The sequence below is a fragment of the Manis javanica genome, chromosome 17 (genome assembly GCF_040802235.1).
Source record: "Manis javanica isolate MJ-LG chromosome 17, MJ_LKY, whole genome shotgun sequence".
Taxonomy (NCBI): Eukaryota; Metazoa; Chordata; class Mammalia; order Pholidota; family Manidae; genus Manis; species Manis javanica.
The window spans coordinates 4,638,644-4,772,260 of NC_133172.1; the positions used below are offsets into that span (position 1 = coordinate 4,638,644).

The 133,617-nt window shown below is 47.4% G+C and overlaps 4 protein-coding genes and 2 pseudogenes across 5 annotated transcripts; 2 read left to right on the forward strand and 4 right to left on the reverse strand.

The window, feature by feature from the left end:
* Nucleotides 1-13,415: 13,415 nt before the first annotated feature.
* Nucleotides 13,416-14,419, reverse strand: LOC108405700 (vomeronasal type-1 receptor 4-like). Its single transcript, XM_037025677.2, has one exon. It carries the CDS (start codon nt 14,417-14,419, stop codon nt 13,475-13,477), a length of 945 nt encoding a protein of 314 aa, XP_036881572.2. The 3' UTR covers nt 13,416-13,474.
* Nucleotides 14,420-32,426: 18,007 nt separating this feature from the next.
* On the forward strand, nt 32,427-33,368 carry LOC140847074 (vomeronasal type-1 receptor 4-like). The gene has a single exon (XM_073226039.1). The coding sequence runs from the start codon at nt 32,427-32,429 to the stop codon at nt 33,366-33,368; it is 942 nt and encodes a 313-aa protein (XP_073082140.1).
* Nucleotides 33,369-41,713: 8,345 nt separating this feature from the next.
* Nucleotides 41,714-53,942, reverse strand: LOC140847126 (vomeronasal type-1 receptor 4-like; annotated as a pseudogene).
* A 4,173-nt stretch (nt 53,943-58,115) lies between these two features.
* LOC108405701 (vomeronasal type-1 receptor 4-like) lies at nt 58,116-59,010 on the forward strand (annotated as a pseudogene).
* Nucleotides 59,011-76,127: 17,117 nt separating this feature from the next.
* PPP2R1A (protein phosphatase 2 scaffold subunit Aalpha) lies at nt 76,128-109,342 on the reverse strand. Of its 2 annotated transcripts, XM_037025816.2 has the most exons (16): nt 109,171-109,342; nt 95,816-95,906; nt 93,117-93,217; nt 89,104-89,336; nt 87,985-88,132; nt 87,709-87,864; nt 85,385-85,499; nt 85,200-85,270; nt 84,613-84,747; nt 82,041-82,214; nt 81,730-81,790; nt 80,971-81,125; nt 80,498-80,543; nt 79,876-80,018; nt 76,736-76,827; nt 76,128-76,577 (listed from the first exon to the last, which is right to left on the reverse strand). In XM_037025816.2, the coding sequence occupies exons 1-16, from the start codon at nt 109,246-109,248 to the stop codon at nt 76,454-76,456; spliced, it is 1,923 nt and encodes a 640-aa protein (XP_036881711.1). In that variant the 5' UTR covers nt 109,249-109,342; the 3' UTR covers nt 76,128-76,453. The 2 variants fall into 2 exon arrangements, with proteins under 2 accessions (XP_036881711.1, XP_017529478.1); XM_017673989.3 differs by lacking the exon at nt 80,498-80,543.
* Nucleotides 109,343-109,382: 40 nt separating this feature from the next.
* Nucleotides 109,383-115,738, reverse strand: LOC108389400 (vomeronasal type-1 receptor 4-like). Its single transcript, XM_073226356.1, has 4 exons — nt 115,710-115,738; nt 115,051-115,361; nt 114,663-114,941; nt 109,383-109,531 (listed from the first exon to the last, which is right to left on the reverse strand). Exons 1-4 carry the CDS (start codon nt 115,736-115,738, stop codon nt 109,383-109,385), a joined length of 768 nt encoding a protein of 255 aa, XP_073082457.1.
* Nucleotides 115,739-133,617: the final 17,879 nt, after the last annotated feature.

Here is a 133,617-nt window from a genome sequence, read left to right on the forward strand (position 1 = left end):
CATATTTGTTTGGGTTAATGTCTGGAGTCTCTAATCTGTTCCACTGGTCTGTGGCTCTGTTCTTGTGCCAGTACCAAATTGTCTTGATTACTATGGCTTTGTAGGAGAGCTTGAAGTTGGGGAGTGAGATCCCCCCTACTTTATTCTTCTTTTTCAGGATTGCTTTGGCTCTTCGGGGTCTTTGGTGTTTCCATATGAATTTTTGAATTATTTGTTCCAATTCATTGAAGAATGTTGCTGGTAATTTGAGAGGGATTGCATCAAATCTGTATATTGCTTTGGGCAGGATGGCCATTTTGACGATATTAATTCTTCCTAGCCATGAGCATGGGATGAGTTTCCATTTATTAGTGTCCCCTTTAATTTCTCTTAAGAGTGACTTGTAGTTTTCAGAGTATAAGTCTTTCACTTCTTTGGTTAGGTTTATTCCTAGGTACTTTATTCTTTTTGATGCAATGGTGAATGGAATTGTTTTCCTGATTTCTCTTTCTATTGATTCATTGTTAGTGTATAGGAAAGCTACAGATTTCTGTGTGTTAATTTTGTATCCTGCAACTTTGCTGTATTCCGATATCAGTTCTAGTAGTTTTGGAGTGGAGTCTTTAGGGTTTTTTATGTACAGTATCATATCATCTGCAAATAGTGACAGTTTAACTTCTTCTTTACCAATCTGGATTCCTTGTATTTCTTTGTTTTGTCTGATTGCCGTGGCAAGGACCTCCAGTACTATGTTAAATAACAGTGGGGAGAGTGGGCATCCCTGTCTGGTTCCCGATCTCAGAGGAAATGCTTTCAGCTTCTTGCTGTTCAGTATAATGCTGGCTGTGGGTTTATCATATATGGCCTTTATTATGTTGAGGTACTTGCCCTCTATTCACATTTTGCTGAGAGTTTTTATCATGAATGGATGTTGAATTTTGTCAAATGCTTTTTCAGCATCTATGGAGATGATCATGTGGTTTTTGTCTTTCTTTTTGTTGATGTGGTGGATGATGTTGATGGATTTTCGAATGTTGTACCATCCTTGCATCCCTGGGATGAACCCCACTTGGTCATGGTGTATGATCCTTTTGATACACTGTTGAATTCTGTTTGCTAATATTTTATTGAATATTTTTCATCTACATTCATCAGGGATATTGGTCTGTAATTTTCTTTTTTGGTGGGGTCTTTGCCTGGTTTTGGTATTAGGGTGATGTTGGCTTCATAGAATGAGTTTGGGAGTGTTCCCTCTTCTTCTATTTTGTGGAACACTTTAAGGAGAATGGGTATTATGTCTTCTCTGTGTGTCTGATAAAATTCCGAGGTAAATCCGTCCAGCCCCGGGGTTTTGTTCTTGGGTAGTTTTTTGATTACCGTTTCAATTTCTTTGTTCGTAATTGGTTTGTTTAACTTTTGTGTTTCTTCCTTGGTCAGTCTTGGGAGGTTGTATTTTTCTAGGAAGTTGTCCATTTCTTCTAGGTTTTCCAGCTTGTTGGCATATAGGTTTTCATAGTAGTCTTTAATAATTCTTTGTATTTCTGTGGAGTCTGTCATGATTTTTCCATTCTCATTTCTGATTATGTTGATTTGTGTTGATTCTCTTTTTCTCTTAATAAGTTGCGCTAGAGGCTTATCTATTTTGTTTATTCTCTCAAAGAACCAGCTCTTGGTTTCGTTGATTTTTGCTATTGTTTTATTCTTCTCAATTTTGTTTATTTCTTCTCTGATCTTTATTATGTCCCTTCTTCTGCTGACTTTAGGCCTCATTTGTTCTTCTTTTTCCAGTTTCGATAATTGTGATGTTAGACTATTCATTTGCGATTGTTCTTCCTTCTTCAAGTGTGCCTGGATTACTATATACTTTCCTCTTAAGACTGCTTTCGCTGCGTCCCACAGAAGTTGGGGCTTAGTGTTGTTGTTGTCATTTGTTTCTATATATTCCTTGATCTCTATTTTGATTTGTTCATTGATCCATTGATTATTTAGTAGCATGTTGTTAAGCCTCCATGTGTTTGTGAGCCTTTTTGTTTTCTTTGTAGAATTTATTTCTACTTTTATACCTTTGTGGTCTGAAAAATTGGTTGGTAGAATTTCAATATTTTGGAGTTTACTGAGGCTCTTTTTGTGAGCTAGTATGTGGTCTATTCTGGAGAATGTTCCATGTGCACTTGAGAAGAATGTATATCTTGTTGCTTTTGGATGTAGAGTTCTATAGATGTCTATTAGGTCCATCTGTTCTAGTGTGTTGTTCAGTGCCTGTGTGTCCTTACTTATTTTCTGCCCGGTGGATCTATCCTTTGGGGTGAGTGGTGTGTTGAAGTCTTCTAGAATGAATGCATTGCAGTTTATTTCCCTCTTTAGTTCTGTTAGTATTTGCTTCACATATGCTGGTGCTCCTGTATTGGGTGCATATATATTTAGAATGGTTATATCCTCTTGTTGGACTGAGCCCTTTATCATTATGTAGTATCCTTCTTTATCTCTTATTACTTTCTTTGTTTTGAAGTCTATTTTGTCTGATATTAGTACTGCAACCACTGCTTTCTTCTCACTGTTGTTTGCCTGAAATATGTTTTTCCATCCCTTGGCTTTTAGTCTGTGGTTGTCTTTGGGTTTAAGGTGAGTTTCTTGTAAGCAGTATATAGATGGGTCTTGCTTTTTTATCCATTCTATTACTCTGTGTCTTTTGATTGGTGCATTAAGTCCATTTAAATTTAGGGTGACTATTGAGAGATATGTACTTATTGCCATTGCAGGCTTTAGATTCGTGGTTACCAAAGGTTCAAGGTTAGCTTCTTTAGTATCTTACTGCCTAACTTAGCTCGCTTATTGAGCTGTTATATACACGTCTGGAGATTCTTTTCTTCTCTCCCTTCTTATTCCTCCTCCTCCATTCTTCATATGTTGTGTGTTTTGTTCTGTGCTCTTTTTAGGGGTGCTCCCATCTAGAGCAGTCCCTGTAGGATGCCCTGTAGAGGTGGTTTGTGGGAAGCAAAATCCCTCAGCTTTTGCTTGTCTGGGAATTGTTTAATCCCGCCTTCATATTTAAATGATAGTCGTGCTGGATACAGTATCCTTGGTTCATGGCCCTTCTGTTTCATTGCATTAAGTATATCATGCCATTCTCTTCTGGCCTGTAGGGTTTCTGTTGAGAAGTCTGATGTTAGCCTGATGGGTTTTCCTTTATAGGTGACCTTTTTCTCTCTAGCTGCCTTTAAAACTCTTTCCTTGTCCTTGATCCTTGCCATTTTAATTACTGTGTGTCTTGGTGTTGTCCTCCTTGGATCCTGTCTGTTGGGGGTTCTGTGTAATTCCATGGTCTGTTCGATTATTTCCTCCCCCAGTTTGGGGAAGTTTTCAGCAATTATTTCTTCAAAGAGACTTTCTATCCCTTTTCCTCTTTCTTCTTCTTCTGGTATCCCTATAATACAAATATTATTCCTTTTGGCTTGGTCACATAGTTCTCTTAGTGTTGTTTCATTCCTGGATATCCTTTTTTCTCTCTCTATGTCAGCCTCTATACGTTCCTGTTCTCTGGCTTCTATTCCTTCAATGTCCTCTTGCATCTTATCCATTCTGCTTATAAATCCTTCCAGGGATTGTTTCACTTCTGTGATCTCCTTCCTGACATCTGTGATCTCCCTCCGGACTTCATCCCACTGCTCTTGCATTTTTCTCTGCATCTCATCCCATTGCTCTTGCATTTTTCTCTGCATCTCTGTCAGCATGTTCATGATTTTTATTTTGAATTCTTTTTCAGGAGGACTGGTTAGGTCTGTCTCCTTCTCAGGTGTTGTCTCTGTGATCTTTGTCTGCCTGTAGTTTTGCCTTTTCATGGTGATAGAGATAGTTTGCAGACCTGGTACGAGTGACCACTGGAAGAGCTTCCCTTCTTGTTGGTTTGTGGCCTTCCTCTCCTGGGAGAATAGCAACCTCTAGTGGCTTATGCTTGTCAGCTGTGCGCAGACAGGGCTTCTGCTACCTGCCCGTTTGCTATGGAGTTTATCTCCGCTGTTACTGTGGGCGTGGCCTGGCTGGGGCTGCTCCTCCAAAGTGGTGGAGCCCCGTTCGAGGGGGAGTGGCCGGGAGGCTATTTTTCTCTGTAAGGGGCTTCTGTGCTCCCTGTTGCCCAGGGGGTTAGAGTGCCCAGAGATCCCCAGATTCCCTGCCTCTGGTCTATGTGTCCTGTCCTGCCCCTTTAAGACTTCCAAAAAGCACTCTCCAAACTAAAACAACAGCAGCAATGAGAGAGGGAACAGATAAAAAAAAAAAAAAAAAGGAAAAAACACGCAATTTTTTTTTTTTTTTCCTCAGGCGCTGGTCCCAGGCACCCGCTCACTGGTCCTGCTGCCCTGCCTCCCTAGCACCGGGGTCCCTGTCCCTTTAAGGCTTCCAAAAAGCACTCGCCAAAAAGAGAGGAAAAAAAGGGGGAAAACACACAATTTCCTCCGTCTTCAGGCACCGGTCTCAGGCACCTGCCCACCGGTCCCACAGGGAAAAACGCGTGATATTCTTTGTCCTCAGGTGCCGGTCCCAGGCACCCACTCACCGGTCCTGCTGCTCTGCCTCCCTAGCACCAGGGTCCCTGTCCCTTTAAGGCTTCTAAAAAGCACTCACCAAAAAGAGAAAAAAAAAGGGAAAAAGCGCGTGATTTCCTCCGTCCTCAGGCGCCGGTCTCAGGCACCCGCCTACCGGTCCCGTAGGGAAAGACACGCGGTAATCTTTGTCCTCAGGCGCTGGTCCCAGGCACCCCCTCACTGGTCCCGCTGCCCTGCCTCCCTAGCAATGGGGTCCCTGTCCCTTTAAGGCTTCCAAAAAGCACTTGCCAAAAAGAGAGAGAGAAAAAAGGGGGGAAAACGCGTGATTTCCTCCATCCTCAGGCGCCGGTCTCAGGCACCTGCCCACCGGTCCCGCAGGGAAAAACGCGTGATCTTTGTCCTCAGGCACCAGTCCCAGGCACCGCTCACCGGTCCCGCCACCCTGCCTCCCTAGCAACGGGGTCCCTGTCCCTTTAAGGCTTCCAAAAAGCACTCGCCAAAAAAAAAAAAATGAAATAAAATTAATTCCTCCTTCAAATTTAAATCATAATCTTGCCAGGTACAATATTCTTAGTTCAAGGCCCTTCTGTTTCATTGCATTAAAATATATCATGCCACTCTCTTCTGGCCTGTCAGGTTTCTATTGAGAAGTCTGATGATAGCCTGATGGGCTTTCCTTTATATGTGATCTGTTTCCTCTCTTAAGCTGCTTTTAAAAGTCTGTCCTTTCCCTTGATATTTGCCATTTTAATTATTATATGTCTTGTTGTTGTCTTCCTTGGGTGCCTTGTGTTGGGAGATCTGTGCACCTCCATGGCCTGAGAGACTATCTCCTTTCCCAGATTGGGGAAGTTTTCTGCAATTACCTCCTCAAAGACACTTTCTCTCCTTTTCTCTCTTCTTCTTCTGGGACCCCTATAGAAAATTGTTCCATTTGGAATGGGCACACAGTTCTCTCAATATTCTTTCATTCCAGAAGATCCTTTTTTTCTCTCTGTGCCTCAGCATCTTGGTATTCTCTTCTCTAATTTCTATTCCATTCACTGTCTCTTCTACTACATCTAATCTGCTTTTAATTCCCACCATTGCATGTTTCATTTCAGATATGGAATTTCTTAATGAATGAATCTCCATCCTAAATTTGTCCCTGAGTTCTTGAATATTTTCTGTACCTCCATGAGCATGTTTATGATTTTTATTTTGAACTCTCTTTCAGGATGATTGGTGAGTTCAGTTTCATTTGGCCCTTTTTCTGGTGTTTGTGAGATTTTGGTTTAACCAAGTTCCTTTGACATTGTGTATTCGTATGTGGCACCCTCTAGTGCCCAGAAGCTCTACTCTCATGAGCTGCTTAGCCCCTGGAGTGATATTGGGGATCACAGGTTAGAGGCGCTGGTGCCATTTTGTGAGGTCTTTGTTCTACAGGTATATGCAGTCGGCCAGCCTTCTTTCCCGTTGCCCTTTTAGGATTAGTTGTATTAACTATATTTTTGTATTTTTCGTGGTTTTAGGATGAGTTTTGTGTTGCACCTCTCACGCCGCCATCCTTGATAATACTATATTACATGGCAAAACGGACTTTGCAAGATATAACTACCATTTCTCATCTTCAGACTATACAATAGGGAGATATTCAGGCCTCGACTATTGTGTCCCACCAAAATTCAAACGCTGAAATCCTAACTCTAAATGGGATCATTTTAGAGTGGGGCCTTCAGAGGCAGTTATGTCACGTGGTGAAGCCTTCATGAATGGGAGCAGTGCTCTTAGGAGAAGCTTCCGTCCCTCTCTCTCTTTCATCTCCTTTTAGTAGCATATAACCAGCAAGCCAGAAAAGTTCCCTCACTCAACACCAAATCTGCCAGCTTGACCTTGTGCTTCCACAGCTTGTAAGACAGTGAGAAATATATTTCCTGTATCAGTCAGCCGGTGTGCAGCACTCGTGTTACAACAGCCCTATGACTAAGATAGGAGATTGTCCTGGATAACCGAGGTGGAGCCAATAACATCACATGAGCCTTAGTGATAGAAGGTGCCGATGAGATGCCTAAGGGAAAGTGGTTGAAAACAGGAAGGGATTCACTGTGCTGAGTGTGGCTTTCAAGATGGAGGGAGCCACATGGGATACATACATGGAAAGTAATTCTGCCAATAGGAATCAGCCTAGAAGAAACTCTCCTACTGGTTACAGTTAAGAGAATTGGACAGCCAACACACTGATTTCAGCTTTCTGACCTACTGATGCAAAAGAAAACAAATAAGTATTGTTTTGCAGCTGCTAAATCCTTGGGAACCTTTTACAGCAAGAGTGGAAATCTATAACACACAGAAATATGTGTAGTGAGAACTACACATGCTGTAAACTACCCCCACAATTAATACCATTCTGATCTGCAGATGTAACAATTTTTTTCAGCTTTAGTTTATTCTCCTTTTTATGGAGTTTCAGAGTATGTATGATGTTGTACTGTAACTTCATAAAAGGGAAATTAACATCTACAAAAATGCTCTATTTACATATTGTTCTCCATTTAAAAGTTTACATGAATATTATCAAATATTGTCATAGGACTTTCATTCTAATCGAACTGCTTTCCTCAACCAGACTTCTATGTAGGAGATTACTTTCTTAGAAATATCTTTGTTGCATTCATCAAAATAGCACAAACTATTCCATGGAGATCATTAATGGAACATCTTGATTGCAATGCTCCCAGTTTATGCACTCAAGAGGTGAATGCCCTCTAGCACAGACAGCATGAGACGCAGATCAGTGATTACACTGATCCGTGCATTACCGATCTGTGGGTGATCTTCATGGTTCTGAGACAGGATTGTGGCACCATCATGATCTCATGCTCACTCTGGGTGGATAACTACTGTGATATAATAAGACTGGGTATTTTCCCCCAAAATACTTATGTTGATGCTCACCCCCAATATGGTGGAACTGAATGTGGGGCCTTTGGGACTTGAGGAGTTTGGATGAGGTTATGAGAGTGGATCCTTCTTTTTGGGATTACTGTTATTAAAAGAAAGAACAAAATTTTGTCTCAGCTAGGTGAGGAATGGCTGCCTGCAACCAGGAAGAGGACCAGCAAGAGCACATTCTGCCAGCAACCTGATCTTTGATGCTCTGATGTGAAGACGGTCTTCCTCACACAATAACACTATCACACATCATGATTAACACTAGGCAGTTCATTAAGTAGACAGTCCACATAAAGATTTCCCACGGTGATTACCATGATGTCTTCATAAGTCTAGGACCCAGGCAAGGTACAGGGATTGCATTTGGTTGTCTGGACTCTTTAGTTTCTTAGTTTTTTTCTTTTTAATTAAAGTATCAGTAATATACAATCTTATGTTGGTTTCAAATGTACATCACAGTGGTCCTACAGTCCCCAAGATCAACTTACATTGTGATTTCAGATTATTGTGCCCCTTTATCTCCCTCCCCATGTCCCTCTATACCCACCCCAGTCATCCCCCTTGGGAGCCACTAGTCGCTTTTCAGTGTTTATGCACTTAATGTGTTTTGTTCCTTCTGTTTTTTTTTCCCCCCACAAATAAGTGAAATCATATTCTTATCTGTCTTTCTCCGACTGGCTTATTTCACTGAGCATAATACCCTCTAGCTCCATCCATGTTTGCAAATGGCAGGATTTCTTTTCTTTTTATGGCTGAATAACATTTCATTGTGCACATCTTCTTTATTTGCTCATCTATTGATGGAAACTTAGGTTGCTTCCATATCTTGGCTATTGCAAATAGTGTGGCCATAAGTATACGGATGCATATATCTTTTTGAAACTGGGATTAAGGTAAATTCCTATGAGTGGAATATTGGGGTCAAATTGTACTTCTATTTTTAGATTTTTAAGAACCTCCACACTGCTTTCCACAGTGGTTGCACCAATTTGCATTCTCACCAACAGTGAAGGAGGTTTCTTATTTCTAAGAATCTTCATCACCATCTGTTCCTTCTTGCGTGTTGGATAGTGGCCGAACTAACTGGTGTGAGGTGGTATCTCACTGTGGTTTTAATTTGCATTTCCCTGATGATTAACCAGGTGGAACATATTTTCATGTGCCTGTTGGCCATTTGTATTTCCTGTATGGAAAAGTGTCTGTTTGGGTCCTCCACCCATTTTTTAATAAGGTTGTTTTTTGGGTGTTCAGCTATATGAGTTCTGTATATATGTTGGATCTTATCCCTTATCACATGAGTCACTTTTGACTACATCCTCTCATACGGTAGGATGCTTTTCGTTCTGCTGATGGTGTTCTCTGCTGTACAGAAGCATTTTAGTTTGATAGAGACACTCTTGTTCATCTTTCCTTTTGTTTCCCTTGCCCAAGGTGATTGTCCAGGAAAAAATTGTTCATGCTTATATTCAAGAGATTTTTGGCTTGTTTTCTTCTAAGAGTTTTGTGGTTTCGTGACTTACATTCAGGCCTTTGATCTATTTGAAGTTTACCTTTGTGTACGGAATTAGACAGTAATACAGTTTCATTCTCTTACATGTAGCTGTCTAGTTTTACCAACACAGTTGTTGAAGAAACTGCCTTTCCTCCATTATATGTTCATGACTCCTTTATCATACATTAATTGACCATATATGGATGAATTTATGTCTGAGCTCTCTATTCTGTTCCATTGATCTATGGGTCTGTTCTTGTCCCAGTACCAAAATTGTTTTCATTACTGTGCTCTGTCATATAGGTTGAAGTCAGGGAGCATAATCCCCCTAGCTTTGTTCTTTCTCAGGATTGTTTTGGCTATTTAGGGTCTATTGTCCCATATAAATTTTAGAACTACTTATTCTACTTCATCATAGAATGCTTTCGGTGTTTTGATAGGGGTTGAATTGAATCTGAATTGCTTCGGGACGGAGTTCATTTTGACAAAATTAAATCTTCCAACCATGAGATGGGATAGATTTCCATTTATTGCTGTCTTAGTCAATTTCTGTCATCAGTATCTTACAATTTTCAGCATATACGTATTTCACTTCCTTGGTTAAGTCTACTCCTAGGTATGTTATTCTTTTTGATGCAGTTGTAAATGGAGTTTTTTCTCTGATTTCTGTTGCCTACTTCATTGTTAGTAAATAGGAATATAGCAGATTTCTCTGTATTACTTTTGTATCCTGCAACTTTGCTGAATTCAGTTATTCTAGTAGTTTTTTGGTAGATTCTTTAGGGATGTCTATGTATAATATCATGTCATCTGCAAATAGTGACAGTTGGATGCTTTAGTTTCTTTAACCTAGGTCAGCTATCACTCTTTTGTGTTTACTGATAATGACAATGCTGAAGGATGCACACCCATTGTTTGCAGAATGTCTATCAGTGTGCATTTTGGATTGTGTCCCTCATCTTGGACTCTGGTACAACATTTGAGTCATAGTTCTACACACAGATGATGGAGGGACCATCTCTGTAAATGACATCAGAGTCAAAGGTTATGAGTATTTTCTATTATTGGTGGAGGCTAACCCATGCACCAGGCCATGATGGCCAGAGGCAATGAATACACCATTTAGTATTTGCACAATGACATATCTCTTCCAATCAGTGGATGGACCTAAGGTTTCGGAGTTTCTATGTCTAAGTTGATTCCTCAGTGGCACATGGTTATGCACCTGGGCACATGCCTGCCTCAGACAAAACTGGTGGATGTGCCCTGACTCTGGCCCAGCTACACCACTGGAACCAAACTATGCAACACAGAATACCCCTAACAGTACTTTTACTATTAGAGGAGCCCTCTGTCCAAACCTAAACAAGTGTCAAACATGTGGAAAATATCACACCCTTCCACTCAGAATCGACACATACAACCTGGTCCCTGGTATCTGGGTGCAAAAAAACAGCCACCAAGAATCCTGCATCTACACAACCCTAATTTCTGCTCCTCACAAAACAGAATCAACTGCACAAATCCCATGGGGGACAGTGATGAAAGAGGTGTTTAAATAAAAATGAGGCCAAAACTTTGAGCCTGAATCCAGTACTTCTGGTCTCCCTATAACAAGATCACTTCTGGACACCAAGAAAAACACCAGACCTGTGTGAACACAGAGGAAAAGACAGTAAGAACACAGTGGGAAGACAGCATCTGTAAGCCAAAGAGACACCTTAGAGGAAACCAGACATGTCCTTACCTAATCTTGGACCTGTAGCCACCAGAAGTACGAGAGGATTTATTTCTGTTGTTTAAGCCATGCAGACTATGGGATGCTGTTCGGGGAGCCCTCAAGACCTAATGCAAAGGGAAGGATCTGCCTTTTCCACCACAGAACCCCTAAGGGTTACTTCTAATCTCTCAACATGGGATCCCAGGTCCCCAGTCTCTGACGATGTCACTGCTGGAGCCTGACACTCATGGACAGCAGAGCCCTCAGAGGGCGGGCCCAGGAGGGAACCAGCCCTGGGTGCCCACCCAGGCCCAGGCAGGCCCATCTGTGGGAATCAGAGGGGAGAGGGCCAACACAGGGGCTCCTCCACTAGTGGTGGTGGGCTGAACTGGCAGGACTAGAGGCTGCTTTGGGAGAACTTCCGGTCCAGACGTTGGGCAAATGGCACCACCCAATTCTCTGGGTCCTCCTGGGATGTCCCACGGCCTGCATTCCTCACGGCGTCTCGGGAGGCCCAGCGATGCTGCCTCAGAACACTGGCCCTGCACCCCAACTCCTCATGCTCTCTGAATCCAAAAGTACCAGACTCTACCCCGAAGGGCATTTGACTCACCCTCCCTGAAAACCCCTTGGCTTCTACTTTACCACATCTAAACCAGGCTCCTATTTCCTCTCCCAGAAAGTCTTGCGTAGCTGTGTCTCACTGTATGCAGGTGAGGGATGAGGATGGCACAGTGAAGATAACGCCCTGAAAGATTTTATCACAAACATTTCTTGTGGGGGTGGTCACAGCACACCAGGCAGGGACTCAGCCAGAGCATCACTTCCTTCTCGGGAGGCAGAAGCATGAGGGGCGGAGAGTCCGGCCTGAGCCCTTCCTGGGAATTCCTGGGGACCGTTCGGCAGGACGCGATAAACAGGACTGACTACTTGGAACGGTTCTGGTGGGCTGGAGGCCTAGGTGCTGTCCCTCAGTTCATTATACCCGGTCCTGGGTCGGGTTACAGCAGCAAAATACTGGCTTAGAATGTTGGAGAGGGTTGGGGCTGAAGACGCCTGGGGCTCTGGGTCTGCAAGGGCTAGGCTGCATCTCAAAGGGTACCCTTGTCAAGTCTCTTTCCATTACTAAGAACTGCCCTGTAATGGGGAGGCTGTCTCTCAGCAACTCACTCATGGCAGGGCAGCAAAAACAGAGAAAATAAGAAACTTGGTAAATATCACTGTCCCAGTGATGAATGGTTACCAATAGGGAAACAGAGTCTAATGAAACACAATTAGAATGGAGACCTTGGGAGAAAGAAGCCTGAGGTGCTCCAGGACCTTCTTTCTCTTTTTCAGAATGTCACCTCTTCCCTCCTCATTCCTACGGCTCTTCTCCCGGCCTGGCCAATGTCATTCCAGGTCCGGGTGGACCCTCGGGTCATATGAGAGGCACACGGAAAACCTTTTGGGAAGGGCAATCTCTCGGTCTCAGAAGTGGCTTTATGGATGTTGGATGAGACACTCACCACTGCCCTTTGCTCACGGTCAGTGGGAGTCTTCTAGGCACTGGCATGCCCACCCACGGTGTCTCCATGGGCCTGGAGCCACAGCCTGGGCAGACCTTCCTGTGACATGTGCACCTCACACGTGAACTCCACTCTTGCCACAGACTGGGCCCACAAACAGCGTACACTCCTCAGGGTCGGTCTCTACTGTTTCTGAAGCGAGCTCCCGTTGAAGCGGATTTGGACTGTGTCAGAGGCGACCGTCACATGCCTTTTGGCAAGGAATTGCCAGTGCTTTTTCCTGGGGTGAAGTCACTGATACATACATATGCCCGGTTCTTTCTCGGAGCTGGATTTTTGGAAGAGCTTACATGCAGCAGGAATGGACTGTCCCGACTCCACGTTTTCTATGCATATTTGAACAAGGCAGACGATTATTCCCTTGCAATGGGAGACCCTAGTTATGCCTTCTGTCGTTAATATGATCCTGATTTCAATCTTCTGTGACCATCTCTCCTTTCAACTAGGGACAAACTATCATCCTGGATCTTTGGAGCCTGCAGCTTAGTGGTACAGGGATCCCAGCACATCTGGCCGTGTCCTCTGCCGTCCCTTTGGGCATAGCTGCACCAGGCAATCTACTGGGTCTGCCAAGCACAGTGTGCGGACAGGGCAGTGCAACTTCAGCAGCCAGCTTTCTGGGGTAGGGCAGATTCAAAGGAATGCCTTCTCCGCACATGGGGAACCAGCACCCATGGAGCACAGGGGCATGGGGTGGTGCCTGGGGCCCTTAGTGGACCCTGGTCCGATTTCACTCTTGAAGGTTTCCTCTGTCTTAGGACTTGTCTAAAGGGGGGTGAAACCAGAGGACATCCCAGGCTTCTTTCCTAAATCTCCAAACATCTAGCAACTATCGTCCAGAATAAATGCTGGCCTGCCACAGCCTGTAAGGTATGCTTGTACCTAGGAAACTCATGAATTGTCTGCCAGCACCATCCACCACTCACTACCTGACTATTCCCTTCTACCTAGTATTCCCGTAAGCACAACAGAGGGTCAAACCAACTATTTCATCTGACAGAAGCTACGACCATATCCAGTCCCTCTGTCTCAAGCACCACTTTATTAAGACCCTGTCACCAACTTAGTAGGCATAACAATCAGGCCGGGCTGTCTCCCTCCCCCACTGTGCCCATGCATGTTCCATATTGACCCAGCTATCAGGTCTACCTCACAAAGACATGTGGCTTCTCCTAAGGGATTTTGTATTGACTTTTCAAGTGTGATGAGTGAATAAAATGAACACTGTGCAAAAACATACAATTTACTTCCTTCTGGAAAGAGGAGGGGATTTCATGTTCCTTACCCACACAAAGCAGAGCCTGGGTACAGTGGAGCCCCAGCTCATGAGCAGATAGGGGCTGACAGTCGGAAAACACACAGAAATTAGGCTGCAGGTGTTCACCAGCCACCAAGTAGGATTATAAATGAGATAAGCATGAAATACGGATGAGAGGAAGTAAAAACACACGAAGGTGCTCCCCAGGACAAGGACCCTCTGGGTGGCTCTGGACTCGGCAGAGGACCTGGGGGAGACATTAGTGCTGTGAATGTGCCGGACCCGCCGCTTGTGCCTGTGCAGGATGAGCACCATGGAGCCGCTGGCCCAGAGCATGAGCCCAGACAGGGAGACTTCAGGGAAGGCTATCAAGGCTGCGTATACTGAGCCACTGATTTGCTCATCATCTACGTAGGAACAGTACCCCAAATCTCTTTTCCGTGTCATGTTCTTGCTGCTCCATTGACCAGAAACACAGAACACATATGCAGGAAAAATTAAATTTACAAATGTGTACAAGATCCAGCAGATGGAAACAGAGCTGCCAATATACTTTGGGAATTTGACCTTCCAGCAAGAGTTCACGGGGCTGATCCTGACGGCCTGGAACACACTCAAGAGGCAGGTGGTGCCAATGGACACGCCCCTGCCCACTCGCTGAGCATATAGAAGAAGTCTGCATGCTAAATCACCGAGGAAATGTTTTAAACCCAAAGCCGCCATGGTCTGGGGCACTCCTTTAGAGAGAACGACCAAGGAGTTGGATATTGTCAGATGCTTCAAAATCAAATCCGTGGCCCTCACCCTGCACTCTCTGTAGTACAGGAACTGACAAAGAAGAGAGAAATTGCCCAGAATTGCAATTATAGTCTGCGACAGGAAGATTATTCCTACTGTCAACTCGCTGGATGCTATTCTGCCCATCAACATGTTGTCCATTAAATTACAGCAACGCATTCATCACATGGCAAGACTCATTGAAGTTTTAAACATAAACAGTAACTTTCATGTGTGCTCCTGTTTGACTTCCAGGACTCCATAACATGGGAAAACATGGAGAGATACCAGTATTTTTAATGGAAAAGTCAGCAATAGGATAAGTAGTTTTAACCTGGAGGAGACAATGACAAGTGAGGGCAAATGGAAAGAAAGCATTAACATTTTCAAAATAAGCTGAAATTTCTTAGCCATATTGAATTAAACAAAATCCTCAGTCTTTTACCACCTCATAAAACAACAAATCTCACAATGGATTGGTGTCTTAAATTTAAAGAAAGTAATGTCCATTTCAGAACAACAAAAACAAATTTATGTGGCTTTTGAAAAAGAAAATATTTCCTAAACAGCACAGAATATACTAACAACACAGTTGAAACGATTTAAGGCCATATTAAAATTAAGACATAGTTTTCATCTAAACATGCATGTGAGCACGCATGCACACACACACAGCCAAAGAGGTACAACTTGTAGCCAGCACAAAGAACCATGAGAGGCTACACAACAAAACAAAACATTGGACAACTTGTTCCGACAGAAACTTCACAAAGAGGTTATCGAGTGGATAAAGCATGTGTAAAAATATTTAGTGACCTCAAATATCGGAAAAATTAACATGTAACTACTGCCTATACATCACCAACCACCACCAAGAAGTATGACAGAAATACCAACTTTTGGCAAAGATGCGGGTCAGCCAGGAATCTCAAACACTGCTGGTGTGTTAAACTTGGTACAAACATTTTGGAAAACTGTGGTATATACTTTACCACATGCAATCCTACGTCCCATCCATTCCGATTCTATGCACACACTCACCAGAAATGCTGACATTTCACGCCGGAAGTATTCATTACCCATACAAGCCCCAAACTGAAAAGTACTCTCTTGCCCATGAACAAATCAATCAATTAAGCAGTATTTTTACAGCGGCAGGCTGTTCAGCGGTGCTGAGGAATGCCAGCATTCATCATCACAAACCCACACCTTCACAGACAAGTTCACTACATCACAGGGATGGGAAAGGCGGCCTCTGGGAGGGAGGTCAAGCTCGAAGATTCCATTCATGCAAAGCAGACACCAGGAAGAGATAATCTCTTAAATGTTGGAGCAGATAAAAACCTATGTATGTCCCAATAGTTCCTCTCCTACAAAACATGCAACAGACTGATGCTCTTGGAGGCAGTGACTTCGGGAGCACTACAGGGTTTTGGGACAGCAGACACCACGCTGTCTCTCCATGGAAGTGTCAGACATGTGGTCATTCATCAGTGCCACAAGGCTGCGTCTTTACATTTCAGAAAGTACCTGTCAACAGAACAAACCTTTCAGTAGCTGGAGAAAGGGCCCTGTGAGTGTGGGTGACCTGCTGATTGGGTCTAAATGGAAAGAAACTTATGCACCGACAGGCCCAGATCGGGAGCCCAATAATGAAACGTGAGGGAATGCGAACAGAGCTGCCCACTGTGCATCTGTGATTTTGTCACAACACTGAGCAGAGGAGCGTCCTACGCCTTTGTTCTTTCTGATGTTTTGATCACTGCCCTTGGCAATCGTATACATAAGAAACATTATATTTACCAGCATACACATGGTCCACCAAAGTGGAAAACACAATATTCTCGGGAGCTTTTACCTGAATTTCCACCCACCCGGAGTTGCAGGGGCTGGTGTGATGGTGGAGACTTGTAAGGGGACACAGCCTGCCAGCTCTGTGAGGACAGAGAGCATCTGCGTTCAGAACTCACTGAAGAAACGCTTTCACGAAAAGCTTCCATTGTCTAAACAACCCCTTAATGGGAATGACCAAGGAGCAGCTGTAACCAGGTGCTGGAGGATCAAATCTGTGGACCTTACCCTGTATCACTGCAGAAAAGAAGGCGATAATGGTAAAGAAAAGAGAAAATGCCCAGGATCCAAGTGTAGTCTGAGAAAGGCAGACCATCCTTATTGTCAGCCATCTGGAGGCCATTCTGCCAGGTCCTCATGACTGACACTTCTCTTCAGGGCAGAGGATCCTGCACGGGGACATGTGTTGTGGGCTGTATTTCTCCTGTCAACTCAAATCTAATGCACTCTCTGAGAAATACTCACTTCACGTTTGGTGAAGAGGCTTCCCACAGTGGGATGCACAGTCTTCACATGGCACTTACAACGGATGAATCACTGCCACACCACCACACACACACTTTCTTTGATTTTCCCACTGCATGATTTACGACTGGCAGTGTTTCTATTGCAAATTACGGGACCTTAGGTACAGGGAGGTGAAGCGATCTGTTCATATCCACATGCCTGTGAGAGGCCAAGTGGGCACTTCAACCTGATCTGGATGGTCGCCAAGACAGTGTCCTACCCGCTGAGCAGTTCTAACACAACATGCCAGTGGTTTCCAAATGACCCACCTGTTATCAGTTTTGTTTTTATGCCTTTCCATTTTAATTCATGTCATTTTATTTTATACTTTCGATTATACAAAGTTTCAACTCTTCTTAAGGCTTTACATATTCCCTTGAATAATAGCAAATATAAATGAAGTTGTAGCGCTCATAATGACGTGTAGATGCCATAACCATCTGGAAACATTCCTGTGGCTAAACGGACTCAATGAATGCAAGATTTGTTCCCTATTAGTCTGGGAGCAGAAAGACTTACCTGCTCTTGTCCCAGGAAAAGCACAATGGCATCTATCAAGCAAAGTATTACACAGTGTGACCTTGCTCTCTAACCTGTGCTGCAAGAAATACTATTATGGGATGAAAGCGTATAGGACAAGCACAAAGTTAATACTTTTGCTTCAAATGCTTAAGAATTTACTAATTATGACATTAAATAAAACTGTTAGTAAGAAGGAAAGATTGTAAAAGATACTAAAATACAAGAGGCATGCAAAATGGATTATGGAGAATATGCACTGTTGTACATCATGTTAAGTTGAAATTACAAGGAAATTAGTTGTGAGATTCATGTTGATGCTAGATTATTAAACCAAGGAAAATAACAAGATATAACTGGTTTTGACACCGATAATTAAAAGGTCATGTTTCCCTCTATGAGCTTTCTGTCTGCAATCTCCTTCCCCATAGTCACAACTCTGATTTTTCCACTAGAGTCACAGTTACTGGCTCCAGGAAGGGCATATATCCCAAGTTAAATATTTTTAAAAATTTTCTGTTTCAGAAAGAAATTCATATACATGGTTTCTGTGGGATTAGAAAAGTCTTACAATTTGCTTCTGTATTACAAGCATTAAGGGAGTATAAGCTCCCCTCTAATAATACTAAACATTTAGTCCATGATTCCTGTAAATAATGTGAACAGCACAAGATTTCAGGACTAAACCCCTTAATCACCTTACAAATGATCCTTCATTATTCCTGGGATTATTCATCCTTAATTGTCTGTCCACAGTGAGGGTTTCATTAGATCACACAGGGAGCCATCAGGTGTTGGTGCAGGGGCTGGGCTCCTCGTCTCTCCTTACAAGCTCAGCCCTTTACCTAAGAGACACCCCGCTCCCTGTCCAGCAGTCCACCGGGTCTGCTTCTCCTTCGAATCCCTTTTCCACACATGAACACTTACTAAGACTTCCTTACCTACTCCACCTGTCAGAACGAAAGACAAAATACTCACTGCAGTCCTTCCTTTTGCCAGGACGATGGGCTCAGTGTGAAGGTCATGATACCAAGCGTACGCGTGGGAGGGAAGAAGCCAGAGCCTCCTATATGGGTCTCTGATCTGTAAACTCTCCTCCCCGGAGAACTGCGATTTTCATTGCACCGTCATGGCAGTGACAGCACAGGCTTGGGGAGCTGATTACATTTCAGAGAAACGTTTTCCCACTTGCTCAATACCATCACCAATTACAAGTTTTGTGAGTAACTTCGGAGACTGGTGACATACTTGAGAGAGGGTCTTACTGTTCATGATCCCTGAAGGCAGACAGTCTCACAGGAAAGGAGCAATAAATACTGATACTGGACACAAGAGGAATTGGCAGAAAGCTGTGTGTGGCCCTCAGGAGACCCTGATCCCCTCAGGGACTTTCCCAATGAAAATCTTCAAGCTCCTAAGCTACATCATCATTCAAGTATTCATCAGATAAATGGAATAAGGCAGAAGAATTTCTAAAAGATATAAGTGAGGGGAATTGTTGGGTATCATGATTGGTGCACATCGTGTGGGGGTCATGGGGAAGACAGTGTAGCTCAGAGAAGACAAATAGGAACTCTGTGGCATCTTACTACACTGACGGACAGTGACTGCCGTGGGGTATGGGGGGGACTCGATAATATCAATGCCTTAATAATAAATAAATAAACAAATAAATATTAAAAAGATGCGAGAGAAGAACAAGATATTAATAATTTTCATAATAAATCAATGACCTAAGGGGTATAAATATGAACTGATGTGGAAATTTTCTAGGAAAACAGTTTACCAATACTGACTCTACCAATGATAGGTGTTCCAACAACTATCCCTACATGAAGCCAATTTTCTAAGCGCCCCCTCGGATTACTGGAGCTCAATCACATACCATCTGCCTGGATGACGTTTATTCCCCAGGCCTGAAAGTCTATCTTTTGTGTCCAGCTCCTCCCTAGGCTGACCAGATACCACAGGACCCAAAGTCCAATCGTGAATCCACTTGAGACTGGCTGGTGGCCACACCCCAAGCAACCAAGACACTCCTATCAGTCTTCATTACAGGGACAGGTGATCACATCCTAGGAGTGCCTAAGGGCAAAGGGCAGACCTCACTCCATGTAAGGTTAAGTCTTTACTATCTCCACTTCCTCCCAAGGTGCCCAGAGTTACAGCCATACCACTGACAATCCATTCTCCAAGCACACAGGCATACACATATATACAAACACACTAAGGCACATACACAAACACAGAGTACACCACTCACATGCTCTAACAAACTAAAACATGTTTACACAGTCTTTCCCATACTGGCACACTCAGTCACATACTCACCACGTACAGACTCACACTTTCATTCAGACAGTCACAACGTGCACCCCTACACAAATGACACACTCCCACTCACTTCCACACAATCACTCAACGGTCAACAGGTGCGTACATCTCAAAAACACGTTCCTATAGGGAAGAGTTGTGTGTTATGTCCCTGCCCATCTAGGCGGGCCATTTTCCTTCCAACTCCACCTCAACCCATGACATTTTAAATGTGCAGCATCTCCAAAGTTCTGTGACCTCTGCCACAGGACGTGAGAACTGTGCTAAAAAATCTGGTGTGGGGGGACAATGCATGGGTGCGTAACACAGATGGGTAGGGAGGTCAGATAGAAAGAGGGTAAACCCATGAAATAGGGGTGGTGCAGACAACATGGGGACCTGTGGGCTGTATTTGTTCGTTGGGGCTGTTCTAACAAAACATCAAACCTGAGGGGCTCAAACAGCAAAATATTTTCTCACACTTCCCAAGGCTCCAAGTCCCAGATCAGGCTGCTGGTACGGCTGGTTTCCCCCGAGGCCCCTGCATGGCCTGTGGACGGCCGCCTTCTCCGTGCTCATGTGGTCTCTTCGCTGCTCTTGAACATCTGCATCCCTGTGTGTCTCTGGTGTCCTCATGTCCTCTTCTGGCAAGGACGCCAGTCAGAGTGCATTCACTCAAACAGCCTTTTTAAGCCTCATTCTCTCTCTAAGGCACTATCTCCAAATACAGTTACATTTTGAGGCCTGGGGTTTAGGCAATCAACATATGAACTGTTCCACTGTTCCTAACAAGGGGAGAGAGTACAGTGGGTGAAAATGCACAAGGGGGTTAAAGGTTGCAGTGTGTTTAATGAACACTGAAGGACTTATGGGAACAGGACAGGGTGTGCAAGGATGTTAAGGGTGCAGCATATATTAGCTTGGGGTGGGTAAGGGGTATAGCAGTCATGGGAACAAAGGGGAAAAAGGGGAGGAGGGTATTTTGATAATGTGATAAAAGGCAGGGGTGGGTACAAGGCACAGGAGAGATCATCTCCATAAGGAGTTAAGGACACAAGAGAGGACGGTGTATGTTTTGAAGATTTTGGCTCTTTGAAGTTAGGACACAACACAATACTACTCAGAAATGAAAGGCAGAACTCTTTACTACTTCCCGCTCCAGAGGACAGAAGGACATGCAGGGGCACACAGGGGGTGGCCCAGCCACAGGGGACAGCAAGCTGCTGCTGCACGAGCAGTGGGTGGAACTGGAGTGGGGTTGGGATTCGGAGGTTCCCAGTTCACTGGCTGATTTGGAAGTTCTGGAGCACACAGACTGTCCCTAGTTGGCTGGCACCGGACCCTAGACCATCAGAGCTGCTGCAAAGGGGCCCAGAGTATGAAAGCCCCACTCAGGAAATGGCTGAGGTGGGACCTGATCAGCTGCTCAAAGAGGGAAAGTGACTACCCGAGTGACCAGGACCTCAAAACTGAGTCAAGACACCGGTAACAACACCATATGACACTGTATCATTGGAGTGTGGACGTCCTGGACGTAGTGGTCCAAGACACAGATAGAGGTTGCAATGGGTGCAGGGTATGGGTAGGGGGTTGATGGGCTCAGGGAGATGAAAGGGGTGTGGGTGATTGAGGGAGCTCAGACAGTGGACTTGGGGAGATTAAAGGACCCAGTGGAACATGGGAGATGTATGGTGTGGATCACGGACACCAGGACCTGAGAGTGTTCAATGTTTGTCAGTTGGGGAGTGGCCGTGGAAGACAGGGAATGGAGCTGCAGTTGCTGAGATGGGGGCACATACAGGTCCAGGGCGGAGGCGGACGTGAAGATGATGGAAGGAGAGGCCTTTTGGGGTGAGGTCCCTGGAGTACAGGGGACAGATTTGACATGGAAATGGAACTCAAAATGAGTCCACGATATGAGGTGAGCAAGTGTGTAAGCATCAGGTGGAGCTCGGAGGGGGCAGCTACAGGTTCAGGAGATGGAGGTCATTTGGAAGGTTACAGGGATAGACAGGGAGACCTATGAGGGGTGGGATGGAGGTCAAGGGGGCTAGAGAGGTGGAGAGATAGGCAGTATGAAGCTTAAGGGCTTGGAGGTCATAGGATGTAGACGGGAGGTCACTGATTCATTCCTGCATTCATTCATTCTCTCATTTACAAGAGTCGTAAAATACAGTCACAGAAGATTCTATAGTTAGCCTACGATAAAAAAACAAAACTCATACTTGCACAAAATAGCCCTGTAAAACTTTACTTCCTTGCGGTTTTGTAAGTATATTTGACAGTCGGCAGCTAGTGCACATCCATGCTAAGTGCGCGGAATCTGAGAGGACAGGTGCCGTCAGCAGTGCTGCGGGCCCCACTGCGGCTCTTCACCCTCACCACCTGTTCCGCAGAACATGCCACAGCTTTGCTGGGACACATCTCACTCCTCTACCCAGACAGCTCTGCTGAGCCTGGTGTCCATGTGCACGCCTGGAGTTCCCATCTCCCCACAGCCAGTCTCCAGGCCCTTCCTGAAGCCCACTCCATCCATGTGCTTGTGGATGCTGACAGTGTGCTCTCTGGGCACTACCTCGCTGATGTCAGAATGGCCCTTCTTCTTGCCACCCCTCCGCTCCCAAGGCATCGTGCCAGGCCCAGGTTGGAAAAGCCCTTTCCAACTTTAGAGCTAGAGGGTAGCAGGACTACAGGCAAAACATCCCATGAACAACACTCCACCACTATTTCAACTCCAACCAGAATTCCAGCTCTTAGAGGTAGCGGCCACAGCGAGTCTGTCAGGAGTGCCCACTTACTGCTGCCAGGCACTGTGCTGGAAAGGGGTGCCCCATGCTTGATCCCTTCCCAGCACCTATGTCTTCCAGAACATTTACAAACTGTAGTATTTTTAAAATAGAATACATGCTTTAGACAAGAAATAAGCCTAATCAAATAGATTAGAGAATTTTAAGCACTGTATTTCCCTTGCATGAAACCATCCCAAGATGTAACCACTGGTGAAAATTTTGTGGATATGACAACGTAAAAAAATGCCTTTTCGTTGTATAAAATGCACTGGTGCCATAATGAGGTAGGCAGGTCTCCGCCCCTGCTGTCAGCCCCGAGGGCACGCTGCATTCCGTGCTAAAAGAGACTTTGTGGATGGAAGTGCGACTAATCATCTGACTTCAGGATAGTGAGAGGGTATCCTGGATTAGGGGGGTGGGCCCAGTAAGATCGCAGGAGCTTCAAAGAACAGAAGTAGTCGATGAGATGTCAGTAAGAAAGAGATTTAAAACAGGAGGGGGATTCAGTGCTGATGCTGGCTTTCAAACTGGAGGGAACCGCATGGAAATCATAAGAGGAAATGAATTCAGCCCACATGGAACAGCCTGGAAGCAACTTCCCCCCAGTGGCTGCACTTAAAAGCCTATGAGAGCCAATGCCATGATTTAGGCCTTCTGACCTATCCACCTGTAAGAAAATTAATGCTTTAAGCTGTTCAATGCAGTCACAATAGATATCTGAAACACATATTTAAACAATAAAATAGACATCCATTAATAACCCCACAACTGATGCCATTTTGATCTCCAGATGTAACCATTTTCTTCCATTCTGGGTGTGTCCTCCTGCTTATGTAGTTTCCAAGTATGTCTCACAGTGTGTGAAAAATGGGATAAAAATTAAAATATACACAAAGGCCATTAATATTCGGCTTTTCATTTAATGTTAACAAATATATTGTCACACTTGTGTTTTCCAATCAAACTGCTTCTTCAACCAGTGATCTACAAAGGAGGTATTTTTATGCCAGTTGAAACAGATTCATCATATTCCCTGAAACACCACAATTCATTCCATGGAGATTAGTAATCTTCTTTCCTGAAATTTGTGTTTACATGCGTATTTAAAGAGTTGAATGTCTGCTATCAAGCCCATCATGGAATGTGCATAGTAGGTCCCAATGATTTCTCCACATGTGGATTATCTCAGTGTCTGGGATGAGAGCCTGCTATACCGCCATGACTGGACCTCCTCACTGTGGGTGCCCAGCTGATAAACTGCTCTTGCAAATGCCTGTAAAATGTATACCCCATCAACTGGGCATCCACATATCCCAGCCTTTCATTGAATGGTTACTTGTCTTTCTGAAAAATTTAAATCTACAGAAAGTTTGCATACTCTGAATCAAATTCAGTGGACATTACCACTTACCCCACGTTCTTCCTCACCTGTTGGTGAGTTCTTGCTGGATCACGTAAGAATAACTTGCAGACTCCTCGACACTTTGCCTCTAAGACCTGAGCATCTGACCTTTTGACACTGCCAAGGTCGCACTAACCCAACAGCACCATCACACTTAACAAATTAGCACTGGCATTATACTATCATGGAATACAGTCAGTATATAGTTCTCCCCAGCCGATGCAATGATGTCTTTTCTACGTTTTCATAAATCTGGGGTCCAGGCACAGTACCAATATGTTTCTTGTCCTGACTTTCACAGAACAACCTTCTGTGTGGATTTCTCTGATTGTGTCCCTCATTCCTAGGATCAGGCACATTTGAGAAGTTCACACACAGATGACGGAGGGGGCAGGCCAACGTATCATTCCAGAGGCAAAGGTTAGGAGTGTTTTCTATTACCGTTGATAAGTTTGATTATTTGGTTGTGATTGCATCTACGAGTCAGTCCATTTTAGACATATCCTGTTTATTTGATAACTGCTGGCTGATACTCTGAGGTTGTTTACACTTAACATTTCATCAGGTATTTTAGCATGTACTGATAGTTTGAATGAATCATCAGACAATGGCTGCAAAACAGCTGCTTCCACATTCTCCTGTCTTCACATGTGTGAACTGGCATCCTCGGCAAAGTATTCCTGTTACTCATTCCCATGTTTATCACAATGGATTTAAGCATTCCTTTCCATTTGCAGTAATATATTAGTATAATATTCATTTTGATGCCCAGATTCTTCCAAATTTGTTACTGGGCTTGGCAACATCCCATCAGTTTTTGTTATCATTCGCTTAACATAAAGTACACATAAAGTAAATAAATGAAAGAAGTACCACTATGTTAGAGTGCACAATTCAGCAGCATTTAATACATTCCCAGTGTTGTGTGACCATCGCCCATGTCTAGCTCCTGTCTTACAAGGAAACCTAGTGCCCACTAACCATTAATTCCCATTTACTCTTTCCCCCAGACTCAAATGACTACTGCATTATTACCTTACTTTCTGAATCAACAAACACACTGAAGATTCACATTTTACTCTCCCTTCACTTGCCTCTATTACCCATTTCTTCAAGGAGCCTGAATTTCCTAATCTTGAAGCCTGAACAACCACCCTGCCTTAATCTTGTTACTGAGCTCATGCCACTCGCCACATGACAGGCCAATAAGTAGAGAGCCAAGATGCGGGGCCAAGGAAAGTGATTTACTGGGACAGCCGGCTGACGGAGAAGATGGGAGACTCATGTCCTGGAGCTTCTTTTATATTAGGGAAAGGGGAACAGAAGGGGGTTGAGGTCAGGAGGTGATTGATGCCTGAATTGACTCAGACATCTGGACGTCAGCAAGGGTCTAAGGACGATGGTGAAACTCCTTGGTTAGCTGACTCCAGTCCTTGTGTGGACAAGGGTCTGGCCATGATATTCCTGTAAGTCCTTGACGATCCAGGTTTCATTTCTGTACCAACTTCTTTATCTCCTTGGGGAAGGCAAGCATTGGAGAAGGGTCTGGTTTTATCCATCTTAAGTCATGAGAAAAAGTCCCTTTGACGGTGGACAAGCCCCCGTGCAGGGCCACAGGGCTGAACAGAAGCTGCTTGACGCAATGATGAAGGCAGCAGAGGAGGCAGAGACCATGTGAAGGCAGAGATGCCAAGCCTTTAGGCTCTGTTCAACTCTTAACGCTAAAATCTTACCATTACAATACTGTGTAGGGAATGAGACACAATACTTGATGTAATATTTCAAAGAGATTAATTGTTCTCAGAAACATCTGAAAGATGGAAATGAGTGTATTTCTAAGCTTTACAGAACCTAGGGCCTGTAGGACCTGTAACTCAATGGAAAAAACAGCCCGTGGGAACACAATTCGTGGAACACCGTGCTCAGCCGTGTGATGTGTATGCGCAATACCCTTCCCACGTTATTTTCTCCGTCCAACACAGCTAGCGTACGTCTATTGCATTAGGAAGATGGCAATGATGTGATTGCCTCTAAACACTGTGGTATAACAAACACGCTTTTGTTACTTCACATGGGTCAAGACAGCCTTAGCACATCACCAACTACGCAGTAAGAGTAGCGATTTCAAAGGCTTTCGTTCGTTCAAATCGCGATTGATTCAGACATGCATCATTGCCCATTTGAAATACTGTCACTTGTTTGTTCGCAAAGCTGTTACATCACCCTCGCGCGCGTGCTGGATTACTCCCTGATGACGATCCTCAGGGAAATGTGCACGCAGTGTCACCTAGGGCTCGGAGACCTCTGACACTGAGGCCGGGCTTCTCCCGCGAGGCAAGCCAGGCCAGGCGAAGGCTCGCACGCGCGCGGGGGTCGCGGCGCAGGGGCGGGGGCAGGAGGTCTGGCACCTGCGCACAGGCATCCCGGCTCCTCCAGCGGGCGGGCTCGCTGCGTGACGACGGGTCCCGAGAACGCCGAACCTCGTCTCCAGGCGACCCAGCGACCGCGGCGTCCCACACGGGGCGAGACCGCAGCCCCCCTGACTCCCCACCGCGTTGCTCCCACGGGGGCGCCCCCTCCCCTACCTCGCAGCGGCGCCCCAAGACCCCGGGCCTTTGGAGGCCCACGATCCGCCGCCGAACCCGGGAGCCCCTCCTCCAACCTGGGCCGCTCGACCACCGCCGCCCTGTTTCCCCCGAGCCCCCTGACCAGGCTCGGGCTTCGCCTGCACCCGGCACCGGAATCTGCGGCACAAAGCGCTTCCCACGGGAACGGCCCGCCCCCTACCCGGGCGCCCGGCCTCCTCCCCCGCCTCCGCGGGCCAGCCCGACCTCCGCGCTGGCGCTTACGACGGGTGCTGGGCGTCCCCTCGGGGTTCAAAAGCCGGGCCCGTGGAGGCCTAGAAGCCGTCTGAGGGTCCTGGGACTGCTCCCCGACTCTGTCCCAAAGGGATCCTGTCGGACACCCCCGAGATCCCGGCCCACGCGCAGGCGCCCATCCCCCACCCAGAGGGCAGGGACCCTGCGACTCTCCGCCTGCTGGGTCTGAGGACCCTACCAGACAGTCCTCGGCCCACACTCCCCCAAATCTAACCTTTCAGAGAAGAAGCGGCGGCTCCCAGGAGGTCTCACCGCTCACAGGAGTCCGGCCACACCTACTGAGGAGAACGAGGCCAGTGGCGGACGCGAGCTCGTGTGGGCGCACGTGGAGCCACGCCCCCAGCGCAGGCGCAGACGCGCCGGCCACGCCCCCTGGAGGCTGACTCCTAAAAGGACCGCCGCAGGCCCTGCCTCTGTGACTCAAAGCCTGCGTTCTGTGCTGCCGTCCTCAGAGCTTTGCTCTAGCAGCCCCGTCACTCCCCATCCAGGTTCCCCATCATGTGCCAAATGCAACGACACAACAGTATTTGTGTTGAGATACGACAGTGGTGGCATAAGCAAACAAGGGTGAAGGGCAAGTAAGTCAAGACAGGATCCCGACTTCTGCAAAAGTAAGCAACTTCTACTGCAAGGAGGCAGGAGGCTAGCTCGAATCTGTCTCCCTGAACTCAGAATACAGAATTTACAAGGAGGTCTGTGCATATTGCGCAGGCGCTGGTGTCATCAAAAGGCTGAGGACGGATTATCTCATACTCCTGCATAGCACCTTAACGTTACTAAACATTCAATGTTCAACAATTGGTAGGTAAAACCCACCCAGAGGTTATTTAAGGATGGCCGGGAGGGAAACGGAAGTTGAGGTCATCTGGGATTATTTCGGTGCCTGTCTTTAATCCTAACTACTGCGGCCTCCAAGTACAGGTGTAACTTCGTGCAATTTCCCACAGCTCCATAATTCCGATCGGCTCTGAAAACAAAAGCCGCATTTTGAACCAGTATTCCTTTCGGTGGGCAAAGCCTGAGTACAACTGTCCGGTGTACCATGCTTGCTACTGTAAGAGGGGTTGGAGGGATGCTATGGAAACACGGTACTGAAGCGAAGCCCCAGCATCAGCAGAGACCATGTTAGAGCGCAAATTCACGGATCCCACCGCAGCTGTATCTTAATCTCTTAGCGTGAGGCTGTTCTGAAGAATCTGCTTCAACAAGATCCCTAAAACATTTGCATGTACATTATATTTTAAGAGGCAGTGTTTAGCTAAGTGTCCTTCATGCTGGCTTTCCTTTAAGATCGCCTGTGCTGTTTTCAGAATTACGTAGTTTCTTAATCATGTCCCAGAGTGTGGGAATAGACTAATTAGAGATCAGAGAAAATGGGGGTTTGCAAGCCCAAATAAAGCAAACTAAAAAGAAAAAGGACTTAATTCCCCTCAGGCTATAGATAAATTCTTGATTCAGGTATTCCTTAGATGTTTGACAGAATCTTAGACACACCCACCAGATAGGTCCCACTTCCTTCCAAGTATGTAGTCCCTACACTGGGTGGAGCCAGAAGACTAATAATTAAGACGCTGAAAAAGGCCCACACGTCACCACTGACCAATCAGGAGAATGGGTGTGAGCTGATCACACCGCCGGCAACCGTTTCCTGTAATTTTGTCGTTCAAAACCCTTGCTTGTAAGCCGATGGGGACTTTGTGACTTTGGACATTAGCCACCTGCTCTGCGGGTCTTGGTGCCTGCAATAAACGCCGTTTTTTTCGCTACATCCTGATGTCAGTGTTTGGCTTTGCTCTGCATCAGGCCAGTGGACCAAGGTTTGTTTGCTTCAATTGACACTGTGCCCTACCAGTTCACCCTAGCTCCCTTCTCTCTCACGGTCTGGAGTCTCAGTCTCCAAGATGTTTTAATAAAATGCCCCCACTGAATTCTATTCAGGGTTGATTACCAAGCCTTCAAGATGCATTTCTGAGGGATGAGCCCAGAATGTGGCCCATTAGATGGTAATGGGGGTCTGCTCTGTTTCCCCCGAAAGTCCCAGGCCAGCTCACATCTCAGTGCTGTAGCAGGATCGCTGGCTGCTTCATGGTGGGGAAACTCGTGAAGACTGGGGGGAGAAACTGAAGGTGTGATTTTCGAATCAGAGCTGTTTGTCACTGTACGTCTCCTGTGTCAAAGAACACAGAAGGGCTCCCTTTTCTGCACTGCAAAGCCCTTCCACCTGTGAGTATGGAGTTGGCAAGGGAAGGTGAAAACTACCACAGACCCAGTGACTTGAAAAAGTGAAATGCATCGTGTCACAGTTCTGCAAGCTAGAGGTCCAAGTTTAAGGCATCAGCAGTGTAAGGTAAAATTTAGCGCGTCATCAATGTCCGACGTACTCACCCCTCCCTCCGGTGCCTCCAGCCTTACAAGCAGGACACAGAAAGGCCCTCAGGAAGAGCCTGCTCCAGGGTTCCCTCCCAGCTTCTGGAAGTTCCCGTGCTTGAGGCAGCATGATTCCTGTCTTCACGTGGTGTCAATCCTGCATGCATGTCTCTCTCCATATTTCCCCTTTTTATGAGGACACCAGTCATTCCGATTAGGGCCCACCTTTTCCAATGTGATCACATGCAAACTAATTGCACCTGCAACGATGTCCCATTCTGAGGTACTGGAGTTTACAATTTCAAAGCATGAATTTCCAGGGAGGCGGGTACATGATTCAACCCATAACAGGAGATGTTGATGCCATTATAAAAGCATATTTGTAACATGCAGCAGGTCATGAGAAAGAGGCTTAGAGAAGGGGAGGGATAATGTTTCTTACTCAGTAGAGTGTTGAGTTCCAGGGCGATGCTGTGTCTTCTCTTCCTCCTGAAATGCCACGTTTTCATACTTAAAAAGTTGACTTCTCTTTCAAACAATATGGCTTCTCTCTCACTTACCAACTTTACATCTCCCTCTATGGCCCCGGAAGATGACTGGTTAGCCAGAGACGGGTAAGATTCCTCAAGGGAGGAACAACCTAATACAGGCACAGTCGCAGGGGGGCCATCAGGTGAGAAATTGGGGATCAACAGTGGTGAGGCTTAGAACCTCACCCCCCCTGTTTTGAGAGAAATCTTCTGCATCCATGATGTTTTAATGCCCTTGTCTAGCTTGGATTAACACATAGTCTACAGGCACACACCTAATCATCTACATTTGCTCTCTTACAACACTAAACTATGTTTTCTACCTTTATCTTGCATCTACCTACCACTTCAGCATTTTATTAAAAATAAAAATAATAATAATAATAAAGGTAGAAATGTGGGATCCACATGTAAATCAAGTATAAAAAAACGAATATTCATATTTGACCTGATTGTTTATAGTTCATAATGCGTGATCAAAACTGAAAGTTTCTGTGATGACTGCCCTTGTACTGTTCACCATGTAACTTATTCACTATGTAAGATTTGTTCACCATGTAAGAACTTGTTCGTTATGCTTCAGAAGATTGGAGACTGACGAGAACTAGGCTTGGGGTGGATTAATGATTGTGCATTGAACATTGAGTCCCCTATACAGAATTTTATTGTTGTTAACCATTTGATCAATAAATATAAGAGATGCCCTCTCAAAAAAACAAAAAAACAAAAAAAAAAAAGAAAAGAAATCCTACCATTTGCAACCAAAAAAAAAAAAAAGTTGACTTCTCAATGTCTGAGACATTAAGCCAGGAACACAGTATGTTCCGTGTATGCGTGCATGCATGTGCAGTGCAATTTCAGACACAATTCAGATATATTCTGAAACTTTCTAAGAAGTACTACGTAAGAATACACCGTAATGATCTGAATCATCAAATCTAGGGATGCAAATACTGTTGGTTGGGATCTCTATAGTGAGCTGCTTTTATCACGTTCTTCCTTGCACGTGTTCCTCCTGGAATACCCTCCCCAGGTACTCTGTCTCCTTCCACTTCTCTGTTGGTGGTTCAGGTCGGTGGTCTGAAGATTAGGAAAGTCCCAGTTTGGGGGCAGAAAGACTTCTCGGGAAAGTAAACAGTCCAGTGAGGCTCGCGTACTTGCCCGCCAGCCCTCACACGTCAGACCTCAGCATCTCCTGCTCTGCTCCGTGAGAGACCCCGACCGCCTCCAGGGAGCCGGGAGAGGAAAACGCCTCTCTCAAACACCCAAACGGCCTCCTAAGGGGTGCTGACTAATAACCTGCCATTGGGGGAAAGTTTTCAGCAACATTCTCAGCTCCCAAGACGACACTCCCATCACCGCTGCAGATGAAATGATAATTGCAGCTCTGAAGGGAGGCGCTGCCCCCGAATCACAAAACCGATATATATCGGGGTCCAGCTGCCTCCCTCCCACACACACGCCGGCTACGGGGAACGTCGGACAGCCCCCTGACCTGGCGGCAGGAAGGAGGCAGGTGAGTGCGCCCTGGTCTGGTGTGAGGGGCGGAGTCAGGAGGAGAAAGGCGCATCCAGAGTCCGGGGAAGAGGTCAGCATTCAAAGGCGATGTCCTGGGTCTTCTCCTGACTGCGGCGAGGACGCACAGGGAGGTGGGGGATTCTGACCTTGCTCTGAGTCGCGGGTCCCAGGCCCTTCACCGGTCTGATCGCCTCTGATGCAATGCGGTATAACGGGGTCCTCACTGACCGTGGTTGTGGCTCACAGCAAGGCGTAAGACAGCCTGCTTTTTAAGGTGCTTAAGGATGCAGTTGTAAGACCAAGCTGCTTGTTCGGCCTCCCCTACGGGAATCACAGACTACAGTCTCAGTACTAGTGGGGTGCACTTATAATACCCCCGTATTATAATAAAGACTACGATGAATGTGCAGGAATTATCTGACCCTGTGGGGAAAATGTATCCAAATGGTAATGGCTTGAATAGAAAGCTTTTCCTCTAACCCTGGATGTATGATGCAATTAATGAAGACAGTGAAACTGACACCTCTGTAGTCTGTTGATGATGGTGAGACTAGTTTCCCTCTTCAAGTTAGGAATGGAACAGTTAAGAAACAGTTTATGTAATAATTATAGTTTCAGACAGCAGCTGTCAGGTTTGCATCATTTTTCCATCCATTGAAAAGATATTCTCATATCATTGCAGAAACTGAGTATTTCAATATATAAAATAGGCAAAAGTCCTTACCCTGCACATACTGTGTTGCATCTTGTATGTTAATATTATTCACGAATCTTAATTTATTGCTCAGTTGACTTAACTCAAGTATCCATAACAGATAAGTATATCATCTGAAATTAATCACCATCTAGTTTCTGCCTTCCACTGCCATTGGTACATCCATGTTTATTAAGATGTCTAAAGCTATACTCAGAACTGCCATTGGCCTATAGAATCAATCTTTTGAAACAGGTGGAAACTCGTTTTAATGAGAACTAGAAGATGCCACCAGTCTGAAATCAAATGACCAGGTGAACACCTAGCATAGATCTGGTTTATCTGATGAATGCAGCGAACTGGCTGGAGAGCAGAGCAAGGTGGTCCACGGCACTCCCACTGTGCCCAGTCCACCGGTTCCAAATGCCCACCCACTTTCAAATGCCCACTCTGCCCTAAGCAGCAGATTGGACAAATACTCAAGGTGTGTACGATCTGTTCATCTTTTAATGAAAGGCACAGATCTGCCTGCCTCACAGACTGGGAAGAATGAAGTTCCCACCTGCAGTGCCATCCTAGGGGTGATTTACGTTATTACTGCTCTCCGAACATGTACACTCAATGCTCAGAAACCTTGCAGTAAAAGAAAAATATTAAGCATACATGCCTAAGTGTTTCGAAGGTGAGTGGAGAACACTGGCTGCAGCTGACGTCATGTGGCCCGTGCCTCTTATTCCCACGCAGGAAGTTCTAGCTCAGAGGACAAGCATCGGTGGCTGAGAACTGGGAGGATGGCCAGCGGGGCACTGACATTAGGAATAATCTTCGTAACGCAGATTATCGTTGGAATCTTGGGGAATTTGTCTCTCTTTTGCCATTACATCAACAGTTACTTCACGGGGTGCAGGCTAAGGACCACGGATCTGATTCTCAAGCACATGATTGTAGGCAACTCCTTCTCCCTCCTCTGTAAGGGAGTCCCCGAGGCAATGGCAGCATTTGGGTGGGAGCACTTCCTCAGTGATTTGGGGTGCAAACTTCTTTCCTTTCTTCACAGAGTGGGCAGGGGAGTGTCCATTGGCAGCATTTGCCTCCTGAGTATCCTCCAGGCCACCACCATCAGCCCCTGGACCTCCAGGTGGGCACAGCTCAAAGTAAAAGCCCCCAAGTACATCACCCCCTCTCTTGTCCTGTGTTGGATTCTGCAAATGCTGGTAAATGTCATCTTCCCCATCTGTATAACTAGAAAATTGAGTGACAAAAACGTCACAGACTATAAAGATTTTGGATACTGTTCTTCTATTCGTCACAACAAAGCCACAGACTCAGTCTTTGCAGCACTGCTGTCATTCCCCGACGTTGTGTGCTTGGGGCTCATGCTCGGGGCCTCCAGCTGCATGGTGCTCATCCTGCACAGGCACAAGCAGCGGGTCCGGCACATCCGTACGGCCAATGTTGCCCTCAGATCCTCCCCTGAGTCCAGGGCGACCAAAAGCATCCTCCTCCTGGTGAGCACCTTTGTCTATTTTTACACCCTTTCCTCCATCTTTCAAGCTGTTCTGGCTCTTTCAAATAACCCTGGCACATTCCTTGTAAACATCACTGGAATCATGGCCATGTTATTCCCAGCTATCAGCCCCTTTCTGCTCATGAGCCACGACTCCAGTATATCCAGCCTCTGCTTTGCCTGGATTAGGAATGTAAAATCCCCTCATCTTTGGAGAAACATGTAAATTTTATGTACAGTTGCCAATTCATTCATGCCACCCAGAGTTTTAATAAAATTATGAGTCACAAGAGAATCATAAACAGGACACCCTGAGCATCTACTTCATAATAAACAACACTTCATAATAGTATTGTAATGAAACATTACTACTTGCAAATACTTATATAATTCTCTTTCTGATACTTGCAGTAAAGGAGTTCAGGATTTATGCAATAATACATACCAGGTCTCAAAACTACCCAGATATTATAGACAAGTGGTCACAGTGTGTAACTTTCAGTTTAACAGTATATTTTCAGAAATGAACTAGGGATGAAGTTTCAGGGGAAGGTACATAAAACTGGATCAGCACGTGGCATGGTCATGACGGAAACTAAAGAAAGTTACGTCTCCACAGAACAAAGAAAAGCCTGGCTGCAGCTGGAGGGTAAATTCAGCCTCCAGTAGAGCCTTTGGGAGCCAGTTGTTAATTTTGGCTACAGCAGCTTTGGAGAGAAGGTAGTTGTTTATCTGAACTATGATGTTATGCAGGGAAATTAGCATATTAAAATGTTTTCATGCAGAAATGGTCAGATTAAAGAGGGGAGCAAAGGAAAATACAAAAACAGAACCGTGCTTTGACTGATCTTTAAAGATTAACAAGATAATGTACAATAACAAAGACATGGATGTACTGGCATCTGTAGAAGGCAGGTGTCTCGAAACTGTGTTAAGATGATTGTGGCATGTTAGCAAGAATGTCACTGGGGGGTGCACACTCTTGTCCCTGAATGAATTAAATCAGTTTGTGGCGGAGAGTTCCGGTAAACTCAGAGCACTGCGGGCATAGCCACGTGAAAGAGAAAGATGGGAGTTCATTCTGTTATGCAGAGTTTGTGGCTTTGGATTTTCAAAGAGCAAAAAGTGTGTAATTCCTCAATTTTAAGAAAGTTTCTAATATAGCTCACTCTGCATTTACTTTAAGAGGCTGATGCAAAGTATTAAGAAATCAGCCATTTGGAAAAGAAAATCATTTTGACTTACATAAAATTTTGTATCACAGAGGAACCCCTATTTCAGCTCACATCAGAAACTTAAATATGTATGACATGTGATAACAAAAAAAGTATACATGCTTACTTATATATTTGTGTGTGTGCCTGTGTATATATGTAGATATGTATGTATACATATAAACTTAGTCATGTTGTTCTTCCTCAATCAATTTGCTGGGAAATTGTTCATTAAGAAAATTTTAAAATACTAATTGTAATGGCAAACATAAAATTATCTGTCTGATTTTGCCAAACCGTGTTGTTTCATTGTTTAAAATTCTGTATTTTTCACTTTTCTCTTTTAGTTCACTTTTCTCTCATATTTTGGCCGTATCTCCTGGAAAATCATTCAATGAATATAGTCAAATATGTTTCACATTGAAAAAAGCAATTAGTCTATCTTACAGTAATAACTGATATATTTGGGTTTGTATTGATCAAGTTTCTGTGATCTCTCCAATAGACCTGGTTTATTTTCTCATTCCATTCTTTTCTATGACTTTTAAAAATAAGTATACATTGCATGGATGTTTTAATGCCCTTGTCTAGCTTGGATTAACACATAGTCTACAGGCACACACCTGATTTGCTCTCTTACAACACTAAACTATGTTTTCTACCTTTATCTTGCATCTACCTACCACTTCAGCATTTTATTAAAAATAAAAAAATAATAATAAAGGGAGAAATGTGGGATCCACTTATAAATCAAGTATAAAAATCAAACGAATATTCATATTTGACCTGATTGTTTATAGTTCATAATGCGTGATCAAACCGAAAGTTTCTGTGATGACTACCCTTGTACTGTTCACCATGTAAGAACTTATTCACTATGTAAGAATTTGTTCACCATGTAAGAACTTGTTCGTTATGCTTCAGAAGATTGGAGACTGATGAGAATTAGGCTTGGGGTGGATTAATGATTGTGCATTGAGCATTGACTCCCCTGTACAGAATTTTATTGTTGTTAACAACCATTTGATCAATAAATATGAGAGATGCCCTCTCAAAAAAAAAAAAAAGTATACGTTGGACTTTGTTTTGGGAATTGTATACTTAGTATTTGTTAGTTTTTCACACTTACTTACTTCGATGGCACATGTATCAGTAAAGCGAGTATCGTCAGACGGCGCGACAGCCCCTTGTGCTCCCACCCAGCCACCACTCTCCAGGGTAACTACAGCTCTGTCATCTAACAGCACAGGTCGCTCTTGCCTGTTATATATTTTATAGAGAGGGAATGATAGGGCATTCTTTCCTCTGTGTCTGATGTTTTCCAGCCTTACATGGCTTGGCGACTTAAGGTCACATACTGCTGTGGGTCATTCACTGGCACTGCTCTGTGGGTTCCAGTATGGCTATCAAAGAACTGATGTAATCATGCCCTGGTACCAACAGTGGTCTCAATGAATAAAAATGTAAAGAAGAATTCTCTGAATTGGTTTTTGGGTTTCTGGAATCGGTTTTCTAATCTGGTACATTTAAAGATGCTACTGAGTTTCCTCCGGGTGCTCAGTAGTGAAGCGAGCACTGAGCTCCTGTGCTGTGACCTGCAAGAGACACATAAAACGTGCTCCCTGGAGGCTGCCAATCAACTGTTGTAAGACGCATCCGGGTGAACATGCATTTTATACTCCCAGTTTTGGAAAACGAATTAGTATAACATTGGCTGGGTGCTCTTAATATTGCCAGACAGAGAGGTGAAAGAAAAGGATGAGCTTAGAGATTCAAATCCGCAGCTCCAGCACCACACAGGTGACTTAGATGCTTTCGTGTGTGCCCTGAAGGAGGCCCTCACGTCCTACAGCTACAGGCTGATGTGAAAATCCGAGGCAAACATCTCACCCTGGGACAGGTTGAAGTACAACGAAGCTACACACCCAGCCTTGCAGGGCATCCATGGCTAAAGAGAGGACACTGACTGGGAAATCCAGGGGTCCTTTAAGTTGGGATGGGGCTGTGTGGGAAGCCCTCAGTGAAGCTGGGAACACTGAGCCCCTAAATTCTGATGAGTCTTCTTTGTCCGTGGAACAGGTCCTTCCACCCCCAGAGGGACTTAACTACCGACAATGGTATTGGTCCTGCAACCTTGTCTGAAGGGCTTGACCTTGTGTTGCCTGAAGAAGCTCAAATGGCCTCCCGTGGAGCGCTTGGCATGCAAGGCACTGTCCCAACCCTAGGACTTCCACACCCACCCCTCTTTGCCCTACACCCATCACTAGACTCAAGTCCCTGCAGGCCCCTAAAGGTGAGGTACAAAGATGACCCACGAGGAGGTGCACTACTCTGCAAAAGATCTTCTGGAGTCTCTAACTTACACAAGCAGAAACCCGGGAAAAAGGGTGGGAATGCATATGAAGGGCATAATGTTGGAGGTGCATCAAGTTGGATTAGGGTGAATTTACCGATACGGGCTCACTAAGTAGAGATTCTGCATGAACGCTGCAGCTCATGGAGGCGGGAGGGGCTCTGACCGCTTGGCCAGTTCAAACAGAGATCAAAGATGGTTCTCTGTGAGCAAATTGGAAAAGCCTGGCTTCCTTAGTGGGTTTAAGGGCTTGGAGAGACTGGGATGTCAGAGTGGACTTGACCTGTAAGACCTGCTGCCCCAGCCGGGGAGGCTCCACGAGATGTACCTTTCACTACTAGTCGAGAAGTCAATTTGGGAGGGAACCCTCAACATCCTCTTCCGTCCAGGGAAGCCCTAAGGCAGCGAGAGTGGGAGGGCCAAGATGGTGGGGCTCATCCCACTGCTAGTGGATGTGTGGCTGTTCTGCAGTTTGTGGCTATTCCAAATAGCGCTGCTGTGGGAATTCTAGAACAGGTTTCAAAGTCACGCTTGCACTTTCCGTTGGCGATGCAGAGTAGAGGAACTGTTGGGTAGCACGTTACACCTCTGAGGACAGGGGATGGTGTCAAATAGGCTGGGGAGATGTCTGCTGTACCCGCTTCCCCACCTACGAGCAGCGTCTGAGATTCTCGGCTTCTCCACAACCTAGTAACACTGGGCTTTGGTCTCATCTTCATTTCGGCCTGCTGGTTGGCGCGTCCTGCACCGAGTAGTGATCTGAGCTCCGTCTGTCTGATAACTACGGGCCTGAGCGTATTTCCACACATTTACTAAGCACTGGGGAACTGCTTTGTGAGGCAGGTGTTAGTGCAGTTGGTCCGTTTGCCTATCGTGCTGTCTGCCTTCTCTGTCTTTTTGATGTGTGGGTTGATATCCCTGGAGACATTTTCTCTCCCTTCCCTCTTTCTGGCTGTTCCTCCCTCATTCTGTGTAAGTGTGTAGCCTTTGATGGAAAGTTCTTCATTTTAATTTAATTGACTGGGCATTTCCCTGCTGTGCATGATGATGATTACTCTGTTTAAGACATATTTGCCTATTCAAAGACCACAGAGTTTTCCTTCATTTTTTCATTTATTAGCTTAAAGATTTAGACAGTGAATCATCCACAATTTATTTCTTCTCTAAGTAGACAGTGAATTAACTATTCTCCCAATAAACTACCAAATTTCATTTTATTCAGAAAAGGGGATATTCCTCCTTTCCCTTTGCTCCCCCGGCTCACTGCTCACCCAGGTGCATCTCCTCTTTCCCAAGGACCGTCTTTCCCTTGGGGGCTCCTCTAAATCTGTGTCTCTTCCAGCCTCCCGTCTTCACCAATCTCACAGCACCACACAACCTAGTTGCCACACCATGAATTATAAGAAATATGTATTTGCTGATTCAGGTGACCTACTACATATTCCCAGATATATTTGGTCTTCACACAGAGTTGCTGTAAACACTGCGTCTTAAAGGTGAAATGGGTGAATCGTCATGTCACTGAGAGACATTTGGATCACGGGCAGGGGCTGGAGACTCAATCAGCCAATGGCCAGGGATTTAGTCAGTCATGACCATGCAATGAAACCCTCACGAACAGCCCTGAGAAGAGCTTATCGCTCCCTGGAACCTGCTTCTCTGTCAGAGAGCTTCTATGCTCGGGGAACCAGAACACCTCCACGTGCCACCAACCCAGACACCAAGCTCCAGGGGGAAAGAAGCTCCTCTATTTAGGACCTTGCCCTATGTATCTCTTCATCTGGCTGTTAATGTGTGTCCTTTATGGAATCCTGTATTAAACTGATAAATATTAAGTATTCTCCTGAGTTCTGTGAGCCACTCTAGCAAACTAATGCAACCTCAGGTTGATGTCGTGGGAACCTACAATCCATAGCTGGTGGGTCAGAAGCACAATCAACAGCCTGAGGCATGCAACTGGCATCTACAGCGACAGGTGGAGAGCGGTCTCGTAGGAGGTGGCCCTTCACCTGGGGAATCTGGTGCTCTCTCCTGGCAGATGGCGTCAGAACTGAGTTGTGTTCACAGACACCATGCTGGTCCTGTGTGTGTTGGAAGGCCCTCACCCACTTCCCCCCTACACACACACTGGAATAGGGTCCAGAAACCCAAAAAGAGTTATGTTGTTATAATAGAAGAAAACAACACCAACACACTAGGTCACTGTTGATGTCTGTCTTGAAAATGGGTTTCAGTCCGGAGCAAGTTCACTATGGAGTCAGTGTGACCAAAGAAATAACAGTAGAATGTTCTTGGGCTGAAAGGGTTATATCCAACTTTATTTCCACAGTGGCAGGTCAGTCACTACAATCTCATTCACTCAGAGCAAGTCTGCATGCAGCAAGCTGGTCTCTGCCTCTGGGACTCTCTGCCCACACAGTGGTCCCGGTCTCTGTCCTCAGCACTGCCACCACTCCAGCCTCTGCTCTGCTCTCCTGCAACCTTGCAGCCGTGCCACCGTGTCACCCAGAGCACTGGGTGGAGCTCTTTATATAAAGTCAGTAACGACATGTTGCCCACAGGTGTGCAGTGAGCTAGCCAACCAGGGCTAGGTGAGAATCCTGCCCACAGGAACTTTCATTTTATCCACAGTGCCAAAAATATTCAATGGGCTTTTTCTCAGAGGATCAATGTTTCCCATCCTTCAAATGGAAAGATGGACCTTGTTAGGAGATCATCCTCCATAGCAAGTATTTTAACATCTTGTAGCAGCTTCTGTCCTGGACTCTCAAGGATTTCTCTGTGACAGACTTTGAAGATGGCACTGGTGTATCTCTTGGGGGCAAGAGACCAACATAATAAAGAGAAAGCCTTCCTTGCAAGCAAAGGTTGGGCAGGCAAACTGTTAACCCACTTTGTAACCATGCCTTTGTCTCAGTCCTAGGAGTCTCACATCTCCCAAGAGCATCCCAGAAGCTGGCAGGTTAACTTATTGACGAGCAAATAAGGTAAAATCTAACGCCCTTCCCAGTTCTTGAGTCCCAGTGACAGGATAGGGCAGTAGCGAGCCACACTCCTGACAGCCGCTGTGCGTGTCACAGTAGTGCCGGCAGGTAACCCAGATGGGCTTGGGGTCCTTTGGAGGAATTCAACATCCTGTTGCTGTGTCTTCATCAGGATATGACAGGAACTGCTGTATTGTATGTTTGCACTTCCCCATCCCGAGACCCCCATGAGCGCTCATCCCCAGTCCCATGGACTATCCAGTGTGAGGTGCAGGTAGAGGGACGGTATGGAACATGCGACCCTTTCCTCTCCAAGGTAAGGTGTCAGGTCAAGGGCCACTAACGTATGACGTTTTCAGTGTATAAATTAGGTTCTGGTTGGTGGTCACTTAGGCGCCTCAGTCTCAGTAGCTCTAGAGTGTCATCACCTCTCTGCCAGTAGGGGTGACTGATAAAACCTGAACAAATTCCAAGTCCGGTTTAACACTTACAGTTCCCTGGAACCAATGGGCAGATCTTCAAGGATCAAGCCCTCCAGCAGTGAAGAAAAAACTCATCTCTGGTTTCCCATCATCTAGGAGGCCCAGCCTGCCTGGACTCCTGGGGAATGGGAGACGACACGGTGTCTGTGACTCATGATCTCATCATTCAGAGCCGGTGGCAAAGGGAGGCAGCCTCCACCTACAAGTGCCCCTTGGTGTAGGACCTCAGGGCCACCATGACACAACCGAAACAGATACTGTCTGAAAGCGATAATTAGCTTCCTAGCAAGCGCCCCTCAAAACTGACGCCTGTCCCTCAGATGGTGACTAGCCATCTTGATGTTCCAGCATTGGAATGAGTCAGACTCCACTACTAACAAGGCAGGAAGGGCCAACAATGTCCTACATCTCATGACAAGCATGCACTCAGGGACGGAGACACCCTGGCCCCGGCGACCTCTCAGCTTTACCGGGGTAAGAGGGCCCAGCTCCTTTGGAGGAGACTAAGCTCCACACGGGAGCCAAAGCCACAGGCACCAGAGGCTCTCAGTCCCCTCGGAGGCCCCCAATCACGGCCCTGGTTCACTGATGGTTTAGGCTGAAGCGAATGGTGTCCTTTGGGCCACCTGGCTGTGTACCCTCAGGGCCAGCTCTGCACAACCAGAATCAGATGCTGTCGTCTCCTCCAGGGGCCACGGCGCAGATACCCGGACTATTGCCACAGCCTAGCTGTTCAGTGTGCCACATGGAAAGCTGTGGACGGGTAGAGGAAGGACACCCTCTTGTGTGCCGTGAGCTGGGGAAACAACCGCAGTGCTGAAATGACTGTCTGGGGCACTCCTGTCTGGGCCTGTGATACGGCCAGTTCTGTGACGAGCATGACCTGCACCAAACTGCTGATTGCGCCTGTTTCTGATGCACAGGCTACCCCTGCATGGCATACTTGGGACTCCTGCTAAAAGCTGGCCCTCCTGTCGTGTGACGGGGGAGGTCCTGACCTGTCTGGGGGTGCAATGACTACCCCTAGAGCTAATACTCCTGCCTTACCACAGTTGACACTTTTGATACACCCGTCTGCTGACACCAGTCAAATCAATGTGGCTCTTGAAAACAATCTGTCATATTCTAAGGTTTGTGGACCACGTGCACGGTGAGTGTGACGTGCTTCTATTATAAAGTCCCCCAAAAATGAGCAGCAGTGACACTACCTCCAAAGCGTCCAAAGATGTTGATTGGAAACTTTGGTGATTAAATCTATCTTTCCCCAGAAAAGTAGGTCTCTTCTCAGTTTCTTCTAGGATGAGGACCAGCTGGCGGATGGGGAGGTTATATGATCACACTTTCATGATCCAAGCTTTGCACAGGCCGTTTCTCAGGAAGATGTGTCCTCTTCCCAACAGGAAGCGCAGGGCATACCGGTTGGTTTCTGTTCTGGGGAGCGCCCCGGAACCAAGAAGCCTGTGGGACTCGCTCAATTACGTATTGACGATTTTTACTCTGGTAAGTGTTTTTAAGATAAACTTTATTCTATAGCAGTTTTAGGCTTAAAGTTTGCTAAGAACACACAGAGTTCTCATATAGCCCACACTTGATTTCACTGATTACTAGTATCATATATTAGTACATACATTTGTTATAATTCATAAATGAACAGATGTATTTGTATTAACCAGTCAATACTTCATTCAGATTTACTTATTTTTTACGTGCAAAGTACCCATCCAAATGCCAAATTTCATTTAGTTGTCAAGCCTCCTTCAGCTCCTCTTTGCTGTGACAATTTGTCAGAATTTCCTCATTTTTGATGACCTTAACAGACCTGGGGAGTACTAGCCTGGCATTTTGAAGAATGTTCTCAACTGGGACGAATGTGATATTTTTCTCTTGATTATATGGGGGCTCTGTGTTGGAGGGAGGAAGTGCCATTTTTCTCACATCCTGCGAAGCGGGCATGACCCACCATGACGTATGGTGGCGGAGGTTACCCGGGTCACTGCCCAAGCTGGGGTATGTCAGGTCGCTGCATTGTGAGCTTTCTTGTCCCCTTTCCACACTGTATTCTTTGAAAGAAAGTCATGGTGCACAGCCCACATTTAAGAGTGGGGTGTTATATTCTACATCCTTGGGATAAAGTTTCTACATAACTCACGTGGAATTCTTCTGAGAAGAGATGTGCCTCTTAGTCATTCAGTCATTTATTTCTATCAGTTTAGACCGCTGCACATTGATTTTATACTTTGACATATAACCCCCGTATTGCGTTTTACCTTTCTTCATCAAATTGTTCCAACGTGACCATCGGGAGCTCTTGGTGGTGCCACCTGTCCCTTCGACATAGCCCATCATTTTTCTTTTTGGTCTTGCTAGCATCTTGTCGCCTTAGACCACTACCCGGTTCTAAGCCTCTTCCACGCACGTCCTGTCCTAGTCCCAGGCTCAGCCATTTCTCCAATGAACCCTGGCTGCTCTCCTGCGGATGGTGTTACTAGACCTGGGGGGAGGTGGTTTCAATACTGTGGTGTCACTGTCTCTCTCCCTCTCAGCTGAAAGAGCAGGAAAATCTATCTGCATATTATAAACCACACACACACACAAACCTGTAAACGTCCATCTGTAATCATCTGAGCCTGTGTTAAACCAACAGAACTTCATGCTGATCCCTCCGACTCAGCCCCGCCGCACGTGGGTCACTCTACCATCCTGCCCTTGTTCATCGGCAACCTGCTTCTCCAACAGTGAGAAACCTGGATGTCGCCATCTGCCCCTGTATTTTGGCTTCGCTTTGTATAAATACACTGGTTTTGTATAAACCCATGTCTTGCACCTGAATTTTCCAGACAAAACATCTGAAGGAAATGAGGTAAGGACTGCAAAAAAGATGAAATTACAGGTACTGAAACCGAACTGAGATGGAGGCAGAGGAACAGCTGGAAACCAGGGCAGGGCGCCTCAGACAGCAGGAGACAGAGGGGACAGTGTTCATGATCCTGTGCCTTTCAGAACCCCCTGGTCAACACCACTCCAAGGAGTCCGGATGGCAGGGCCACCACCCGGGGGGGCCCAGAGCACAATTCTCGAACTTTGAAACCAAACGGAATTTGCCCTCCTAGACTTTTTACTTCCTTTGCAAAGGTCACTTTTTTCTTTTTACCAATTTGTCCTTTTGCAATGGGAATGTGTGTCAGGGGCCTATCCCACCAGTGTATTTTGGAAGTGGGTGACGTGTCTGCTCTCACAGGTTCACAGCCAGACAGGGATTTGTCTCAGGCTGACTCTTCTCTCAAGTCTCAACCATCCCAGCCTTAGAAGATGTGCAGATAAGATTACAGATCTAGAGCTGATTAGCGTGTGTCTTGGGCTCTTGGGATGGGGGGAATTGGCATTCTGCCCGTGATGAGGACATGGATTTGGGGGACCCAGAGAGCTGTCTGCTGTGGGCTGAACCCTGTTACCCCAAATTGATAGGCTGAATGTCTTAATCCCAGTATCTCAGAAGGCAACTATATTTTGGAAAGGGCCTTTAAGGGGGGGACTAAGTTGAAATGAGGCCAGTATGGTGGGTCCTGATCTACTGTGACTGGTGTCATTATAAGAGGAAATTTGGAGACACAGAGAAGCACAGACCTATGCACACACAGAAAACACACGATGTGTCAAGAGGACACAGTGAGAGGGTGGCTGCCCACAAGCTGAGGAGGCGATTCACAGGAAGCCAAACCTGCTGAACCTCCATGTCAGACTTCTAGCCTCCAGAACTGTGAAAAAAATAAAGTCTGTTGGTTCAGCCGCTCAGAGTACTGGGTGCTGCTCGGGCAGCCCTCAAGGCCTGATGCACAGGAGAGGGTCTGCCTTTTCCATGCCGGGACGCCTGAGTGTTACCTCTGACCGCTCCTTTCCATGGGGTCCCAGGTCCCCAGTCTGGGAGGATGTTGCTGCTGGAACCTGCCCATGCAGACAGCAGACAGAGGGCCCAGGAGGGAACCAGCCCCGGGGGCCCAGCCCGGGCTCAGGTGGGCCCATCCCCGGGAATGAGAGAGGAGCCATCTGAATGAAGCAAGGTCACTGCGGGAAAACATTGAAGCAGCCTCTGCCTCCAGTTTTAGCTTAACCTCACCAGTACGACAGTTTTTAAGCAATGACTTTCCTAATTCACTGGCAACCAGCATTTCTGGAGGGTAGGACATGGCATGGTGGCTGGAGCTCTTGGATAACCCAGAAACCCTGTGAACCTTAGAGGATTTTCCAATTCACTAGGTCTCAGGACTCTACTGTATGTTGGCTGAGGACCAGTGGACTACTTTTCAGGCTAAACTGCCCAGATCGCTGAAATCCTTTTCCCTTATTTTCTTGTACAGCAAATTCAACTGTCTACTGTCCTGAACGATGACATTCTCTTTCAAGGCACTTCTTTGTTATACAAACAGTGAAAAACGGCCTATGAAAAACAGTCCCGAGCAAAAGTTTTCCATGAACCTGCCAATAAGACAGGTACATAAAGAGAAACCCAAGGGGAATTATCCCATGACAATACTGAGCACTCCTTCTTCACTTCTGGCAAATTCTTCTGAGTACACCACTGGGTCAAAACCACTCTGACTGATGCATGAGGAACTAGGACCAACTCCATCCACTCTGCCTCAAGTAACCCCTTGATGAGGACAACTGTCCCCAGGGTACCAGGCGGCAGACCCAGGCCAGGCTGTGTCCTTCCCCCAGCTATGCCCATGCATGCCCCATACGACCCAGCTGGGGAAATGCTGCCACCCGTCAGGGTCTATGTCACAAAGACGTGTGGCTGTTCCCAGATCTGTATCAACACTCGAGCATGACAACTCAATAAACAACTGAGTATTGTACAAAGACATAGAGTCTACATGTTTCTGGAAAGATGAGGGGATTTCATGTTCCTTATCCACATTAAGCAGAGCCTGGAACTAGAAGAGTCTTGTCTCATGAGCAGATAGGGGCTGAGAGTTGGAAAACACACAGAAATTAGGGCAGTCATGTTCACTAACCACCAACTGGGATTGTGAAAAAGAGCAACACAAACATGAAAGGTGGACGAGAGGAAGTGAAAACACACAAAGGTGCTCCCCAGGACTAGGATGCCCTGGGTGGCTCTGGACTCGGCAGAGGACCTGGGGGAGACATTAGTGCTGTGAATGTGCCGGACCCGCTGCTTGTGCCTGTGCAGGATGAGCACCATGGAGCCGCTGGCCCAGAGCATGAGCCCAGTAAACGAAATTTCTGGGAAGGTTATCAAGGCTGCATACAGTGAAGCTACGATTTCTACATCATCTATATAGGAACAGTGTCTCAATTCTTTTTTCAATCTGGTATTTTTGCTCCCCCATCTGCCAGACAGAGACAACACATACATTGGAAAAGTTAAATTTACAAATATGTACAAGATCCAGCAGAGGGAAATGGAGAAGCCAATGTACTTTGGGGCTTTAACTTTAAGATCCTTCCAGCAAGAGTTCACGGGGCTGATCGTGACGGCCTGGAACACACTCAAGAGGCAAGTGGTGCTGATGGACACGCCCCTGCCCACTCTCTGAACATACAAAAGAAATCTGCATCCGGAATCACTGAAGAAATGTTTCAACCCAAAGGCTGCCATGGTCTGGGGCACTCCTTTAGAGAGAACGATCAAGGCATTGGCTAAAACCAGGTGCTTGAGAATCAAATCTGTAGGTCTCAGCCTACCTTCAGTGTAGTACAGAAAAAGATAATGGTAAAGAAGAGAGAAATTGCCCAGGATTCCAACTATAGTCTGAGATATGAAGATTATTCCAATTGCCAAATCCCTGGAGGCTATTCTGTCATTCCACATGTTTTCCTCTAAATTATGGTAACAAATGTTTTTCTGAGCAAAAAGGCTCATTGAAGATTTTTGACACCACAAGTTAACTTCTGAGATCCCATGCGATTGCCAGACTTCAACAGGAGAAAGAGATGGAACGAATTTCCAGTAAATTTCATGGGCAAGTCAGCATTAAGAATGAGGTGATCTTATCTGGGTGAAGTCATGGCAAGAAAGAAAACAGGATACAAAAATTCAGCATAAACTGAAGTTTGCCATAATAGAACACAGAAAAACCTCAATAACCACCCACATCAGACATCAAATCGATTTTGAATGTATAGCTCACCTAAATTTTAAAGATAAATAACAATGTTTTTAGAAAAACAAGAAAAGAATACTTCTGCAGCCTTGTAATGAGAAAATATTTCTTAACAGCACAAAACATATATTAACCATATATGTGAAATAACAGTTATATTAAAATTAAGAGCTGGTTCTTTTCAAAAGATAGACACACACACAAAAAGAGCAAAGGAATGAGAAAGAGAGACAAGTTGTACATAAAACAGAGAACTGAGAGACCACAGAACAGAAAACAATGGGCAAAACATACCAAAAGAAACTTCACAGAAGAGATTATTCAATGGATAGTAACGTGTGAAAAATGTTCAATGCCCTCAGGATATCAGGAAAATCCAAATTAAACCACTACTTGGTACCACATCATATGCCACTCAGAAAGTTAAAATGAAGTGACAGGAAATACCCCTTTTGGGCAAGGATGTGGATAAACTAAGAATCTCAAACACTGCTGGTGGGTGTTAAAGTTGGTACAAACATTTTTGAACTTGATGTGGTATTTACCTTAGCAGGCCAGATGTAACGAACAATTCTGCTCCTGTGAATATACTGAACAGAAATGTGTACAGGGATCACCAAGAGACAGGTTACAGAATGATGGGCCAACACTACCCATGACTGTCAACACACCCAAATTCAAAACCCGTTCACAGCACAATGAATCAGTTAATGCCTTGATATTCACGCAGTGGCATCCCATACAGAGATGTTAAGGAATGCAGCCCTAGCGTGCAGTAGTGCAGATAAACTCACAAAGTCATAGGGATGGGAAGGCCAGTGTGAAAGGGTTCATGCTGGAAAATTCCATTTATGCAAGTACAGGTCAGGCAAGAGGTAATCCCTTTAAGGTTAGAACAGACGCAAATCTGTCCCAACATTCTTCTCCTACAAAATATGCAACAGCACCTATGCCCTGGGGCGCAGTGACGTAGAGGGGGCATGAGAGGGTTTCAGTGAGAAGACAACATTCTGTTTCTTGTCTAGATGTTGTATATGGAGTCATGTTCTGTTTGTGAAATCCCACTGGGCCATGTACTTCGAACCTCTTGTGTGTCTGTACAGGGCACACCTGAGGGAGCCACAGGCCTAGATCATGAGCCTACAAGAAACATCAGGGGCTAGTAACAATGCTGCACACAGCGAGTCTGCGATTTTGTCCTCAGACTTGGCAGAGCAGGATCCTACACCTTTTGTTCTTGGCTGTTTTTGCCGCTGCTTTTGGCAGTCATATGCCCAAGAAAAATTTTACTTACCAGCATATACAGGATCCAGCAGAAGACAATGGAAAACTCAATGTACTTGGAAGCTTTTGTTCCATGTTCTGCCCACCTGCAGCCCCGGGGCGACAGTGATGGTGGAGACACTCAAGAGGCAGAAGGTGCCAATGACACACCCCGCCAGCTGTATGACCACAGAAAACACATTTGCGCTCAAGCTGGTTGAGGAAATGCTTCAACCTAAAGTGGCCATTAATTGGGGGACACCTTTAGATAGAATAACCAAGTGGTGCCTGTAATCAGATGTATGAGAACCAATCTCTGGCCCTCAATATGCTCTCCCTGTCGTAAAGGGAGATGGAGGGGAAGAGAAGGCACAGCCCATCCAGGATTCTAACCACAGTCTGTTAGAAGGCAGCTCCTACTGCCAGCGCTGTCGGAGGCCAGTCTGCAAGTTCCCATCGCTGGTGTTTGCCTTCAGAGGCAGAAGAAACTGCAAGGCGACAGGAGGTGGGGGCTACACCGATCCTATCAACTGAAACTCCTCGCTGTCATGTACTCACCTCAGGTCTTACTTGGTTAGGCGCCTTCCCCCAGGGGAACAGGCCACTTGCCAGGTCTGTCACACAGTGCTTGCCAGGGACGAATTACCGCCCTGTATTGCTGTACTCATGGTTTCCTCTTCGCTTTTTCATGCAGATTCTGCCATTATTTTCATTCTCGGGGGGATCTGTGTACAGAAGTGAAGTGATCTGTCTAATCCACTTGCTGGTCAGGGGCTCGGCTGCCTGGTACATGCGGCCCTAACCACTGTACACACTAGCAAGCCCTGTCGGCTCGGCCTTTACACAATCCCCACCATTATGGAGTTTTTTATTTTACTACATTGTCAATGTATTTTACATTAGTTACATTTTATTTTATAACATCTGTCAAGCCAGATTTTCATGTCGATGTAATGATTTATTTTAGTCCAAAAGTCAGTATCAAACGCGAATAAAGCTGTAGAGATCCTAACAGAAGGCAGGTGCCTTCATCTCCATCTAATTGCACAGGAAACTGCCCAAGTCCAAGTCAGATTAATGATGCAAGATTGGCTCAATATTACTTTGGCAGCAGAAAGACTCGTTTGCTGTCATGCCAGGAACCACCTACAGTGGTATTTATCACAGAAGTTATTGGACAACATTACTTTGTTCTCTAAACCATGAAGCATAAAATACTGATATGTGATAGACAGTATAGGCTGGAAACTAAGTCTTGGTAACTTTGATTCAAATGCTTCTCTGTTTATTGATACCTACATTAAACGGAGGCATTGGTGAGCAATGAGGTGAGACCTGTGCACTGTGCAAGTGAGACACAAGGCAAAAGAGTAGGGAGCTTGGCATTGATGCTAGACAAGTATTAAACCAGAGAAAATAATACAAGATAAATTTGGTCCACATTCCTCCAAAGAGGAGACACAAATGGCCAAGGGGTTTATGAACAGATGCTCCACATCACTAATCATCAGGGACATGCACATCAAAACCACAATGAGATACCACCTCACAGCCCTAAGGATGGCTGTTATCAAGGAAATTAATGGCAACAATCATTGGTGAAGATGTGGAGGAACTGAAACCCACTTGTACTGTTGGACGGAATGTAAAACGGTACAGTCGTGATGGAGAACAGGGGGTCCCTCAAAAAACCTAAAAATCGAACTATCATATGATCAAGCAATTGCACGTTGGGGTATGTATTCAAATGAACAAAAAGGAGGATGTGAAAGTGTCTCAGGACTGAGGGGTCACTGTAGCTCTAGTCTCAGTCGCCAAGCAACGGAGGCAGCCTAAGAGTCCGTGGACGGAATGACGGCCAAAGATGCAGTGCACCACACCACGGAGTGTTACTCAGCCTCTGCAAAGAAGGAAGCCCTGCGATATGGGACAACATGGATGGACCTTAAAGACATTAGACTACATGGAACAAGACAGTCACAGGACATATCACATGATGCCACTATTGTGAGAAAACTGAAACTGTCAAACTTGTGGAAACGGTGAGTGGAATGCTGATTACTAGGGATGGAGAGGAGGGAAAACGGGGACTAACCGACAGGCACAGAGCGTCAACCCCCCAAGCTGAATAGGCCCTGGAGATCTGCTGGTTAACACTGCGCCTGTGCTAACAACACTGTATCGGACATGCATGTAAAATTTGTTAACAAGGGAGAGCTCGTGTGTGCTCACCACCACAGCAAAAAATGAAATGAAATGAACATTTGGTCCTTGATACTCTCATCTGGGACCCATGACTATCAAGTGTCCTTTTCCTTAAATGCTACTTCCCTAACTTTAAGGGAGAAACCAGCCTCTCCATAATCATCAGACAACTGATGTTTTCACTAGAGACAAGATTATGGCTCCATTAAGTGCCTCCTATGCCCAGAGTTAGATAAAAACATTTATATCCCAGGAAAATTCAGACACATGGCTCCTGCACAGGTTTAAGTAATGCTGACGGTTCCAACCTCTCCTTTATTTTAAGCATGCAGGTCTCAGAAGCTCACCTCTAATAACACTGAAAATCCAATCAGTGACTCCTGCAAGGTAATGTGAGCAGTTACACTGATTTCATGACTACAGTATTTAAGCACCTTAAAAATCAGCGTCCATACTGGGATTGCTCACCAGTAAGTGTCCTTAGTGAGGATGATACCAAATGACGCCAGCAGCTGTCCGGGTTTGGCGTGGCTCCAGTCTTCTCACCCCTCTTTACTGGCTCAGCTCTGGGATAAAGATTACTTCACCCCCCTCTGCCTGGCTTTGCCAGTAGATCTGTTGCCACCCGGACATGAGCACTTATTCAGACTTCATTGCCTTACAAACTCTGCCTCTCAGACTGAAATAAAAAATACTTACTTACTGGACTCCTTCCCATTGCCAGGATGGTGGACTCAGTGTGAAGGGCAGGGCATCCAGTACACGTGGGAGGGAGGCAGGCAGACCCAGATAAAGGTTTGTGAGCCTGTGACCTCACCTCCTCTCGGGGCTGTAATTATCATTTCACCTGTAGTGGTGATGACAGTGCAGGCTTGGGGAGCTGAGAATACTTCTGGAAACCTTTTTCCCAATTGCTAATTATTAAAAACAATCACAAGTTTCTTGTGGGTATTTCCAAAGAAACCAACCTTTGTAACGTTTGGGAGAGACTCTTTAATTTCTTTGTCGTCCCCAAAGGCAGACAAAGTTGCGCAGACAGAGAAGGAAGGACCAAGTCCACACGCAAAGGAACCAGGCTGGGTGTCTACCTGTCACATATACAAAAATGAACTCAAAATACATCAAAGACCTAAATGGCAGACTGAAAATAATAAAACTCTTGGAAGAAAACATTGGTCAAAAGCCTCCCGACATTAGATTTGGCAATGATTTCTTGGACATTGGTTAGGTAACAAAAGAAATATAGACAGTTAACCAAAGAAAATATAGGCAAGGTGGGATTCCTGAAAATTTAAAACTTTTGTGCATCAAAAGACACTATAAAGAGAGGAAAAAGTAGTGAAGGGTACAGGGTGAGAAATACAAATACCATATGATTTCATTTATTTGTGGAATATAAAAACAAAGCAAAACAGAAGGAATGAAACAGCATTAGACTCATAGACACTGAGAAGTGACTAGTGGCTACAATGCGGGAGGGGGGCTGCTGAACAACTGTGATGCACATTTGATAAAATTTTTTTTTAAAGTAATAAAGGGTAGTTTTCTAGGAGGAGGAAGAGTTATCACCTTAACTTCTGCAGAACGGGAGAAAATACTCGCAATTCCTATTATCTGTTAAAGGATTATATACAGAATATATAAAGTTCTCTTAAAACTCAACAAAAACAAACAACCCAATTCAAAAATTGGCAAAGGAACTGAACAGACATTTCTCCAAAGAAGATATCCAGATGGTAAACAAGCCCATAACAAGATGCACAACACCATGATTCATCAGGAACATGCACATCAAAACCACAATGAAACACCACACCTCACAACCATTAGGATGGCTACTACTCAGACAAACAAACAAACAAAAAGAACAGAAAATAGCAATGGCAAGGTGTGGAGACACTGGAACTCCTGTGCTCTGAGGTGGGAATGTAAAATGATACAGCCACTGTGGGAAACAGTCTGGCAATTCCTTCAAAAATTAAAAATAGAATTACCAGGGGATCCAGCACCACCACTTCTGGGTATGTACTGAAAAGGGTGGAAGCAGGGTCTCCAAGAGATATGTGTATCCCCATGTTTATAGCAGCATTATTCACAATAACCAAAAGATGGAAGCAACCCAAAGTGTCCAATGACAGATGAATGGATAAACAAAAAGTGACATATACATAAAATGGACTCAGCCTTAAGAAGGAAGGGAATTATGACACATATGGATGAACCTTGAGCACATTATGCTAAGTGAAATGAGCCAGCCAAAAAAAAGCAAATACCACACAATTCCACTTCTACAAGGTACTTAGAATTGTCAAAATCATAGAGAGGGAAAGTAGAAAGGTGGTTGCCAGGGCCTTGGGGTGGAGAGATGAGAGTTGCTATGTGATGGGGACAGAGTTTCAGTTTTGCAGGATGGAAAGAGTCCTGAGATGGATTATGGGAGACGGTCGCACAGACATATGTATACACATAACCACTGACAGCACACTTAAAAAGATAGTAAAATTTGTTTTATTTACCACAGTAAAAATATTAGGAATAAAAGGGTGTGGAGAGGAAGTAGGAGAGCATGGTTGTGACTGGGAATGGGGGCAATACAGAACAGGAGGGGATAATGCAGAAGGTGGAGCTGGGGGAGAGAGATGGGCATTTGGGGGGCAATGAATGCAGGGGAGAGGGGTTGAGGGGAAAACGCACATGGGATAAAAGGGCTGTGTGACTGCCGTGCACACGGGGAAGTGTGCATGGAGTTGAGGGGAGCACGTACTGGTTTCTGAGGGGATGTGGGTATAGAGTTCATGGGAACAAAGGGGAAAAGGGGGAGGAGGATGTTCAGATGATGTGATAAAGGGCAGGGGTGGTACGAGGCACAGGAGAGATCATGTCCACAAGGAGTTAAGGACACAGGGAGAGGACGGTGTTTGTTTTGAGGATTTTGGCTCTTTGAAGCAGGACACAACACAGTGATACTCAGAGATGGAAGGCAGAACTCTACTACTTCCTGCTCCGAGGACAGAAGGACACGCGGGGTCACACAGGGGGTGGCCCGGCCGCAGGGGACAGCACGCTGCAGCTGCAGGGGCAGACAGTGGGGGGAACCAGAGTGGGGTACCGTGGCTGATTTGGATAATCTGGCAGCTCCAGGGCACAGGGACTGTCCCTAGTCGGCTGGCACCTGACGGGGCGATGGCAGCTGCTGCAAAGTGGCCCCGAGTGTGAGAGCCCCACTCAGGAAATGGCTGAGGTGGACCCTCAAAGCCGGGTCAACACGACGCTAAGAACAAAAACCATGACACTGTAACATGGGAGCATGAATGTCCCGGACGCGGCGGTCCAACACAGAAAGAGCTGGAGGGGGTGCTGGGGCCCGGGAAGGGGGTGCTGGGGCCCGGGAGGTGGAAGGGCTGTGGGCGACGAAGCCAGCTGAGCCCGTGGGCCCGAGGAGGCTGAGGACCCAGACAAACGGGGCAAGTGGGGCGTGTGGACGAAGGACACCGGGGGCTGAGAGCGTCCGGGGTCTGGCGGCCGGCGAGCGGCCATGAAGACAGGGAGCTGGGCTGCGGGCGCTGAGACGGGGGCGCGGGCACGTCGAGGGGGACGAGGACGCGGGGGCGATGCGAGGCGGGCGCTGCGGGGCTGCGCTCCCGGGGCGGCAGGGGCGGAGCGCACAGGAGCGGGGGTTTCCAATCGGGTTGAGCGCCCAACATTTTACCTTCCCTCCTCTACGTCCTATTTTACTGGTTTTGGGGGGCATTTTGCGTCGGCGAGATTCCTGCCGCCTGACTGGAAACAAGAAACTACCCATGACCGCTCTGATTTGGCCGGACGTCGGGGAATTCACGAAGGGGCATCAAACGGCGGCCTCCCATCTGCCCGCCGCCCGCCCGTCACCTCGGGGACGTGCATCCGGGTGGGAAACACTCCAGGGGCTCCAGGCCGACCCTCCTCCTTCCATCGCCCCTGCGAACCACACGGGCCGAGCCCCGCCTTTTCCGGCCGCATATCCTCTCCAGTTCAAACGCCTCAGCCCGTCTCCGGGGCCCCGACGCTCGACGCCCTCCAGCGCCGCGGCCTCCGCCTCAGGCGGCGTCCGCGGCTCCACGCGCGCCCTGCAGCCGCCGCTCGCGGGCCCCCGGCTCGCGCATGCGCCTCGCCCGCCCCGCCCACCGCGCATGCTCCGCTCTGTCCCGCGCCCGCCTTCTCCTCCCACCCGGCAGCCGCTGGGGGCCAGGCTCCCCACCTCCAGGATTAGCGCACCCCCACGCGCCCCTGCCTCCGCTCCCAAGGTTGTAACCTTAGGGGACATTGTCTCCTGGGCGTCTCACCAAACACAGACGGCCCATTCATTCGCCCTTTCATTCCCATGAAACGCTGCCCCCCTATTTCCCCAGCACCCAGTGGGCCTCATACCCGTACCTGCCGTGCGCTGTGGGTCTCTGTGCCCTCAGGCACCGCGCCCTGGACTCTTAACCCATTTGTGTCTCGTATCCCTCTGCCTCCCTCCTCCTGCGGCAGGACCTCGGCACCGCCGCCGCGTCCCGGGGCCCGCAGCTCCCGTGCGCCTCGCGCCGGCTTGTCACACCAACGCGCGCCGCCGCTCCTCGAGACACTAACTTTCCCACCACACCTGTCGACTCGAGGCGGCAATGCTTACAGCCCTTTTTAAATGCTGCATGTTCTAAATCTTGCATTTGTAGGTTGGTGAAGGGTGAGAAGGGTTATAGAGGGTGGAAAGGGAAGACACCTCCGCCCCTTTTAGGCATCCAGGGACCGGGAGATGTAACTGTATCTTCTGGATCTTCTGTACAAGGACATGTTGAGATTCACACATGCTTGGTGACTGTGAGATTTTGTGAAAAGGTGCAACTGCGTCAATGAATTGTGACTGTTGATGAATATGCCTGGAAGTTTGTGTGTGGTGTGTTCGTGAATGTGAATGGGCAACTCAAATTGTGTCAGTATGTGACTGTATGTGCATTTGTGTGTGAGTATATATGAGTCATCCACGGTGTCAGTGTGCATGAATGTGTGATTCTGTGTGTAAGTGTGTAAATGGGTTGTGTGTGTCAAAACTGGATCTCCCACCAGGGTAGCTCTAAACTCTGACTTGAATATTGGAGATGACTGGATAGTGAATCTGGATAAGACTGGATTTTTCTGTAGGAAAAAAAAATCAAAGAATCAGAACTCTGAACCTGTTTCTTAATTATTAAAGCAGCAAGTGTTGCAATTTCAGCCAAAATAAGTGTAGAGAACTGTGGTAGTCATAGATGCTCTGGAGTTAAATAAGTAGCGTTAGTTACCTGACAGTGACAACAACGGTAGAATCTCCACGTTTAACCATCTGCTCCTGATGCTTCCCGCGTGAGGCACTCTTGGAAACTTCTTTCGTCTATGGATCTGTTCTGTGCCTACTTCCTACGGCTAGAGGAGGTCAGCAGTGGAAAAGGATCTTTTCCTACAAAATGTCCACATTAATTGGCATTGTGTTGTGCAAATGAGTCCAGATAATTGACTGATTTGTGCAAGTGAGTTCAATGATTTCTTATGTAAATTCTTGGCATCATGTTCTTCCATTTACTTGTAGCTATTTGGAAACCTTTCCCAAGTATTTTGTCTCATTCCGTTTCTGTGCTAATAATTTAAATGATGGTTCAGCTCAGTGGACTGAAGATTGGGGACGGACTAGACATTGGGTAAAGTTCTCAGGGAAGCCCAAGAATCCAGTGAGACACATGTGCTCACTGCCCGTCCCTCACAGACCGCAGCGTCTCCTGCTTTCCTCCATGCGAGACCCTGCCTGCCTTCAGGAATAATGGAAAAGAAAAGAGCCTCTCAAAAACACACCAACAGTCCCTCAAGAGATGCTAACTAGAAACTTGTAATTGTTTTTGGTAATTGGCAACAGGAAAAAAAGTTTTCAGAAATATTCTCAACTCCCAAACCTATGTTCCCATTGCTGCTACAGATAAAGAGATAATTATATTTCTGAAGGGAGGTGCTGTCACGGAATCACAAACCCGTATTTCAGGGTCTGGCTGCCATGTATTAGCTGTGGTGACTGTCAGACTGAGCCCACAGCCCTGGCAGCAGAAAGAAGTCAGGTGAGTGTTATCTATTTCAGTCTGAGAGCAAGAGTGTGCAAGGGAAGGAGGCCTATCAGGATTCTGCCTGGGTGCTGTCAGTCCAAGCGTTCTCTGGCTTTGAACCTGCTCTAGTGTCACAGCACAGAGGACAGAGAAATCATTCCTGAGGAATGAGCTGAGCTAGTAGAGACAGATGGGGGTCCTAGATCCTGCACAAATCCCCAGTGGCTCCAAATGCAACAGAGGGGAATCCTCCTTGACAGCAACTGTTGGAGTTTAACGCAAGCGATAAGACAATCTGATTTTTAAGGCGATTAAGCATGTAGTTCTGAAATCAGTCTGCTATTCTGCCTACTTTACAGCAATCATAGACTAAATTTTTAGGATTATGAGAGGTGTAGCTATAACATCTCCATGTTTGTGATAAAGAGTATGATGAATTTACAGGAATATCTCCTGTGCAGAATGTATATCTGAATGGCAATTGCTTGAATGAAAAGGTTTTTGCTGAGTGTTTAAGCAATTATTGGAGACAGTGACTGTGTCTTTCGAAAACACTGTAGTCTATTGATTATACTATTTTCCCTCTTAAATTTGTGGAAGGAACATTAAAGAAAGTTAACATAATGATTAGGTGTTTCACACAGCAACTGGCTGGCTCTTATCACCTTGTTTTCACTCTTTAAAAAATATTCTCATTGATTATAACAAAGGTATCACTGGTGTGGGATTTTGGTAGTCAGGGAGTCTGTGCCGTGTGGGGGGGGCATGTGGGAAATCTCTGTTCCTTCCACTTGTTTTTGCTGTGAACCTAAAACTTATCTAAAGAATAATGTCTATTAAAATATATATATCCTCATAACAATCCAAAAATATGTATCAATTTGTAAAATGCACAAGATTTCCTGCCTATAGATGCCATTTTGTGTATGTCATATATTAATATCCTTTATAAATATTGCATCATTGTGAATAATTTTTATTAACTCAGGTATTAATAGACAAGTTTATGACCTGAAATTAACAATAATTTAATTTCTACCCTATACTGCTTTATCATGTACTTGTGTGTTATGTCCCAAAATTTAAGGCATGATGCAATGATTCAACAAGTCCTGTGACATGTGCCATTATACTTGTGGTCCTGACATAACAGCAAATCAGTCTTTTTGTTGCCATCCTAATATCAAGACCTTCTAGCATTTATTACATGCAACTTGTCTGGGGGGAGCAGTTTCCAGCAGTATTCTGCCATTGGTGCACCCATGTATATTAAGATATCTAAAGCTTTATTCATGGTTGAAATTGGCCTAAAATAAATCTTTACAAATAAGTGGAAATTTGTTACATCCGAAATTGTACAACAAAAATCTACAGTCAAATGACAAGGTGTAGAGTTGTAACTGGATTATCTGATGAACACTGCTAACGAGCTTTTTAGTAGAGCCAAGCAGTTCAGTGTACTACCAGCCTTTAAATTAAATACGAAATAGACACGGGACTTGAAAATTCTTTGAGCAGACAAAACTATTTAAGCCACACAGGAACGACTAAATCATGCTTATTTCAAGAACATAAGCAAAACTTAGCTTATTTCTTGTAAATGCCTCTGATAATCATAAACGAAACTTAAGTCATCTTCCCCAAAACAGGGTAATTACTTTAGCCAATCCCCTATCACCTGAAAACCCCCATTACAATAACCGGTCATTGTAAAGGAGAAACAATCTCCTCATTGTCACTGTATAAGTCATCCTTAAATGTCAGGCGCAGGTTTCATATCAGTGTTCAATCTGAAAGCTCCCAGCTCCTGAACTGTTCTTATATGCACAGTAAACTCTTACTAAATATTATTCGTTGAATTGTTGGTGGTTTAAGTTTTGTTATTTCTGGATTTTTGACACAGCCTCAAGTCCCCACTCTGCCCTAAGCAGCAGATTTGGACAAACACTCAACTTGTCTGTGTGTACGATCTGCTCTTCTTTTAATCAAAGTCACAGTTGTGCCGGCCTCACAGGTGGGAAGAATGAAGTCACCACATGCAGCACCTTCCCACGAGTGATTTCACATTCTTAGTGGTTTCAAAGGCATACGCTCAACCCTTGGAAATCCTGTAGTAAGAGAAAAAAACCACATAAACATTTCTTAGTGGAACCAACGGGAAGTGGAAAATACTGGATTCCAGTTGACAGGGTACGTATACGGTACCGTGCCCGTCCCGGGCCCTGTGGCCCAGAAGAAAGTCACCAGGGACTGACAGAATGGCTGCCAGGGATCTGGCCATAGGAATGATCTTCTTAGTACAGACTATAGTTGGACTCCTGGGCAATTCCTCTCTTCTTTCCTATTATCTCTTCCTCTGCCTCACTGGGTGCAGGTCAAGGTCCATAGATTCGATTCTCAAGCACCTGACTGTAGGCAACTCCTTGGTCATTCTCGCTAAAGGAGTCCCCCAGACAAGAGCAGCTTTGGGATTGAGACATTCCCTCAGTGACTTGGGGTGCAAACTTCTTTTGTATGTTCACAGAGTGGGCAGGGGTGTGTCCATCAGCACCACCTGCCTCCTGAGTGTCCTCCAGGCCGTCATCATCAGCCCCTGGACCTCCAGGTGGGCACAGCTGAAATGGAATGCTCTGAAGTATGTGAGCACCTCCATTTTCCTGTGTTGGATCCTGCAAATACTGGTAAATGTCATCTTCCCCATCTACATAACTGGCAAATTGAGCAACAAAAACATCACAAACAATAAAGATTTCAGATACTGTTCTGCTGTTCGTCACAACAGAGCCACAGACTCAGTCTTTGCAGCACTGCTGTCATTCCCTGACGTTGTGTGCTTGGGGCTCATGCTCGGGGCCTCCAGCTGCATGGTGCTCATCCTGCACAGGCACAAGCTGCGGGTCCAGCACATTCGTACGACTAACGCCTCCCACCAATGCTCCGAGTCCAGAGCCACCAAAACCATCCTTCTCCTGGTGAGCACATTTGTTGGTTTTTACATGCTTTCCACCATCTTTCAAGTTATGTTGTCTGTTGTTGACAACCCCAGCTGGTTCCTACTGAGCACCAATTCCATGATCACTCTGTTTCCCGACTGTCAGCCCTTATGTGCTCATGTGCCGTGACTCCAGGGCGTCCAGGCTCTGCTTTGCCTGAGTGATACACAGTCCCCTCCTCTAGGAGGAAAATGGAAATGGAATGTTTTCGCAGTGTTCACTTGTTTATTCGCTCATACCCCACAGAATCATATGAAACAGTCATATTACGTGGAAGTGGTGGTATGCACACATGCACACACGTATGTTATGAATAGTCATGTGTGACATGTAGGTGTGTGTGCGTATCAGTCTCATCATGGTTATTACCCATCCTTTCTTCATGTTTCTATTGAAAATTATACATAAGCATGTAAAATTCAGAATTTGAAATACTGATATTTATCTTGCCTTTCTAGGTGATTAGCTTAACATACATAGAATGTCCTTTTCTTACATCTGCTTTAGTTCTCTTGTCGTAGCTATGTATCTCTCAATAAAAATAACCAAATGAATATGGCCAAACAACATAGGACTTGAAAAGGACCAAGTCTTCTCTGTCTCACGTAACAGTGGGCAAATGTGGGGAGCACTTACCAGCCTTTCGGTGCCCCTCATGACCCTTGTTCTACTTTCTTATTGTTTCTGTTGACTTCTGCATTGTTTTAGTTAATTCTTATTAGTCTTAACAATAATTAAATATATAACCAAGAAATAGAATTAAATAAATATTGCTTTATTTTGTTCATTTTTTCCTGTTGTGTTCTCTGTCCTTTTCTTAATGAATTTTTGAAACATTCTTTCTGGGTAAAAGTTCTTTCTTGGCTTTATCTCTCTGTATGTTGGAGTCTTTTGATTAGTAGAAGCTCTTCATTTTAATATAGTATCATTTGTCATGTCCTCCTTCATAGTTAGTATTTTTGTTCTGTTTGACAAGTATCTTATAAGATCTCAGAGATGTTCTCCTTTGTTTTCTTCTAAACACATCATTTTATACCTTTAAAATTCACATCATTATACATTCAGAATCAATTTATATGTAGGTAGTGAGATTTAAGTCTTTTTTTTTCTATCAAGACAACACATTTCAATTTATTCTGAAAATGTATCTGGCTTTTTCTTTGCTGCCAACTACCATCGCCCCACCCAGCTGAGCGTCCCTTCGGGCCCAGGGCTGCCTTTCTGTCAAGTCTGCTGGCAATTGTCTCTTGTTGTCTCTTTCAATCTTGACAACCCAAGTGTATCACAAAATCAAGGACAATCTGGTGTCAAAAATCTCCAATAGACCATTCTGTTCAGAGGATTGATAATTCCCATGCTTTGAAGGGAAAACTGCACCACAGTTAGAGACAATTCTTCATTGGTCTCCTAAGTGTTTTCACAGCTTGTCAGCTTGTCCTGAATGACCTTGTCAAGGAGTTTTGTGGGGCACGCGGATTCGGTAATGCCTATAGTATCTCCGCAGGGAAAGGGGCAGATTCATTACTTGACCAACATAATAAAGATAATGCCTCCTTCGAGACAAAATCTGGGCAGGGTAGCTTGTGACCAACTTTAAAGAGTGGGATTTCTTATCCGTGACATTCCACAGTGATGATGCCGACTGTGTGTGCAGCAGCCCCCGGGCCTCCTATCACCTCTGTGGGGACTGAGGGGACCAGGACAACAAATACAAACGTGAAGCTCTTGCTGTTTATTATGTCAGGAGTAATAAAATGTTTATGTCAGCCCCAGGAGTCTCATGCCTTCTGTCAGCATCCACGAAACTGACAGGATAATCTGTCTGGCAAATAGGGGAAACTGACATTTTTTCACATTTCCTGAAAGAGGATGAGATGGTGAAAAAGACATGACTTTCTCAAAGAGGAAATTACCAAGACTGGTTAGGGGAGATGAGAAAGCTTCGTGGGACAACTGGAAAATCCTCTCAGCCAAGTGCCGGGCGGAGGGCGAGTAAGGGCCCTGCCCTGCCCTGGCTGTTCGTGGGCTGGTGCCACAGGAAGGGGGGAACAAGCCGCTTGACTGTGCTGTTGTTGTTCATTCCCCTTCTCACTGGTGGACGAAGGCTTGAGGGGTTATCCAGGCTGATTAAACTTCATACAAAAAAGGTCACACGTTCCTGTCACGGCGCTTTGAACAGCCAAAGACTGCTGGAAACAAGCAGGAAGTGTGCCTGAGGGTGGTTCTGCGAGAAGGCAGAATAGGAAGCCCAGAAGCATCCTCTCCTCGACAGACGTGCTGACTCCACAATAAACAGATGAATTCCCTTTGTGAGAAATCCAGAAACTAGCTGAGAGGTTCCTATACTCTACGAGTGAAAGCAGCCACACAGAGGCATCAGAGTAGGAAATGGGAGGCGTGCTTTTGCCATAAGCCCTACCCTTGGCACAGTTCGTATGGCTGCAAGGAAACCCCCAGGCACCTGCTTCTCCCTGAAGAGGGAGAGAGTTGGATCACATATCCAAAGCTTCAACTTTTCTGGGCCTGTCCCAGGGACTGGCTTGTCCTGCCTGCCTTCGAGTGCTGACAGAACCTGCCATACCCCCGAGCCTGCAGTGAGAACAGAGGTTTAAATAAGCACACAAGCAGTCACCAGAGCCCCCACCTCAGCCCAGTGCAGTGTAAGCAGAAGGAAAACCCTTGACGCCAGCTTCTCCCTTGGGAAAGGAAAGAGGTGACAATGTGTCCGAAGTCCCACCTTCTCTAAGGCATGCCTGCACGACTGGCTTCTGTCTCACTTGTCTGAGATTGACAGGACTCTAGATGCCTGGGAGCCACTAAAACGAAAAACGGTAGTTCAGACTAGTATGAAGGTCTGAGAGGCCCCCAGAATCTCTGGGCAGGATGACTGGTGAGACTTCTCCTGTACAAGGCCAGGCAGTAAAGACTCGTAATGCTGGCTGTTCTTTTTTTCCCAATGTACAGATAGAATATAAAGAGTCAAGGAAAATGATGAAACAAGGAAACAAAGGAACAAGATAAATCTCCATAAACCAACCATAACGAAATGGCAATACATGATTTACCTGACAAAGAATTCAAAATAACCATCATAAGGATACTAAATGAGGTCAGGAGAACAGTGCATGAACCAAGGGAGAATTTCAACAAAGAGACAGACAAAAGTGCCAAACAAATCTTGGAGCTGAAGAATAAAATGACTGAGCTGAAAAATTCACTGCAGTGGTTGAGCAGCAGACAAGAGTAGAAGAAAGGAGACACATAGGCTGACCATGAGGGAATGAAAAATAAAGATACTCACACTTCCTGATTTCAAAACCTATTATGAAGCTGCAGTAATCAAAAGACTGTGGTTCTGTCATAAGGAGCAACATACAGTCCAATGAAACAGAAAAGAGAGTTCAGTAACAAACCTTCACATATATGGTCAAATGATTTTTGATAAGACATTCAATGGGGAAAGGACAAGTGGTCCTTTCAACAAATGGTGCTGGAAAAATTGGACATTCACATGCAAAAAAAAAAAAGGAATTGAATCCTTAACCTAACACCATAGGCAAAAATTATTTAAAAATGGATCAAAGACCTAAATGAAGACCTAAAACTATATAACTCTTAGAAGAACACAAAGGGCAAAAGATTCATGACATTAAATTTGGCAATGATTTTTTGAAAATAACACCAAAGGCACAAAAGAAAAAAATACATGAACTGGACTTAATGAAAGTTAAAAGCTTTTGTGCACCAAAAGACATTCACAGAATGGGAGAAGACATTTGCAAATCATATACCTGGTAAAAGTCTGATATCCAGAATATATAGAGAAATCCTAAAACTCAACAAGAACAAAAAACAGCAGAAATAATCTAATTCAAAAAGTAGCAAGTGGATTGGCTTAAAGATGGTGACATGAGATATGAGACAGAAACCTCCTCCAAAAACCACATTTAATATGAAAATATAGCAAATACAATGAATCCTGAAAAAGCAACAGGAAAGAAGGCTGTGACAGACTGCTTACATCTGGGGAAAAGTGTAGACCGTATGGAAAAGGGTAAAGTACCAAAGCCGTGATCTGGTGGGACCCAAGCCCTTCCCCAACTACAGCTCACTGGTGGAAGGAAGAGAAACGGAGCAGGGAGTGGGTGGAGGCCTAGGAGTGCTGAACACTCAGCCCTGGAGAGCTGCTCTGGGAGCATGAACCTACATTACATGTTACTCTGAAGATTACTGGGGTTGGAAAGCTAAAACAGGTGGAATACTTGGAGAGACTGAGATTCCAGCTGCTTGTGGAGAATAGGTACCCACAACCGGCCACTCTGGGACAAAAGAAAGGTGAATACTCTGAGAGACTTCCCAACAGTGAGAGGACTGCTAAACGGGCAAGGATTGTCCAGAGCTTGCTGCTCAGAAGAAAGGATGGTGGAAAAAATTGTCCCAGCACACTCAAAAGCAGATTGGGAACATTCAGGAGTTTCAGGAGCTCCATCCTCCTAGCTGACAATGCAGCTCCAAGGCCCCCCCACTGCATATGCAGCCTGCCACTCCCTCCTGGCTGGCACCAGCTTGCAAACCTGCTACTCCTGCCACTGCACCAGGCAAGCCAGAGGGTGGTCCCACCTACGGCAGCTACAAGTGCATAGCATAGAGGCTCCTCCTTCCAGGCCTAGCCCACTGGCCCTGGTAGTGAAGACAGGCACTGCAGCCAGGAAGCAGGAAAGAGCTCTTTTCTCCCAGAAGGCACCAACGCCGCTCACCTGCAACTGCCACAATCGCTCCAGGAGCTGAGTATCTCCAGAGAGTAGAGCTTCTGAGCACTAAAGGGCACCTGACAAATATGAAATGCAAAGTAACCTGGTTCAAACCAAAATCCCACAAACACCAGAAAGAGGAACAAGTGAAACTCAACTCACCAAGCTTCCTGAAAGAGATTTCAAAATAAAAATGATAAACATGCTCATGGAGCTACAGAAAAATATTCAAGACTGCAGGGAAGAATTCAAGAATGAAATACAAACTTTGAAAAATACAGCATCAGAAATGAAACATACAGTGTAGGGACTTAAAAAGCAGATCAGATAAAGTAGAAGAGACAGTAAATGAAACAGAAATTAGAGAACAGGAATACAATGAAACTGAGGCACAGAGAGAAAAAGGGATCTTTAGGAATAAAAGAACATAAAGGGAACTGTGTGACCAATCCAAACGAAACAATATTTGCATTGGGGTACCAGAAGAGTGAGAAAAATGGATAGAAAGTGTCTTTGAGGAAGAAATTGCTGAAAACTTCCCCCATCTGAGGTAGCAGATAGCCTCTCGGGACATGGAGGTGCACATATCTCCCAAAACAAGGGACCCAAGGAAGACAACACCAAGATATATAATAATTAAAATGGCAAAGACCAAGGATAAAGACAGAGTATTAAAATAAGCCACAGAGAGAAAAAAGATCACATACAAAGGAAAATCCATCAGGCTATGATCTGACTTCTCAGCAGAAACCTTAGAGGCCAGAAGGGAGTGGCATGATATAGTTGATGTAATGAAAGAGAAGAGCCTCGAACCAAGGATACTCTACCTGGAAAGATTATCATTTAAATTTGAAGAAGGGAGTAAACAATTTCCAGACAAGCAAAAGTTGAGAGAATTTATCTCCCACAAACCATCTCTAAGTGTATCTTGGAGGGACTGCTGTAGACGGAAGCATTCCTAAGGCTAAATAGCTGTCACGAGAGAGAATAAAACCACAGTAAAGGAAGTAGACCAATTAACTACTAGGCAAGTGCAAAATTAAATCAACTACCCCCAAACTCAGTCAAGGGAGACACAAAGAGCACCGAATATGATATCAGATATACATAGAATGGAGGAGGAAGCAAAGGGAGGAGAAAAAAGAACCTTTAGATTGAGTTTGTGACAGCGCACTAAGCGAGTTAAGTTAGACTGTTAGATAGTAAAGAAGCTGCCCATGAACCTTTGGTGACCACGAATCTAAAGCCTGCAATGGCAATAAGTACATACCTATCGATAATCACCCAAAATGTAAATGGTCTGAATGCACCAATCAAAAGACAGAGTCACTGAATGGATAAAAAAACAAAATCCATCTATATGCTGCCTAAAAGAGGCTCATTTGAAACCCAAAGACATACACACATTAAAAGTGAAGGGATGGAAAAAGACATTTCATGTAAATAATAGGGGGTAAAAAGCAAGAGTTGCAATACTTGTATCAGACAAAATAGAGTTCAAAACAAAGAAAGTAACAAGAGGTAAAGAAGGACATTATATAATGATAAAGGGGTCAGTCCAACAAGAGGATATACCCATTATAAATATCTATGCACCCAATATAGGAGCACCTACATATGTGAAACAAATACTAACAGAACTAAATGGGCTAGGCATGGAAGGAGTAGCCTCTATGCTATGCAATGCATTCATTTTAGGATATTTCAACACACCCCTCACTCCAAAGGACAGATCAACCAGACAGAAAATAAGTAAGGAGACAGAGGCACTGAAAAACACATTAGGACACATGGACCTAACAGACATCTACAGGACACTCAACCCCAAAGTAGCAGGATACACATTCTTCTCAAGTGAACAGGGAACATTTTCCAGAATAGATCATATTCTAGGCCACAAAAGAGCCGCAGTAAATTGAGAAGGATTGAAATTGTACCAACCAGCTTGTCAGACCAAAAAGGTATGAAACTAGAAATAAATTATGCAAAAAAAAAGAAAAGCCTTCTCACACATGAAGGCTTAACAACAACCTCCTAAATAATCAATGGATCAATAACCAACTAAAAACAAAGATCAAGCAATATATGGAGACAAATCACAACAATAACTCAACACTGCAAAAATCTGTGGGATGCAGAAAAGGCTGTGCTAAGAGGGAAGTATACTGCAATACAGGCTTACCTCAGGAAAGAACAATTCCATATGAACAGTCTAAACTCACAGTTAATGAAACTAGAAAAAGAAGAACAAATGAGGCCCACAGTCAGTAGAAGGAGGGACATAATAAAGATTAGGGAAGAAATAAATAATATAGTAAAGAACCCTCCTACACTGCTGGTGGAAATGTAAAATAGTTCAACTATTGTGGAAAGCAGTATGGAGGTTCCTCAAAAAACTAAACATAGAAACACCATTTGACCCAGGAATCCCACTGCTAGGAATTTACCCTAAGAATGCAGGAGCCCAGTTTGAAAAAGACATATGCACCCTCATGCTTATCACAGCACTATTTACAATAGCTAAGAAATGGAAGCAACCTAAGTGTCCAACAGTAGATGAATGGATAAAGAAGATGTGGTTCATGTACACAATGGAATATTATTCAGCCATATGAAGAAAACAAATCCTACCATTTGCAACAACATGAATGGAGCTGGAGGGTATTAGGCTCAGTGAAATAAGCCAGGCAGAGAAAGACAAGAATCAAATGACTTCATTCATCTGTGGAGTATAAGAACAAAGAAAAAACTGAAGGAACAAAACAGCAGCAGAATCACAGAACCCAAGAATGGACTAAGAGTTACCAAAGGGAAAGGGATTTGGGAGAATGGGAGGGAAGCGAGGGATAAGGGGGAAAGAGGGTCATTATGATTAGCACATATAATGTAGGGGGGGCACGGAGAAGGCAGTATAACACAGAGAAGACAAGTAGTGACTCTATAACATTTTACTAAGCTGATGGACAGTGACTGTAAAGGGGTATGTGGGGGGGACTTGATAATAGGGGGAGTCTATTGTTCATGTAATTGTACATTAATGATAGCAAAATAAAAAATATATGTATACATCAAAAATTGTAAAATAAATAAATAAATAAATAAAATAGAGAAGAAAAAAGCAATAGAATGAATCAATGAAAGCAGGAGCTGGTTCTTCAAGAAAATTAACAAATTAGATAAACCCATTGCCAGACTTATCAAGAAACAGAGTTTACAGACATAAACAGAATCAGAAATGAGAAAGGAAAAGTCACTATGGACACCACAGAAATATAAAGAATTATGAAAGAATACAATGAAAAATTATATGCTAACAAATTGGATAACCTAGAAGAAATGGACAACTTTCTAGGAAAATACAACCTTCCAAGGCTGACCCAGGAAGAAACAGAAAATCTGAACAGATCAATTACAAGCAATGAAATTGAACTGGTAATCAAAAACCTACCTAAGAACAAAACCCCTGGTCCAGATGGCTTCACTGCTGAATTTTATCAAACATTTAGTGAAGACCTAATAACCATCCTCCTTAAAGTTTGCCAAAAATCAAAAGAGGAGGGAATACTTTCAAACTCATTCTATGAGGCCAGCATCACTCTAATACCAAACCCAGGCAAAAACACCACAAAAAAAGAAAATTACAGACAAATATCCCTGATGAACATGGATGCAAAAATACTCAACATAGTATTAGCAAAGCAAATTCAAAAGTACATCAAAAAGATCATCCATCATGATTCAGTAAGATTTATTCCAGGGTTGCAAGGAGGCACAATATTCAGAACTCCAACATTATAAACCACATCAACAAAAAGAAGGACAAAACCACATGATCATCTCCATACATGCCGAAAAAGCATTCTACAAATTTAACATCTATTCATGATAAAAACTCTCAACAAAATGGGTATAGAGGGCAAGCATATTGACATAATAAAGGCCATGTACAACAAACCCAAGCCAACATCATACTTCACAGCATAAAGCTGAAAGCTCTTCCTTTAAGATATGGAACAAGACAGGGATGCCCGCTCTCCCCACTTTTATTCAACATAGTACTGGAGGTAATCGCTACGGCAATCAGACGACACGAAGAAATAAAAGGCACCCAGATCAGTGACGAAGAGGTTTAACTGTCACTGCTTGCAGATGACATGATATTGTAAATAAAAAACCCTAAGAATCCACCCCAGAAATGCTAGAATAACTGAATTCAGCAAAATTGCTGGATAGAAAATCAATATACAGAAATCTGTTGCATTCCTATATTCTAATGATGAACTAGGAGAAACAGAAATCAGTAAAACAATTCCATTCACAACTGCATCAAAAAGAATAAAATATGTGGGAATAAACCTAATGAAGGAGGTGAGTTATACCCCGAAAACTACAAGAACACTAATGAGAGAAATTTAAGAAGACACCAATAAATGAAAATACATCCCATGCTCATGGATAGGAAGAAAAATAGCCATCCTGCCTAAAGCAATCTACAGATTCAATGCAATTCCTATCAAAATACCAATAGCATTCTTCAATAAACTAGAATAGTTCTAAAATTCATATGGAGCCACAAAAGACCCCAAATAGCCAATGCAATCCTAACGAGGAGGAATAAAGGTGGGGGGATTATGCTCCCCGACTTCAAGCTCTACTACAAAGCCACAGTAATCAAGACAATTTGGTACTGGCACAAGAACAGACCAATAGATCAATGGAACAGAATAGAGAGCCCAGACATCAACCCAAGCATATATGGTCAATTAATTAATATATGCTAAAGAGGCCATGGATATACAATGGGGAAATGACAGTCTCATCAACAGCTAGTGTTGGCAAAACTGGGCAGCTACACGTAAGAGAATGAAACTGGATTTTTGTCTAACTCCATACACAAAAGGAAACTCGAAATGGATCAAAGACCTGAATGCAGGTCATGAAACCATAAAACTCTTAGAAGAAAACATAGGCAGAACTCTATTGAATAGAAGCATGAGCAACTTATTCCTGAACACATCTCGGGCAAGGGAAACAAAGTAAAAAATGAACAAATGGGACAACATCAAACTAAAAAGCTTCTGTACAGCAAAGGACACCATCAGTAGAACAAAAAGGCATCCTACAGTATGGGAGAATGTATTAATGAATGACAGATCCAACAAGGGGTTAACATTGAAAATATATAAAGAACTCACACACCTCAACATCCAAAAAGCAAATAACCCGATTAAAAAATGGGCAGAGGATATGATGAGACACTTCTCCAAAGAGAAATTCAGATGCGTAACAGGCACATGAAGAGATGCTCCACATCACTAATCATCAGGGAAATGCAAATTAAAACCACAGTGAGATATCACCTCACACCAGTTAGGATGGCCAACATTCAAAAGACAAGGAACAACCAATGCTGGCGAGGATGCAGAGAAAGGGGAACCCTCCTACACTGCTGGTGGGAATGTAAATTAGTTCAGCCATTGTGGAAAGCAATATGGAGGTTCCTCAAAAAACTAAAAATAGAAATACCACTTGACCCAGCAATTCCAGTCCTAGGAATTTACCCAAAGAAATCAAGTTCTCAGATTCAAAAAGACATGCACCCCTGTTTATTGCAGCACTATTTAAAATAGCCAAGATATGGAAGCAACCTAAGTGTCCATCAGTAGAGATGAATGGATAAAGAAGATGTGGTACATATACACAATGGAATATTATTCAGCCATAAAAAGAAAACAAATCCTACCATTTGCAACAACATGGATGGAGCTAGAGGGTATTATGCTCAGTGAAATAATCCAGGCAGAGAAAGACAAGTACCAAATGGTTTCCCTCATTTGTGGAGCATAACAATGGAGCAAAACTGAAGGAACAAAACAGCAGCAGACTCACAGACTCCAAGAAGGGACTAGTGGTTACCAAAGGGAAGGGCTGGGGGAGAGTGGGTTGGGAGGGAGGCAGAAGGGGATTGAGGGGTATTATGATTGGTACACATTGTGTGGGGGGCTCACAGGGAAGACAGTGTAGCACAGAGAAGACAAATAGTGATGCTGTGGCATCTTACTATGGTGATGGACAGTGACTGCAGTGGAGTGAGTGGGTGACTTGATAATATGGGTGAATGTAGTAACCACAATGTCTTTCATATATATACTTCATAAGAGTGTGTATCAGTGAAAAACCTTAATAAAAAGAAAGGCAAATGACTTGAGCAGTTACTTCTCCAAGGAAGATATACAAATGGCAGACAAGCACATGAAAAGAAGCTCAACGTCACTAATCATTGGGGAAATGCAAATCAAAACTGCAGTGAGATACCATGTCACACCCATTAGGATGGTAACTATCAAAAAATTAGAAAACAATTGTTGGCAAGGGTGAGGGGATATTGGAACCCTTGTGTACCCTTGGTAGACATGCAAGATGGCACAGCTGCTTGAAAATAGAATGGCGATTCCTCATAAAATTAAAAACAGAATTATTACATGATCCAGTCATTGCACTTCTGGGGAACATACAAAAGAATTGAAAGCAGCGTCTCAGTGAGGTATTTGTACATCCAGAGCAGCATTATTCACAGTATCTAAAATGTGGAAGCAACTCAATGTCCACCAACAGATGAATTATTAAGGAAAATGTGGTATATACATACAATGGAATATTAATCAGCTTTAAAACAAAGGAAATTCGGCAATATAATACAACATGGATGAACCTTGAGAACAGTATGCTAAGTGAAATACAGTAGTCACAGAAGGACAGATACTGTATGACTCTACATGTATGAGATACTTAGAGTATCACAGAGGCAGGGAGCAAGTGGTGGTTTCCAGAAACTGGGGAGAGGGGAGGATGAGGAGGAGAAACTGAGCTATTGTTTAGTGGGTGCGGAATCTGTTTCAAAAGAAGAGATGAATTATGAAGGTGGACGGCAGTGACAGTTGCACATTACAGATATATTTGATACCTCTGATCTGCCCCCTTAAAAATGGATAAGACAGCAAATCTCATGTTATGTGTATTTTACTACAATAAAAAAAAATGAAGAACAATTCAAGGACTTGTCAAAATGAGAAAATCAGTGAAGACCCAGCCCCGGAACCTGATTCAAGCAGTCCTTCCCGTGAAGGACTTGACGTCTCACGTGACACAGCCGGGGGGTGAGGGGGGTTCCAGGTCTTGTAGGGCTGGGTTTTCCCCACTCAGCCCCAGGAAGGCTCTAAGAGCAAACAGCTCCACATGTCACAATATTAAGAACTAGGACTTTGGGTTGGCTAGACTCTGACTTCAGAGGGGTGGTGAGAAACCTGCGGCCCTGAGCATCTTCCTTAGGGACAGCTGCCCACTGCCCGGACAGCACCTCCATTTTCCAGCGGAGTCTGAGCTGCACTCTGCTCCCCACCCCGGGGATGGGCCTAAATGAAGATGTACAGCAGCCCCCACCCTGCTGTTCCTGTGCCGAGCACCGTCTGGAGTAGGTCCTAAGGAGCGGGCCTGAGCCTGCTGGTGCGGCTCTGAGCGGGGAGGCCAGGGAGCTAGCAGGAGCCTGCGGGGGACCTCATTCCACCTCTGCTCCAGATGAAACATGGTCAGAGGCTACTTCCCTTCCCTTCCCATCTCAGCCTCGAGTCTGGGCAAACAGTGCAGTGAGGGGAAGTGATGCCCGACTCCATCTGTAGTGACCTGTTACTTGACCGTTGGACACTCTGGCCAAGGGACAGACGAGCAGGGGACAACCCTAAATGGGGGGTGGAGGGTGCAGAGAGGTCATGCTATTTGCAGGCTTGGGCAGTGTAGCTCATCCTGGCTCCAGCTACTCCCTAGGTTCAGCACCAAGGGTCTAGAGCAGCAAAGAGGAGCAGGACCCACCTGGGGTGCACGACCTGCAGGCGTCCCCAGAGAATCGCTGTGACTCCCTAAGCAGATGAAGGTCGCAGGTGGCACCTCATCCCTGATGAGAAAACTGTTCTCACCAAGGATAAGATCCTGCGTATTGTCACGGAGAATGGAAAGAGGGACAGTTCATCTCCAAAATGAGTTATGGCAGGCTGAACACAGTGCTCAGACAAGTTCCAGGATGAAGGTCCAGGATCAAGGGCCTAGAGCTGTGAACTTCAACTCTCCAGGAGGGGTGAAGCTTGTCTCCAGCTGCTGCACGTAGTGGCTTCCAAGCTAGGGACGTGTAGACAGACCCCTGGCTCGGGCATAATATTTCTGAAGTTCATTCAGGTTGTACCATGTGTCTGAACGTCATTTGTTTTTATGGTTGAGTGATATCCAGTATATGATACGTATTTTATCTGCACATTCATCAGTTGGTGGGCATTTGGTTTCCACATTACTATTGTGAACAATCCATTATGAATGTGTGTGTGTAAGTTCTTGCATGGACTCGTGTTTTCAAGCCTCGTGTGTATACCTCGGCGTGGAATCACTGGATGAAACGGTGTCTCAGTGGGACTGCCAGAATGTTTCTCAAAGTGGTTACACCAATTTACACCCCCACCAGCAGTGAGAGTTCTGGTGTCTCCACACTCCTTACCAACACGTATCTGCCAATGTACAGAAATACAAATGATTTTTGTAGACTGATCTTGTACCCAGCAATCTAACTGAACTTGTTTATTAGGTTTTTTTTTTTAGCAGATTCCTTAGATTTCCTGTAACAAGACCACGTCATCTGCAAACATGTTTCTTCTTCCTCCTTCCCCATCTGCATGCCTTTTCTTTTCCTCACCTAAATTAGGCGGCTAGAACTCGCAGCACAATGTTGCACGGGAGTGGCAAGAGTGGCCATCCCTGTCTTGTTCCCATCTGACGTGGAAAGCAGTCTCTCGTCACGATCACGCCAGCTGTGGGTTTTCGTAGGTGCCTCTAAGGAAGTTCCCTGCTATTCAGTTTGTTAGATTTTGTCACATACTTTTTCAGCACCAATTGAGATGATTGTGTGATTTTTCTTTTATTAGAATGTATTACATTGATTTTTCTGATGTTAAATTAACCCCACATGCTGAGGATAAACTCCATTTGGTTATGATTTACAATTCGGTGTTGCTGGATTTGAGATGTTCTGGTATTTTGCTGAGGATTGTTGCATCTAAGTTCCTAAGAAACGTTGATCCGTGGCTTGCTTTCTTTCTTGGTGTCTTTGGTTTCAGTGTCAGGGCAATGTTAGCTTCAGGATGAGTTGTAAAGTGTCTCCTCCCCTCCTATATTTTGGAAGAGTTTGCGAGGAATTAGTATTAATTTTCTAAGTGTTTTGGTAGAATTCAGTGAAGCCATCTAGGCCTGGGATTTTCTTTGGAATTTTATTACTAGTTTGGTATATTCCATATAGTTCTAAAACACGGGTATCTCTGTGATTTGCTTCCCATTTAAGAGGGATAAAGACTCCAAATTAAGTTAGGTTTTGCCACTACAGTAGTTCAGGTCAGATTTGGTTTTGCTCTCAGTGACTTACTAAAAAGCTTAGCAGGGACTCCCACATCTTGCATCACGGTTATGAGGTGAGGACCCCTATTTCCTAGGGTGCCAGGCCTACCTGCTTCTCCTTGTGAGTCTATTAGGGCCAGCTCCCCTCCTGGCCCTGCAAGGATCTTAAGCTATCAGAGGAGATGAAGGAGTTTTCTCCTTCTGGGAGTGCTTTATGGAGTTCTGGTACTCTCGGTGCATTGAGAGACCCCATCACACGCCCCAAGCACCCCGAGTCTGTCCCTCACCTGGAACACACAGCTGGACAGGGTGAGTGCAGAGGGAGGGGCTGCAGTGGGGACTCCCCCAGGAGTGCTGATGACAAGGCATGTGTCGGATTGACATGGAGCCTAGGGCAGGGCCAGGGCCTTCTCCTGGGGGCTCCTGTGTAATTACCCCTGGGTTTGAAGAGGAGTTTTGGTATCAAGTCCCCCATCTCCCTGCCATTTCCTCGGCCCCAGCCCAGTGCTGGCTTTCCTCTTTCCTTCCAGGACCGCCACCCCAGCTCCCTGGCCTCACCTGACGCTAGGAGGAGCTTCCCGTCTCACTGGGTCCAGTCCTGCAGGACCCCATTCAAGCCCTGCACCCTGGAATCCGGAGGCCTCTCAGGATCCGGCCCCCACCGACTTCTCCACGCCCACTGCACCCCTCCTTTGCCCGCTCTCCACGCCCAGTCACTTCTGCTCCCCTGAGGAGTGAGGAGGGAAAGCTTTCCACGCAGAGGTTCATGTCACAGGCAACAGGCTGGAGATGCCGAACCGTGTGGGTTTTCAGGAGCCGGGAATGTCTCCCAGGGAGGAGCAGGTGGTGAGGCTGTGAAGACTTGAATTCTGGTTGCCAAGGTGACGGCATCCTTCCCTTTCCCTCCAACCCAGGTGTCACCAAGTCCTGGTCTGCGTCCTCGGCCACCTCCCCCCACTTCCCTTTGCCACCACCTCCCTAACCCCTCACACACCTACACCAGAACCCTCCTGGGGCTCCTGGCCGCGGGCGTCCCCCTTCAGTTCTGATGCTGTCACTACTTTTTGTCAAAACCCCCGTGGCTGCCTCCGCCTTCCAGGACAGCTGGACTCTTCAGCTTGCTCCAAACGCCCTATGCCCTCCGGCTGGGCCTCCTCTCGGGCTGCTGATCCTCCACATGTCAGCAGAGCTGAAGTGAATCCCACGTATGTGTCCAGGCCACGTGTGGGGGCCGGTTGCACCAGCAGCAGCCGAAGGACCCCAGCTCCAGGTTTTCTCGTCTTGTGTGGTCCCCTCCCACCCTGACCTGGGCTTGGCTCTATGACTTGTTCTGGCTTGTGACGCACGCAGTGGTTTGAAAAGCAACCGTAAACTGGGACTTCTTCTGCCAACTGCTGTGGAACGGCAAGCTGTCAGGTCAAGAGGTGCTGCTGCCCTGGAGCAGCTGCGTGCAGAGCAGCTGTGGCAGGCCTCGGCGGAGGGGCCGGAAGGCACCTCAGGGTGCGAAGGGGTCATCCTGAAGTTCCAACCCCAGGAGACACCACATGGAGTGAAAGCACCTCCCAGCTGAGCTGAGCCTGGGCTGCAGAATTACGAGGAATAAGGCACTTTTACTGTTTCGGGTCATCACTAAGTTTTGGGGTGGGTGTTAGTAGTACAGTACATGCGGAACACCATGGATCATTCACTCTAATGTACCTTCAATAACTGCTAGAAGGCTGCCTACCATGCTTGAACGTTGAACATTACACTCAAAGTAATGTACTGCCCTCAGCTCACTTCTCTCAGTCCTTCAAATATTTACGTCCCAGGAAAGGTACAATTGTGGGTTGGGGCGGCGAGGTGCGGACGGGGGAGCTGAATCTAAATCCCAGGCTCTGCCATTATGAAGCGACTGAATTAACAATGGGAGGAATGAGGCCTCCCTCGCCCTCACCGCTCAGGACCCAGCGGGGTCTGACGAGCCCGCAGGATTGGGCAACACAGAGCTGAGCTGATGAAGTCACCTTGGCACCCATGCCAATTACCCCCCACCCCACTGAGCCAAATTTCACTCAAGTTATCAAGTCCTCTGTGAAACCTTAATGCACCACCACCCCCTAACCCTCTTGCTGCTCTCTCTCCAGAGCTCTTTGAGCCCTGCATAAGTTAGAACTGGGGTGACCTGCAAGTGATGAACTCCCAAATGAATAGCCAAACACTGTAACTTCCAGGTAACCACCACTGGCACAGATCTTCACAGCAGCAGGGGCCCAGTCTCCTAACATCACTTCTTGGCCCCAGATGGCTGCACCCACTCCAGCCATCTGGTCTACATTCCAGAATATAGGAAGGCAGAAGGTGGGGGGTGTGCCTATCTTCCCTTGGGAACACTTCCTAGAAGCTGCACACACCACTCTTGTTCCCATAGGATTAGCTGGAATCTAGCCACAACGCCACACCCAATTTCAAAAGGTCAGGGAAGATGCGTCGAAGCTAGACAATCACGTGTCCAGTTAAAAATCAGCACGTTACTATTAGGAAAGAAACAGGAGGACACACATTGAGGGACAACCGGTTCTGCCCTGCCACAGGCCCCTTCCTGCGCTGATACAGGCCTGACTGCCCTGATACCTCTGCAGGGGCAGGTCTGGCCTGCAGGGCACTCTGCCAGTCTGAAGCTAACCCCAGCTGACTGCCTCCCACGTGCCATGGGCCCTTACCCACTTCACGTGTATTAACTCATTTATCTTCACACCTGGCCCTGTGATCTAGACTCTACTGTGATCCCCGCTGACAGAATACAAAACTGAGTTCAGAGAGACAGGGTAACCTACTTAAGGGCACACAGCTATTCACTGAAGGAACTGGGATTGAGACAAGGCAATCTGGCCTCCAGCCCCCTGCTCTGAATCACCGGCACTGGGCCAAGGCCCAAAATGTAACAGCATCCCTGAGCTCCACCGGCCAGGGACACCTCATGGCCTCTGTACCCCGCAGGCAGCTGCACTCCAGAGAAAACCCAGGCCTAGTAATAGCCTTCCTCAGACAGGAGGGCAGAGACCAGGGCCCTGGCGTGGCGCTTCCTCCTCCAGGCTAGTGACTAAGACCAGAGGACTGGCTGTTTCTAGACCTTTATTTCTCTGTGAAAAGGGGGAAAAGGGGAATAAAATAAAAATGGCACAGTTGACACACACGAAAACCACTGAGGGGGAGGAAGGGAGAAAGGAGGTGGAGCAGATGGGGGACAGGTGTCCCCTTTACAGCAGCAGGATCCTGTGGTCAGGATGCTCACATCTCTCCACCACGGGCGGGAGTGGTCCCTTCCCCCCAGGGCCGCTGTCCTGTCCCGCCATGCAGGCCCCCCCACCCCTTGGGAGGACGACAGATGGCAGATTCCCAGGCTGGGGAGAGGAGGAACTGGGCGGGGTAAGGGGCCTGGGGTCAGACCATGCACAGGGGGTGACAGCAAAGGCCCACTACTGTCTCCCCAAGGAAGGGACTTGGGGGAAGGTGGACACCAGAGACCGGCAGCTGCTCCTTGTCCAGCATCAGGCGAGAGACAGAACTGGGGGGACAGGAACAGGAACAGGTGGGAGTCAGACCACAGCAGGCCCTCCACCCACTGCTGCTCCTGCATCGCCCCCTCCCAGGCCCAGGCCCAGGCCCAATCTCACCGACCCCGCTCCCGCTCCCGCTGGGGTCTCTGGGTGCTCCACGCCTTACCAGTCAGGGCCTCCTGGGCAAAGTACTTGACGTCCACGTCCTGGTCCTGGGTCAGCTTCTCCAGGATGGGCTTGACCTCGCTCTGCAGCGTGCTGGAAGGAGAAGGAAGACAGTGAGCCAGGCTGGGCCAGGGGCACAGGCAGGCGGAGGGCTCCTGGCAAGGTGCACATAGACATGGACAAGCCCATGAGGCCGGATACAGGCCTTCCGGAGATGAGAGTCTGATAAACCAGGACAGACGTCTCTGGGGCCCAGAACAGGCACACAGGGGTCAGTCAGTCTAGGAAAGTGGGCCACAGAGTCCAAGCCTGCAAGTCTTTGAGGGGTGGCAAACTGATGTCTTTCATTTGTGTAACGCATTTACTGAGGCCGCCTGTGTATAAGGCATGTGTTCACTGAGGCTGCCCGGGTATAAGGCATGCGTTTACTGAGGCCGCCTGGGTATAAGGCATGCGTTCACTGAGGCTGCCCAGGTATAAGGCGTGCGTTTACTGAGGCTGCCTGGGTATAAGGCGTGTGTTTACTGAGGCCACCTGGGTATAAGGCGTGTGTTCACTGAGGCCGCCTGTGTGTAAGGCATGTTCACTGAGGCCACCCGTGTGTAAGGCGTGTGTTTACTGAGGCCACCTGTGTATTAGGTGTGTGTTCACTGAGGCTGCCTGTGTATAAGGCGTGTGTTCACTGAGGCCGCCCGTGTATAAGGCGTGTGTTCACTGAGGCCGCCCGTGTGTAAGGTGTGTGTTTACTGAGGCCACCCGGGTATAAGGCGTGTGTTTACTGAGGCCGCCTGGGTATAAGGTGTGTATTTACTGAGGCCGCCTGTGTATTAGGTGTGTGTTCACTGAGGCCGCCTGTGTATTAGGTGTGTGTTTACTGAGGCCGCCTGTGTATAAGGTGTGTGTTTACTGAGGCCGCCTGTGTATTAGGTGTGTGTTCACCGAGGCCGCCTGTGTATTAGGTGTGTGTTCACCGAGGCCGCCTGTGTATTAGGTGTGTGTTCACCGAGGCCGCCTGTGTATTAGGTGTGTGTTCACCGAGGCCGCCTGTGTATTAGGTGTGTGTTTACTGAGGCCGCCTGGGTATAAGGCGTGTGTTCACTGAGGCCGCCTGTGTATTAGGTGTGTGTTCACTGAGGCTGCCTGTGTATTAGCTGTGTGTTTACCGAGGCCGCCTGGGTATAAGGTGTAAGCCCAGGGGTAAATGCAACACTCTTGACTCCCGGGCCTGGGGAATCAGAGCAGACTGATGGGAAGTAACAGAAGACTGGCAGGAGCCCAGGGCATCTATTCTCACGCAAGGGGGGCCAGGGAGTCCGCCTGCACTGAAAGTCAATTGTTCTGGGAAATGTCATATGAACTAAAGGTGGGAGGTTGTGTCCCCGAAGAGACATAGAAAAAAATCATCAGCGCAGGTTTCCAGTGCCGCTGTCCAGAGGACAGTCCTCACACTCCAACCAACCACTGCTCTCATTGGTCACCTAGATCTGTTTTACCTATTTCTGAACTTGATACAAATGGAGTCACAGGATACTTTTCTGGGGTCTGGCTTCTCACTCAACATGTCTGAGACAGTCACTAGGTTGCTGCCTATAGTAGGAGTCTTTTTTCATTGCTCAATAGGGTTTCCCTTTGTATGAATAAACCACAATTGATCCACTGTACTGCTGATGGACATTTGGGTTATTTCTATTTCATTGGTCATATGAGTAAGGCTACCACAAATATTCTGTTAGAAATGAGCATTCATTTCTTTTGGATGCACACCCAGGAGTGGACATGCTGGCTCACAGAGCGGACATATGCTTAGCTTCACCAGGTCCTACCGGTGTGCAGAGTGACTCTACTACTTGCCAGTTACAGCCCCACTGCAATGTATGGGAGTCCCAGCTGCTCTAACAGCAATGACAGGTTTTTAGGTTTAGGCTCTGGGTGCGCTTCCGTTTGCACTGCCTACCCTGCTGGCTAATTATGCTGAGCACCTTGTCACAGGCTCACTAGCTCCGTGTAGATCACCCTGTGGAGGTGCCCATTTGGGTGTTCTTGCCCCGCTCTTTCTTATGGCTTGTCTTTTGGATGTGTAGGTAAGTACTCTGGACAAATCAGTTCTGTCAGAAATACATGTTGTAAATACCTCCTCCTAGGCAATGGCTGGACTTTTTACGCTCATAATATTCTTTTGACAAAGTTCTTTGTTTATTGAAGGCCAACTTAACGATCTCCTCCTCTGGTGAGCTATTTAGCAAATCTGTGCCTCCCTCAAGTCTTGCACATATTTTCCTACATTTTCTTCTTCTTCTTTTTTTTTTTTACATTTTTGATTCTGGTGTGCTACCTCTGATCTGTTTAAGCACTGAGGTGGGAGGTTTCTTCCCCACATGCATACCCAAGTGTCCCAGCCATCTACGGGAAATGCCTACACTTCCTCCCCAGCACCTGCACTGGGATGTCACACACAGGTGGGTCTGTTTCTATGCCCTCATTTCTGTTCCACTGGGCTGAGAATACTGTGCCAGCACCTTGCTTTATTTAATTACTGTGGTGTCATTATAAGTCTTTGTATCTCGTAGTATAAGCCTTACAACTTTGTTCTTCTTTACAATCACCTTGGCTATTTCAGATCTTTGCATTTCCATGTTAATTCCAGAATCAGCTTGTCAATTTTTCACTAAGAACCTGCTGAGACTAAGATTATACTGAGTCTATGCATGAATTTGGGGAACCATCTCAGCCATAAATATTATGTAGATCTTTAATTTCTCAAAGCAATGTTTTATAGTTTCCACTAGAGATGTTACACATCTTTTGTTAATGTTTTCCTGAGTATTTGGTGGTTTTGGTGCAATTATAAATTACACACAAATATACTTCTATTGGTTAATTTTGTTTTCTAATCATCTGTTGCTCATATATAGAACTGCCACCCTTCTGTCCCTTCCCACAATCTGAGGCAGGCCATGTGTATTCTGATTCTATACTTGAGGAAACCAAGACCTTGTGAAGGCAAAGTAACACGCCAAGGTCACAAGCTCACAGCAAGTGAAGAGCAGCCCTGAGCCTCAAACCCGAGGCTCAGTCTTCAACGTCAGGGATTAAAATGCCCAGAACCAGCCCGCTGGTGTGTGAGGGAGGTCCGGGTCTCACCTGTTGTCCAGGATGGGCCCTATCTTCTGCAGGGACTTGGCCACATTGAAGCGGACGTTGGCGACAGGGTCCCCAGCCATACGCAGGACCGTGGGCAGCATGTGCTTGGTGGTGATGTCCTGCCCACAGACCTCGGACAGCACCTGGGGGGGTCAGTGAGCGGCAGAGGGCCATTACCCAGAGTTCACGGCTACTGTGCATCTCCCCTTCCCTCTGATGGGCCACCAGGGTCACCAGGTCTGAGGGGGAAGCTGAGCAATCCAGGAGGTTCTGAGCCAGGGTGTATCCTCCTGAATCTCCCGTCTCATCTCGTGCTCTCCTCCCTCCCTGTCTCCCCGCCCTGGAAACCCCGAGCCCAGGCCACCCTAGTCCCACCTCCCCAGCTCAGATTCCCGTTCAACCTCTGGGGATGGTGGTGACTCCCAGACCCTGGGACCCCTTTTCCTTAGTGCGGTGGTCGCTAAGTTAGGCACGGAAAGAAATCATCATAGCATTTGGCTCTTCTTGTTTGGGGGTCCTATCCTTTACTCGCTACTTGCGTGTAGTTTATGTAAGCAAGGGGAAAGGAGCACTTCCTCTACGTAACTGCTGGGAAGCCCTTTGCAAGTATATCCAGACTGACCTTCACAATCTAATGAGTCAGGTGCTGTGATCACCAGTGTGAATCCCTGACAGGTGAGAAAGATGCAACACTGAGCAGCTGGGCCATTTTCCCAAGGTCCACAGCTAACATCCGGCAGAGCCAGAGTTAAAAGCTAGGTATGCTTCTAGGGCCTGCACACTTGATCATATCATAAGCAAACACACACATGTATTTCGTGGGGAAGGAGAGAGGTGCTCAGAAAAATCTGCAATCACTGCCCCAACGGCCAGGCCTCCCTAGTCCAGCATTTCCCACAGCAGGTCCTCACCCCAGAAGCCCTGTGACTCTGACCAGGGAGCCCTGACCTCTGGCCTGTCATTCCCCAGAGAATCATCCTGCCAACCTAACCTGACCTCTTCCCCACTCCCAAGCCAGGAGTCCACCATCCCTCCTCTCCTAGTCACTCTCAGTCCCCCGACCCAAGATGGGCCAAGGGCAGGCGGGGTGCTCACGTTGATGCAGAAGAGCGTGGTCATGCGGTGCAGGTAGTTAGGGTCCCCAGACATGGCCAAGACCTTGGGGATGATAGTGGCATGGGCCCACTCCTTCCCAAACTTCTCCACCAGCTTCTTCAGGTTGCTGGTGGCTGCCTCGCGGATGGCATAGACTGCAGGGGAGTGGAGAGGCGCGGGCCTGAGCGGGTGGGGAGGAGCAGCTGCTCTCCCTCCCCCCACTGCATGGTACCAAGCAGAGGCCATGGGGGAAGCGAGAGCCTCTGAGGGCCACCACATGTTCCAGGCAGGGTTTCTTTCACTCAGCACCTTCCCCACAGCTCCAAGACGCACACTCCATAAGTGGCCTCGCCCTATGGATGGGGCAAACCGAGGCTCCAAGAAGTGACGTGTCCAAGCACATCACAAGTATGTTGTACTCAGAATGGTGCCTGACACAGACAAATTTTCTTTCTTTTACCACTTCTTGTGAAAACTGAGCACTTCTCGCAATGGCCCTGAAAGATCGGTATGAGAAGTCCCATGTGTCACTGAATGGGTGTGGGAGGACACACTGCAAGTGAGTCGCCTGAGCTCAACAGTGAGGAGATGGGATGCCACCCAGGGCCATCTGCTCGGTGACCCTCGGACTATCCGCTAAGCAGGCAGCTCTGGGGGAGCTGTTCTGTACCCCTCCTACCCTGAAATGCCAGGACACTGGTCCCTGTGAGCATCTGAACAGCTCGGGGAGCAGCCTCCCCTGCACCCTGAGGAGCTCACCGTGATCCACGAGCCAGGCCATGCACAAGGAGTTGAGTTTCTCATCAAAGAACTCCACCCCCTGCAGGAAAACAGGAGATACAGGATCAAGGGAGACGGGGAAGGAACCCAACCCCCACAAATGCACAGGCCGTTCTCAACGTCACCTAGGTGTTCCTCCCTTCTTCTCCTAATGGAACTTCACTCGTCTCTCAAGCCCCTTTTCCTCCCATGCCCCAGACAGTCCTCACACTGTCTGTCAGCCCCGACATCCACAGACCAGGACACACCGCCCCACAACCAGCCCCTGGCCCCCAGGCCTCCTCACTCACCAGCTGCCCGGCCAGCAGGGGCATGTACTCGATGATGGCCAGCCGCACGCGCCACTTGGCATCCTCAGCCAGTTCCACGATGGCAGGCAGCAAGGACTGTGACAGCTGCCGGATGCCGATCACCTCATTCACGCAGTCCAGGTTAGAGATGATGTTCAGCCGCACCTCGGGGCACTGAGGAGGGGACAGGGGCTCTAGGAGGCTGCACTTCAAGTGGTGAGCAGGACAGGATGAGGGAGCCGGACCACACCAGCTTCAGAGAACACACACCACCTGAGGGCCTACTAGTGTCCGAAACCAGCTCCTCGCCCTGGGGACACATTAACAGCACCGAGTGGAGCAGCTTTTCCAAAGAGCAGCCCAAGGAATGTTTGGCTATTCTGAAGAACTTGAGGAATCAGAACGCAAAAATATGGTACCCTGGGAAACAGGCATGATCACCACCACCCTACTCCGCTGTGTGCCAGCTGGGAGCAGGACACGACCCCCTGGATATCAGTCTGGACAGAGGACATCTGCCTAGAAAGCAGATGAGGCCATTACAGGGCCTGCCAGTCCCTGATCCACAAAGGGCTCCTGTGTGGGAGCCCATCAGTGTCCTTTCCCCTCCTTTTACTCGTCTCCTATCTCTGAGCTCTCAAGGAGCGGGTCTCACTCATCCTTGTGTCTCCAGAAGCCAGCAGTCTCAGGCCACAGGAGGTGCTCAGATGTTTCGGCCGAAAGAGTGAACAAAGAATGAGGCCTACGTGTGCACCACCTGCTGACTGCCAACATCAGGGCACTGGTTTGCAACTGTGCACAAGCTCCACCTACCTCCACGTGACCCAGCTGACAAGGAAAGGCACATAAACACAGCTCATTCTTGTTAGTCAGAAGAGGAGCTCCACTAGATCCTTGCCCTGCATCCCGCATTCCCAGATGGCAGGCACACATTTGAGCCACGTAAGGAATTGATCGATGAGCCAAGGAAGCCAGTGTGCAGTGCAGCAAAGGGTAGACCCAGCAGGCCGAGGCTGCCCCAACTCAGCATGTTCCGGATAAGGACTGGCAGGCAACCAGCTCAGGGGAGATGAGCGCTAAGCCCCCAAAGACCCTGCCTCATCAGAGTGTCTTTGTTTATCTGGGGACCTTGGGCCAAACCAGACAGACCATGCTAACAACATGATTGATGGGGAGCCTTGGGCTGCATGCCATCAACTGGGCCTCTGCAGAGTCTGGGGCCAGAGTAACAGTGATCAACCCCGTGAGCAGCTCCATCCCACGCCGACAGGAATGATGCCCAGTAAGCCCCACGAAGCCAAGGCCCGTGGGGATCTCTTCGCTGGGGTGCTGTCATGCGTCACAGTGGAGATCTGTGAGCTGTCCGTGTGACTCCCCTGGGAGAGGACAACCAGGAGCTCGTGCCTGGTCTCTCCTGCGCACGTTTTCCCTTTCCTGATTTTATCTGTATCCTCTCACTGTAATTTCCTAGTTGAACTATTCTGGTCACACACCACAAAAAGGCACTGAAATGAATCAAAGACTCCAGTGAGCAAGTGTGTGCATGGAAGGACTGGTGCAGGAGGCCGGGGCTGTCTGAACCCTGCACATCCCACAGGCAAGGCTGGTGGCTGCCAGCCTCCTGGAAGGGAACCCCTCTGAGCTCCTGGTGACAAGCCTCTGTGCACTGAACACATGGGAGGTGTTCCAAGAGCATGTACGCTGTACCCATTTAGAAAGAATTCTGTTTACATACCGAGAAAAAGGTAGGCTTTTTTATTGAGACAAGTGTGTAAATCTTGGTGAGAGTCAAATGTAAAATATTAAGTTCACAGACCTAAAATGGAAATTCCAGATGTAAGCCAGTGAGTGTCCTATACCAAGAAAACCAAGTGGTTCTTCTCTTCTTTGCACGCGAAGCTGCCCCGGGACAGGCTGTGGCTACCATAGTGGGACATGACCACCACGTAGTGCCTGAAGGTGAAACCGGAACACCAACCTGCTCCCGCCCGGCAAGGAGCTGGCTCACCTTCACACTCAAGCTGAATCTGGACCCCTTCCTGACACCAGAAAGCAACACACTCTCCAAGACTCTGGAGAGGTGTTAACAGGTCTCAGAAGCCAACCGGAGGGATTCTCACCAGCCTTGTTGTCCCCATTTAAACATCAGAAGGAAAAAAAATTCTAATTTATAACAAGTAGCTATAAAAAGCATGCTTAGAAAAGAAATTATGTGTAGTAAAGCACTTAGGTTCTAAAGTTTTGATCATTATAAAAATTAAGGATGGTTCAAACTGACTGGCATAAATAAATGATCTAAGTTTTTCCTTACAAGAAAATAGTTTCACTGTATAAGAAAACCCTGATTTGTAATCCTGAGAATTATTAATGCAGTACTCGGCGAGCGTGGCAGCACAGAACGGGCACGTAAGACAGCTGCCTAATAAGGGAATGAGTGAACGCAGTCTATCAGGCACACACTCAACTCATCAGAGGTCGGAGATTCCGGGAGATTCTGGCTAATCTGGGTAAGTTGCCAACTCACCTGTCACCTCTGCAAACCCAGAACTCAGAGCTGTCCTGGGGCCCTTACCTCGTCCTTTAGCTGAGCCAGGAAGAGGGGCAGGAGGTGCTCAATGGTGTTGTCTTTGCCCAGGATGGGAGACAGACCCATGATGACTGAGGCCAGGGCTGACTTGACGTGTTGGTTGGCGTCTGACACCAGCTCCTGGGAGGCACAAGGAAGGGGAAGCCACTGGGTCAGAGTCCCCCTGCAGCAGCAAGTGGCCAAGTAGACACCAGCTCCCAGGACGCCCTGAGCCACAGCCTGCCTTTGCCCGTCCCCCTTGTGGAGCAGGGGACAACATGGGGTACCAGGGGCGGTGCAGTCCCTTACCTGAACCACCTGCCTATCGTTCTAAGAGACTGGCTCCCTACAGCCCCCACCCCAATCCTGAAGCTTTTCAGGTGAGAGGACTGTGACCTCCCGGGGGGAGCACCCCCACCCCCAAGCCCAGCTGGAGCCTCAGATCCTGCCTGTGCTCAGGGCCCCCAGGTGCCTCAAGGCCAAGCCCACCCATCCTAGAAGGCTGGGAACTCAGTCTGCCTATGGCCACCACCCCCAGCTTCTTCCCAGCAGGCTGAGCGCTGCACCACTCCTCCCAGCAGACCCCCCTTTACCTTGATGCAGGGCAAGATCTGGGTCATGATCACGTTCTCCCGACAGTCAGCAGACAGGTTTTCACAGAACTCTGGGGGCAGGGGAAGGGGGAGCGGCAGAGGAAGGCGAGACCTGAGGTCCTAGCTCTGCAGCCAGCCCCGGGGACGCCCGCCCCCCTTGCTGTGTTCTCGTCACCAGCACCAACCTTTGACCTTGTGGGACGCTGCGGCCCTCACCTCGGCCTCACAGTCTTTCATCAGGTTCTGGAAGGCAGGGACAAGGTCCGTCTTGGTGATCTCAGGCCCCACTGCTTTCTGCAGCTGTAGACAGGGAAGGCAGGGGGCAGTGAGAGGGCCAGGCAGGTACTCGGGGCGAGTGAGACCCGAGCGAAAGGACCAGAACTAGGGACAAGAGCACGGCCCTGGGGATCCCTACTGGGATCTCATCCCAGTGCCTTGGGGTGACTGTGGACACGTCGCTGAGCCTTGGCTTCCTCACCCTGTGGTGCCAAGGGGGGCTGGTAGCACAGCGCTCACAATGCTCTCAGATGTGGCTCTGCAGCCCAGCTGCCGGGCTGAAATTCTCGTGCTTACTTAACATCTGTGGGACCTTGGACAAGTTGCTTTACATCTCTGAGCCTGTTTCCTCAGAAGCAAAATGAGGACCAGGAGGGTACCTACCACACAGTGCTGTTGTCTGCACTGAAAATTACAACAGGTCCCCTCACTCTTCAAGCTACTTGGGGTCGGGCTCTCTGTTACCAGATCCAAAACCATTCTAATGACTCAGTGGCTCTCGCTCTCTGACTTACATACTTCTGTATTTTTAAAGACTGGATACCAGACCACGCACTGCTTTTGTAACTACAATAAAACCACTCAGATTAACGGGAGGAGGCATGCCAGGCTCTGCCTGTCCCACGGCACTGGGCAAAGAAAGGCCTGTGAGTTTGCTGCAGAGCCGGCTCTTGCAGACCTGGTGGGAAACAGGGCTGTCCAGGATTAGGAAGGAGACTAAACAAAAGCCTTGAAGGGCCCGAGACCACCCTGAGCAAATCTGCCTTTTATTCCCCACACAGACATTACCGAGTGTCTACTGTGTGCCAAGCACTGCTTCAACAGCCTAAAATCCTGGCCTCCCTGAGCTCTGATCTAAAACCCACTGTGGTCCAGTTCGTGCTGTCCGGGAGCTAAGGACGGGAAGAGCCATCTTTAGTCAGGCCTGGTGCTGCGCCTCCTGGACAAGCCCGCACAACCACGCTGTGCTAACACTCGCAGGGAACATCGAGGGCCCTGGAGATAGTACCCAGAGGCTCTGGTCCTCCAAGCAAATGCCAGTGGGGATAGGTGGGACCACGGAAACAGGAGCCTCAGCACAGAGTGGCAGGGAAGCCCCTCTGCCGGACCCTGCCCATCTCTCCGGCTCTCTCTGAAGGCCCCCAGAGCCGGCCCTGAGCACTGCTGACTGCGCTTGCCCCCAGGCCCCTGTGGCCCTTTGCACACACTGTCCTTTTGCTGGAACACAGCTCGAATCCCAGCCCACTCATCTTCTGGAACAGTGTAGAATCACCTCCTCTTCTCAAGGCGTCTGCACCCCACATTTGTCTCTCAGCTCCAGTGGCACAGCATCACTAAATCCCCCTCTATCTCCAGGGGCCTTTCCCCCAGGCTGCCTGCTTCTCGAGGGCCAGGTGTGTGCTGACAGCACTGCATCCCCAGCGGCCAGCAAAACATCAGTGCTAGGCAAACATGGCAGCAGGAAGCGCCCCCGGGTCCCAGTACAGGGCACTGCCCTGAAGTCGGAGGCATGGCATCTGGCCCGTTCTGCCTGCCTGACGCTGTCACCCTGAGACCAGTCCGACTTCTGGGCTATAGTATGGGCTGAGCCAGATTCATATGTTAAAGTCCTAACTCCCAGTACCTCAGACTATGACTGTACTTGAACACCTTAAAAAAGGTAATTAAGTTAAAAACGAGGCCATTAGGGTGGGACCTGATCCAATATGACTGATGCCCTCAAAATAGGGGGAGATAGACACACACAGAGTGGGGACCACGCGAAGTCATGGGAAGAAGCCACCTAGAACCTGCAGAAAGAAATCTCAAGAACACCACCCCTGCTGGCACCTTGCCTACTGACTTCTGGCCTCTTGGACTGTGAGGAAACACCACCTAGTGCTGTGTTCTGGGAGTCCCGGCAAGCCAGGACAGGCTACGCCTGCCCTTTGTGAAAGGACGGTTGGCCAGGCCAGGAACACGCGCACACTACCGCCCTCCTCTGCTCTGCGGCCCTCTCCCAGACTCTGAACCCAGAATCCTTCTCAACACAGCCCCTCGAATTCCACTATTGATCAACCAGTGCTGGCTGGCATGCGCAGTGAGACCCAGCCAGACCATCACAGAGCTCTTGCTGCTCGAACACCAGATGGTTCTACAGACTTAACTGAAACCCCAGCTCCCTTGTGCAGACCCACCTCTTCCCCTCCGAGGGTCTGTTTCCCCCCTGTGAGACACTGTCAAGACTGCCTACCTCCGTGAACTTGTCGGCTACCATGTATCGGACGCGCCAGGACTTGTCCTCAGCAGCCTGGCGCAGGGTGGGCATCACGAGGGCCTCCAGGTCCTCCTGGGGCAGGAGCTGGGCGATGTTCACACATGCCTCCACCGCCAGCAGCCGCACCGAGTCCTGGGGAAGAACAGAGCGGGGAGAGGGCGTGGAGGCCTCAGGGCGGCAGCTCTGGGATCCCATGAGGTGCAGGGCCTACCAGAGGAAGGGGCTGGAGGACGGGCTTGGTGCAGGACCCACCTGCTCGTCAGAGGCCAGGTTGGAGAACATGGGGATGATCTCACTCTTGACATTGTCCAGCTCGAGCACTTTGGCGAACTCCCCCAGCTTGGAGGCTGCGGCCCGCCGCACCATGGGGGTATCATCTGAGCACAGGTTCCGGAAGTACCTGGGGGCAGGCACGGGGCTGAGGGGGAGCAATAATCCTGGGGTCGCAAGGCCACAGCAGTGCTACGAGGAGTGAGCACAGACTGCAGTCACGCAAGGCTGGGTTTTGCCTGGGTGACCAGGGACAAGTGATGACCCTCCTGAGTCCTGCAGGTCCTATAAAATGGAGCTGACAGTGACAGTCCCCATCCCACAGGGCCACTGTGAGGTTTAAATGAGATCTGCATAGTAAGTCCCAGCAGATGGCAGGTGCTGACTATACCACTATGCCCGTAGAGTGGCATAGCAAAGCTGTGGTGGGGCCACTCAAGGCTTTACTTCTGAGCAGTGATTGCGCCAGTCAGAGATGCACAGGGGTGGGCAGAGGGGGACACACAGATCTTCAAGCACATGTGGGCAGCTGTAAACCAGTATTGGGTCCTAACAGCTCAGGGCCTGGGCTTGCTGTTCAGCATCCTGGAGCTGGAGTTGGTGGATGGATGGACGTCCAAAGAGAGGGGAAGAAACATATATTAATGGGAAATTTTAATCCAATTAGAGACATTTTCATTCATTGTTTTGGGAGGTGCATCGTGCCTACAAGGAATTTCCAGGAGCATCAAGCCTAAAGGGAGGCGGGTGGAGGAAGAGGTGACCTGAGCCGATAAGGCCAAGAGGGTTCTGACCTGAGGCGGGTGTAAGACGGCACCGCACATCACTTGAGGGCTTTTATGCACCAGATTCTGTTCTAAGTACATTATATGTAACTCTTTTACACTCTCACAATACCCACTGTGCAGAAGGAATTATCATCATCTCCATTCCCTAAACACACACAGGCAGACCCGTGATGTCTGGAGACCAGGGAACCTATGAGGGTGAGAAGAGGTGGGAGCTGGGAGAGCTCAGGGCGTCTGGGCCCCGGGTAGGCCTGAAAGAGGCTAAGGCCTAAGAGCAGAGGGCCAGGCTGAGGGGAGAGAGGCCAGGACTCACTGTCGAAGTTCCGCCTTGACAGCACTGGACACGCGGGGGTAGCAGACGGAGAAGAGGCCGCAGGCTGAAGTGCGGGAGGTGAACCAGTCGCCGCCTGCCAGCCGCTTCACCAGGGGGACAAAGTGGGCCTCCAGGTCGGAGGGCGAGTGCTCGTGCGAGATGGCCCGCAAGGACTCCACCGCCTTGTCCCGCACCACCGTCTCCTCCACTGTGGCCAGTGACTCCAGGGGCGGCTGTGACGCAGAGCACAAGGTCATGAGACGATTCCCTCCCCTCCCCCGCCACAGGCTGTCTCCTCAGAAAGCATCTCTGCTCGTCCCATCCCAGCATGCCCTCCCTGGAGAACCAGCATCAAGAACCTCACTGACAGGTCCTTGGAGGGGCTTCAGTGGGGACCGTGAGCCTCAGAATTGCACACGGCCTCTGCAGAGAGGGCTGCAGCTGTCGTTAGCTTCTCAAAGGGCAGAAATCATCCCTGCTACTGGTGAGAACCCCTATTGGCTGTGTGTTCTCAACAGGGCTGCTGTGTCACAGCCTGGGGAAAGGAGGCTGCTTCTAATTCACGGAATCCTATGGAACAGGCCCCATTACTATTTCCATTTTAAAGAGGTGGAAACAGAGGCAGACAAGCCGAGTAACTTGCCCGAGCTGTTAAGAGCTCCCAGCCAGGATCTACACCAGGCCACCTGGCACAGAGCCCCCAAAGCACAGCACCGCGCAGCTGTGGTCCGGCAGGCTTCTGCCTCAGAGACACGTTGCTGGGGGACCCTGGGCTCGTGGCTGCACACTTGTCTCTGGGGCCTGCAGGGGTTGTGCTCCTTTAGGGACATCTGACTGGCTCATCGTTCTGTCCCCAAAGTCCAGCAGAGCTCCTAGCACAGGAAAGGGATTCTCAAATGAGACCCAATTTATTCTACTCTGTTCAACAAAGGTGTGCAGCTCTCTGTCTGAAGTCCAGCCTGGCCTGACAGGTTGCAGAAGCAGAAAGAGCTCCTAAGTGGAAATGCCTCCAGGGCCAGGCAATGAGCAAAGGAGATGGAGGGGACAACAGAGAGAGGCAGACACGGTGGCATGTGGCCTAGGGTAGCTGCTTCCTGGCTCCGTGAACTGTCACCACAGGGGAACACAGCTCATGAAAGCAAATGTGTTCCCCAAAAGCAGCCCAAAGGGTCAGATGTTTCTGTGTGAAAAATGCTACAACACAGATGACCCTTGAAGACATATGCCAAGTGAAACAGGCCAGTCACAAAGCAGGGGCTGGGAGTCACTGGTTAATGGGACAGAGGTTCAGTTTGGGAAGATGGAAAGTTCTGCAAATGAACGGTGGTGATGACTACACCACAATGCAAATACTTAACGCCACCATACACCAGTTAAAAAGGTAAAATTTTTGCATATTTTGCCACAATAAAAAAAGTAAAAACAAGTAAAAAAATATTTTTAACCTCATTTACGGAAGGCTGACAAAGATTCAAGGAGAATGAAGCGCTACGGCATGGCAGCGCGGGAGCAGTGTGGCTGCCGCAGGGTTCGGGCTCCGGTGGGGGGGTGGTGTCACTGGGCGGCTGCAGGGACTGGGTGGCACACGGGAGGCGCGCCCTCAGTATTCACCTGCTGACTGTAAGTGGGACTCACGGTAACCTGTCACTGTGACAGGCCGTATAGGGTGTCCCGTGGGTAACCCAGGAGTGGCCCTCCCGGTGGATCGGGGCCAGTGATGGCAGGTCACCCCGGGAGGCCTATCTCAGCGGACACCTGAGCGATCAGCTCTCTGGGGCAGTGCCCAAGAAGGAACAGATTAGGAACCTCCAGGTGCAACTGAGCACCAGAGGACCCGCTGCCTCAGGGCCCCTCTGGTAAGGACAGAGAGCGGGGTTCTCAAGGCCTGAGTGGACAGGGTGAGTGTGAACTCCCTAAAGTCATCTGTACTCTTGGAGGAAGGGGTCTAGAGTTTTCGTCGGATTCTCAGAGGGAGCCACAAGCCCAGAAGGGTTCAGGACTGCTGGAACAGCATCAGTCCTCGCACCACAGCTGCCGAGTGTCTCCGTGAGATTAATCCCACCACACCACTGCAGGGATGAGGGCTGGGGTCGGGTCTGCTGCACCACTGGGTGCCCACAGCCCACAGTCCTTGCTCACATTTGTGGAGCAAACAAATTGCACAACAGTCATTTTCCGTTTCTCCTGACTTGTCCAAATCCAGGTTAACTGCCACCTTCTCCAGGAGGCCTTCCTTGACAGCTCCCCATCCCATCTCAACCAGGTTAGGTGCCTCCTCTGGGTTCTAAGGGCCCCACACCCTCCCTCCTCGCCCACTAGTCAGCCTGTGGAGCGGCCTGGAGCCCTCTAAGAACAGCATGGAGGAGTGGTAGTGGTGAAGGGGTGAGGACCCGGATTCGAATCCTGACTCTGCCTCCTTCCCAGCTCAGGCAATTCACTTAAGCCAGCCTGTGCCTCAGTTTCCTCATCAGTGAACTGGGGCCAGCACCCACACGCACCTCACAAGGCCACAGCAGGATGTGACGGGTCACTGTGCCTAGGGCACTTGGTGCGGGAGCTGCGGGTGCTGAGTGAGCACCAGCCCTTCCAACCTGACTCACCTCTGGGCTCTGAGCATTCATCCCCTGGCCCAGGGACCTCAGGACGCGTCTGCAGCCGAGGTGACATCATGGACGTCAGCCCCAGACGTCACGTGGAACTGCTCCCCAGAAAGAGGTGGGGGATGCCCAGCCTTCTAAACACCTTGGGTTTTCTGTTCCTGAGCCCTGAGAAACTGCTGAAAGCTACAGATTTTCTCCTCATAAAAACTGATGAACACCAGAGGCCAGACAGTCCCAGGAACTTCAAGGGACCTTCCGGCTGGTCTCTGGAGCTCATCATGTTCCTGTGTTAAGCAGCCCTGTTCTGTGTAAAATGTATGATGTGATCTCCCTCACATAGTTTTTAGTCTGTACACACATGCCAATTATACACATAAGCACAGATGAAAGTTGAGGTATCAGAATTTAATGGCAGCTATCAAATTTCCTTAGACTTAATGCTGTTTGAAGAAAAATTATCATTTTTGCCCAAACCCCAGATCCCAGCAATTCTAAGTACCATTACTTGGTGTACCATTAAAAGCAAGAAAGGCTGCAGCCAGTGATTTTAAGATACCATCAGTACAGATGCCAAAATATGAATGTTCATCTTTGGAAACAATGAAATACAGGATTACTGGGGGTGTTCAGGGGGCAGCAGGGGTTCAGGGTCTGAGGGGCAGTGAAAGCCAAGGAACCAGGTGACCGCACAGCTCCTTCCCAGACCACAGCACCAACAACCGCGGGGTCCTCCCTCCCCTTCTCCCAAACAGCAGTTACCATTAGAAACTGGCCCATCTCTGTCCCCAGCCATCACCCAGCCCAAGGCCACACAGGTAGGCAGTGGGGTGGGGGTTTGGGGGAGAGTCAAACGGACATGCCTGCAATGCCGGTCCTGCCACCTGCTAGCCGGGCGACCGTGCACAAGATGCTTAACCCCTTGGCAGTTCAGGCGGCCCATCTACAGAAAGGAACAAGCCAAGCCCGCTGGGGGGACGTGCCTTCATGACACACCGCACGATGGCAGCTAACACCTGTTAGTTAGTACTTACTATGCACCACGTCCTGTGCTAACGGTTTCGCAAGTTGATTATAAAGATAGGTTTTAATGGCTCCAATTTTACAGGTAAGGAGAGGATAACACAGAGAGGTTAAGCAATCCTTACAAGTCACACTGCAAGTAAGAGGTAGAACCTAGTGTGATTCCAAGCCCAAAGCCCTATACTTTGGGTGTCAGGTAAGGCCGGGCACTGGTCAGCCCAGTGCCCAGCTAATGGTAAGGTAGACAACTGTGTTTCTGCTGTTGCTGAACAGCCACTGTGGACTTGCTGGACTAGAGTGAGTGTGCAAGGCCCAGCTGTGGCAAGCAGGGAGCTCGTGGCCTACCCTACACTCTCCTTCCCCACTCCCCGGCCTCCCGTCTTCCAGACTCACCAGCAGGCAGTGCACATACTCGGGGCCTCCCACCAGAGTGGTGAAGGTTCCCAGTTGTTCCGCCAGGGCCAAGAGGACCTCGTCCTCATCATAGATGGTATCTGTGGGACCAAGACAGACGCTTTACAGTGCCACCCCAAGGCTGACCTCAGTCCCTAGCTTCCTCAAACTGGCAGCAGTCAGGCTTCCACTGCACCTGGGCTGGTACAGAGCTCAAGGCACAGGCTGGGGTCCAGGCACAGAGCACCCAAGCCCCACCTCTGCGCCTGCCTATGGGACACAGGATCGTGAGCTTATTCTCTCACCTCGCTTCTGCATATCTAAGATGGTACTAATCCCTCTACCTCCCAGCGAGGCTGCAGTGAGAACGAGTGAGGCTGCGCACATGAGCACAGGGCCGGGAGGGGCTCCCCTGCTGCGCCCCCACCACTGCCCTCAAGCACACCAACAGGAACACCTTTCTCTCCAGCCAGAGAAACTCTCTTCCATCTTTCAAGATTCGGTTTGTCTACTGCTTCTTGGAAGACTTTCTGACCAGGCAGCCCAGGCCCCTTCTCCGGGCTCCCTCCCACTCCCGCCACCTTTATCAGAGTCTCTGCTGTCTGAGTCCAGGACTGGCCCCTCTCTGTGCCCAGTTCCTGCCAGAGGTGAGCAGGGGGAGCTCAGTCGGCTTTGCTGACAGACGGATGACGCTGTGGGCAGAGAACTGCTCTGTCCTGCTGCCAGACCCGAAGGCCCTTCTCAAACTGCATCCCCTCTTCCCTGAGGCGGCAGGGGCTGCAGACCTCTACGGCCGGAGATGCTAACATCCTCGGTCTATGCTGTTATTTAATTTTCCTGGTTTCAACTAGACATGTGGCAATTCAAGCAGAGAAAACCCTTCCCAGGCTCTCTTGCAGCTGGCAGAGCCAGGTCACTGTGCTCCAGCCAAGGAGGCGTGAGTGCAAGTGGAGGGTTCAGGTTCAGGATCACTTCCTTATGACAGCCCTCTGTGGAGCCATCGTCCTCTTCCCCATCCTGTGGTGGGTTCAGATCCGGCTCCACTGCGGGCTGGTTGTGCGGCAACTCCCTCCACCTCTCTGAGCCTGTTTTCTCACCCCCGTGTCCTGACAATCATTCTGAGACTGAAGTGAAGTAATGCTTTCTGTGAGGAGCCTGGCATGAGGCCTGGCACGAGCAAGCACTTTAGAAACCTCGGGCCAGCGGGGCTCCTTCAGCCTCAGTTTCCCACTGTCTCCATCTGTCTCCTGCAGATGTTGAGCACTCAACTCTTAAACCCAGTCTCCAGTGGAGACCCCTTGGCCCAGCTGCAGGGCAACCACCAAATGCACGGCAACGGCCAGTACATCTTCCAGCCCCCACCACTGCCTTCACAGCCCCGCATGCTCCCTGCCCCTCTGCCCCAGACCTGGCAGCCTTCCCTCCTCAAGCCCCTCGGACCACCGCCGTCTCTTGCTGGGTGATCTGCAACAGCTTCCGGACTGGCTCTTCTGCTTCCTCCCTTGCCCCCAGACCACCCAGTCTCCCCCTCCACCCCTGAATCCAAAGTGACCCTTTACAAGGCCCAAAAGAAATCACGCACTATCCTCCCTCCATCTTCAAGTGGTTTCTGAGAAACCTGAACGGAAATCCAGACGTGTACCATGAGCCCACATGACGTGGCCACGGCACTCCTCCAGCTCACGTCCCACGCTCCCTGCCCTGCACCTCTGTGGGCCTCGGCGAGCCCGGGCGTCAAGTGCTGACAGGCTAAGCACCTCCTCCCTCCTCCCCAGCGTCATTACCCAGCCCACGGTGGAGGACCGCCATGAAGTCCCACGGTGACAGAGCGCTCAGCTTCTGTGACTCTGGGCCTCAGCTGCGACTTCAGTTCATACCAGGTGGGAAACAGCTTTGCCAGTGCTGCAGTCTGTGCCGGGCACTAAGTGCTCTGCAAACCTCTCTCCAACAGGAGTGCTTAGTCAGACTAGTCACAGAACCTACCCCATGTGGGCACTGTTAGGAGCGCTTTACACGGCACTGTAGTCATTCTTCTTACCAGGTTGCATCACAAAGCCCACTTCACACATCAAATCAGAGGCAGGCAGACGTGAACCCCTTGCCCGAGGTGACACAGCTAGAGCGGCAGAGCTTGATCGTGAACCCCAAGTCAGTAACCAGTGCTGCTGAGTTTGCAGCCAGCACTAGACAATGTCCCCTCCAGGTCACCTCCTGACCGTATGACCCTGGGCAAATAAACCGTACCTCAAGTTCTGCATCTATCAAAGGGAGGTAGGGGTCTCGCTTGCCTTACGGAGACACTGCGAGACTAACTCGGATGACGACGGCCACATGCTCACCGAGCACGGGCAGCACTGTGAGGACTCTGAACCGAGTCCTCCCGAGAAAGGGTCTGGGACACTGCGCAGCCCACGGAGGCAGGACGTAAGTGGGCGCAATCATCACGTTACACTCACACCAACGCTGCAGCCCATGCAGGATTATCTCAGTTTACACACAAGACTACGAGGAACAGTCAAGGTCAGAAACTCGCTGAAAAGCACCAGCTTTTAACTGTTGGAGCTGATGCCATTCAAAGCTGGCTCTCGGGCTCCAGACCCCTCTGCCCGGGCCCATGGTGCCCCACAACTTGTCGGGTCCCCAATGAGGCCTCTCTTAGCGAGCAGGAGCCTCCCCCAACAGTCCCGGGCACCTGTTACCTGTGAGGAAGGGCAGAAGCTCACTGCGGGTCCTTTCCACCCCGAGGGCCAAGGCGATGGTGGACAGCTTCTTGATGCTGTTGAGGCGAAGCTAAAAGAGAACAGGGAGAGGAGGGGAGACCGTCAGCCAGCCCAGACTTGGGGGAACCTTGGTAAGGTGCCAAATTACAACCTGGCAAACACCTACCAAATGACCCTGACTGTGACTGACACTGAGACCATGACAGCAAATCACAGCGGAAGCAGCAGCCCCAGCAGGGGCACCTGTGGGGTCTCGCGGAGCAGATCCCCTCAGTGGTGCTTGCCAGCCCACTCTATCCAGACCCGCACATGGCTGACTTCCCCTCACTCCTGCTGTCAGCCCGGGCTCAGCACCATCGGGCTCAGCACTGCCCTAGCAGCCTCGGCCCGTGGCCCCGTGGCAGCACGCTTCCTCCAAGCAGGTCCCAGGCAGTGCTCACGCGCCCAGGCCCTGTGCCCCTCACCACAGTGAGGCTGGAGCCGTCTTAAGCCCCCCTACAGAGGTGGCGGTAGGCTCAGGGAGGACAAGCCCCTTCTAAAGGTCACACAGCTTGGGTGTGTGGCCCAGAGACCGAAACCCAGGACTCCAGCTAACAGAGATGACGACAGAACAAACCACACCACACATTGCTATGAAACTAGGGTAGCGTCATTATTGCCCATTACTACCACTGGTGTAATGGGCTGAACAGCGGCTATGCGCCAGTCCTGGCCCCCACACTCAGTTATGAGAAAGCTGGGGGTCCTTTCCACCCCGAGAGCCAAGGCGATGGTGGACAGCTTCTTGCTGCTGTTGAGGCAAAGCTGAGAGAGAACACGGAGAGGAGGGGAGACCGTCAGCCAGCCCAGACTTGGGGGAACCTTGGTAAGGTGCCAAATTACAACTTGGCAAACACCAAGTGACCCTGACCGTGACTGAGACAGGGACAGTCAATCACAGTGGAAGCAGTGGCCCCAGCAGGGGCACCTGTGGCATCTTGTGGAGCAAAGTCTCTGCAGATGTACTTAGGTAAGCATCTCAAGATGAGAACACCCTGAATTGGTGGGGGGAGACATAGACTGGTCTCTGCTCCTGGCTTCTGCACAGAGCTCCTAAAACCCCTGTAATTTCCTAAGTGATTAAGAGCACACTAGGGGCCTCTTCTGTTCTAACAATTGATTTCTGACCCCAGTTCCTGACATGGAGCTCTAAAATCCCTTGGATTTCCCGGGTGATAGGAGAGTCTTTTGTTCTGATGTGGTACCTCTGGTGAGCTCCTGCATGAGGGCTGGACACCAAGAAGAGCAACCCATGATTAGAAGCTTGGAATTTTCAGCCCCACCCCCACTCTCTGAAGGGGGACCAGAAACTGAGCTAATGATCAATCATGCCTATGCAATAAAACCTCTATAAAATCCCCCAAGTATGGGGTCCATGGAGCTTCCACATTGGTGAACGTGTCCATATACCAGGAGGGTGTACACGCCCTCCTTCAGGGGGACAAAAGCTTCTGCACTTGAGATCCCCTAGGCCTCGCCCTATGATCTCCTCACATGGCTGGTCATCTGCATCCTTCCTCACAGCCTTTATTATATAATGAGCTGGTAAATGTGTCTCCCCAAGTTCTATGAGCTATTCTAGCAAATAATCAAGTCCAAGGAGAGGCGCAGGGAACCTCCGATGTACAGCCAGGTTGGACAGAAGTCACAGGTCTCCTGGGGACCTACTACCTGCAACTAAAAGTGGGAAGGTGTCTGAAGTGGGAGGGCTACGGCCTCAACAGTGGGGTCTGTGCTGACTCCGTTGGTGTCAGAACTGAACTGCGCCGTAGGACACCCACCTCGTGTCAGGGAGACCTGCTTGGCAGGGAAAACCCCCCACATCTGGTGTCAGCGCTAAGTGCAGCAGTGGTATGACAGTAAAGGGGATACAGGAACAGTGGGCTTCCTCTACACAGCCAGTGACTGTGTCCTTAGGGGAGACAGAGAGAAGCCGGGGAGCCACACAGTGTCACCAGCAGCTGCTAGAAGCCAGGACAAAGGCACGGAAGGGAACTTCCTCAGAGCCTCCTGAAAGGACCAACACTGCTGACACCTGATTTCACATTTCTCGCCTCCAGAACGGCAAGCACAGCTTCTGCTGCTGAGCCACTAGAACTGTGGGTGATCTGCTGCGGCACCCTCGCCACTCTCACACACCTGGCTCCTGCCCAGCACTACCCTGTTAGGTGCACGTGCTCCCAGGGAAGGAGCACGGCGTCCTCCGGCCCTGGGCAGACAGGCCCAAGGAGGTGAGGGTACCTGACAGGCGAGCACCAAGGGCGCTGGGGCCCAAACCCAGCTGCTCTGACGGCACAGCCCACTGTAGAGACCCCCTTGCTCAGCCTCCCGTCCCAGCTCACAGGGCTGCAGAGTGACAGGAGATGGCATTGTGGGAGTGGAAGGAAATGCCTGCACAAATGAGGAAGCCACTGCCAGGCACGCAGAGGGGGGCAATCCTCTTTCTGGAAGGAGGAGGACAAGAAGGGCCCCAGGCCCCCCAGCCTGTAAGTGCACAGAAACAAATAAAATACTAACCATGGCAGACACTAATAGATGGTAAGTCTGGGTGCTAAGTATAAACTTTTCCTGTAAATGGCCAGAAGTTAATGTTTTCAGTTTTGCAGGCCTGTCCCAACTAGTCACGTATGCACCTGCAACACTGCAGCCACCACAGGCCCAGACGACATGCAAAGGGACAGGTCTGTGCCCCTATAAAACTGCATTTGTAACAGTAGGCAGGCTCAGGGGCTATGGTCTCCTGGCCCGTGCACGGTCTTTTTTATGTCCTGCATGTTTGAAATTTCCCATAATAAAACACCAGGGTCCATTGTCTTCCTCTTTGTCATGTCCAAGTTGGATCGCTGGGTTTTTCTCTCAGCCGTGCTGTGGGGAAATGTACACCTGGGCCAGAGCCACAGCAGGTGAGTAGCAGCCCAGAGGACAATGGGATGTTGGTGGGGAACAATCACAATGCCAACAACGGCAACTTACACTTCTCGATTGCTCACTATGTGCCCAGCATTCAAGTGCTGGACACGGAGAATTAACCTACATGTGACTCTCAGAACGTGTACACACATGTCGTTACTGGATCCCCCTTTCAAAGGTGGGGTTGCACACAGAAGCTGTCACTTGCTGGAAAGCAGCAGAGCCAAGACAGGAACCCTCTTCATCTCAGCACCACACTGTCTTTTAGGAAAAATGCCTTAGGGCTGGGCCCAGGAGAACAGTTCCCCCCGCCCCCCTGCCCCCCCACTTGTGCTGTCCTAGGAGATTCTGGTTTGGGTTCATGAAGCATGTCAGCTGCTTTGTTCAGTGTAGAGCTACTTCCCATATTAGCTGTGGGGTCCTGGGCCACTGCGCACCTCGGCAGTCCTATCTGCGGGGTGGCGATTATAAGGCCTATGCTCAGGTGACTCTCCGCACAAAATGATGGGAACTGGGAGCACCCCTGCCCTGCTGGAGGCTCTAGTTCCGTAGCTGCAGCAGCCTCGCCCTGCTGGCAGCACCTGACCGTGCCGGTACCAAGGGCACACGCGGCAGCCGGCTAGAGCACGCCAACTTCTCTTTCCCCTCCTCTCTCAGTGATGGAATAATAATGGCAAACGTGTCCACGGCACTGACTACGTGCCAGGCGCTGTTCTAGGTGCTTTGATGTTTTAACTCATTAGATCCTCACAACAGCTGCATGAGGCAAGTACAGAGTCACCCACTGTATGGCGCAGAAAACAAAGGAGTGGGGAAGTTAAGTCACCTCCCGGCTTGAAGCCCAGACACCTGGCTCTCAGCCTGTACCATCATTCACATGTCTGCTTTTTGCTCTTTTTAACTTGGGGCAGGGTGGGCATGTGGACTCTCTTAGCAGGCCCAGTGATGGCCCCCAGTTTTGAAGCAGGGGTGGGCATAACCACCACCGGGAGCAGCCGCCAAGTGGCGGTGAGGCATGACCACAGGCGTGCTGTCCTCAGCAGAGTCACAGTTCTCTGCTAGCACTGTGTTTACTGCACTACAGGAAGATCACGATTCCTAAGAGAAGGAAAGTTAAATCTGATTTAGGGGTTAGCAAAAATAAGGATGTCATTTTTCCCATTCAAATTCACGGACCTGCCCTGGAACCTTGGATGGGCCCCAGCTCAAGAGCTCCTGCACTGGGCTATGTTGCCACTCATAACCCCCGGTTTCCAGCTGTGCGCAAGACCCCCTGGATGACATCTCTGAATCACCTTGGCATCTAGATGTGAGCATGAGACCAATGTCTGGTTAGTGAAACAGGTGGGAACAGTGTGAGACTTGAAGATCTAGGGTCACACCCTTCTTCCTGCCTGGAATGGGGCCATGATGGCTGGGGTTTCAGTAGCCATCTTGGGGCCCTGAGGCAACCTAGGAATGGGGAGGGCAGAATGGAAGACATGCAAGCAGAGTACAATGTGTAAGAGTTTGTAACCCTAACACCACAGGGTGCCACACCAGCTTGGATTGCCACCAGACTTTTTCATGAGTCAGAAATAACTTTAAGCTCATTTAAGCCTCATTTACTTAGAGTTTTCCTATTATGCCCAATTAATTCAGCACATGACCTAGTTCTGGATGAAAGTGATGTGAGGGCAAATCAGCCAAGAAGCTTCCAGGACAGATTCTCCTCCTCGATCAAAGGGAGGAAGATAGGAAGCCTCTGTCCTGAGTCGGCCCCACTCTCAGGGGGTTTCGCAAAGACTTCATGACAGCAGGGGCTGCAGCAATCTTGTGACCACAGAGGCAGGTCAAAAGAACAGCATACATACTCTGACCCAATTCTGTGATACCCTTGAGCTACTGGACTTAACCGTTATTTGTTTAACCAACTGCTGGTTGGATTCTTAACACATTTCTGACAGAGCAGCTATCAGTATCAGTAAGAAACCTTTATCTTGATCGTGTCACTGGCCTAAAAACCTTCCCTGTATATTGTTCCCCGGGGCATGTCCCCATCAAGCACCCATTATATTACACGTACGTGGTTTCATGACAGCACTTCTCACCCAGGGCTGGGACTGCACCCAGCAGCTCTCAGAACACAGCCCAGCCCAGAGACATAGTCTCCCTTCCTAACACTACCTCCTTTTATTTTACTTATTATTATTATTTTTTGGTATCATTAATGTACAATTACATGAGCAACATTATGGTTACTAGGCTCCCCCCATCACCAAGTCCCCCCCACATACTCTATTACAGTCACTGTCCATCAGCGTAGTAAGATGCTATGGAGTCACTACTTGTCTTCTCTGTGTTGTACAGCCCTCCCCATGCCCCCCCCCTACATTATATCTGCTAATAGTAATGCCCCCTTTCCCCCCTTATCCCTCCCTTCCCACCCATCCTCCCCAGTCCCTTTCCCTTTGGTAACTCTTAGTCCATTCTTGGGTTCTGTGATTCTGCTGCTGTTTTGTTCCTTCAGTTTTTCTCTTTGTTCTTATACTCCACAGATGAGTGAAATCATTTGGTACTTGTGCCACCCACCTTTTAAAACCCCACTTGCATTTAATCCACACAGCTTCCCAGACACCAGGGTAATGTGACGCCCCCCCCCCCAGGTAGTCCACCTTCCCTTCACAATCTGAGTAAAACCCAAAGGCCTGGCTCTGGTCTACCAGGCCCAACCTGGCCATCTGCCAGCCTGCTCTCACTGTCCACCCCAGCGTTCCCCAGCTCTTGTCACTGTGCTCTCCTTGGTGTAACCAAACAAACCAACACGGGCCGCATGTGCTCTCAGCCCAGGCCTTCACAGGGGCTGACCTGCCAGTTTCCTAGCCTGAGACACTCCTCCTCCACACGGCCCAGGGCTCCCCAGCACCTTCTCCAGACCTCTGCCCAACCGTCACCACGTGGGGACTCCAGGGAAACAGCACACTCCATCACTCTGCTCCACTCAACACTCTGACCCAACACCTTCATTCATGGATTCTCCTGCCCCACTGGGGTGTGTGTTTCACAGGGCGGGTCTCTTCTTCACCCTGTATCCCAAGAACCCAGGACAGCGCCTGGCACAGTAAGGGCCCAGAGAAAAGCAGCACCTGGAGGAATACGCTCCAAATGGTCACTATCAGGTATAGCAGGCGGCTGCTAATGGGAAGGCCGGGTCTGTGATGCGCACTTCTACAGGAGCCTCCACCAGGGAGATGCTCAGGGACTGACAGGGGTGCCCCCGCACCTCCCATAAACTCCCACAGCCTGCACATTCTTCCTCCTCACTCCACAAAGGGTCACACTTTTAAATGAATATAACGTGAAAGGGTGTGAAAAACTAAGACCCCACCGATGATCCTTTAGCACTGCTGAGGATGCAAACCGGCATTACCATCTCTGTTTCTGTGGCATTTGGGTTTTTTTTTTTTTTTTTTTTTTAAACAAGAATGAACACGCTCTCTGGTTTTACTCATTAGCTAAGGATCCCTGGGTGAGTCCTGGGCACCTTAGGGCTTCGGCTTCCCCACAGCAAAATGGGAATTACAACTATGCCTGCCTCAAGCATTGCTGGGATGATCAAATAAGGAAAACACACAGGCAAGTGTCACTTGCTGTTCTTACGATTATTTTATGTGTATTTATATATCCTGAGCAAGGGAAAGGAAAAGGTAAATTAACACAGGGAAGAAAAAAAAAGCAAGTCCCTAACGCATTAGAAATGGAAGCACCGACACTCACATGTCATGGCAGATGGCCTGGTGCCACATTACTTAGAGCTGTGCCTGATCCCCCACTTGGAAGGTGACTTGGCACTATGAAGACAAAGGGCAGACTCTTGCCAACTAGTGATTCCTGAACCTATGTGCTGAGCACTTTGGAAAGCTTAAATAGTAACAATATAAGTTTTTAAAAGCCCAACTTCCATGAGAGAGGGCTCACTATGTGCCAGCACGTTCTTGCTTACAATTCCTGTCACAACCTGAGAGCAGACACCACCTTGGCCCCAGGTGTCCACAGGACAAAAGTAAGGCCCAGAGGGGAACACGGGTCACCTGGTGAATCCCGGCAGGGCCTGGAACTGGAACCCATGTTCTCCACCACCACCCTTCCAAGTTCTCTTTTTCATTTTGAATTCTCAGAGGGCAGCCTCATTTCTAAGCTCTGCGGCACCAGGTCCCCGCAGACTCTATAAAGAGAAGTCGGAGCTGCCACCCATGGACACTGCAGTGCAGACTCTGGCTCCTGCTGGTTGGGGGGCCCCTCAGGCAAGGGTGCAATCTCTGTACCCCTCTTGCCCAAGGGTAAAATCATTATCTACCAGGCAACTGAACAAGGTCATTACTTCCTGACCATCACCAGCCACTTAAGCCATTTCTGCTGCACCTTCACAACCAGGAAGACGCTGCTCCCTCATCATTATCCCCACCTCACAGACGAGGAATCTGGGCCAGGGGAAGGAATTGGTCCAGGGACACACAGGGAGCAAACGGCCGAGCTGGGGTTCCTTGACTCCCGTCCTTCATCTCCCACCACATCCCACAAATCCCAACAGCCCTCCTCCTCAACACAGCCTGAACCTAACCACTGCTCCCCACCTACGGGCCAGCACTGGGCTGGATGCTCTGCACTGACCCTCCCAGGTCACTCTGCTCCGGCCCTGCCCCTCCTCAGCCCAGAGGATCCTTTAGAATTAACTCAGAACACGACATCCCTCCACACACAGCCTTGCTACAGCTCCTGGCACCCCACTGAAGCTGCTGCCTGGTGGCAGCAGGGCTCACTTGCTCTAGTCCCCCACCAGCCCCCACCACCCACCACTCTGCCGTTCATGCTGCCTTAGCCACACCGGCCTTTGTGCTGTCCTCTGAACACACGGACATGCTCCCACCTCAGGGCCTTGGCACCAACTGCTCAGAGTGCTCTAACACCCGACATCCACTCTCCCTCGCTCCACTCAAGGCCTCTGGCTCAGTATCACTTCCTCAGAGAGGCCTTCCCTAGCCTCCCTATCTCACACAGCAGCCCTGGGCTTGCTCTGTCCCCTGCCTTACCTTTCCAATCGGCAATGACTGCCACTGACATCACACTATAGACCTGCCTCCTCCACTGGAATGTAAGCCCTGCGAGGGCTGCAGCTCTGCTGTCTGGGTCCCTGCTGCATCCTAGCATCTAACAGAGTTTGGCACATAAAAGGTGTTGAATAAATACTTGCTGAACAAATGAATCAAGACTACAGGATTTCAAATCCCATGTTCTTTCTAGAGTCCTAAACTGTCTCACTAAAGACCAATTAAAACATCTGGGATGTGGATATAGTCAGCAAGCTTCTGCCCACCCCAAATTCTATTTCGCCCTCAGATCTGCCCAAGTTATTTACTTTCACTGTGTTTCATTTTTCTCACCTGAAAGACGCAGGTAAGCACACGTCCTACTTCAAAGGGTGGCTGTGAGAACTCAGTAAGCTCATAAATGCGCTGCCTTTTTGCGGCGGCTGGCACAGAGGACGTACCCAATAAAGGTAAGCTAGTGCTCATATTTATTCAATCCTTTCTGAGCTCCCATATCACCTGACCTCTGTTCTCAGGCCTGCCCTGGGCACTGAATCCTTAGAGATGAATCAGAGCCAAGCCCTGTCCTCAGAAAGCCCACAGACACAAACACATGCTAACTACTGAATGTCTACATCCCTGATTTTTGGGAAAATGTGAAAGCTCTTATAAATGCAGGCCTGTATGTAAGTGCATGGAAGGATTTGGAGGAAATATTACGTGGAAAGAGCAAGTTGCCAGAACAAAATATTTAGTGTTAAAACAATAAAAGCCCACTTTCTTTCTCTATATATGAACAGAGCAGGAGCTGGAGTTGGTGCACTCCAATACATACAACACGGACTATAAATACAGGCCATCTTTGTAAGTTCACATTTCCTAGTGGCATTTTTATAAAAGTAAGAAAAATGTGAAATTAATATTAATATATTTTATTCGACCCACTATACCAAAAATATCATTTCAACATGTGACCAACATAAAAAGCTTTGCTGAGATCTTCTACGCTCTCCGTTGTCATAAGTCTTATAACTCTGGTGTGTATTTACAAGCACATCTCAATTCAAACTAGCCACACTTCAAGTGTTCTACAGCCACATAGAAGGGGCTAATGCACTGGACAGCTCATGCCTAGAAATATTCCCACAGACCTGGTAACAAGGGGTGGGGTGGGGGGTTTGACAGAGATGGTTTAAGTCAAAGGTTGGCAATCTTTCCTATAAAGGGCCAGATAGTTAACATTTTAGGCTTTAAGGGGCCAGACAATCTCTGTTGTAACGACTCAACTCTATCCTGCTGTTGTAGCACAAAAAATAGCCATAGACATTATGTAAACAAATGGGTGTGTCTGTTTTCAATAAAACATGTATTAAAAAAAAAATCACAGGGTCACTGGTGGCTGTTTGCCAATCCCTGGTTTAAGGGATGGCTCACAAGATCCTTCTAAGACAGTCCATTTCATCTTCACCTCCCACAACAGCTGGTTTCCTCGGCTCCAGCCACACTGGCCTTCCTGCTGTTCCCAGAACACACACTATATATTCCTGCCTCAGGACCTTTACACCTGCTTCCTCTGCCTGGAATGCTATTCCCCAGATATCTGTAGGGCCTGCTCCCTCCTGTCACATCTCCCCTCAAATGACACCTTGTAAGGCCCTCCCTCCAGCTGTTCTAAAACTGTAACACTCTCCTGTCCTCCCCATGCCTGCTTTATTTTTCTCCGTTGCACTTACGACCATCTAACCTCCTCTACATGGCACTTGTCTGTTCCTTGTCTGTCTCCACAACAAAGTCAGCTCCATGAGGGCAGATTTTTGTCTGCTTTGTTCATTGCTGTTGTCCCATTACCCAGATCAATCCTTACCACACACCTGGTACTGCACAAATATTTGTTGATTGAGTAGTTCCCCTTCAGACTTCAATGCAAAAATAGTAAAATTAACAAGAGAATAAAAAGGAAATTAAATTACTTTTGCAAAAAAAGAAATTTTAAGGCACTTCATCATCCTCAAACTATCATTTTCCCCCTTCCAACTACAGGCAACTCTGGTAGGCAGAATAGCCTCCCAAGCTGTCCACACCCTAATCCCTAGAACCTGTATATTAACCTTCCACCGCAAAAGGACCTTGGCAGAAGCATCAAGGTTAAGGACTTTGAAATGGGGCGATCAGACTGGGTTACCTGGGTTAACCAGGTGGGCCCAATCTAATCACCTGGAGCCCTAGAATCAGAGACCCCTTCCTAGCTGATTAGAGGGAGGTGTGGCTGCAGAAGAATGCTCACAGCTGCAACACGGCTGGCTCTCAGGAGGGCGGGGGGGGGGCCACGAATACCGGCACGCTCTAGAGGCTGGAGGAGGCCAGGAAACGAACTCCCCCCGACAGCCCGAGGAAAGGAGCACAGGCCTGCTGACACCTGGGTTTTTAGTCCAGTGAGACCAGAGTCACACTTACGAGCTCCAGAACTGTAAGGCAAATAACACTGGTCTTTTTCAGGCCACTAAGTTTGCCTCAAACAGCTTTTCTCCGCCTTATCCTACAGACTTTGGGGCAGGTAACATTTTGCTGCGGGGACTGTCCTGTGGCTCCCAAGGAGGTTGAGCAGCATTCGACCTCTACTCACTATGTGCCAGGGGCACTTCCCCAGTGGTGACAGCCAAAAATGTCTCCAGACATGCCCCCCGATGAGCAAAATCCACTGTGGGTTGAGAATTACTACCACTCCCTCTCTGGTCTCTTCCCCACGCTCTTCCCGGAGCTGGCTCCTTCTTCCAGTCTCACCTTAAATGCTGCAGCCTCAGAAAAGCCTTCCCTGACTGACCTACTTAAATGGACCTTTCCCGCCACACTCGGTGCTTGCCGGGCACTGCACCCCGAGAGCTTCGTGACTCTCCCCTTGCCTCTGACACTTGGCTCAAAAATCCCCTTCTCGGCAAGGCCCTCCTTGACCATCCTTTAAAAAATGCACACACACACACACAACTCCATGTTTCTCCTTAGCACTTACCACCACCTAACATGGCACACGTTTACTTATGGTCTTGTTTACTGTCTGTTTTCCCTCATTACAACATGAGCTCCTTGAGGCTGTGTTTGTCTATCTGGTTCCATGTGGTACACCTGTGCATAAAACACAGTGCCCTACCCAGAAGAGGCCTAATATTTACTGATTCACTATCACAACATCCTCGTTTCCTTCCCACCAATGCTCACACGTGTTAATCATGTATTCAGCTGTTTCACACTTATCTCTCGTGTAACAACTGGTGTCACCATTATAACGAGCATATGTGATACGTGGCAGGTGTCTACTGAATGGATGAATTCATACAACAGCCCTATGAAATCGATATTACTTCATTTGAAAGAAGAGGAAATCAAGGATTAGAAAAACTAACAACTGGAACAACAAATTCTGGCGAGGATGTGGAAAGAAGGGGGACCCCTCCTACACTGCTGGTGGGAATGTAAACTAGTTCAACCATTGTGGAAAGCAGTATGGAGGTGCCTCAAAAAACTAATCATAGAAATACCATTTGACCCAGGAATTCCACTCTTAGGAATTTACCCTAAGAATGCAGAATCCCAGTTTCAAAAAGACATATCCACCCCTATGTTTTTTGCAGCACTATTTACAATAGCCAAGAAATGGAAGCAACCTAAGTGTCCATTAGTAAATGAATGGATAAAGATGTGGTACATATACACAGTGGAATATTATTCAGCCATAAGAAGAAAACAAATCCTACCATTTGCAACAACATGGATGGTGCTAGAGGATATTATGCTCAGTGAAATAAGCCAGGCGGAGAACAAGTATCAAATGATTTCACTCATCTGTGAAGCTTAAGAACAAAGCAAAAACTGAAGGAACAAAACAGCAGCAGACTCACAGAACCCAAGAATGGACTAACAGTTACCAAAGGGAAAGGGACTGGGGAGGGTGGGTGGAAAGGGAGGGAAAAGGGGAATAAGGGGCATTACGATTAGCACACATAATGTGTGTGGGGGGGACCACGGGGAAAGCAGTACAGCACAGAGAAGACACGTAGTGACTCTATAGCATCTTACTATGCTGATGGACAATGACTGTAATGGGGTATGTGGTTGGGGACTTGATAATGGGGGGAATCTAGTAACCACCATGTTGCTCATGTGATTGTATATTAATGATACCAAAATAAAAAATAAAAAAAAGGAAGACTAACTGCCCATGTCAATCTGCAAGAAGCGGAAGAGCCAGAACAACTACATGATTCCTCTATGATTCCAGAACCAGAGAGAGGCACCAGGAACTTCAGAGGCTGAGCCCAATGCGACCCACTCACCCAAAGGGCGACGGAACCTCTTCAATCACCACTTCCAATAATTACAGCTAACACTTATTAGGCCCTTACAGCGGCCAGACACTGCTCTAATTTGCTTGTTTCATTAATTCTTTCAGTCCCCCACAACGACCCAATGAGGCTGACTATTACTGGTCCACATTTCATGGAAAACAGGCCCAGAGAGGTAAAATAACCTGCAAACGTCACAGGGCGAGCGGAAGCTGGAGATGGAAGAGGCAAGCCTTGCAGTCCTAGCTCTTCTCAATCCCTCTCGCCAGCCGCACTCAAGGCCCCCAGTCACCCCATCCCACCCACCAGAAGTGTGAGCCCGTCTAGTAAGCTGACCACCTCCCAATGGGAGGATCCCACAACCGGGCGGGTTTCCGCCCGAATTCCTTCAGCCATTCTCCCCTTAAGTTTATCTAGTGCCGTCCCGGGAGCGGGGTGTTCTCGGCGCCCCCTCCCCTTCGGTGACCTACACCACAACTGCAGGAAGAGAGAGAGAACAGAAATTGCAAAGGCAGCCTTCATCTCTCGAGCCTCATTTATGGAGTTTTTTACCCTACACCGCAGACGCCAAGCTGCCAAAACCCAGAAAACCCACCCGGGTCCGACCACCCAGGCGGCCCCTCCCCCACGCCGGGCGGGCCACGCGCCTCCCGAACCCCCGGGAATCATTCCGGAGCCGCCGCCAATCACCGAGCCGCCTCCTCCCCACCCGGCAGGCCGACCCCTCCCTGACCGCGCGCTCTCCGGCGCCGGGCCGCCGCGCGCACTCGGGGGCCCGGGACCATCCAGGCTGGCCTGGCTCCCTTCCAATCACGAGGGCCGTATCATCGGAGTCGGGGACTCCGGGGAGATGAGAGCTGGACAGCGACTGGCCGCCGCCCCTTCCGCCACTCCCAGCGAACGCTAAGCCTTCTCCGCGAGGGCGGCCCGAGCTCCCATGTCCCCCTTCCCACCTTCCCCAACTCCCCCGTGGCCTCCCGACCTGAACATCTTCGTTGCGGAGCTCGTCTATGAGCACCGCGATAGGGTAGAGCGAGTCGTCGCCGTCGGCCGCCGCCATCTTGGCTCCGTGCAGTTCCTGTCAGACTACGGCCGGCGCCGTGCTGAACCAGGCCTACGGAGCGGCAAGGCGGGGAGGAGGAGGAAAGGCGAACGTGGGGGCGCCAGGGCCACTTCACAGGGGCTGCCCTGCAGTCATTGGCCGCGCTCCTCTGAGAGGACCCGCGTTTCGTTGGTCCGGACAAGCGAACTCCCGCCCACTTCCCGTTTGCCATTGGTCCAAGGGACGAGATTACGCTCGCCGAGTCCAGGAGGCGGGGCAAGGAAACGGAAGTACACGGTATCTTAGAGACCAAGTTGCCCCGCCCATATCGCCGCAAAGGGCCTAGACGAGCAGTTGCTTCTAGCCAATGAGGGCAGGCCTGAGAGGGAGTGTAAACCTGTCCTGCGACTCCAGAAGAAAATTCCTGCGCATGCGTGGCTAAGAATTCATGACGTCAGGTGGGGATTACGACATTCTGCAGGTTTTGGCTTGTCGGATGCACGCCCACAACGACTTTGTGCTGTGAAGGAAGGAGTGAGTCTTTGATCCATTCCTTATTATGCCGAGGTCTAGAGAAAGGTGGTGACTTGCTGTACCCTGTAGATGAAACCCAGCCCTTCGGGCTGGTCTTCATGGCCCGTGAATCTCGTAACTGGACCGTCCCTGCACAAATCCCCCACCTTCCTTTTTTACACTTAAGCATTCCTGGAAAATTAGAGACAATCGAACACATTTTTTTTTCCTACCAAGACTTTGCCTAAACCGTACAGTTGAGCGGTTACTGTTCAATTCTCAGATCTCTGCATGAATGTCTTCTGTCTGTGCTGGTCCTCCAAGTCCGCAGAGCCACAGATCAGCCCCCAGCCCCCACCCCCGACCCCTACATACCCCGCCTCCGAATTTCCATCCCTGGGGATGGGACTGTGACTGCGGTGGAGTCTGTATACTGCCTCACTGCTGGAAGGATTGTGCATTGCAAATCTGTCTGCCCGCAGAGTCCCAGTAAACTCCCGGGAAGACAGGACTCTGAATGTGTTCAGGTTTTATCAGCTACACCTACTAAAGAGAGGTGATGACACCTTAGACAGGACTATTGACACTGAGGCCTCCAACTTGCCAACAAAAAGGATATCATTATTCAGTGAAAACCTCATCCATCACATATTAGTAGCACTTGACTTTAATCTTTGCACACCCACTGGTGGCAAATGAAAGTAACACTTCTCTACCTATACCTCAACCTGATTGACATAATCCCCTCCGGCACTTACAGGATGGGGAAGCACAAATATATGACACAAAGTCTTACTGTATTCTGCTGTAGAAACAACAGGATGTTGAATTTTTCCAGGAGGTCTTGCTATGGTCTGTGTCCCCTCAAAACTGATATATTTAATACTAACTCCTAAGGTGATGGTATGAGGAAGGCGAGCCTTAGGGAGGCGGTTAGGTCCTGAGAACACACCCTCATGAATGAAATTGGTGTCCTTTAAAAAGAGGCCCAAGAGCATACCCTTGCCCCATTCTGCCTTGTGAGGATTTAACAAGAAGTGTGCAACCCAGAAGAGGACCCTCACCTGACCATGCTTGGCACCCCGATCTCAGACTTCCAGCCTCCAAAACTGAGATACCAATTGTTTATAAGCCGCCAAGTCTATGGAAGTGTTTAACAGCAGCCCAAACACACTGAGATAGGCCCCACTACCTCGTCAAGTTGGCTTCCCTCTGCTCCTGCAAAAATGCACAAAGGCTATTCCTTGTACGGCTCAGTCACTATCCCATCCTCATTGCCAAGGTATAAAATGTGTAAGATTTTACCCCATTGAAAACCACCAACAAGTTAGCCTTTCATGGATGCTGGCACAAGACAGACTCCCAGAACTGAGACAAAAGGCATTATGTTCCTGGCATGACAGGCAGCAAGAGCTTTGCGTTCACGTCCATTCCCACTGCTCCCATGGGGGCCATGGAAATATGTCCAGGTAGATGCTGCACACATAGTAGGTTCGTGTCACAGCTAGAGAACTTCAAGTTCAAGAAACCCCAGTCCTTTCAAGGAGGTTTAACAGCCCAACCTTTGCCTCCAAGGAAGGCATTATCTGTATTATATTGGTCAGCTGTTAATCTCCCCTTGACCCCAGGATGGGCAGGAATCAAGGCTGTTAGATAAAATTCCGTGCAAGATAGTCTTAAACAGAATGGGATACAAGATATGAAGACAATGGAGAGGCTATGGCAAATTGTCTCCCAGCTGGGTGCACTGTTCCTGTTAAAATCTGGGAATAACTGATTGAGTAAAATGATCCACTGAAGATTTTTGACACCAGGACTGACCTTGGTCACATGGTGCTGGGGAACTTTAAAGACAGAGACACAGGAGACTTCACAGGAAAGACAGGGCCAAGGGAGAGGCGATGAGTTCATCACATCTTTGGAATGAACTGAAATGTGTTTGTGTGTCAGAAAAAAATATAATTCCTTGACTATATACACAACAAATCAATTCCACATGGATTACTGATCTGAATTCTAAAGCTTTGTAAAGTTTTAATAATAAAGGAGAACATCTGCGTGGTCATAGAAGAGCATTTCTTAAACAGGGTCTCTTTTTAAAGGACACCAATCTCATATAAAGGAGGAAATATCAAATTACATTAAAATTCAGACTTTCTCTTCATGAAAAGACACATACACATAGGAAGACAGAGAGAGAGTGTAAGAGAAACAGAGAACCAAGAAGGGGAGCATGGCCACCAGGTGTGTAGAATTACTACAAATCAATAAGAAGAAAACATAATAGGCCAAAATAAACTAACACATACTTCAAAAAAGGTTACCTAATTCCTAATAAATATGCAAAAATATGCTGAACTTCCATAATAATCAAGAAAATGCAAATTAAGTCTTTCCTTGGTACCATCGCACAGCAACCAGAATTCTAAACTAAAGACCATAAAAATTGAAAGCGCTGACCAGGATGTAGACAAACCAAGAATCTCCCATACTGCTGGTGGGTGTTGAAATTTGTACAAACATTTTCTGAACCCCTCTGGCACCATCTCCAAAACCTGTCACCCAGCAATCCCACTGTACATATGTAGCCCACAGAAATTTGTATGTGTATCATCAAAACATGTTCTGAATTTACATACCGGCATTATTTCTAATGGCCCCCAATGAAAAACACCCATATGCCAACTAACAGTGACATGGTTTTTTTGTTTATACGCACACAGCAGAATCCAATACAGCGCTGAGAATGAATGATCGATAACAAGCAGCAGCAATTTCACAGACAACGTAAGGGATGACAAGAGCCAATTACACAAGACTGAATGTGTCATTGCAACACAGGCGAGAGTGATCTATGCTGTTAGCTGTCACAGCAATGGTTTCCCTGGGATGGTGAGTGGGGACATTGCAGGGGGCAACTAGGTCTGACAATACTCTGCTGGTTGGTCTAGAAACTGAGTACAGAAATGGGTTCCCTTTGTGGACTTTCACTGAGCTGTGCACTTATGACATGAATCTGTGTCTTCAAGGTTCTCAAATGCAATTCGCCAACCCACACGTGGGCTCTGTCCACAGACCAGGGTTGTAATGTCCTTGAATTGTAAAGGTGGGTTTTAGTTCTATTAAGTAAAATGAAACTGTGATTAGCTTTTAAATAAATGTATGCTGAAATTTCCAAGAAAAACTGACAAATACTGAGTCTACAACTTCCAAAGAAAAGGGGTCATTGATAATATAGAATGACAATGTAGAATCACATTTAAAAATTCACAGGGAATAAGTTAGCATTGTTAAAATAAAAAAACTCTACTGATAATGCAGATGAGCCAATTATTATATTAAACTTAAATGGACTGTCCTCATTTTATAAATAAACATGTTTTCCTATAATTACTGAATTTTTCTCAAGAAATGTGGCAAAATAAAAGTGGCCGGAATTTGCACAATTACATAATTAGCCTGGTACTGTACACATCAGATAACTTACACTTTGAGATTAGATAAGACTAATTAGTACTGTTTCAAACTTAATGTATGAGTTTCCCATATATTGATTGATGGATAACAAACATGACTGACTTTATATGTATATGTATACTTGCACATAAATATGCACATCACACACATATATGTACACATGCATATAAACATACACAATTGTAGGTATGTGTGATCTAATTTGTGATCTTACTTTGTGATCTAATTTGAGGCAAATATATAAGTGTCTCATGTGAGCTAAAAAAATGGGGTTTTCTCTGTTACAAGGTCCAATATATAAATCATCAGGCCAAAATAATTCTTTCATTTTCTAATTGTTGAATTCTCAATACTTTGCATCAGGTTCAGAATGTAAATGCAGAGAAAACTATATTTAAAAAACTCTCCTAAAATTTAGGAAATATGCACTCTGCTCCCTGAAAACCAAGGAGCCATGAACTCCACATAAACAGACTGGATTCAGGGCTTTCCCTTTCCAGTGGCTCTCCCTACAGTGCTCCAAATTTCATGGACTTCTCCACCATAAACAAATCCCATCAGTTTGGAGACATGAGGGTGCCCTCCAAACCCTTCTTGCCAACGTGGCCAAGTCACCTTCACAAAAGAGAGAAGAAACCTTCTGTAGATCCCAACACCATGTGATTCACATCTTTTGAAATTATCACACTCACCTGATGTCATTTAAAATCCAATGAAGTTGTAATTTTAGGCTCACCTTTGCCCCACTACAGTTCAAGTGGCCATTTCCCCCTGAAAAAGTTTAAACATGCTCATCGCCCTTTATAGCATCCCATTTCAAACAAAGGACTAAGGCCTCTGTAAGGATGTACTGTACAAAACTTAAAACTGGATCCCAAAGCTTTGCTCACTGACTGAATTTCCCCTCCAGGGCTACTGTCCTCATTTTCAGTGTTGACCCAGTACATGCTTATCCATTTTTATGTGCCTTTTCTGAAAATTCCATGCCGAGTCCCTCTCTGAGAAATCTGCTGTGATAAACTTAACCCACATATACAAAGACTTCTCCACGATCTCCTCATTTCAGGAGCTGGTGTTTATTATTGCATAAATTCTGAACTCCTCCACTGCAAGCATTAGTAAGACTTCTATAGTATAGATATTGACATAATTAACTAATATTTCATTACGATTACTATCATAACATCTTGTTAATTTCAAAGAAAATGCTCAGTATGTCCCATTTACCATACTCTGGTAAACCACTCATAATTGTACCTAGGACTCTGAGAGGGGTGAATCACCAAGTGCACATTGTGCAAATGCACACAATTTACTTATTTCTCACAAGATGAGGGGATTTTGTGTTCCTTATCCAGGCAAGCAGAGCCCGGATGCCCTGGAGTCACAACTTATGAGAAAAAAGGGGCTGATAGTTGGGAAACGCAGAACGATTACTGTACTGGTGTCCAGCAGGAACCAGCAGGGATTTTCAGTAACAGACAGAAAAGACTGAAGGATGGCAGAAAGGGTGTAGAAACAGACCAAGGTGCTCACCAGGAGGAGGATGCTTCTGGTTGCCCTGGACTCAGGGGAGGATCTGAGGGCAACATTGGCTGTACGGATGTGCTGGACCCGCGGCTTGTGCCTGTGCAGGATGGACACTGTGCAGCTGGAGGCCCCGAGCATGAGCCCCAAACACACAATGTCAGGGAATGACCGCGGTGCTGTGAAGACTGAGTCTGTGGCTTTGTTGTGACGAATAGCAGCACAGGATCTGAAATCTTTATTGTTTGTGATGTTTTTGTGGACCACACACTGCTACTCAAAAATAGAGGAAAAACTATTGACCAGCATTGCCAGGATCCAGCCCAGGAAAACAGAAGGAACGATGATCCTGGGAGCTCTGTGACAAGCTCTGTCCGCCTGGATTCCTGGGGCTCATGGTGACGGCCTGGAAGACGCTCAGGAGGCAGGTGGTGCCGGTGGACACGCCCTCGGCCACCCCGCGAACGTAGGGGGAAAATCTGCATCCCGAATCACCGAGAGCATGAAACCACCCGAAAGATCTTACTGTACATTGGACTCCACAAGAGAACAGGACCAAGGAATTGGCTACAAGCAGGTTCTTGATAATCAAATATGTGGACCTTAGCCTACACCTGGTGAAGTAAAGGAAGAAATAATGATAAAGAAGAGAACAATTCCCCCGGATTCCAAATGTAGTCTGTATATTAAGACAATCCTCCTATGGCCATCTCCCTGGTGTCCATCCTCTCAGTTCTCAATGACTGATATTTCTCTTGAGAACTAGGATTTCCTGCATGGAAATATGAGGTGTGGGCTACATTGTCTCAACTGAAATTCAGTATTCTCTACTCACCAACAGTTCCTACTTTGAAATAATTACTTAGTCTTCCCTCTGTCATCGAGGGTCTTACCTAGTCATTTAGAGGCTTCCAAATGGTGCATGTATAATCATTAAAGAACATTTACAATGTGGGACTCACTGCTTGGATGGCCACACACGCAGGGGCATCCTTATGCTCCACAAACCCATGAGGCAGGCACTACCACATTCCTTACAAAGATGAGGACACAGGCCCGGAGAGGTGATGTGGTTTGTCTAGTTCCCTCACAGGTTAGGGACACAGTGTGGATTTGAACCTGGATGGGCGGGTAACCAAGTTAGAGCATGTATCCCATAACTATGAAATGCTGGTTAGCTTATTCCTCAGATAAACCAGATCTAAATTAAGTTTGGTGTTGCCCCTTGTCATCTGAATTTCAATTAGTGGTACTTTATTTTAAAATATTGGTGTGACAAAGTTTCCCTTTACCGATGAAGACTTATTCTACTAGCAAACATAAACTTTAAATAAAGCTTTAGGGATCCTAGGAACATGTAGGTGGTTGTATATAAAACTGCAGGCATCTGCTCCATGATGAGTCGGATTTATTGAATACCAGAATGGCTCCCCATGAGGATGGTTGAGAGACAAATTACTTTGCTTTTATTTCAAGAACAGAAAGACACCTGCACGGGTCCCGAGAACTGTGAACACAGAACACTGATGACTGGTAAATAATGTATGGTAGAGACACAATCATTACTAAATTCAGACCATTTATTTATTGTTTATTCTTAACAATGTTATTTATTTTTATTCCCATCTTAATACATATACTACATCTTGATTATGGCATATAATAAATATGTACTAATAATAATGATCATAATTTAGTAATCAATTATGATTAAGAGAGCATATCTATTAATACCTGAGTTAGACAAAATTATTAGCAGTAAGGCAAGATTTATAACATTAAAAATACAAGATACAGTGAAAGACCTATGCCCTGAAAACTATAAGATACTCTTAAGTGAAATTAAAGAGGACACTAACAAATGGAAACCCATCCCATGCTCTTGGCTAGGAAGAATTAATATCGTCAAAATGGCCATCCTGCCCAAAGCAATATACAGATTCGATGCAATCCCTATCAAATTACCAACAGCATTCTTCAACGAACTAGAACAAATAGTTCAAAAATTCATATGGAAACACCAAAGACCCCAAATAGCCAAAGCAATCCTGAGAAGGAAGAACAAAGTAGGGGGGGGATCTTGCTCCCCAACTTCAAGCTCTACTACAAAGCCACAGCAATCAAGACTATTTGGTACTGGCACAAGAACAGAGCCACAGACCAGTGGAACAGAATAGAGAATCCAGACATTAACCCAAACATATATGGTCAATTAATATACAATAAAGGAGCCATGGACATACACTGGGGAAATGACAGTCTCTTCAACAGATGGTGCTCGCAAAACAGGACAGCTACATGTAAGAGAATGAAACTGGATAGCTGTCTAACCCCATACACAAAAGTAAATTTGAAATGGATCATAGACCTGAATGTAAGTCATGAAACCATAAAACTCTTAAAAAAAAAAACATAGGCAAAAATCTCTTGGACATAAACATGAGTGACTTCTTCATGAACATATCTCCCCGGGCAAGGGAAACAAAAGCAAAAATGAACAAGTGGGACTATATCAAGCTGAAAAGCTTCTGTACAGCAAAGGACACCATCAATAGAACAAAAAGGTACCATACAGTATTAGAGAATACATTCATAAATGACAGATCCGATAAAGGCTTGACATCTAAAATATATGAAGAGCTCACGCACCTCAACAAACAAAAAGCAAATAATCCAATTAAAAAATCGGCAGAGGAGCTGAATAGACAGTTCTCCAAAGAAGAAATTCAGATGGTCAACAGACACACGAGAAGATTCTCCACATCGCTAGTTATCAGAGAAATGCAAATTAAAACCACAATGAGATATCACCTCACACCAGTAAGGATGGTTACCATCCAAAAGACAAACAAAAACAAATGTTGGTGGAGAAAGGGGAACCCTCCTACACTGCTGGTGGGAATGTAAATTAGTTCATCCACTATGGAAAACAGTATGGAGGTTCCTCAAAAAGCTCAAAGTAGAAATACCATTTGACCCAGGAATTCCACTTTTAGGAATTTACCCTAAGAATGCAGCACTCCAGTTTGAAAAAGACAGATGCACCCCTATGTTTATTGCAGCACTATTTACAATAGCCAAGATGTGGAAGCAACCTAAGTGTCCATCAGTAGACGAATGGATAAAGAAGATGTGGTACATATACACAATGGAATATTATTCAGCCATAAGAAAACAAATCCTACCATTTGCAACAACATGGATGGAGCTAGAGGGTATTATGCTCAATGAAATAAGTCAGGCAGAGAAAGACAAGTACCAAATGATTTCACTCATATGTGGAGTATAGGAACAAAGAAAAACTGAAGGAACAAAACAGCAGCAGAATCACAGAACCCAAGAATGGACTAACAGGTACCAAAGGGAAAGAGACTGGGGAGGATGGGAGGGAAGGGAGGGATAAAGGCGGGGAAAAAGAAAGGGGGTATTACGATTAGTATGTATAATATGAGGGGGGGCACGGGGAGGGCTGTGCAACACAGAGAAGAGAAGTAGTGATTCTACAACATCTTACTATGCTGATGGACAGTGACTGTAATGGGGTTTGTGGGGGGGACTTGGTGAAGGGGGGACCCTAGTAAACATAATGTTCTTCATGCAATTGTAGATTAATGAAAAAAAATAAATAAATAAAAATAAAAAATAAAAACTTAAAAAATAAAAGGTAAGCTATGGCAGAAAGCAATGTTTGCAGATGGTGATGCACTGAGATAGAGAAGATTGATAAAAAAAATACAAGATACACATACACAATGGAACGTTAAGGCAAAAAGCATGTGTATGGTATAAATAGCATACTTTTTTTGGATTGGTAGTGTGGGTAAAATGCAAGTTCCTGTGGCCAGGATTCCCACCTGGCTCTGGTTGGCTGGCTCACCACACACCTGTGGGCAATGCGTTGTTATTGACTCTATATAAAGAGCTCCGCCCAGTGGTCTGGGCGACAACACAGTGGCAGGGCTGCAAGGCTGCAGGAGAGCAGAGGAGAGGCTGGAGTGATGGCTGCACCGAGGACAGAGGCCCAGAGGCAGAGATGGGCTTGCTGCCTGCAGACTCGCTCTGAGTGGACGGGATTTTGGTGATTGACCTGCTGCCATGGAAACAAAGTTGGGTATAACCCTTTCACCCCAAGAATGTTTTACTATCATTTTCTTTGGCCACACTGAATCCATAGTGAACTTGCCCGGGGCTGAAACCCATTGGCAAGACAGTAGTATAATATTTAAAAGCAGCTACAATATTACAAGATTCACATGAGCTTAAAAATTTTGTCTGAAATGTACAAAGCTAAATTTTTCCTGCTGCTGCCTGCTTAACAGTTACCTGGGAAAAGTCTCCCCATCATCACTGGAAACATAACAGTCAAACCTGTTAAGCACTGACACACCCAGCCTTGGAGAGCATTTCACCCCAGCAGCTGCCACCACACACAGTTTCTGCACAGCACCAGATGATTCCTGTAGATTCAGCCTACTCTTTGTTACAAGCAAGGAGGTGTTACAGGTGCACCCCTAGAAACCTTAAAATCACATCAGTGATTCTTGTAAAGCTGGCTGAAAAGCAGATTGACTGTAAACTATAGCCCTTAAGCACATTCAAAACCAGATTTCATCATGCCTTGGATGAAATCACAACAGTCACTGTCAGTGAGTGTTACGTCACATCACATTTGGAGCCATCAGGGATGGTGTGGGGTGGGACCCCACCTCCTTTACCAGCTCAGCTCATGCCTCAGGATTTATTCCACCTTCCTACGTGGCTTTGGTCCTGGACCAGGTTCACACACAGAAAACTTTGTCCCATAGATTCACTTATCCTGATTCCTGACACACTTCCTTCGCTCAAAGATTCTACCTCTCAGATGAACAGAGAGAAAACCCACTGACTATTTCCTGCTGACTGGGTGGTGGGCTCAGGGTGAAAGTCAAAGCAGTCAGTGAGTTTGGGAGGGGTGGCTGGACCCTGAAATAGGACTTAAGATTCTGTGACATCCCCTCCTCCCGGAACTACAATTACTGTTTCACTTCCCACAGCGCAGGCAGTAACAGGCTTGGGACCTGAGAATATTTTTGAAAACTTTTTTTCCAGTTGCTAATTACCAAGAACTACAAGCTGCTAGCTAGCATCTCTTGAGAGATTACTGGAGCATTTGTGAAAGACTCACTTTTCCACAGTCCCAAGGGCAGACAGTGGCTCACACGGACGGGAGCAGGAAATGCTGACATCTGGCACGTGAGGGACTGGTGCTAAGTATGTGTCTCCTTGGATATTCTGCCTCATTGGGAATTCTATCCGTGAGTTCTTTCTAATTTTGTACAACTGAGCTGCATCATCAATGAAGTTATGAGCAAAGAAATGGAAGGGGTCAAATAACTGAGGATTTAAAAAGAGATATAGAGTCACATAAGAACATGATGGCAGTAATTCACATTGGAGATAACTGCACTCATTTACACAACTCAGTATCAACTAATATGTAGTGTTAGGAAATTATAATTTGCTAGTACTGACCCTCATTGGTGGTAGGAAGTAGAAGCAGGCTGATATCCACAGAAGAGAGAAAGTTCTAGAAGAGTCCCTCACAAAGAAAGCACCATGACCAGATGTAACAGCAGCATTCACCATTCTTGTAACCACCAGAGGAGCTCGCGTTACAGAATTCAAGGCCATCAAATGGTCAGCATTTAGGTTTTTGCAAATTTTTCACTAAGGAGTTATGTTTGCTTTTTAATCAGGAAATATTATCTCTGATGACTTGAAGAGCTGAAGAGTGCCCGGGGCAATTCCTCTGGAGCCTGGAGGCGGGACCCTCACAGAGCTTTGCCTCCAGTCCCTTAGGCTGGCTGATGCTGGAGCCCCTGAGGGTGTGCGATGAAGATGATTCTGAGACTGGACAGAAACCTAAACCTGCAGCCAGATGTTTCTTGGGCAGCAAGAAGAGGGACCAACAGGAAACGCCAAGTGCCTTCTGCATTTTCCTTCTGCCTGTCCCCTCCCTGAGGTGCCCCATGTTGGCACAACTTAACATGAAGGCAGCTGGCAGGTGAGAATCCGGTTTGCGCAGCCCGCCCCAGCATCACAAAGGACACAATGCAAGAGACCCGAGGGACAAGGGCTAAATAGCACAGCAATCTTCCTCCACTGGGGGCGGCTGTGGGGCACGCCCTCCCCAATTTACGAATCTTACACTCCGCTTGTAGATGAGAGCAGAATGAGAAGGTATTTGTGAGGGTGATACTTATCTAAACAGTCCTTGAATATTTGTTTTGTGTAAGAAAATCTCTTAGTAACGTTAGTATCCACGGTGTTTTGGTTCTTTAGTCATTTTGATAGGAACATGTGACAGCATGGTTTGTGCCCCTAGAATCTATTGGTTTTATGTATTTTCCTACATATATAGTATGAATAGCACCACATGTCACTGTAGGGACAGATACACAGCCTAAAATCATATGCGGAAGCGGTACTACAGGTCACTGGGGAAGGGATGGATCTTTCACACCGTGAGCTGGGATTGCTGATTATTGATATGGAAAAAGGGGATATTAGATCCCTACCTCACATCATATAGCCAGATCCACTCTCAATAGGCCAAAAACCTAAATCTGAAAGGCAAAACTTTCAGATCACCATTTGGAAGACACAGTTGGATTCTGGTCATTTCAAAAGCCCTCTTCACTGGCTGAATCACATTCTGTAAAACAATGAATGGGCATTCTTAAAAAATGTCAGCATCACTGAAGACAAAAAGGGGGGGAGGGGCAACTCTTCTAGATTAAGGAAACCAAAGAATCAAGACAATGAAAGCAATCCTTGCATGATGACTTGATCTGAGATTTGTGAAAACAGATTTGAAAGGCATCATTGTATCACTGGGGGAGACCTATATATGGACTGTGCACTAAATGATGGCATAATACTAGTGTTTTGTCAAGGGTGATAGTCTCTTGTGTTAGATAAGGAGTGACCTCAACAGACTCTTCCTTTCGTAAACGACTAGTCTGTGGCTTCTGTGTGGCTGTTTGATGCTGTTGGACAGGAGCTTACCCACAGTAGAACTTCTTGCAAAATTATAGCCGGTCCTCTCAAACTGTGCCACTGCTTTATCAACCAAGTTTTTGTAATTTTCTGAATCCTTTGTTGTCATTTCAAGAACCTTCACAGCATCTTCTCCGGGAGTAGAGTCCATCTCAAGAACCCACTTTCTTTGCTCATCCGTAAGAAGCAAGGTCTCATCAGTTAAAGTTTTATCATGAAGCTGCAGCAATTCAGCGCCATCTTCAGGCTCCACCTCTAATTTTAGTTCTCCTGCTGTTTCCACCACATCTGCAGACAGAACACACACACGCTTACCAATTAAGTTGTCTGTCTTATATGGGTGCAAGTCGTGGTGCCCTAAAACAAATTCCGTAGTAACATCAAAGATCACTGATCACCATAACGAGTATAATAAAATGCAAAGGTCTGAGACATTGAGAGAATCACCACACTGTGACAGAGATGTGAAGTGAGCAAGTGCTGTTGAAAAATGGTACTGATAGACTTGCTCAAGGCAGGGTTACCACAAACCTTCAATTTGTAAAAAAAAAAAAAAAAAAAGACAAAACCAAACAAACCCGTATCTGCAAAGCACACTAAAAAAAGGTATTCCTGCATTAGGTTCTACTGTTACAATAACAACTTTCCAGGAACATAGCAGCTTAACACAAGACTCATTATTTCCTCTCAGGTGGGAAGTCAGAGGCTGAAATCACGGTGGTGGCTCCCTTGGGCCCGTAACTGGGGCCTCCTGGGGAGAACTGCTTCCCGGCTGATTCCTGCTGCTGGCGGAATTCATTTCCTTTTACAATCTCTACGTGGCTTTCTCCATCTTGAAGGCCAGTATCAGCACGCTGAATCCTGGCTCCCTTTTTGAATCTCTTCCTTCTCTATTGCATCTAACTGGTTTCTTCTGCTCTTTAGAGCCACGTGATTACATTCAGACCACGCAGATGATCTGGAATAATCTCCCTGTTGTAGTCAGATGATTAGTGACCTTGTCATTTCAACAACCTTCACAGCATCTTCTCCGGGAGTAGAGTCCATCTCAGGAAACCACTTTCTTTGCTCATCCGTAAGAAGCAAGGTCTCATCAGTTAGGCTGCTGATCCGCCGAGTCCCTTTGGCCAGGTAATGAAACATCAGCAAGGGCTAACACCAGGGCAGGGAGGTCCGCCTGGCTCACTGTGACACCGGGGGAATTTTCCCAGTGAAAACTATCTTGAATTGTTATCAGATCCACAAAACTGTTACCAGTTTGGGATGGTTTCACACAAGGAACAAACATTATTTTAAAAATTTCAATTGTTTTGTTATGCTTTATGTCTGATATAGAGCATGTATTACCTTTTAGAGAAAACTACCGTAAAGAAGGGGAATTTCATCAACTCAGTTTTGCGCAATTTCTCGAAGATTTAAGTATTAGGTAGGGGTCAGGCCTGCAACCTGTTGTCAACACTGAGTGCCTGGTACCACTAACAGGTCTCCAGCCAGACCCACAGTGGTCACACCTTCTATCTGGAATTCCAGTAAAGAAATAGTGGGAGTGGGGAGGTGCTGTCTACTCAGAATCTACCTGTGGTCCTACTGTGTGTTAAACATTTTGTAGGAGCATTTTATATGAGCAAGATTTTTGCTTCATGAGAAGAATGTAAAAACGATCCACAAGTAATCTGTGACTCCCCCGTAAATGAAGGTACTGCTGAGTGGGGGAATGGATCAGTGACCTCCGAGGTGCCCCTGCCACTCCAGCTCCTTATCTCCACACTGACACTCTCTCCACCTCTGTCACTAGTGAGACCCGCGTCCCACCACTCCTTATCCATCCCTCGGTGCCGCCCCGTCACCCTCCAACTCCTTGATCTGCGTTTTCCCCTTCCCACCTCCACCTGACCCTCCAACTTCCAGACCCCACCTCCATCCTTCACCCACTTCGGACTCCTTCCCTCTGTCACCTCCACATCCGGGACCATTCCCAGGACCTCAGCCAAGCACTCTTTGCCTCCCATAACCTCCACATTCCCCCTTGACCTGTAGTTGCCTCTGTTTCAGTGACCTCAGCCAAATTCCCATGTCCTCCATACCCCTCTCTCAAAATGCCACCCCTCAGACACTGGGTGCCGTCACCTCTCCACGTGCCCAGTTCACACCCCAAACCTGCTCTTTTCCTCTGGGCCTTTTAGTCTACTCAGACCCACCACCCTCCCCAGCTGACTTCAGCGCCCACAACAACTCTGTCTCCCTGAGCCCATTATATCCTCTGCAAGCCTCCAGCTACCCTTCCCAACCTCAGGCTCTGCCTTAGGCCACTAACTACCCCCAGGACACTCACACTCCAAAAATACACTGTAACATAGTTTTCAGGTTTTTGGATTTATGCTGTCTTGACCCAGTTTTGTGGCCATGGCTGGAGAACAATTAGTTCTCCTTTCTGAGCGGCTGGTGAATCCACACACCCAATCACTTCCTTTCCTTTGCGGAGCTCTCACACTCGTGGCCACCAGGCACCAACTCTAACTGTCCTGGGGACAATCACCAGTAGATCAGAAACCATCTCTATGCCCTGGACACTGAGGGATTATTCAAATCAGCCAATGTACAGAGAGCCCTCAAAACCTAGCTAATCCCACTAAATCTGCCACATGCAAGCTGCGCCCCGCCTCTGGTTTGCTGTTACCCTCCCACTGGGGGAGGGGCCACGCGGCCCTGTCTGTCCCCCTCCTCCCCTTGGGCTGCGATGAAGAGTTCACCTTCCACCCACCCGAGTGTCACTACGTCATGTCCACCACCAGAAGAACCTTTCCATCTTAGTTCTTTAGGCTGCTGTGGACGTGAACTCCCCTGTGCTTTGTGCTCACCCTGCCCTTTACCGCCCTGCACTTCTGTCCCTGTCCCCATCATTGTTTGTTCCAGTGACCGCTGTACCCCCCAATCCCCGCAGGGCCCAGTATGTGCTACACCCTTAACTTCCTGGCACACTTTTAACCCCTTTTGCCCTTAAGCCCCACAGTGCACTTCAAAGACACCATATACTTAACCCCAGGCACATCGTAACCCCCGCACGACCACCCAAACCCCCAGGCTCTTGCACCCCATCTTACTCCCGTGCCCCTTCTCGGTGCCCTGGTTCTTGCATAACTCAGTCACACACACCCAACACACTCCTAGTTTCTCACCACACCCCCGACCTTAAGTGGCAAAGCTGAGGACACTTTCAGATGCTGCCTATGTGGGCTCTGATGGGGTCGAAAGGGGTGTTAGAGGCAGTTAAGACACCCCCCACACTTTTTCTTGCAATCACAGGTTTGGACATGTGCCCGCTTCTTTCACATACAAACATGTCACTGAGATACATATCCACCTGGTCACGATGTCATTTGTGTGGGTCCGTGCACCGTGATTATGCACGAATGGGGATGGGAAACGGTATGTGGTGAATATACACGAGTGTCTTGCGTGGGACTCCGTGTGTGTGGGAATGACTGTAAGTATGTGTTTCGGTGTGTTGAGTATGTGAGTGTGCACACTGTGTGCTTGTGTGTGTGTCTGAGTGATGTCCTGGGTGTTTGTGTTTGGAGAATGGGTGGTCTCTTCTCTGATGTGGAAACTAGAGTGAGCAGTGACCAATCTGCCTAAACAGAGTAAGGCTGGTGGGTCAAGGAGGGAAATGAGTAATGTCGTACAAACCTATGAAAATGTGTGTCATGACGTTAGAGGACGGATTAGCTGCTTCTTAAAATCTATCCCTACCTCACACTGCTTCGTCCGAATGTCATACTCACAGCTGCACAGCCGCTGTCTGGCCTTCAGATGCAGTCCTAGAGGGCGGTGCCCAGACAAACATGTTCGTTTTGTTGTAGGAGAGTCTTGGGAGAAGCCAGATGGTGGCCTGGCTACTTGAGAATTAACTACGTAAAGTCAAGTCTGGCCTTTGCCCACAGCTCCTGAGAAGGGATCTCTAGGCGCTTGGAATCACGCCTGCTGAGTGTTTTTGTGTGCTTGGACGCTTGGCCACCAGTCTCACAACGTGATTTACGACCGGGCTTTGGGCCCAGACTGTCATCTCAGCCTCTGGAAGAGCTGAAATCAGAGGTCGGCCGTCCAGAAAGTAAGTGGCAGAGTTGCAGTGAAAACTGGGCACCAAAGCTTCAGCGAGCTTCCCCGCTGGCAGGACTCCACGAGCGGTCAGGCGTCAGTCCCAGACGGGCGCACCACCGCCAGGCCGCACGGAGAAGCGGGCTAGGAGACCCGCGCTCGGAACTTCTCCTGGACTCTGCCGCGCACTTCTCCCCTTGTCCGGTGTTAACTGCCTCCTTTCTCTGCAATAAGCTGCAACCGCGAGTGGGACAGCTCCCCGTCAGCGCTCTGAGTCCCTCCAGAGAATAACCAGCTCTGGGTGTTTTTAGGGAACCTCCAAACTTGCTGTTGTCGTTAGCGGGGTGTGTGGACTGTGGTTCCTTTGATTTCTGAGTTGGAGTAAAACTCTCACATGGGAAATGAATAGTAGACCTAAATCAAACGCTGGACTTGTCTGTTGGAAAAGCCAAAGAACCGGTTTGGGCTCAAAAATTCTATTTGTCTTCATTAACTACATAATCAGTGAGCGCTCGTTAATGAAATTTCAGCATAAATACATCTAGTAACCACTCAATGCAGTCAGAGCAAGTAGCATTCGCTTATCTGATAGTAAATGACGGTAGAATCTGCCTCTTAAAACTTCAGGGATCATGAAAAAATAGAGCCCCCCCCCCCCAAACACTTCAATGGTCTATCAATTACAACTCTAAGGAATTGTAATTGCTCTTGACAATGAGCAACTGGGAAAAAAGTTTTTCAGGAATATGCTCAGCTCCCCAAGCCTGCACCGTCATCGCCACTCCAGCTGAAATGACAGTGACGTGATAATTACAGTTCCGAGGGGAGAGGAGGTCACAGGCTCAGAAACCTTTATCTGGGTCTGCCTGCCTCCCTCCCACGTGTGCTGGACGCCCTGCCCTTCACACTGAGCCCACCACCCTGACGGCGGGAAGGAGCCCACCAAGTACTTTGTATTTCAGTCTGAGACGCAGAGTCCGTAAGGAAATGAAGTCTGAGTAAGTGTTTGTGTGTCCACGAGGATTCTTTTGGGGGTAGAAACAGCATGGCAAAGCTAGACATGCAGGAGGAGTCATTCCTCAGTTATGAGCCGAGCTGGTAAAGACAGATGATGGTCCTGGACCCTACACCCATCCCTGATGGCTCCTAATGTGATTTAACAAAGCCCTCCCTGAGGATAATTGTTGGTGAGTAACACCAGATAGGAAAATCTGTTTTTCTAGGTGCTTAAAGATTGTAGTTGTGAAATCAATGTGCTGCTCACACTACTTTACCTGAATCACAGGCAACACTGACAGAATTACTAGAGGCATAGAAATAATGCCTTCATGCTTATAATAAAAAGGAGGATGGAACTAGCAGAGAAACCTCATTCTGTGTGGAAACCATGTGTCTAAATTTAGTTGTGGAATTAAAAAGTGTTTTTTAAAAAATCTAACTCTGAGTTTAAGATGCACTTGAAACAGTAATTATGTCTCTCCTAAACACAGCTGTAGTCTAATGATTATACTGAAATTGCTTCCCTCTTCAAGTTAGAGAAGAAGCGTGTAAGGAGAAGGCAACTGAAAAATTAGGGATTTCAGACAACAGTTATGAGGACGAGATGTACGTTGTTATTTTCTCTGCTTTAATACTATTCTAGCACCAACCCCAAGTCCACAGCTCATTTCACTATGATTTCAATTCAGACAATGACTAAGAGTTCATGTTCTCCAGATTCCATTTTATATGTCTCTTATATTTTAATATATCCCACAAATGTAGCTTCACGGCTGATAGTTACTTAACTCATGCATTAATATACTGATGAGTATACAACCTGAAATTAATAACAATTTAGTTTCTGTCCTACAATGTTTTAATCACATATTAGTATTTCATGTACCATAATTTAGGCACAAAGTAATATTAGTCAATAATTTATTTGATCCATGCCCACTGTAGTTTTGCTCTGGCATGACAGCAAATGAGTCTTTCTGTTGCCAAAGTAAGAATGAGCCAATCTTGCATTGATTAAATCCAGCTTGAACGTGGGGCAGTTTCCTTTAGGAATTTACTGTAATTAGTGCATCTGTATTTCACTAGGATCTCTAAAACTTCCTTCATATTTGATATTGACCTACACAATAAATCTCTAAATAGAAACAAAAACTTGCCACAGACAAAATTATAAAATGAAGTACCAAAGATGTAAAATAAAATGGCAAGGTGTGTTAAAAACAAAACTACACAGAGGTTAATTATGTAAAAACACAGCGGATGTGGTTTGATAGTGTGGCACCATGGTCAGAGCACGTTCTCTGCACACAGCCTAGCCAGGTTCCCATCCTGACTCGGCCCCAAGCTAGCGTGTGAATTGAGACAGATCGCTCAACCTCTCTGAAACTAAGTTCTCCTTGTCTTTACAGTGAAAATAATGCTAGTGTCTACTTCATGCACCTATGAAACTCTAAGAAGGTACAGCATTACTGCAGCGATTCGTACACTGTTAAGTGCTATTTGAAGGTTCTTAAAAACAGAAACCTTAAGTATTTCTTAATCCAAAAGTTTGTATTCAGCTGAGATGATAAAAGTAGCCCACAGCCCGTGTTCTCAGGCAGGCTCTCAAGATGCGTATCAGTCGGTGGGAACTGGCAGGATGGCCTGCAGGCGTTTGACAGTAGGAATGGTCTCCTCATCTCAGACTACAGTTAGAATCTTGGTTTTCTGTCTTTACAATTATCTCTTCCTTTACTGAGTGCAGACTGAGGTTCACAGGTTTGATTTTCAAGTGCTTAGAGCCACTTATTGATCATTCTCTTTATTAAAGGTATCCCCGAGACAGAGATTTTAGGTTGAAGCATTTCCTCAATGATTTTGAGTATAAGTTTGTTTTCTATCCTCATAACGTTGGCAGAGTGTGTGGAATGGCACGCCCTGCCACCTGAGCATCTCTGGCCATTCTGAACAGCCCCAGGAACTCCAAGTGCATGGAACTTGAAATAAAAGCTCCAAGTTCTTTGGGTTTCCCATGTTGCTCTGCGGGATTCTATATATGCTAGGAAATATGGTTTGCTTTTTTTTTTAAATGTATATGATTGCCAAAAGGAGCAGCAAAAGCATCACAAAGAAAGAAATATATGGGACACTGTCCTGCCAAACTTCATGACAAAACCCAGACTTAACTATACCCAGCATTGTTCTAATTCCTTGGTGTTTCGTGTATGGACTTGTGACATCTGGGCCTGTGGCTCCGTAAATTTCATCCTATAGAGACAGAAGCAGCAGGTCAAATATAATCATAGGACCAAACTTTCCCCCAGCATCTTCTTGCAACTTTATTTTGGTGATAGTATTTTTGTAAATCTGCGATGATGGTGGGCTTTACTCCTTTCGGGTTCCCGGACCCAGTTCCAGTGTGTGTGTGTTGGGGGTCAGAGGAGTCTTCCTACACACACAACACCAAGCAGTTCTCGACCACCACCAGGGTGTCCAAGAACTCAACTCAACTCTGATGCTCTCTGCCCAGAGACAGTCCCAGATTCCCAGGTTAAGGGCTCTGTCCTATGAGACTGCCTGCCACCCTGCACTCCAGACGCCGGTTGCAGCCTCAGACAGTTAACCTGTGCTTCTAAGTGACCTGATACAGATGAGAGGCTCCCATGACCTCTCCCTTAGGTTGGATTAATTTGCCAGAGCGGCTCACAGAATTCAGGAAAACACTTACACTTATTAGTTTAATAAAGGATACAAGTATAACAGCCAGATGAAGAGAGACACAGGGCGAGGTCCTAAACAAAGCAGCTTCTCTCCCCGTGGAGCTTGGGGTCTGGGTTGGTGACACGCGGGGGTGTTCCGTTTCCCCAAGTTTAGAAGCTCTCTGACAAAGTAGCAGGATCCAAGAGCAGAGAGGGCTAAGCTCTTCTCCTGGGGTATTGTGAGGGCTTCATTGCACAGTCATGATTGACTAAACTATTGGCTGTTGGCTGATTCAACCTCCAGCCCCTGTCCCTGGGTGGGAGTCCAAAAGTCTTTCATTAACAATGACAAGACATCCATTTCACCTTTAAGACTGCAGTGTTTTTAGGAACTGTGGATGGAGACCAAATATACCTGGGAAATATACACCTGAATGACCAAATATATATTTCTTATGACTTACTATATCACAAAATCAAAGGCATATACACAGAGTATAAGTCGAATTTTACAAACAGAACTCTGCGCGCATCACCTAGATCAAGAAACAGAATTATCGTCAGCCCTTTAAAGCCTTCCTGTTTCCCTCTCTAAATCACTAGTTCTGGTGGGAATATTTGTAGGAGTGGAATTGTTGGGACATAGTTTTACATCTATTCTAACATTTTAGAGATTAGACCACTTCTGCCTATGTTGTAGTTCATATAAGTGAAATCATACAACATGACCTCTCTCATATTTAGCTTCTTAAAATTTCTTATGATGTTTATTACTCTATCTGTACTGCTGGGCATTCATTAGCCTTGTGATGGGTAATTCTTTATGCTGACTTGACTGGGGCATGGGATCCCCGGCAGGTGGTCAGACATAAGCATTATTCTCCTGTGTCCGTGAGGGGCTCTGGGATGAGATTAACATTGGAATCAGCAAACTGAGGGCAGCAGCCGGCCCTCCCGAACAGGGTGCGCCTCACCCAAGCCTCTGAAGCCTTAAATAGAAAAAGGTACGAGGAAACGCCCCTGGCCCGAGCTGAGACAGTCTCCTGAGCTCAAGATGGTACTTCAACCATCTGCTCTTTGGGCTCAGATGGGAAGTTACAGGACTGGTTTCTTCTGGACCTCCAGCTTCCTGACTGCAGATCTTGGAACTTCTCAGCCTCTGTAATCTCATGATCCACTTATTTATAATAAATCTGTGTGTGTGTGTGTGTGTGTGTGTATAGTTTGGAGCTATTATGAGTAGTGCTGGTGTTGGGGAGAGGTCAGTTCAGAGACGCAGGGAACTCGAGTACAAGGTGAGGAAGGAATTTGTTAAAGTGGGAGTGTCAGGGAATGACAGAGCAGAATGATAAAGGAAGTGCATTGAACTGCTACTCACCACGGGGCACCTCCCCTGCGGACTCCTAAGCCAGTGTCACCTGGTGTCCAGTGTCCGCTTGGACCTGCACGGCATGGGAACCGAGTCCCCACCACCCTGGGCTTTGGGGGAGCCGCAGAGCACTGGCTGGAGTGAGATCAGTTCCCCGAACTTCCAAGGGGCAAAGAAAGGAGATTTTTCAGGCAGGCTGCTCAAGACCCTGACCGTGAGCTGCAGTTCCACCTAGGTCACTCAGGCTGTGGTAATTTGCAAGTCCAGGTCTGAGCTCTCAGCAGCCCCTCCCTACTTGTCTGAAATAGGAAGGAGAGGAAAGGTTTGAGCTGAATCTGGAGGATCAGAATGAACAAGCAAAGTAACAAAGACATTTACTACTGGATAAGCGCAGAGACAAAACAAGTTGAGCAGTGAGAGGTTTATTTAAAGCAAAAAGGTGCACACTCAGAGAAAGGGGAGTGTGGGCTACCTCAGAGAAGAGCGCCCCTAAGGGTTTAGGGTCTGGTTTTTATAGGTGGTTGAGGATTTTCAAAGGGCTAGGGGTATGGACTTATTAAGTGGTCCCAAAATGTTTATCTTTGATGAGTCATTAAGCCTCTTTTCTTATTAGTTCTCCAGGTAATTCTGAAAAATTAATATAAGAAATTTACTGCTGATTTCTTCCCAGAACAGAAGCTTCCTGGTCTGGGGGCATACCAATTAAGACCACTTGCCCTGCCCGCATCCCCAGGGTGGGCTGAGTTATTGTTTGTTTGCTAAACAGTATGTTAAGAAACTTACTTCTTACCTTCCTGGATTTTTTAAAATGCAATTTTGGCTTTAAGTGAAATCTTCTTGTCTTTATGATGCTGTTTATAGCTGGGCCCTTTAGCAGGCTAAAGTAAATTTCACAATGGCACATGATCTAATTGATACAATGAAAACATGGGTTATGCTGAGATACTTCTCTTTATCTGAGGAATATTCAAACATTCAAGGCCAATTTGCTCCTCACCTTTTGAGCTTTAACTGATCAACTCATTAACTCTTGAGTCTTCTGGCTTTCTGGTTTTAACTGGTTAACTGAGTCCTTTTTAGGGGGCTTTACTGATCTTATTCTCTTTCCACCCCTCTCATATCTATTTTCCTGCGTAACCCTGGTATATAAATCATTAGGAATTTTTTGTAAATTTTTAATAAATTCTTAGTCTTTTTTTTGTAAATAGGCTTTATCTGTTCACCATTAAATAGATACTACCAAAGACTTTTCTAAAATATTGTTAGCATAAAACCTAAGTGTGATTTATTCCCACTAGGGGGTTTAAACGTTTTAACAGTAAAGGTATTAACAGAGGGCCATGTGGTGAAATATACGCCAGGAAGTTGCTCAGGCTGGGAGTCGGGTGAGGGGAAACTGATAAGGAATCAATTTCCTTATCAATTTCCAATCTAGATTGGGGCTGTACCTATTTGGGAAAAGAAAGAAGCTTTAAACCAGCCAATAAAACTAAGACAAATGTAAGAGAAAGCCTAATAGGGATATAACTTGCTTAGGCAAAGTCTGGGAAAGAACGTAAACCCTGTAATATTCAACCAATGCGGAACCAGGGGAGGGGCTTGCGTACTAGGGAATAGATTACTTGCCCCACTGCCCCACGTGTGCCTGCGCACCAGACACCCAATCCTGCAAGGCCGTCACTGAAGCCTCGCGCCGCTGTCCTCTTTGTCTCCGTGTCCACTTACTGGGCTTGGGCCAGTGAGTGTGTTTCTCACATTTTGGGGTCTCGTCCGGGATCCTCTTGCCTGTGCGAGGTGGGGGCCCAAGCGGAGTGGGAAGATGTGTCCCCCGGGCTTTGGGCGGCCCATCTGTCTGGGCGTCTCACCTTCGCCCGGAAGCCGAGACAAGGCCTGAGACTGTTGTGCGGAGACAGCAAGACCGACGCAGGGGAGAAAACGCAGGCGCCGCGGCAACCAGGCGACCTCGTGCCCGAGCCAAGGTAGGAGAATCGGGCCGTAAGTACTGCCTTGGTGGTCGGGCGCCTTCCGGAGGTCGGGTGTGTGCGGCTGAGACGTGTCCTAGATACGAAGCGAGTGTGGAGTCCCGACCCGCGGTTCCATTCTCCCGCAAGGGAGACAGCCAGAGACGGACGGAGGGGATCCTGGGGTGTGTGCAAGGAGCCTCCATTAAGGGGAGCTGAGTACACAGGGAACTCGGACACAGGGACCTCCCGAAAGGTGGGAAATACAAGTTCTAGGCCCAGGGAAGCAGGGAAAGGGAACCGGATGAGCTCCCCCGAAATCCCCCCAGAGAGCCTGCTGGGGTGACGGTTAAGTACTGGGGGGACGCTGCCTGTACCAGGGCTAAGGACAAACAGAAGGTGGTCAAACTTTGCTGTTTTGTCTGGGCTAAAGCACCGATCCCTAAGCCATCAGTTTTCCAGCCGCAGTTTGGATGGGATGAAAACTGGCTTTGCCAGGCTCCAGTGCTTTGCGAGCGCCGAAGCCTCCAGCTGCCCGTGGGGCGGGGACTGCGCCCTCTGCTGGTCACCCAGGGCGCTTCCCGTATTTCCCCTCAACGCCAGAGACGGGAAAGCCGAGGAGGAGCCGCAGGAGACCCCCCGGGGCGGGTCTGGGACCCGCCGTCCTGCCTCCCTCCCCCTGGTAATCCTCAGGCTGGGACTCGAGGGGAACAAAGCCAGGAGGATCAAG

What these genes read in the sequence shown, in the direction of transcription:
- LOC108389400 (XM_073226356.1), bottom strand. Translation starts at nt 115,738, where the DNA reads ATGCCCCTGCGTGTGTGGCCATCCAAGCA. An exon ending in CGTGTGTGGCCATCCAAGCA is followed by an intron (nt 115,362 to 115,709) that starts GTGAGTCCCACA and finishes TTACTTCACCAG; the next exon opens with GTGTAGGCTAAGGTCCACAT. An exon ending in CTGGTTCCTGCTGGACACCA is followed by an intron (nt 109,532 to 114,662) that starts GTACAGTAATCG and finishes TTGGTCTCTAAG; the next exon opens with ATACCGTGTACTTCCGTTTC.
- LOC140847074 (XM_073226039.1), top strand. Translation starts at nt 32,427, where the DNA reads ATGGCCAGCGGGGCACTGACATTAGGAATAATCTTCGTAACGCAGATT.
- LOC108405700 (XM_037025677.2), bottom strand. Translation starts at nt 14,419, where the DNA reads ATGTTGATGGGCAGAATAGCATCCAGCGAGTTGACAGTAGGAATAATC.
- PPP2R1A (XM_037025816.2), bottom strand. Translation starts at nt 109,248, where the DNA reads ATGGCGGCGGCCGACGGCGACGACTCGCTCTACCCTATCGCGGTGCTC. An exon ending in TCCGCAACGAAGATGTTCAG is followed by an intron (nt 95,907 to 109,170) that starts GTCGGGAGGCCA and finishes GTTCTCTTTTAG; the next exon opens with CTTCGCCTCAACAGCATCAA. An exon ending in GGGCCCATCCTGGACAACAG is followed by an intron (nt 76,828 to 79,875) that starts GTGAGACCCGGA and finishes TTCTCCTTCCAG; the next exon opens with CACGCTGCAGAGCGAGGTCA.